This window comes from Lonchura striata, chromosome 9, assembly GCF_046129695.1.
Source record: "Lonchura striata isolate bLonStr1 chromosome 9, bLonStr1.mat, whole genome shotgun sequence".
Classification (NCBI taxonomy): Eukaryota; Metazoa; Chordata; class Aves; order Passeriformes; family Estrildidae; genus Lonchura; species Lonchura striata.
In genome coordinates, this window is record NC_134611.1 from 10547800 (window position 1) to 10669695 (window position 121896).

The following is a 121896-nucleotide window of genomic DNA, read 5'->3' on the forward strand; positions in this document are numbered from 1 at the left end:
GCGGCATTTAGCACATCACAGATGCTGAAAATGAGGTTTTTCACAATATATAGGTCTGGAGAAAGTGTTCTGTTTTTCTTGGTAGGATCTCTGTGTTTAATTGGGATGTTGGAGAAACATGAAAAATGCTTTCAGAATTGAATTAGCATGTGAAACGACTTTCCTTGTGCATTGGGTTCAAGTGCTTCAAAAACAAGGAACAAGAGAAGACTGTTCATTATAATTTGTTTAATTATTGAACCATTAGTGCCAAAGATTAGGGACACTGAAGAAGTTTAGTAAATAAATGTACTGGGAATAGATATCATATGCTGATTACTTCATGTTGGCTATAGAAAATACCAATTTAATGTAATGGAAACCTTCACATGGGAACCAGTTTAGAGGCAGCGCCTAAGTTTCAAGTGCCTCCTGAAAGCAATGACAAAAGGGATGGATATGGAAGTATAAATTGCAAAATGGAAGAGGTGTGTAAGTTATCATATAAGGTTTAAGTTCTCAAATTTATCTGTAATGATATAAACAGATGAAGTTGCCAGAGATAGAATTAATATATTTTACCTTAAGACTTGCATCCTTTTTAGTTAAAAAAAAAATAAAAATTAAGATGTTAATAATTTTTTTCTATGATCAACATGAAAAACAACAGGGACATTGGAATTGCATAGACCATTCATAGATCAATCTGGAGCTATAATGCATTTTTACTGGAGAAACTCTATTACAGATTAAAGCAGAATAAAGATGGTCATATATTTCATACTAAAACTATGTATCAGGCTTTATCCCAAAATTATGGTCCCAAGGAATTGCATTTAATAATTAGGCCATCATAAGGTATAATGAAAAAAGAATCCTTTGCTGAAAAAAAGAACATTTAGACTACTAAAATAAATAGAAAGATCTCTTCGGGGATGAATGCTGCTGAAAATAATGTATATCACATTAAAATGTGTACACAATAAGTTACTACAGATTACTTGCTTAATTGAAATGCTTCTGGAAGAAAATAGCAACAGTAACTGCATGAAAAGCACTTCAGACAGGGGATAGCATTTTTGTAATTAAGATTATATCTAGATCATCTAGTTACAACTGTTTTTTTTCAGAGGTAAACCACATTAAGATATTTAGTTATGAAATGCAGATTGTAAATATAAAACAACAGGGAAAGAATAAAATGCAAAAACTGAAATGAGCAGAAGTAGGTGATAAATATTGGCTTTGCTACTAATCAGGTAGTGTAAGTTCTGTGCTGCCTGGTTCACAGAATATTTTTCTCTCTGTATAATAAAGTACATTTTGTTGTGTTGGATGTCTGTCTAAAATGCCAAACAAACTGTCTTTCAGAAAAATTATATGGCACTGTTGCATTTCAATGTGTTCTGGAAATCTGACAGGAATAATAAAAAAACCTTGAGATGGGGAACTCAGCTAGGTCTTAAAAGTATGCAGTGGGAATTGGAGTGCTAACAAGATTTCATCTGCTCTTTGTATATGACCTCTTTTAAGCCTGAACCTGTGTCTTTTATTAATATTTTTTACAATCCACTTAGAGAAAAAATAAAGTATCTAATAAGAGGCACTTCCAATTGTTTGGGAATTAAAAAGAAGCATAAAAAGAATAATATATCTTGCCCAGGATAACATGGCATCATCAGAGGACGGAATTAATAAGGTGTTAAGAGCTGGTACTTAGAAGAAAAATGGTATGAAGAAATGCCTTTGTAAGGGAAGATAATTTCAATGTCCATCTGTAGCTGTCTGTACTTCTGTTCCAAATGTCCTGCTCTCTGTCTTGCTGAAAATGTCCATATTTTCCTTGAAATCTAAATTCTCATTATACTGTAAAAAGATTAACTGTACAATTAAGCCATACTCTTTTAATTTATAAAAATCTTAATGGATTTTCTCTGACCATAAAAGATCAATATGTAACATTTTTCAGGAGAAGTCCCAGTCACAGGAGGCTCCATCATAGTTTCTGCCAAAGAGGCAGCACTGGAGACTATCTGAACTTGCCAACACAGGGAAAGGAAAGGGTAAACAAAGGTTCCATGGAATCAAGTATTCATTCAGACCATGGATTTACTGATTCTGGGGAGGTCAAAATTTGACTTCTGCCTACATTGGCAGTATCTTTTTAATATCCAGCTGCAAGCATCTTTCCAGCACTAAAATTATCTTTAATGTAATGTTTCCTACCCTGGATGAAAATAGTTTTTATAATCTAAAGTGGGACTTGAGCCCAGTATCCCAATATATAAAGCCATTACATTAACCAGCTGAGATGCTCCGTCATAAAAAGATAACTACCTTTACATAAATAACTCCTGACTATGCAAGCAGGGCTCATCTTTGAAGGTGAGAGAGAACATTGTGGTTTATTATATTGTACAAATGATAAAAATGGTATTTATAGACCAGACTACAATGACCCTCGTGATGAGCATTGAGAGATTTACACTTTAAGGGGAAAAAACTTTTTTAAGAACTGACATCATCATCAAACAATTTGTGTTTCTCAGTGAATCCACAAGCTGAGAGTGGTGTTTTAATGACTAAAAATCATGAATATTAAACTGGAGAAAAGTTGACAGTATTTAAATGAGCATCATTAAGAGACACATAAATTAACAGGATTTTTAGTTCTTGTGGAACCGCCGTTTCAATGTTAATTAAACAACTGGAGTGCTCTTGTGCATTCCCAGCAAACTGTCCCTAATGTGTTCTGCTGAATATCATTATGGGTGGCTGCCTTGCTGTTTAATTATTTTCAAGCTGATTTTTTTTCCCCGTTGCTGCAGTGGTTTTATGCTTGTCTTGCATTCAGAAGGCGATGGGGCTTAATCCCAAAGGAGTCTGTCAGTTTGATCTACATGTGGTGCTTATACTGAAATACCCATTTTTGTAACTAATAAAACATGCACATATAGTGTTGCTGCCTAACCCTGCTGAAAAAGCCTCACTATTGACTGCATTATCTTTGTACGTAACAACCATTTGATGACTTACTGGGATTTTAGCAGTAGTTCTCTATCACAGTGGTAATCATTATTTATTCCATTCTGCACACGCAGGTGGTAAAGAATATGAATTTAGATATAGAGAAGGGAAGCAAAATAAGCATGAGATCTAGTTATTTTCTAAATGTGAGGAGGAAGGCTGCACAGAGTACTGAGTGCTGTATCTGTTCAGCAAATCCACTCTCAGCTGGTCCTTTCCTGCTACCTGCGTTATGTACTTGTACAGCAGGAATTAAAGCAGGAATTAAAGCAGGGTTTCTTTTCTGGCTTGGACATTCACCTGCCCCTCTTGGTACCAGATCTGCAGGGAGAACAGGCTCTATTTGATTGTCCTTCAGCAGACCTTGCCTTGTCAATCTCCTCTAAGTGCTTCTGCATCCCCCCCTCCCCAGCAGCTGGACTCCGCCTGGCTCGCAGGCATCCCTGCTCCAGGTGGGAAGGAGACACTTCCCAGATTTCCACATGGATCCAGGCTCCATGTTGGGCTGCCTGCTCACCCAGAGCCTGCCCACAAGGCTGGAGGGACTCTTGGGATCCACGACCACCTCTGCTGCTTGGGTGCTTGTCCATGTTGCCTCTGCTCTTGCCAGGTGATGCCCATCCTGTCTGCTCTCTCCAGACCCAGCAGGTTCCTGCACCCAGCACACACAGGCAAACATCCCAGGTCAGCTCAGTGGGGATTAAACTCCAGCTGTGCACTCCAGCTGTGGTGTTAATGCCATGCCAGGTGTCTACATGGGCTCCATGAAAAGGGGCCACTGAGGATTGCTCCAGCCTACACAGTGAAGAGGATGTGGCTGTTTTCTGCTCTTTCTGGACTGCCCAGGCAGAACAGCACCAAGTCTCCAAATATTCAGCGAATGTGTACCAAGTCCTCTGCTACTTCCCTGCTTCCCTCCCTGCTGCTCTGTGGCATCACTGGAACCAGAGTACACTGTCTCCAAGTTCTGGCCATGCATTTCTGTAACCCACCCAATCTAAATCTTTCCTTGGAGGCTGTTGATGCATTCCTGCACCATTGAACCTCAGCTGACCAACAGCCCTCAGATGGCGACGTGGCCAATTGCTGCCTGGCCAGCCTGAGTACCACAAAAGGTCTGTGTAAATTTTTTAGTCAAGAAAAGAAAAAAAAAGATCTGAGTTTCCTGTCTGGGAGGAGCCAGACTCAGCAGTTGGTGGCACTTCCACTACTATTAATCTGTAACTATGTAAGGCCAAGGAGTGCAAGTAAAGAAGTTCTACACATCATACACCCTTCTTCTTCATAAGTTTAAGTAATATTTTATAATTAAACAAAAATGTCCTTATTGTGGACCTTGAATAATTAATTATTAAGTTAAAAATAAAAATAATTTAAGTATCATTTAAAATTAAATAGTTTAACCATAAAAAATATTATAACAAAAATAGTTAAACATTTTATACCTTATTAATAAAAAACTACAAAACTCAGTACTGTAAAACTGTAACATAAATAAAAAAAAATCTATATCTAAATACAAACTATCATCTCAAATACCTTGAATCCCAACCTCAACAAAAAAACAAAAAAAACAACAACAACAAAAAAAAACCCAACAAAATCCAACATTAATTGGTGAATACACAACTCTTAGTACTGGTGACAGTAGATTTCTCTGTGGAGCTTAGCCAGCCATAGAGATAATATACTTGGTGTTACTTACTGTGTTGAAGTTGTGAGAAACAAAGTAGATGGAAATCAAAATTCTGACAGGTTCCTCAGATTTAGGATTATTTTTCACACCAATTTTCTAAGAAATGCAACTGAACATTTGTTGACGGGGGAAAACTATTTTGCATCCAGACCTCAATTTAATTAACTAAAAGTTGGTTTTGAATGTTTTTCCATCCTACCTACTTACTCACAGTTGCCTGTATTAATAGAAACCGTTGATAGATGTCTTTAGGGGAACTTCCTATCTAATTAGTGGATTTTTTTTATGCTGCATCTTGCCAATAAAAACAAAATTAAAATAACTAAACAAAGCTAATTATGTGGTGCTTTGAAATACCTGTCACATAGTTGAATATACATTTCCTCCTTCCTCTACTGTACTTTACATCAGCTAATAGGTATTTATATATCATGCATTTCACTTTTTGCTGGGTTGCTGTTTTGACATATTTGTTTAGAAGGTGATACCCAGGTCCTTTGTGAACTGTACCTGACTGAAACAACAAGAAGCGAGGTAGTTACATTTCACAGAATAAGTAATTGTGTGATGCAAACAAGTTCTTGGCAATACTTGTTTAGACTTTTATGTTTGGAGACCTTCCCTCTGCCCCAAATCTCCAAATAGTTGATGATGAGAGATGTATTGAATGTTGGTGTGAAACAGCACAGAGGTCTGGCTGTGAGATCTAACCTGGGCTACGTTTGGTGCCTGATTTAGCCTTATTTTGATTTGAGACATTGAGAAATGGTGCTCTTCTCATGCTTTCTCTTCCATAATGTAAAACAGTCCTTGGTTTGGGACTTTGGTACAAATTTAATAAGATAGATTTCCTATAGTATCTCCAGATTTGTTTCAGATGTAATTCTAAATTTAAGATAATGTGATATTGTTCCAATTTGGCTCAGCTTAGTAGCAGCATTTATTTGGAGGTGGATCAGCTCTTCACGGAGTCACCTACTTAAAGAGCTTGTACTAACTGACCATTCTGTGAGGATTTCAGACTGCAGGCAGGTGGTCAGAGGCCACGTGTGTGTGCATAGATCCCCCACTGCACTGGGTATGACAAAACTCATGGAATATGTACTGGGTGTAGCTGCCAGAGCAGGTAACTTAACTTAAGCAATCTGCATATTTTCATATTATATACCACAGGAAGCTGGCAGAAATGCAAACAATTTTGCACTTTGCCCATTGGAAATACTTGGGTGTGTTAATTCCTAGGACTGCTTGCACCAGTGGAAAGTTGTTAAGTGCCAGCAGGCTGATGCTGGTGCAAAGGCAAACACAACTGCACTGGATCCAAATCTTGGCTACAGATTTCACAAAGGAGAATGATAAACCTAAGCAAAAACTAAAACTCCCATGAGGTCAGCCAGCCAGCAAAACCCACAATAATTTAGTATATCAAAATAGGATGTAGAGTTTCCTTTACACAGAAATCTGTAGGAGGAAAAATAAAGTCCATAAATGGAAAACAATATCTCAAGGGTCATGACACAAGCACAGATTTGTACCACTGTTGAAGGCTTCACCTTGTTTCAATGATCTGATTCATTTATGTGTTGCAATGGTTACACTGATGACTCGGAGTAATTTATTCAGTTTTTTACCTTTGCCTCATTTTCTGAATTTCTTGGAAATACCTAGTACAGTCTATAAATTCCTGCCTTTCTTTTGTATGAATGAAGAAATATGGACTTTCAAAAAGCCATTCATAATGAAGGCAACTGTGTCATCTTATTATTTTCTGTGTTTAACTTCCTTAGTAAATACCATGGAGCAAAAAATGTTATTCCAACACAAGGCCGTATAAAAAGCAGTTATTTCATGTTGCTGGATCCATAGCATGGGATCAAGTACTGTTGTTTCGTTGCTAAGTATTTTGGAGTGTTTCTGTGTCATTTAAGTACTGCAAATTGCAACCATTTTCTTGTCAATAGGGCCTTATACAGGTGAGTGGCCTTGTGAAAGTCACCACAGAGACAAAAACATTTACATGCCTATGTCTCCCTGTTTTGGATTTTCTTCTTTGCTGTCTTTGAATCTTCAATTTACCACCTGCACCCTAAGATGGTTCTGAAGATGCCAGCAGGTTTTCCAGTGGAATCCCATATCCTAATTCTTCCATCTGCAAACTAAGCCCACATACTTTTCTATCATTTTTCATTCAGTCAATGATATCTTTGCTCTCAGTAATCTCTAGCATTAAAAACTATGGACAGTTTTAAAATGTATATTCTTTGTACACAGGAAGTCTACTGAGGTTTCTAGCTCTGTGAGTGAAATGGAGGTGTAAGGGGTCCGGTGTTCAAAATCTGAGTGCTGTTAGATGTCATTCAATGGATGTGATCAGTAGATGAATCCCCTGAGCAGCATTTAAGACTGGTCTGCTTGCCTGCCCCAGCTGCTGATGCAAGTTTTTGGTTACTGAATAGGGGAAATCTGGGTTAGATGATCAGCCCAGTGCATGTGTTCATTTATAACAATATAAATTCTGTACTGGGTCCCATTTTAAACTCCCCATTGAGGTTTCAGGGTTGCAACAAGCAGGAAATACCCCAAAGAAAGAAGGCAGCTAACAATACAGGGGCTTGAGGACAGCCTGAGGAATAGGGAATGTTCTATGACAGGTGAGCAGGCAGAAGCTGAGCCCTTGCTTTAGTGCTTGGTTCTGCTGATCTTTACTTTTGGACATGAAGGTTCTGGGACTAGATGCAAGTCCAACTGAACTGAAATAAAATCAAACCAAACCTGCTTGGGAAAAAAGCTTCTGAGTGGGAGGGTATAGCCAGCTCGCTGTCCCTTGAAATTCAGGATTTCAACCAGCAGCAATCTGATACTTTTTGCTTATGCAACTCTGAGCTGCTCCAGCACAAACATCAGAGCTACACAGACAAAATCAGATATAAACCAACTTTTCAAAAATCTTTCTTTGTACAGAGCTTTTGATGTTTATTTTTCTTGTATACAATGACGATTTTAGTTAAAATAACACTGCATCATTTGGCTTAGGTTACTAGATAATTGGGGAGTCTTTAAAGCAGATTTTAAAGTTGAGAGTAATGGAGACAATTTATAGTAGAACAGATGGTTGGCCTTCATTTGCCTGTTGACAGGTAGCGTGTTGTCAGCACTTCAGGTTGTTATCATACAGAGAACAGCAGTTCAGAATCTTAATTGGGACCCAAAAGGATATACTCTACAGTTTTTCTGGGCATTTACAGGCACAGGAAGATATACAAAAGAAAATGGGGGGAGGAAAAAAGCTGATGTCTACGTATGATTCAGAAACTTTGAGTTTGTGCACATTGATTTCAGTGTACAAATCTTTTGATGAGAATACAAAAACAGAGAGGCTGCAAGAGGTCACAATAGTACTGCTTCCCATGCCAGGGAGTTCATATCCTCACACCAGTGCTTCCTGTTGTAGCAAAACCAAACAGTTCATTAAAGCATGCAGAATACACTGCATGTGTGAGCAGCTATGCAGAGCACCTGGAAGACATTTGTGAAAATGGAGGGATTTCTGATTTAAATTTTTTCCACTGTGATTTGGATATTCACTATACTGAGCAGGAAGCAGCTGAAATCACGTTGTCTGAGGCAGCAAAATTGTGATTACTTCCAAAGTGCTTGTCCTAGCAGGAAGAATGTACAATAAAATCTGTAGCACTTTTCAAATAGCAAGGTTTGCATAGGTATTGCTAATCAGTCTCTTGCTTTGTTACCTTAATATTTTATTTTATTATATATAATTCCTTTATTATATTTGGTGTGCTAAACTGGGAGTATGTGTTTTCAAAAGGTCTATGGCTCCAAAGGGTTTGAAGAAGAAATGCTGTTTTGATAATGGCTGGGAAACTAAAGTAGGTGCAGGCTGGCACTGTGGTCTGTGGGGGACAAATTCCTCTCAGACATGCTGCTTAGAGAGATTCCCTGAAATAATGCCATTATCCCTGAGAATATTGTCAACCTTTGCTCTTCAAATATTCTTTATCTCACAAAACCAGTTATGAACTCCTTTCACAAGTCATTATTATTATTGAGGGCTAACACTGTGCTTGGCCTGAGTGAGAATACGTAAATCCTGCTCTAAGGGCTAACAAACTGAGGTGGACTGCTTCTTGCAGAAATGAAATCAAAGTCTAGAAGCAGGTCACATCCCAGCTGTGATATTTTCCCAAGGAAAGCAGCTCGGTTAAGCATGCAGCCAAACTGTGATCTCCATCTGAGAGGCACATGGTGCTGTATTCTTTAGGAGTGGAGTATTTTAAAAACTGAAAATCGATCTCTAGCGGCTGCCTTTTTAAATCTTGAAACAAAAAGTAAAGAAAGCAAACACTTCTAACACAACATTTTCTTTAGGAGTAGTGAGTAATGAGGAGTAATCTGAGGAGATGCTGTCATAAAGCTATTTGAGATTCCATACAGGAGTACAACAAACACCTATTGCCACAGAAATTTCAGGAACATGTGGGAGATGCACATTAGAGATGGATTAGAAATAGAATGTCCTCTAGCAAGATTCTTCTTTTTTTTTTTTTTTTTTTTTTTTTTTTTTTTTTTTTTTTTTTTAGTTAGCCACAGATGCTACCTTCATCCTCAAAAAGAGAAGAAGAAGAGAACTTTACACTAGCTGAGAAAGTGTGAGAAATTCACCCCACTGTCCCTTCCCTTGTGGATAATGTGCTGACCTCTGTCTTCAGCACCCACCACTGCCTCAGCTGGACACCCGCTGCACTTCTGACATATTCATTCCACAACAAGGCTTGGACACTCACTGTTTCACCCCTGCTGCATATTATTTTGGCCAAACCATGATTAAGAAGATATTTTTTGAGCTGGCTTCTGCAGACTAAATATCAGAGAATTTGTTTCTGAGACAGAGAACTTTTGTTTAGAGAGTTTCTGGAGCACTCCCTGCAATATTAGAGTGTGGAGTTGCTGAGTTTGCTGGTTTTGGCTGATGATTAAGTGGGTGTTAATAGTGGATTGAGAGCCACAGCATCCATGCATGGGATCAGTGACACTCAGCCTTGGGCAGAGGAGATGCACCATGAAATTAGCAGGCTTGCTCCTGCTGGAAGCTGTGCTTGCTTGGGAAGATTGGAACCAAAGTTGGGTTTTGATGCCCTGTACAGGTGTAACACAGGTAACAACACTAACAACTGGCCTGTTTCTCTCCACTGCTGCATTTGTGTGTGCACCTGGCAGGTCATGAGTAGGATAAAAATACCATTTATTGGCTCTCTTTGCTCATTCAGATTTCGGAGACTTTGCTGACCCTGAACTACAGAAATTAGCTGAGCTCAGGTGATATGAACAGGTTCTCATGAGGAAGCAAACGAAAGCCTCCTGACCATGTCTGTGAAAAATTGGGTTGAGATGAATTTCAAAAGTGCTGTTGATTTTAGGGCTTTTATTGGCCTCTGTGCCATGACTGCTCTCATTGGGTGTGCCTGATATTATTAACCTCCTACACAGTCCTCCCCATCTGACAGAAAACTGCCTACCTTGCAATCTTTGCCAAAAACTAGTTTAATCTTCAGCAGCTCTAACAACTCTGTGCACAATGTGATGAGGTGAACAGCTGTAGAAGTGAGAGATATGGGAAATAGACTAATTTCTCTTTTATGGTCAATAATAGGATGAAGGATCTGTGCTAATTCTAAACATAGTTATACTAAAGCTCTGTCTGCTTTGGCTGCTCTTAAGCAATTATTCTCTATCTGATGTTTTATCCTTTGAATTAATCTGCCTCAGCTGCAGAGGTGTGAGCAGGTGCTTGAAGAATACCTTGCTGAAAGGTTGAAAACACAGAGATGGTGATATTTGACAGATATTTCACATTTAGCTTGCCAGGAGTGTACCATACTCATTTGCAGCTGAACTTCAGGGAGATGGTGGAGCTCACAAGTCTTTCTGAGGGTTGTGATTATAATATCCCATCTGTGACCTGCCAACCCCTCCTGGCCAGTGCACAAGGGCCCCTGGCTCCCCACTTCCTTGGGGAGCAATGTATGGCATCTGCCAGGGATGAGTGGGGTCAGAGAGCCAAAGGCAATGCTCCCCATGCCCTTGTTTCCCATCCTGCACTCCAGGAGAAGCTCTGCCCCTAATTATCCCCAGATAATAATTAAATGTTTTGTTAGTTTCTTTTTTTTTTCTTTCTTTCTTTAAAGGTTTCTCTTTCCCTTCCATTTTCTTTCCTTACTGTAATGTTTTCTTGTAGTACTGGAAAGCATTTCTTCATTGTTTGGATTAATTTCCAAACAGATTAAAAACTGTTGTAGCAGTCAAGCTTCAGTTCCTTCGTTTATTAGATTCAGAAGACAGCAAATTCCTTAAAACATAGATATAAACAATTATGGTAATGCATTCTGATTTTATAATTAGTTTTCATCGCAGGAAACGTATAAGTTTGGGCTTCAGATTTTTTAGGACACTCCTCCCATCTTTGACTTTGAAGTTCATGCATTTCTGTTCCCAGCCCTTGGTGAGCCGTACAGAAAGGGACAAGAAAAGAAACTTAACTCTCAGAGGCACCAAAATATGAGAGAAGGTCACAGAAGGACATGGACCTGCTGGAGTGAGCCCAGAGGAGCCACAAAGATCACCAGAGGGCTGGAGCACCTCTCCTGTGGAGTCAGGCTGAGTTGGAATTGCTCAGTCTGGAGAAGGGAAAGCTCCAGGGAGATCTTAGAGCACCTTCCTGTGCCTAAAGTGGCTGCAAGAGACCTGGAGAGGGGCTTTGGACAAAGGTCTGGAGAGACAAGTGGCAATGGCTTTAAATTGAAAATGGTAGGCTTACATTAGATATTGGGAATAAATTCTTCCCTGTGAGGGTGGGGAGGCCCTGGCACAGGCTGCCCAGGGAAGTTGTAGATTCCCCATCCCTGGAAATGTTCACTGCCAGGTTGGATGGGGCTCTCAGCAACCTGGTCTAGAGGAAGGTGTTCCTACCTGGGGCAGAGGGGTTGGAACCAAATGACTTTTAAGCTCCCTTCAAACTCAAACCTTTCTGTGTTTCTATGATTTTTGGGCACAGAATCAAGCTGTTTGAGCTCTACTGAAAACTGAATTTGGACCCTTGTTGTTATTATATACAACAAGAGCTTCTTAATTTTTGTTTTAATTACTTTTGTCTTGCATATCCAGAAGGATAGCAAATGAGTTTTATTAATACATAGAGAGTGTAATGATCATTAAAGAATAAAGAAAGGATTATAGTATTCTGGTGCAGTCCTCCCACACGGAACCCTGAAACCTAATTGTAGCCCTTGAGGGTTTGAGCATTGCCCTGCTTAATGATAATTTGTGTCACTGCTCCAAAAAAGAAGTGGCTCTTAGGGCAGGAAAAAAAGCTCTGATGAACAATGGGAGAGATTAAATTAACATGAATGGGCAGAAGCCCCATATGTGGTCACAGGATCCATTAAGACAGGTATTTCCAGGAGAAAGAGGGAATTATTAGGACCATTGTACAAAACACTGATGAGTTCAGAACAATCTCACCCTTATAATTCTCATAATTTTCCTTCAGGGAAAACAAAATCAAGCTGAAACAGGTGCTGGAAAGGACAGTGGGTGACAAGGGGGAACTGGAGAGTCTGCCTGACAAGTGGGGATGTGTCTATTCTGTGTATTGATGTGCAGCAAAGAAAGCCTTGAGCTAGCACCTGCCCAAGCTCCTACATGCAGATGGTGCACTCAAATCTGGAAATAGCAGCCTCCGTGTAGCCCTGAAGCTTCACTGAAGCACCCTGCAATGCATAAATACTTTGCTCAGGTGGAATGATGTGCTGAAGCACCTTTACAGCTTTCTAGAATTGGAGTTGGCTTACACAGCTCTTCTCCTTGGGCCATAACACCCAGCCTAAAATCTTGCTGAGCCTGCTCAAGTCAAGTCAGATGAGTATTATTTTTGTCTTCATAAGGATAGACACTGAATCGTTTGCATGCTTACTGTGGGAAGGATGAGTGAAGAAGGAAAAGAACTAGTTAAACCCAAGGCGTGAAAAGATGTACTTAAACTGGTCATGAAAACAGTAGGAGCTCCAACTGGCAGAGGAGCAGTTTTGCAGCAGCTTTTCTTTAGGAATACTGAACCTGGTTCATAGGAGTTGTTTGTTGCTTTGCCTTGCAAGTTAAAGGACACCACAGTATTACCACCTGAAGTTGTTCGGCCCCTTGTGAATGAAAATTCAGGTGGCAACATATTTACAGCACATGGCAACCTCAGCAAAGCCTGGACATGGGAAGTGAAGATTTGCCTGAAACTACAGTGTTTTGGACACCAGGTTCCAGTCAGCAGGTTGGGGCTCCATGGTACAGAGGTTGCTTCACAGTCAATGCATGTGTCAAAAAGTACAGTGTGAATTCTTTGTTGGACTACTCAGTGCATGATGCTGCCACTGGCTGATGTCTGCTGGTGCCCTGAGATCTGTTCTGGAGCACTGGTTTGTATGAATTAAATAACTCCTGCATGAATGTGAGCTGGCCTCCCACCTCCCAGGCTCTCACCAGTCCTGCATGCAATCCTGATTTGTTTGTGATGGGTCCAAATAAAAGTCCCACAACACAGAACACCATGGCTCCTTGCCTGTGCCAGGAGTCAGCCCTGCACAGGAGGCTGCTGGCACTGCACAGAAGAGAAGCTCAGATGGTAGGAAGAATTCTCTTGTGCTGGTGTGTGTGGGGCAATGAGGGGCTGGGGGGCAGGACCCACCTGAGCACAGATGCAGGTGTGCTGAATCTCTGCTCTGTGTGCTTAAACCCTGCACCAAAGCAGCATAGATGCATTTATTTATTTGCCTCTTCAAGGCAATTTGTACAGACCAGAAGAGACAGAGACAATGGAGGTCAAACATTCAGGGTGGAGATTTAGCTGTGTGGATCCTATCAAGGTTAATAGAACTTGTACCTTCACTAAGTCCCTTCACTCAGTGAATAGTCAGGAACCCTTGTATCATGAGCAGAACAAGAGTCACAAGCAGTAGCAGAACTAGAAATAAAACTCATTGGATGAACTAAATGAAACTATTAATTTAAGAACAGCAAGTATTGTTGTAGTTGCTGTTGTGTTCAGAAGCTGAGGAAAACAAAAAGTTAAGAAAGAGATTAATATTTTGTAGGAGGTGATTTCTGTTTTCCTATGTAACATCCTTTTCTGAGGCTTATGATGCAACAGTTTTCAGATTTATCCCTGTGAAGATGTCACCAAATTCTCTCTATCTACACTTAGAGGTAAGCATGTTGAGCTGTTGGTACAAACTGGGTGCAGTCAAAATGCAGTCAAGACAAAATTTTGGCCTTGGCTGTAGCATTCCCATGTCTTCCACCTGAAATGCTGTTTCTGTAATATCCAGGAGCATGATTCCTAAATGTTGGAGCACTGCACTCTGGATTGTTGAATTTCTTTGTGGTGCACCACAGTAGAAACAGGAGGGCAGAGGGAAGCTCTTTTATTAAAAAAAAAAAATTCTCACTGGGATGTAATGAAATTGCAGACACCTCAGTTGGGCAAATTTGGATCCCCCAAACCTGGAGGATCCCTCCAGGAGTGCCTGTAATTTTCCTGAAAATGTTTCACAGGTAAAACCTTTGCCTCTTCAAAAGTGGCTTTTGAAGTCAACTTTTCCAACAACTCTGTTCTCCTATGGTAAGATAAAGGTTAAAAAGCCTTTCTACCTCTAGGAGAAAACAGTAGATTATCAGCCTTATCCTCCTCAGAAACATCTAGATAGAGGTCAGCTGAACCTTTATGTGAGCCAGGACTCATTGTCTCTAATATAATCATATGTTTGGTGACGGATTTGAAGAAAATTGCCCAGTACATGCAGGGTTAAATCACTAATAATGATGTTAGTAGTGATCTGGCTGGCAAAGTATAATTCCCTTGAGATCACTCTCTCAAAAAATTGCAGCAGTGTGCTGTGGTGCTTTTTGAGCAGGCATTATACCCTGGGTTCCATGTGGATTAGGTGACCACTTTCTCATCTAACCCTTTTCTGACACTTAAAAGTTCATGTGGCTTATCAGGGAGGCGATAAGAGGGTGACATTCACTGTAGTCTGACCATCTTTTGCCTTTATTTGTCTTCATTACCTGTTTTTGGTAACCTTGGAGAAAGAAGTTACAGGAACGATCAGCCCAGGTGACAAATTTGCCAGCAGGCCAGGGTGAGAGCTGAAGAATGTGATCCGGGTGAGTCCCCGTTCCTCTTGAGCAATGCACCTTTGCAGGCTTCGCTCTTCAGGATGATTTGGTGGAGCAAAAAGGTGCGAAACGGGGGAATCCAGACCCAGGTAATTCAGCTCACGTTTAAAAGGAGGTTTTGCTTGTTGATTAGGTAATCCTTCTCTAGGAAATGCACGGCACCAACTGCTTTTCATGCTAGATTAGTGCTCCTGTGGTCAATTTGCTTTTACTAATGTCAGGGCCCCACGGAGCAGGTTCATCTGTCGCATAGCAACTGCTTCAGCAGCAGTGGAGGTAGCCATGCATAAAAGATTACACATGATGGCAGGGCACAAGTGTGAAGATTTTCAAAATTAGATACAATCTCAGCATGAATATGAACTGCAGAATTGACATGGAAGGATTTTTTCAACTCATCATGTTTCCATATTTATCAGAAAAAGTGATTTAACAGCAGTGCATGTAAAACGAAGGAAATGCAGAGGGCAGTAATTTAGAAGAAAGCAGCAAACAAGCCAGTGTCTGTACACAAATAAATGTAAACAGAGAGCCCCGCACACTTTCTGCCAACTGTGAGGCCACCTTCAGTTTCATGCTACAGATGCCCTCAGGAGAGGAGGCGATCTGCGGTATTTTATGTACATTTCCAAAGGTCGCACTCTGAAATGTCCCACAGTCACTGGCAGGGGCAGCTGAGACACTTCATGTGGCTTCGTTTGCCGTGCACCTTGGCAGCCCGTGGAGCTCCCACACCCTGCCCCAGCTCTGCCTCTTTTCCTACATTTTCCAGAGGAGCAGAGACATTTCCAGCTTTTCCTGTTTGCTTTAGGTCTGGCTTTTGCTTTGTCACACAGGTGAGCTTTCTTGGCCATTTCTTTTCAAACTACATTCAATCTTCTCTCTTAAATGAAGGATAGAGGAAGGGAGAGATTGATCGATTAGGCATTTAAAAGCCCTGTGTCTCAAGGACTGTGTTTTGTTGCTAAATAAGGCTTTTCTCCTCTGTCTATAAAATAGAGCAGAAGTGAGGATTTGAAGATCTTTGTATTTGAAATGCCCTGCTAATTTGACAGGTTACTTTTGCAGGGAAGGTTTGTTTTTGTTTTGTACTTTATTCCCTTTTACTGGGAGGACAAAAGGCTCGGCTCGTGCTGCAGAGTTCTGTGGCTGATCCTTTTGTATGCAAGACTAGCAGACTTGCCTGAAACAGGAACCTTGGAGTAAATCAGGCTAATGAAGCAGCTCAGAGAGGCAATGTGCATTATTTTGTATCCCACAATGATTTTAAAGTCAACACACATACAGTACCGAGTATTTTGTAGCCTAAGACACCTGTAGGAGATCCAAGGGAAAGCTGTTCATCCAGCTTCCTCCATGCTTTCATTTAACTGATAGCAATTAACTCTCTCTCTCTTTTTTTTTTTTTTTTCCCCACAGCGAGGAACATAGGAACCATTTTATTCTCTGGATAAATTTTATCTAGGCAAGAAATTGTGTTATGACAGTTGCTATCTGTGACACTAAAATGCTTTTATTAGGACAATTACAGCTCTTTTTACTCTAGGCTGAAAGAGAAAGTGAAGAGCTAGCTTTGCTAGAGAGAAAGCAGTTTGTTAGGAATGGTCTTTTGCTGCAAAGAGATCAGGGTCTTCTGGATTAATCTTTGGATTATATAGATTTTCCAGGGATAAGACAGCTAAGTCATCCTCCGTCTCTAAGGAAGACAGCGTTGTAGCTGCTTTGGCTGATCCAAGACAACAGCTTTTCCCTTGGAGGGTGTCAGTAATCCAGAAGATTGTTAGATAAAATAATTGAAGTTCTCAGGGGTTAAGTTTAGAGACTGCAGCCATTTTTGCAAGAGCAGCAGCTTATTAAACTGACAAAGCCACACTTCAGTACCCACTGGCCCTTCCTTAGCTGCCATCACAGCGTCATGTCCTCGCCATGTGTTTGGGGCATTGTGAGTGGAGAGCAAAGTGGAAGGAAAAGGCTGAGGCCTTGTAACAGCCTAAGTTCTGCTTTGCCATTTTGAGACTGATAATGCTGAGCAGTTCATCTGTGTTTACCTACTTGAGATATCAGAACATGCTGTAATTACAGGCTGTAATGGTGAGGGTTATCCTACACTACACGACAGAAATGCTTTGCTGTCCTCATTTGTAAGAGGGAAATTGAGGCACAGAGTTTAGCTGGCATCCTTCCCATCGTGCTGTAGGTTAATGGCACAGGAGGGTGGAGAATCTCCAAAACTCTGCCCACAGACCCAAGGGCCTTCATCCCTGCCTGCACCAGTGTGTGTGTGAGTGAGCTGCAGAGCCTTGCAGCTCTCAGCAGCATTTCAGGCCATGCCCCCGGTATCGATGTCCCCTCGCATGCTTCTCCTGAGGGCGCAGAGAAAATGGGCTGAGCAGCAAAAAGCTGCACTGCTGCTACACCAACACCTTGTTCACATTGTCCTGTGAAAGATGAAAGAGAGAGACTGTCCCAGGGGCCATGCAGCCATGAGTCTGTGTTTTTGAAGCACCCTGTTATTGGCCTCCACTTTCTGAAGACACCTTCCATATTCAGAGTTCAGTTTTGATAAAATATATGTGATATTCCCAAGGCTTCATTTTCTATATTGCACTTGGACTGGCAGTTTTATCAGACCAACCCTAGCTTTACTCAGAGCACAGCTGGCAACCACTATTTTTTCAAGCAGTCAAGTCCTTCCCTGTCAGTGTGTGAGCAGAAACATGCTGCCATTTTTCTGGAGCTATTAAAAGGAGCCAGTTCATCATCCTTCTTCTCTGAAAGGAAGGTGAAAGTAAGGATAGGAGTCATATCTTTCTGTCTAGATGTTTTAAAGTTCATAATGATTATGTTTCCACAGCAAACCCATGGGGTTTTGTGCATGCATTGTGCAAACACACACGTATGTGCAATTTTAGTGCTTGAAATATGGATGGATTCTTTCACTCTTCTCTAAGAGGTCCTTTATTCTGTTCTAAAAAATACACACAAAGAAGAAGATTTGACTGCCCAATTTGACTCACAAGGATTTGCATTGTCCAATCCTTTAACAACAATCTATGACAGCTCTGCAGGCAAAGGTGCAATTATGGGATAACTGTGGCCATCATCCTTTACTACCAGTCCTGATAGGTGAAGGATGGTGCAGATTCTGAAGCAAAGTGCTTAAAACCATTTAAAAGAAGGAAAAAAAGAGAATCATCTTGTGCATACTGCCTATTTGCTGCAGTTTACCTTCAGAATCTTGGTGAGGTAGCAGTACCAGAGTTATCAAGTTAATGTTTTTGAATTTGCAACTGTTCAGTCTCATTGTGTTTTCCTTGTATTTCTGGAAGGATAAAACAATCATAAGGAACTGAGCAGGGGTGTTAAACTACTTTTTTGACTTTTATCATAACCTCTCTGTCTTTTTTTAGTGTAAATAGACCCAATATCTGCAATTTCTCTTCACATTCAGTTTATGTTTCCACCCAGTAAAATAAAACCATTTTATGTTACCTTAAAAAAATCAATAGATTTGGTATGGTGCAGACACTAATGTTAATGTTTTTTTTCCCAGTATTTGTGACTACTCCCGTTTATCTATGATTTTATGCTTCAACAAAACTGTATGCAGCTTCCAAACTCTTCAGCTGCAATCTGGTGGGCTCTGATGGAATTAATTTTGATTTTATCATCTTTACTGCTCTTAAATATTTACCAGTACACTGTAATCTCTTTTCTGTCCAACACTTTGTTCAAGACATTTTAAAAATTTATTCTATGTTCCTTTAGTGTCTGACTGTAATAACAGCTTTACATGATGTCACTGCCTTTCCCTTACAAATATTTCAGGTCTAATGATATGATCACTGAATTTTAATTCTGTGTTTTATTGCTCAGCTTTGTTCATTTTTGGAAACAAAGTCCAGGGCAATTATGATCCTCTTGCATCCCATGCAGGTGGGGTATAAACCCAAAAGAGTCTGAAATAGAGAGAATTAGAAATCAGAAATTATGGTTTTGCTACTGTTTTTTCCCCTCCCAGTTATTGCTAACATAGTTTTCAAATGGTGAAAATTGGTAATTATGCTTGATACATTTTTTTGTTATCTTTAAATCTATCTACACATTTATGTTCTGTTTTGAAGCTATACATATAACTCACTTTCTAGTTCTTCCTTATGCTCCCCTTCTCCTGCTTATACCATTGCTGTGAAATCTACCAGAATTTTTTTAATGTATTACTGGATTTCCATGATTTACTCAACCCTCTATTATTTTGGAAATTAATATTATCCATTTTTAGGCTTCTTAATGCAAAAAATATAATTCAACCATTATACATACTGTATAAAATTTGTTCCAATACAGAAAAAATAGGCTTCACTTAATTTTTTTATTGATAATAACATTTTCTTGCTGGAAGGGACAATCAGCCTTTCCATTTTCTCTTAGTTTGTTTTTCTCATTACACCTTTTCAGATTAATAGTATTTTGCTATCACCTACTTCCACCTGAGATTCAGTGTTTCCATTCCACTGTATATCCAGTTCTACAATTAGCATTTGCTAATTAAAACCACCATATTTCACTGTTAATAGCCACTGTGTCCTCTTCATTTCTTTGTTCATGTGCAGTTTATTTTTCTTTGTCTGCATTGTTTAAGTACCATGTCAGGGCTGCCTCAATGCAGATCCAGAGCCTTCATCCATCAGTGACAAACTGAACTGTTTGTTCATCAAAAATTTTTGCTTAACTCCCAGATTCTTGAATGACTATAAGTGAGCTTGAACTCTTTACCTCTCCTCATCATCTACCTCACTTCTCTCTGGGGACTTAAATCTTGTTTTCAATGGCATCTACCTGGTCTAAATTCTGGCCCTCATTTCTCAGTAGTCTCTGTTTTTTCCATGTGCTCATGGACTCTCCTCTTCATGTCAGCTTAGAGACATCATGGCAGTAGTTGGCAAAAAAGGTACCTAGCTCTGGGATTCCAGTCTGATTCCATGTGAGGCTGCCAGCAGAGACAATGGAAAGAGAAAAGAGACCTCCAGAGAGCAATTAATGTTACCTATCTTAGGTACCTGCCGTAGGACAGGCAGGAAGCTCTGCATTGGCAGTTCACAGAATTCACAGGATTCACAGAATCACAGAATTCACAGAATTCACAGAATCACGGAGTTGGAAGAGACCTTCAGGATCATTGAGTCCAACCCAGCCCCAAGACCTCAACTAAACCATGGCACCAAGAGCCACATCCAGGCTTTTTTAAAAGACATCCAGGGATGGTGACTCTACCACCTCTCTGGGCAGACCATTCCAGTACTTTGTCATTCTTTCAGTGAAAAACTTTTTCCTAATATCCAACCTCTATTTCCCTTGGCACAGTTTAAGACTGTGTCTTCTTGTTCTGTCAGTTGTTACTTGGACAAAGAGAGCGCCTGGCTACAACCAGGAGCTATAGAGAGTGATACGGTCACCTCTGAGTCTCCTTTTCTCCAGGTTAAACAACCCTAGCTCCCTCAGTGGTTCCTCACAGGGTTCGTGTTCCAAGCCCCTCAGTTGCTCTTCCTCTCTCCAGTGCCTGCAGTGGGAGCTCAAAGTCAGAGCCTTTCCTTGGGTGGCCAAAGGCAGCTGGGATGAATCCCCCCCTCAGGTTCAGAGCATCCAGTGATGCAGAATGTGTTACCCCACAAACCAGTCCTGCTGGCAGGCAACTGGCTGCTCCATTTGGGATCCAGGCTTTTAGCCACTCTGCAGGTGTGGAAAGGAGCAGGCAGCCCCACTCCACATGGACTGAGCAATCTCACTGCCCAGAAGGGATTTTGCTGCTGATGCTGTCACTGACTGAGCCTTCAGCTCCTACCAGTAATGCCAGGTTGTTCAAAGACCCTGTGTGCCCACACGTTGGAGCACAAAGCCTGGACTGCATTTTCCACATGTTGGCATCTCATGCAGCCAACGTGTGTACCCCAGTGGCCTGTGAGGACATTAATTTAATGTGTATTTAATCCTGCCTCCCTTATTCTGGTCTGTCAAAAAATTTCAAATTCACCTTCAAGCTTAATTTTATAATAACCCATAGGTAGTTTAAATATTTCAGTCAGTTCACCTCCTAATCACCTTTCCTTGAGGCTAAATAATTCCCATTTCATCATTCTCTCAGCTACTCTGCCAGCATTCTCCAGTACATTAATCATGTTGGTTGCCCTCTGCTGTACTTTCTCCATTTTATTTACATCTGTCTTCCACTCTCATGACCAAAATTGGACATTATATTCCAGATTTGGTCTACCACCACAGGGTCTTACATAGTAAAAATGTAATTTTACTGGCTTTGTTACAGATATACCTCTTTCTTAATGTGTGCTAGCATCTTACCAACCTTAACTGCTGCTGCCTGTTGAACTGAGAGCATGAGATGGATCAGCCAAATATAACCTCATCTTTTTTTTTTTTTTTAATTTAGTGCATCTCTGTTAATGCCAACATTATTTACTGTGTATGCACTAGTTTTCTGTGAAGAGAAAAGAAGAGGACATTATAAGAAGTAAGTGAGATATTGAAACTAATCAGTGAAATTTTTTTTAGAAACCTGGATGATTTAATTGGAATTTGTCTTCTTTTCTGCTTTATATTTTGTGCTTCCTTTATGCCCTTTGCATTTATATTAGTGCTATCAAAACTATTCTATAAACATAAATCTCTCAGAGTTTCAATGACCAGCCCTATTTTAGCATCATTTGTATTATTTAATAAATACAGAGAAAATTATTGAAAGGGACAGTCGGAGGACTGCAGAGTAGGGATATAGGGAATGTCAAAAATCCTGACTAAATTTCTGACCTGATTTTCTATGAGGTACAAGCTCTTATTTTTCCTAAAATACCCAAAGAAAATACTACCATAACAAACCAACCAACCAACAACCCCCACAGTTCATGTGCAATGGGGACAAAGTCTCTGTCCAGGTAAAAATGGGTGATCCTATTTTCTGGACAAAGCCAAGCCTAATTTTCTTCCCTCAAACATTTTGTCATGTAATCTTCCTAGGATTTCATGGAACCTTGTATTTAGACAGATTCAGAATTATGAACCTTATCATAAATTGAGACACTTTGTTCTTAAAAATTTATAAGATATTGAACCAGAGTAAAGAAACAGAATCAAACACCATACTAGGTAAGTAGAGAGGAAGATGAGTAGAGCATACCATTTTCTTCTAAATTTCTTATTATTTTAGTGACAGATGATTCCAGTAGTTGTCAGGTTGGGACTTAGGAAATTTGAGTTCAGTTTGAGTTCAATTGAGTTCAGTTTCAGGGCAAGTAATGTAATTTATCTTTGCCTCAGTTTCTCCCTGATGACAGGTTCCCTGTAAATGCTGAGTGCACTGGATACTACGGTCATAGAGACCATATAACAAAATAAAGGGCTCAGATGACAAGCTCATTGTAATTCCATTTTACTGGAAGCAAGGCAATGCTTTTATGCAGCAATTAGACTTAAGTTGCTGATGACCAAATCCTAAGACATGGCCAGGAGACCTGCCTTGGTTTAAATAAGCTGGAGGGAAGAACAGAGGAGATTTCAGGAGCATTAAACCAGTTTGCCTCCTGCACTTACTGGAAAAAAATGTGACTTCCACATTTCTTATGAATCCTTGTAAACAAGTGCAGCCAGAAAGGTATGGAAAGGATTTACAAGGGCTAAAAACATGGGCCAGAGTTCCCTGGAGATTTTCTATTGTAGCTAGACATTGTATTCTGAAAAAATATTCTGCGTCCTCTGAGAACAAAACTACTATGAAGACTTTCAGGAGAAAGCATGCCTTTTGACTGGAAATATTCCAGGTTGATTGGATAACTTGGTCACTTAGAAAAATAGAGAAGATATACATATAAAGTTTTTCAGTAACCATCTAGAGTCTTCCTCTACTCTGTTTTGCTATTCAGATTTCACATTCTGTCTTTATTTCAATCTGGGTACCAACAGGATGCCATTGAGAGCTATTTTTAATGTACATTTAATAGTTACAGATTTTTGTTATAGATATTTAATAGTTGAACAAATTGTTGAAATATGATGTTTAACTACATTCAGGTGGTAAAGAAAATATCTGAGGAGTCCTGAATTTCTCTCTGCCTACAGCAGGACCCAATATTTCAATAGCTGTAAACAAATAAAGTAGAGGTAACTTGCTATACATCTGACAAAACTCTGCTAATTTAGCTCACACGAGGACTTCAGTTTAGACTGAATACATATGATGGTATTTATTTCTGCCCAGAAGGCAATCAGAGGTAGGATTTCAAAACACAAATTGTACTGGCATAATCCATTTAGCTGGGATTTAAGGATTAAAAAAGAGAGTAAGAGAATGACTTGGATGCTCATGATGTAAATAAGATTAGATAATGAATCATTTCCTCATGTGTTGAGAAAATAAGATTAGATTGTTAGTGGTCATGTGAGCAGTTTTTCACTGATGACCAAATCCAAACCTCTGAAAATAATCCTTTGCTTGTCCTCATCTCTCACAATGTATCATATTCCTGTTGCTGCTAATGTTAGACATCAGGAGTGAATACTGCAGTTTTGTGTGACTTTAGGATATGAGATAACATAGAATTGGCAGTCCACAGTTTACCACTATTTTTGTTGCTCAATTTTTGCCATTATCATGAGTTTATGAAGATTGGAAGCAAGCTGAGAACATGGAAATAATGGAGCTCTGCCACCACTTTCATCACAGCCAGAGTTTATTTGGGGGTTTTTATGTAGTTTTTCTTTCCACCATATGAGGAGCTGAACTCAACCAATTTCTTATGGGATAATAACTAATAGTCCTGGAAAACAGCACTTGTTTAGCCATCAGCTGAACCTGGAAAGCAGAAGGAGAAAATGCTTTATTCATTGAACCTCCATCTTCTATACTTCTCAGTTTTCAGCTGTCATTAAACTTTTTTACCAAAGTAGTTTTAAATTACTACATTAATTTCAAAATCAAGCTAAGTTCTTTGGTAAGTAAACCATCAGTATCTGAAAAAATTAATTATAAAGTTGATTTACTAAAAGCTCTCAACTTAGTACATGAAAATAACATCACAATTTTCACTATTCATTATATTCTAACAGTAGAGATTCAAAACATTTATTGAGCTGCTTACATTAGGGATTAACGTAAAACATTATAAAAGTACTGCTGATTCTTTTCCTTTTCTTTTGTAGCAATTTTTCTTCCCATACACACATATGGGGCTACTATGCATATTCAGTTGCTGTAAATCAGTACAGCTCTATTGACCTCCTCCAAGCTACTCCAGTTCATAGAGATCTGACCTATTAAAAATCTTTATTTCTGCTTTTGCATGTTTATATCCTAGTCAATTTTCGGTGATGGGAAAGGTTGAGATGAGGGAGTAGATCAATGTGAGACCAATTGTTAAAATTTTAACTGTGTTCATTTGTAGAAATAATGTGTTACTGTGAAGTTTATATAACATAAAACAGTGGGGTCCATTTATGAGATGAGCTCTTATGTGCCACCACAACACAAATAAAACCCTTGCTTTTCTCATCTAGCAGTGGCAGGTAATAAAGGTGAAAGAATAACTGTACAGGGGAGAAGGCAAGCAAAGGGTTTGGAGAATTGCTTACCCAAATCCTCAGTACTGTGGTGATGTGCTTGCATCAGCCCTTTTTTGTTGATTACTTTGTATTTGTAATGGAGTTTTGATGTAGTTGGAAGGAACTGTATTTGCCAAAATCAAAAGTATATTCTACTGAGTAAACAGCGGGAAAATCTTAGTATAGTCTTTTTTTGTAAATGAAATTAAACAATTCCCTTCAAAATGGTGTTTCCTATTGCACTGAGCCTCCTGTTAAACAGAAAGTTAGAAAATTGTGCTCAGATCTAGTGAGCAGTTTTCAGAGAAATCTGATTTTATGTTTGACATGGCGAAGTGACTTCACCAAAGTAACACGATCACTGTACTGCCTGTCACACCTCTACTCTAATAGAGCCTTCCTGTCAGAGAGCAGATGGGAGATACCAGTCCCAGAGATAGCCTAGAGGCTCCAGGCTGTGAAGGTATTGGATTAGAACTCTGTATATCCCTTTTCATAGCATGTCATACTGAGCAACTATGGCTTGTTCCAGTCTTTATTAGTAGCCTGTTCCATGTGAATCATTCCTGTGCTTCTGAAAACCATGGCTTATAGAGGGCTTGTCAGAGAATAGTTTTGGAGTTTATCATTCCCGAAGAAATTCTTCTCTTGGACATTTCATGGAAAGAGATTTTTGGTTCCAGCATTTCCAAAAGCAGATCAATATCTACAAAAGCAATAAAACATCCCAGCAGAAGGACAGCAAGAGCAATTCAAGAGCAATTTGGCCCTGCCAGGAGAGCCTTGGGCAGTGGGAAGCTTGGTGAGGAGCGGTGGATCACAGCAGCACAGCGTCCCACACCCAGCACTGACACAGCAGGAACAGGGCACAGGGAAGGGTAAGAGGCCTGGTTGCAAAGAGAAGACAGTTCTAGAGCAATTAATACCTTGCCAAAAGAGTTGTTAAACTAGGAGTTAATGAATGACATGAGCTGTGTGTTTTCTGCAGGGTACTCATTGCTCGTGCTCTCCAGGGCAGCACCTCATGCAGGCAAAGGAAAGGCTTGGAAATCAAGGGCTTGTGGACACTGTGGACAGTCCTTCATCCCCTGGATCACCAGAATAACCTAGAGTCTATTCCACCTTCTAGAAAAACTTTCCTAATTGTCCCCAGCTGTACAACAGCTACTCCCAGGTGGTAACCAGTTCTTCCTAAAATCAGGGACGTACAGGAGTCAGAATGTTGGGATCTTTTCACAGAAATGTGCCACTGCACTTTCAGACAGGATATCTCTATGCAGGCAGTGTATCAACGTGTTAATATTCTCTGGAAGAGAAGGCTCTGGGGGATTTGTTTAACTACTTGATGCCTCTGGGTGCATCACGTACCATTTGTGTGTTCTGGCAGTGGGATAGAAACTCAGAGAAACTTTCAGCTGTGACAGCAGCATTTGCTACTTTGCCCCCATGAATAACTGAAAGGAAATATGCCAAGGTTGTCAGAACCTGCTTCTAGAGAAATTATCAAAGAGCTTTTTGGGGTGTTCAGGCTATGGAGAGGAGTTGTTCTGTCACAGCACTTTCTGTGAGGAAGTCACATTGTGCAGCAGGTGTGTCGCTATTGTTATATGATATTTTCTGATTATCCAGAGTTGGATTAGCAGGGCTGATTTAGGAATCCATTGAAATGAGCTTGTACCTTCCATAAAGGTTAACTTTGACTTGTAAAAATGCATTAAAGATGAACAGTCTTCAGTACTATGCTCCTCAGAATTTTATAGGGAACGAGCTACATGTCATTGATTATTTACAGAGCACTCCACACCATAGTAATTGCAAAGTAATATCAAGATATATGTATCCTGAAGCTTGTTGGAATGGAAAAAACGTTACCAGTGGTATTTTGTAAAATAAGTGCAGTATAAAGGTCATTGTGGGGAGGTGTAAAATTACTGGATATCTTGACCATGAAATTCAGTTGAAATAAGTTCAGAAATTATTAATCTGTCCTTAGAGTGAAATGATGCATTGGCAAATCTGCAGTGAACTGAATTTCACTTAGGTTTTTGTTTTAAGTGGAAAACTGAAGGGAAGAGAAACCCCAGCTGCACAAAGATTTTCGATTTCACCATGTTCCCACAGAAGAGCTGCAGTTTTGACAGGGCTTCAGCTTCAACTGGCAGCACGTCCCACAAGAGATTTTTTCCTTTCCTTTCTTATACAAAGACAGTGTTTAGTATTGTATCTCTGTGTGTTTGCCTGGAGCAATCTAAGGTACTAAGGCTTTTCTAATAGCAATTCACATTTGATTTTCATACTGTGGCTGTTCAAGGTTTGCAGTAGTGTTTTAGTTTTAATTTGACAGAAATTAATAAGTTTAAGGAGAAAGATATCATACATCAGTGCTGTACAGAAGTATTGTCACACTTCCTAATTTGTTAGACAATAAGAATAATCTACCACTTCCAATTTAGACTCAGTAAAATAAACACATGTATATTAATGATTTAAAAATATTTCTGTTCAGTCAAGCATGTCTTCTTTATGCAGAATAGCATCAGATCAATAATTAGTTGCCATGCATTTTAATAACAAGAATTTTTGGTTAAGATTGTTTTTCATAATTTTGCATTTATGTTTGACAAGTTCAGGAACTTGTCTTATTTGAAAGAAAAATATTAATGCAGAAATTACTTCTCATTTTATTATTGCTTGCCAAATCTAATATGTAAATACCCAGTAGAACTCATGCTTATGTTAATGGAGAGAAGATCATAGAAATCTTGTAGACAGAGTCTATTTGTCCCACTTTGTTCCACACATCAGTATTCTCTATGGTACTTAATTATTCAGCATTTTAATTTTAAATTAAAAATAAATACTGTACACGAATGATAATTTGAGTGAAATGATAGGAAAACATTGTCACAGTGAAATGCAAGATAAGTTTCCTTATGGTGTTCTTCTGGTCAAAAAAAGTGCCATGAAGAACCACTCCTTATATTTCCTGAATTTAATTCTTTGCCATCATTATGGATCTAAAGAACACATATCAGTGACTGGTTATAATGTGGAAAAGAAAAGTAGTTAAAATTATTGTATAGCCAAAGGCATAGTGAAATTATTATTTAATGCTGGATTTATTACCTCTGTGCATATTTTTTGTGAAGTATAAGGATTTCCACTTTTAGTTACAATTCACACCTTGCATAAGATAATTTTCTATACAGATTCTAATTTTTCCTCATAAACTTTCTCAAAATAATTAATTACCAACAAGCTTATAGCTGGAAATTTTGCCAAGATTCAACTAATCTAGAAGGTTTCTCTGGCTATAGTTGTTAGGTGGGCTGCAATATCTGTCTGAAACAAGAGGAAACTTTTAATTCCTGCATGGACATATCTACAGAAGTGACCTTCCTCTAGGAAATGGCTTTTCATTTACACTAAATGCAGAGACTGACCTCAGACACAGTTTTCTAGGGAAAACAAAATGCTATGAATATGTGAAAGACCTAAAAACTGACTCCTTTAATTTGATACAAGGATGGATATGAAGCTTGATCACAGGAAAAAGCATCCAGAAGCATCTGGCAGCCTTATTGGCTGAATTTGAATTCACTTTTGAATTTTTGGTGTCATCAACAATGGCAGATGATGGTGATCATTACCATGAGGCTGTCATAACAATACACCCCTCCTAATTATCCTGCTACCACATTGCAGTGGCTAAAATACAACATGATCCCAGTGACAAACTTCCTTATTTTCCATATATATATAATGAGAGAAGCAGTGTCTTTTCCATGGATTTAGGTAGCTGTAGCCTTCTGTATAACACTGAAAAAAAATATTGATTTGTGTCACATTTCACTTAGAAATTATGTTTTTAAAAGTGTTGAAAATTATTATTTAAAAGAATAAGTAAACTATAGATGGGAATGTAGGTTAATGCAACCAGGTGTTAAATTGTATGGAAATATATTTACTCACTTGCCTCTAGGTTTCAGAACATGTCAAAAGAATCTTATCATAGAAATAAGGCTAGAACTAGAAGGATCTTAATGGGTCACTTTCAGGATTTCAAAATATTCAGCTGTAAATGTTGAAAGTAAATACAGGTGCTGACTCCTTTTCAGAGTTATCATGTGCTTATTCTTCAAAGCCCCACTTGTGTTTAGGTGACTGTGCTGCTACCCAAGATAAAGAGCCCCCAGCAAGGATCTTGATGTTAAAACTCTTGCTTCCATTCTCCCTCAGCCTGCGAACCTATACTGATTTGTAGAAGCAAACCTAATTTCAGGATTCCTTTGCTTCCCTTTCTCCCTCTCAGGTTCCTGATTGTACCTGTGGGCTTCACGTGCAGGTGAGTGTTTTGTGACCAGGGACTTCCCTCCTTCTCAGCCCAGTTCTGGGGTAGTTCCTCTGCAGGGCTCTGTCTTCCTTCTTGGTTATGTGTGAGGACAGTTTTCTTTGCTCTCTTTAAATCTCAGATTTTGCTTTGCTGTGGTTTGACACCTTTGCTTTTCTAGACAACTTTGGACCTGGACCTGGACTGAGCTGTGATCCAGTCACTTTCCACCTCATTCCTTTTTAACAGGTTCCACTTCAACCACATTTTCAAACTCACCAGCTTGTTAGCTGCTTTTGCACTCATTGCATTTCCTTTGGGGAGTTTGGAAGATGATCTGCGCTCCAGCAATACACAAACCATAAAATTACAAATTGTTATTGCTAATACAGTTCAAGCAAAAGTCTGATTGTTGCATTGTTAATTCACAATGGAAACAAGCAGGAAGTCAGAGCCCAGTTGTTACTGGTGCTCAAATCACATAATCCTGTACATTTATATTGAGTTCCATCTTGCAGGTAGTTGGGCTTTCTTTTGTTGCACTACTCTTATGGAAGTCTCTTCTAGAAAAACTTCACTCTCATGATTAGAAATTTTCTCCTTAAGTTATCCCATTTCTACTTTTTCCTTTAGTGCCAACAACCATCTATAGCAGAGATTTAAAAAAAAAAAATTTTAATGTCTAAGGCTTTTTTCCATGTTAAACTGTTCACCTCTCTTTCTTTTCCTTTCACCTGCAGTCATGGGGGAGTCTGGGCTGGTAAATCCAGCAGCTACTGTGAGCAAGCTGGGAAAATGCTGCTTGTGCATGAAGGATGTGAATATTTTCTTGCAATAGATCAACACTTAAATCTTCACTTTGAAAAAAGTATCTGCCAGTTCTAATTGGTAAATTTTAATAGTTTGTAGGCTATAATTTAATAATGAAGGGCTGGGAATTCTAAATGAAACAGAAGACAAGTATCAAAGCAAAATTCATGATAGAAAAAAGTTACTGCTAAAAGTCACATTATCCATTTATTATATATGGCCTTGTGGTTATCTGAATAAATATTCTTTGTGTGCCAGTGAACAAAATGGAAAGGTTTACTTGAAATGTTGAAGCATGAAATAATATATTATTTTTTACCATCTTGCTAATGGAAGCAAGATAACTTTCTGTATAGGGGAACCAGCTTTCTTCACTTAGAGGACAATTCAATAAAGAAAGAGATAGAAATAAGTCCCTTACCTTAGCAACATATTCCTGTTAAGTGGGGCAGCAAATCAATACCACAGGACCAGAGGTATAGGACATTAATCATCTTTTTTAGATGTTAAGACAAGAATAGCCTTTTCAGTGGTACCAAGTCCAGGATATAGCTGTGTACTAATAGGAGATACTTGAAATTAAGATTGGAGCCATGTTTAATAATTAATTCCTACTTCACAGAGAAACTATAATCTGATTTATGAAGCAGGGTAGGATTTCAGTTAGTTTTGAAATGAGTTACAGACATATCTCACATTAAAGTGAGCTGACCATGTGCATGAGGCTGAAATGCTGAATTCAGTTTTGACTTGGCAGCTATATCTCAGTCCTGTCATTAGATAAATCATTGATCTATATGTTTCCATTCCTATACATGAAACCTGCCAGAAGGTACTAACAGTTACAATCAAGCATTCCTGAGCATATCTAATATACCAAATACTAGGAATATTACAAAAAAAGTATTTGAAATACATCTGCTTCTTTATAAAACAAGATCACTACTGTGGCAAAGAGCACTCAGAACTTTTTATTGTAGCTTTTGATTTGATAGAAATAAGCTATGGATTCATGGGATTGCTTTGGAGACTAAACTGTGTGGTGGGAACAGCAGCATGGTTCTTTGTGCATTGCAGAGACATTTCCACTCCCCAAAGCTGCAAAGCTCCAGAGCTGTGCACCTTGCTAGGGGTGCTTATGCCCAGAGAAAGGGCTCTGCATATGTGGAGCCTTGAGTTTAACCTGGAAGTCTGACAAGTGCATATTCTAGAGAGCCATTTATCCCTCTGTCAACACAACCTCCATTAGATACCACAACACAGTTTTAAGCTCAAAGCCCTGCAAAGTCAGAATCACCATGGAGAAGTGGAAGGATTGCCATATCCCTTCTGCTGTTCCAGTTAAAGGGCCTGATCCTCAAACAAGCTCACACTTTGAGCTTTGCAGTGGGTCCTGAGCTGTCATTCCTTTGCTAATCATGCAGCCTGGTGCTGGTGATTAGGGAGGAGGAAATAAAGGCAGGTTTTGACTGAAGACCTGCAAGTGAGATTTCAAAGGTGACAATAGAGAAACCCTCTTTTGACTTGCAAACTTAACACAGAGTCAGAGAAAGATTAAATCCAGGAGCTTTGTTCTGATGGGGGGACATTCCCAGCTGCAATGACACTTTGCATGGGTGGGTTTAGCTTGATGGATGGGCCATATATATAGAACCCTGGTCCAACTGCTCACAGCACCAGAAGTTTGCTTTCCAATCAGACATTCAGCTTCAGTGAATCTGCTCTTCTGAATGTGTGGAGCAATGCTTTCAAATATGACATTATTGAAGTCAATAAATATAAAGAAATTGTGTTACACTGTAAAAAGGATAATAACAAATTTTGGCAATGCCTTAGAATGTAATGTTCTTCTGATATTGTTCCACTGCAGGTATTTTTACTGAGGGGAAATGATGAAATTTCAAAATGGTAAAGTCTCCCAGGAATGGAAAGAGTGATCAATAGGAAGTAAGATCCAGAATCACAGAGGTAAAATAGGAATTAAAGTAAATTCAAAAGTAGCAAAAGAAATTAAAAAAAAAAAAAAAAAAGAGTGGAGTTTTCAGCCATCGAAATTAGATGACAGTAAGGAAAATAACAGTGAGGTTGGCTTGAGGGAGGATGGGTTTAAGATTGGCATAACTGCTTTCCAAAACTGAGATGGTTTTGTGACTCCGTGTTCAATTTGGACAAAGGCTCTGAGCTTGGATGGGAGAAAACTGGCTTGATGGGAGTGAGTTTGGAAGGGTGAAAATGATGCCTTTGAGGCAGAAGTAAAATTCAAGGAGTGGTTTCCAAGCATCTGTGTCCCAGCTGTCTGAAGGAGCTGGCATTCAAAACTGCACTTCTGCTTGAAGGGTATTTAGAACTGTGTTAAAGTAGGAGTGGCAAGAGAAATTTTAAATATGATTCCTGTATTCCAAATAGGAAAAAAACTGTTCTAGTTAAATGTAGGCGTATTAACATGACATCAGTAGTACACAAGGCATCAGAGTGCTTTTGGAAAGCAGAGGAATAGAGAGCATAGCAAATGGCAGAAGTAGGATAACACACAGAATAGGTTTACTGAAAGCAGATTTACGAGATTAACTTGATAATCTTTAGATTATCCTGATCTTTTTAGACAAAGAAAAGGGCAATAGATGTGATACAGTGTATACACTGTGAGAGAAACATCTGACACAGAGCTACATGGAGAATGGTTTGATAGGGAATGATGAAGATTAGGCCCAGGATTGTAAAATAAATAGAAACTGGCTAAAGGAGATAATAACAGATGATGCTGAAAGAGGAAATACCAAGCTGGAGAGAGCTAAAAGTGGAGTTTCTGAAGGCACAGTCTGGGGACCAATATCACTTAATATTTTCATTAATCAATTAGACACAAAAAGAACCTGCTAGAGAAATGTGCTGATGGCAGGAGGTAGGAGGGTTTGTCAATAGCAAGGAGGCTGGCAGCACACAGAAAAACAGAATATCCTCAGGGACCAGGAAGATATAAATGGGATTACACTGAACAGTTCAAGTGGCAAGGTCAGGTAGCTGGGAACTAATGACAATTTCTAATATAAGGTAAGGCTTGTTGGTTGGACAGATACAGAAGAACGGGGCATATATTTGGCACTATATCAAAAGAAGAATTTCCAGTCAAGGTGGGAAAAAATGAATACCCTTTAGAAGGCCATAGTAATTCTTTTTCAGGAATGTAGTGACCAGTTGTAACCACCTGTGTTCAAAAGAAAGAAATTCAACCTAAGGGAAGAGCAGGGAATGGTGAATAATTCAATGGGAGAAGAGGGATTGTGCTTTAGCAGATTAAAGCCTGCAGAGAATAATCCATAAATATGACAGTAATGAAGGGGATTGTTTTAAGATTAGAAAATATTGATACATAAATAACTTTAAGCTAGTCATCAGTAAGTGAGTCTGTATTTTAGCAGAAGGTTTCTAATGAAAGATGAGAGTTTCTGGAAAAGCCTTCCACAGCAGCAGTGGGAGAACCCCTGTTGGTATTTCTGTGAGGGAGATGGGTGTGTTTCTGAGGGATGCAGCTGATGTCTGTCTGCTGCAGCAGCACACTGGGTTCTGTGACCACTGGACTCTGTCCCATTCTCCTGTTCTCATTCATTCTGGTCCCATAGTCACAGAAACCCAACTCAGCTTTTACCCCTGAATCCCCTCAGGTGAGCCCCAGCACTTTTGATACAGAGCAGGGTTACAACAGCTCTGCAGCTTTAGCACACAGGGGTAGCAAGGAGATTCTACAGCCTTAGGAAATTGGGGAAAGGTAAATGTTTTGCCTGTATCCATCTCTTTGGCAGTGAGAAATGTGGGAGCTGGGAGGGTGGGAAGCAGTCAACTTTACTGCATAAATTTCTGAAATAGAGCTCCTCATAAATAAGAGGTGGGTTTGTTCAGTTATTATTTTGCCTAGTCAGGCCATCACTATTTTAATCCAAAATGTTCAACTGGAAATATCAGCTTCTCATTGACAAAATACTGTCCCCTTCCCCTGCCATCAGGTTTTCTGGGTTTCTGCTAATATATTTTCCATTGTCCATATTTAATTTGTCTGGCAGAATGAAATAAAAACATGCTGACATTTTCAAGGAAATCAGATACTTGCCCCGAAAGTTTTGATGGAAAATTTTCAAAGAGCCCTGAGGCTCAGGAGCTGCTCGCATCGGGGTGTGGCCAGCGAAATCTGCTGCCTGAACCAGCGGGGGCAACGCCTGAGCATCTCTCAGCCCCTGCGGACCTGCAGGTGATTAGGAGGAAATTTTTAGGCGATTTTTCTGGGAGGAAAAGCTCTTTTCTAGCACACCTCGTGCTCTGGGTGGCTCCGGCTCTGCTCTCGCAGCAGTTCTGCCTGACCTTGATGCGAGTGGTGCAGAACGCGGCGCCTTCCCCTCCCCTTCCTCCCCCTCGCACTGCGGAGGCACAGGAAAAGTGACCACAGCCTAGCCCTAAATGTTTTATTTTTAACTTTGGCCAGACGACACGTGTATGTGAGGCCAAACAAAAAGAGCCCGAGCATGGGGTGTAAGCGCTCGTCAGTGTCAGCCGCAATCATTGTCAAAGAGGGGCTGGATGCTGCAGCTCGCTGCACAGCTCGGGATGCTCGGGCTGCCATGGATGCCCAGAGATGGATAAAGGCACACAGACACAGATACAGCCTGACAGAATCAACCCCCAGATGGATGCTGCTTGAATTTACCAGGAATTAAGATGCTGAATTGCTTAAGAAAGAGTTCCATGATCTAATTAAGTCTCTTTTATGTCTCCCTTTCTGGTTTATCCTCCACCCTCTAAAAAAAAAAAAGAAAGTACTTTTTGTTATTTGCAGATTGAATTAGAGGGAAATTGTCTATGCATTAAATAAAATGTTTGCATTCTTTTGTGCTAGCATTGAAGGCTTGTGTTTTTTAAAGAAGAAAAAGCAGTAGGATGTAATAATGTCATACATTCTAACTTGCTCTTGCAAATCAGAACTTCATGATATTTTCCTTTTCAATAAAAATGCTATTTATCATTATCAGATGAAGTGTTAATGGAATCAACTCAAATGCAAACCCATGCATATATATCTATATAAATAAATATAATATATGCATAAAAAAATTCCTTGCTGCTGAGAATGATCAAGCACCTTGTCAGCAATCCATATTATATTCGTTAATTTGATTCCTGCCAAAAAATCACTTAAGTGAGACCTTCTGATTTCTTTCTTTAACGCTTGAAGCTCCTTTCGTCTAAGCAATGTTTATTAACCTATTTCTGAAAATCAGCATAAGCACAAGCTATATTTAATTTGTTCTTTTCTTGTGGTTTAGGTTTGGTTGTTTTTTGTTTGGTTGCGTTTTTTTTTCCCCTCGCAATGTGTTTTTCTTTGATTCCAGTGTAAGAATGAGAAATTGAGCATTGATCAGTGTTACAATAACTCACTGTTTCAGAGTGTAACAGCTGAGAGGACAAAAAGTAAGGCTTATCATATTTTTTATATTCTTTAGGGGAGACTGACTTTAGTTTAATTCCAGGACTAAGAGTAGTGACAGCAAGAAAAGTCACCTGAAGGATAACACTGGGACCTGATGACTGCAGTGTGAGGAACAGCTTTACACTCTCTGCTCTCTTGCCAGTGTTCCCCTTCTGCTACCCTGAACAGCAACTCTCACTGGGTTCCCATCAGAAAGGTGGGTGCAAATTTGCTGAACTCCTCAGTTAATTTGAAAGACACATATTAAAAGTGATATAAGGCTAGATAGTCTTGTTCATACTTTCACACCAAAAAATGACTTAAACACCCAGTAATCAATAAACTCTGCAGTGAATGCAGAACAAGTTTGGAGACAAACAGCCATCCTAATTGTTACAGACCTGGCAGACCTTCCATCCCATTCCCATGACAGGGCTTTTGCACTGAGGTGAATGTGTCATGAATTCTCCAGCACCCAGGCTTGAACAAGGCAGACTGGAACAAGGCAAACTTGTCCCTGTGCTCAGCAGGGTTTGTCCTTCTCCCAGCTCTGCAGCCCAGGGAAAAACATTTGCCAAAACAAAAATATCTCTTGTAGAATTTACCTATCTGAGGTGGCTACAGATTGATATAGGAAGGAGCTGTCCTGTCTGGACAGCCCCAAAATTCCTGCCCAGAAGCTAAATGTGTTTTCCAAGTTGCAGGAAGATGATTGTGGTAGTGAGACAGTCCTTATAAAAATAATCATGATCTGAGAGATGGAGCAGAGAGATATCAAGTAGGAGCAGGTAAGAAAAAGTTTTTATATTTTTTGACCCTGTTTATTTAAAGAAATGGATGGCCTTCAGTCAGGACTTGACATTGCATCCCTTAGAGGAAGTGAAGTCCTTCACCTTCCTCATTAGGCAGGCATGGAAATCAATGGGATAGCCTGAAGAAATTCAGAGGCTGAATCAACCTCAGATTTTCGGAGAACACAAAATAAATAAGCTTTGTTCCAGCCACTCAGTTCAAACTCATGCCCATAAGATGTTATACCTCACAAGTATCACTTGCATCTGTATACACTGAGAAAGAGAGTGGGTAATAAATCTTCTCACTATTTATTGCTCTGCCAATATGTATCTTGGCAATATTAAAATATATGCATGCATGCTTATGAATTTTATTTCTCTTCAAAGGAACCAGCTCCTTGTACTAACAACCACAGCTCTGACTTGATAGACTCCTCTTTACCTGGCATGCCTATAGAAATCTCTAGAGAATTAGAATTCTCATTAAGTGCACTGGAAAGCAGAATTTAATCAAATGTATGCTGAAGCTTGCTGTTAAAAATATGCAACTATAAATTGCATTTCTGTAGAAGTTGTTGCAGTCCTACAGTGACCACTGAAGTCTTTTTATTTATTGTACCATGAATACAGAATAGATAAAATTAAATTCCCCATAATCAATGGCTCCAATTTACATGTGTTGCTTGTCAAAGTGACATTCTTCAGTCCCCACAAAATGCTATATAATGTGACATCTCACAAGTCTTCAGGAACATCCTAAGATGAATCTGAAAGATAAATATTGCAGTTGTGAGTCTTTCTGCCATGACTGAAATAATTTTAAAATTGCAGAGATATATTCTTCTAACAATGTTAAAATTGTTCTAATGCAAGAGGATAAAATTGTAGTTTTAGTCTCTGTAATTTTTATAGCAGCTTGTAATTTCCATGCACTTGTTACAATTCTCAGATCGGGAAAAATTACAGAAGAAAATGTTTGCAATGGAAAATATGGTCTGCTGCTCATCTTCCCTGTGAAGAACGTACCCAATATTTAGAATCCAGGAAAGCTTTTATGAGTTGCTTGATGCTGTGTCAAAGACAGACCATTTGATTTGGATTAGCTTCATTCCTGGAGTCTGTTAAAGGGGTAAGTATGAGCCCATCTCCTGGTTTCTTCCCAAAACCTACTTGCCCAAGTACTGATGAACTCATTCAATCTCTTCTGTTTGGGCCACTTGCCAGCAGGCTTTGAGAACCATAAAAACTCAAGAGTGAAAATTTTGTGTCCTTTGGTTCTGCTCTGAATTGGTTTTAAGTTCCCCAAATTAGCTGATAATGCTATGATTACCCCAGAAGAGGTTTTAGAATAAGCACTTGAGCAGTAAAACCCTTGAAATGCAGGTACCTGAGGTCTGCTGAGAGCTGTTGATGTGTCACTGTCCCTAAACAGACTGCACCAGGATGTGGGGATCTGTGCCTCAGTGACCCTTGCAGGAGCCCATGAAGGTTAATGCTGGCCCAGGCTGCACAGACACGCTCAGATCCATGATTTCCTTTGGACTGAACTGCTGGGGACACGCCCTGGAGGGGCAAAGGGCAGCCCAGGGGAACCTTGCATGGCTGGTTTGGTACATATGGAGGGTGGTATTACCCCAGGTAGAATTTAGGGGAGAGTTTGTGCAGCTGAGGAAGGAAGATCCCCTTAGGAGATGTGACAACATACAAGGGGACATTCTGAGTTTATGTCCAAGGGGAAGAAAAGGAAAATCATCTGCTTGTTATGTGTCTAGGCCAGCATGCCTGTACCTTTCTACATTTGGGTATAGTCTGATTTTCCTAGCTGGTGAAGGGTCAGTTATTCTTTATGCCAGTGGTTGGTAGAGAACTGCTTGCATCCCTGCCCCATCCCCACAGCAGTTGGGAAAATAACCCTGCACTTAGGACAAAGAAGTTGTCCACAAAGCAAAGAGAGCAGACTCCCCAGGGTAGGATAAGGGACCAAAATGGCACATCCTGTCCTAAATCCATCAGGCTGGAATTAAGGGGAGGTGCAATATCACTGGCAGTACCTGGCTGGAGGGAATTGGAACTGGGGAGTGAGATGTTTTAGGGGGATGAATAAATAACACTAATTGCTTGTGTTTGACACCGAGAAACATTTTGTAACTCTGAAGCAGATTTTGAGAGACCTTTTTTTGAGACCTGTTTTTTTCCTCTTACAGTTAGTGCACAGCCTGTGTGCTAAACCCTGTTCTGGTGCCTTGAGGCTGATGGGAGATGGGGTCAAGACCAGACTCTCTGTGCAGTCTTTGGTCCTTTCTCATTCTCTGGCTGCCAGGACTGTCTCTGAGACATGGCCCTAAATTACAAACCTAGAGAGGAACAAACCTGGCCTAACACTGCTTGTGGGTTTTTTTTTAATATCCTCGACCTTATTTGAATCAGAACCCAAATAAATGCCTTCATTTTTTAAGGGGAAACTGCTGGAGCACCTCAGAAGCCAGTGGCCTGAGTGCTCTGAGCTAAACCCAGCCTTTCTGTATCAAATCCCATCTTTTTAGCTCATTCTCCTCATTCGTATTCTATAATGCAAGTGGGCAATACCAACTTTCAGCTAGAAACTGATAAACCTCCCTCTTCTCTTAAAATATATTTTGTTCTCATAAAGAGCTGTTGGATACAGCATCACCTCAATTATAATGAAACAGCAAAGAAATTCCACATTGGGAAAGGTTTTCTGAGGGTATATTCTCAGTTACTGCTGAAGATTAAAAATAATTTTCTCAAGCAATAAATTGGTTGAGACAGTAACAGGACCAAAATCATAGTGAAATCTAGTAATGAAATATTAATGCTAACATGTTAAGCTGGGAAAATAATAAAAATTCATTTTTCAGAGCTGTGTGGATCACATTAGTAGTGTCCTGAGCAAGCTTGATTTCAATGTGCAGGGCTTTCTACCTGTGTGCTCTTCTTATGTACAATTCCTCAATTCCTATTAGCAGGAAAGATGACCAAACTCTTAAGTCATGTAACTGCTTCAGGAAAGCAAAGGAACCCTGTTGGAGTACATGGCAGTAGCTCTCTGGAATTAGAAGGCATGGTGGGAGTGACACAAAAAGAGCTGTCAAGTACCTGGTGCTTTGCTTTACTGCTCCACTAAATGGCCATTGTGGAGCTGTGCCAGACATACGGGGAAATTTCATTTCTAGGGCAACATTATTTTGCGTGAAACTGAAATAAGATAAAAACTAAGCGTAAAGGTATGTTTGAATTTCAGATTGTGCTTGATCTTTGTATGCCAAGAGGACCTCCCTTGGATACTCAGCCTAGCTGCAGGCTTTCTTTCAGGTCCTGGAACCTGCAGCTTTCAGAAGTCAGGCCAATTTAAATTGTGTAGACTGTGCTGCTTTACATAACCCATTTGAATTTAAAAACCTGCAAGGTAAATAGGTACATTCTGCACACGCCTGTCCTACTGGCTTAGGGGCAGCTTTAATGTCACACAATTAAAGAGAGTGGGGAGAGGGAGCCCAGCGAGGTCCAGCCATGTGCTCAGCGTCTCTGGAGCAGGAGCGGTGCTGAGGCAGTGCCCAGCTGAGGCGACTCCATTCCATCAGTGTCCCTCATCTTCCAGCTCCAGGGGCCTCCTGGCCCCACGGGACACCTCAGGTGCTGTCAGCAGTGGCTCCACCCCAGCTGCAGGTGGCTGAATTAACTCATGGGTGTAACAGGACTGGATTTGTACAGAAGGATCTCCAGAGAGCCGATGCTGGGAGCAAGGTGCTGAGCCTGAGCTGGGCTTCAGAGGGGCCACGAAGCCCACAGGGATGGACATAAAGGCCTTGTAGCAAATCCACTCTCAGGGGAAGGGATGTAAATATGGATTGAGGCTTTTCACAAGGGGGAATGGCTTTACAGTGCTAGAGAGCAGGGACAGATTATCTGTTAGGAAGGAATTGTTCCCGGTGAGGTGCACAGGTTCCCCAGAGAAGCTGTGGCTGGGCCATCCCTGGAAGTGTCCAGGGCCAGGATGGATGTGGCTCTGAGCAACCTGGGACAGTGGAAGGTGTCCCCGCCCAGGGCAGGGGGGTAGAACGAGATGATTTCTAAGGTCCCTTCTAACCCAAACTGTTCTGTGAGTTTATGATTTTGTGAAATACCACAGGCTTCTTCCAAAGGCCTTCAGAAACCCTGCTCCTCCCTGCAGGCCAGGGTATCTCCTGATGCCAGGCAGCCACTGAGTTTCAAGGCCAAATTGACTTCAGGACATCACTACTGTGCATTATTTTTGCCTCCCTAGGGCCTGAATAATGTAGGGGTTTGCTCCCCTTGAAGTCTCAATCAAACCAAATTCAGAGCTGCTTTGCTGCCTGTGTGTCAAGGATAAGAAAGCTGAAAAACCATCTCAGCAGCCTCCTGGGCAGCTTCCTGCCCCTGAGCATCCCTGGAGAGCCTCCCTGTTAGCATCCCCTGGCAGCAGGTCCTGCAGGGACACAGCCCTGGCCAGGATCTGCCCTGTCCCTCCGAGAGGAGCCTGGCAGCCCTTTGGAGGGACACTGCAGGGTGACTGCAGAGCGTGGGTGTGCCCTGGGGCCAGCCCAGGCAGGGTGATCCCAGAGGATGAGGACAGAAATGGAGCACAGAGCATAATCTGTTTTAATGTATCCTTCTGCTGCTGCTGAATAACTCCCCAGTTCAGATTACTTTTACTGCAGGCACGATTAGTTAGCAATTGACAGGGCAGGGGGTATCAGTGGGGAGTCCGCAGCTAGCTAAGAGTATGAGCCAAACAAACATTATTTTCCAGCTTATTGGGAGAAAAGCCTGCAGAGAGCAGAAAGTTTGTCCCTCACTGTTTTCCTGGGTAGGGGTGCAGTCTTGAAAGTGATGAGACAAACACTTGAGGATGGCTGATAGCACTGGAGTGCTGAAAAGACAAGGAAATGATACTGGATCCCAAGGTGTAGGAAAAAAAAACCACCTGTAAAAGGCAGCTTAAGTAAAGCTTCCTGAAACCACGTGAAGTCACTAAAACTAGTCTGTGAAATGCTTCAACACAAATGGTTCTCACCTCCTTCCACCTGAAAGAACCAGGCATGTTCACAACATGCTTCTTCAGTGTTTGCCTTTGAATAACGAAACAAAATATACTGGTCAGTGAAGTTAAGCCACTAAAAGTAAATCAGTTCTGTTTCCATCAGACCAGGCTGGAATACCCTGTACCACTGAAGCCATCTGTAGTTCCCACATCGATTTTCCTCTCCGCGGCACCGAACATACAAAATCAGCAGGTGCCTTTGAGTGCTCTCTCAGCCACATGGAGAAAATAGATAAAAGCCCTCTGGGCCTCCTGTGTGTCTGTGTGCAGCCTCACCTGTGTGACACCTGGCTGTGCCCAGCACAGAAATAAGCACAGGCAGGCTTGGCAGCCTGCTGAATCTGCATGTTTGTGTGGAGGAGAAAGTTCTGCCAGGAGGCAGTGACCTGCCTCTCCAAAATGGTGATGTGCAGAGTCCCAACAGGAGCAGCCTTGTCGTGTGCCAAGCACCTCTGAGACAGAGGAGGCTGTGCCCAATTTGGTAGAAATAAAGCTCAACCTCCTCCTTCTGTTATTTCCTGTTCTTGTGGAAACTGCTTCCCCTGATCCACTGCAAAATGCTGTTTCGCCGTTTTCACTTTTCCAATTTCACAACTACAGTTGTGACCTTTTCAAGAGAAAATGCCTTTTTAAATGTGTCTGAGGGCATGGCAACTTCTTCACTGCCCCTAATGTTCCATTCACCTGCCCCCCATTCACCATTCAATGGCACAGTGCTGGTTCCATCTGAGGCAGTTCCTGGCATGTTCAGTGCCTGGAAAACCCACTGGCTCCATTTTCTCAATGGCTGAGTGCTGGCAGTTCCTGTGTCCCTCCTTTAATTAGACACTCTAAAAACTGAGAACACCATCAAACAAGGTGAGGTCCCACTATTACTAACTAGCAAGTGACTGTATATTTAGATACTAAGAAAAATCCAAGTAAAAACCCGTGAGCTTAAGATCAGAGACAAAAAAACCCCTTTTATCTTTCTGAGCTCATTTGAGCTCTCAAGTCAGGGAATGAGCCCACTTCCCAAGACCTCAGGGCCAGAGCTGTCTCTAACCTCTGCATTCAGCATTGCTGCCACTGGTCACAGCACAAGCAGCAGGGACACCCTGCAGTGCAAGGCTGTCCCCTGGAAATTTGCTTTTGCTGAGCACCCAGGACACGGCACCAAACCCATGGGAACCCGGGTGCCTGCAAAGAAGAAGGTGCCCCCTGTTTCCCAGGGTGTTTGCTGTGCTGGTTGGTGTGGGGAGCAGAGCAGCACCAAGCCCTGTGTCCTGCAGAAAGGCACAAATGCCAGAGGAAGATGATGAAGTATGAATTCAAAGGTTAGGCTGTTTTTTGCCCCTAAGCTCTAAAGGAGGGAATCACTACCTTTTGAGATGGATAGTATCATTAATCAGGCACTGAGAGTTCAGTCCCTTGTAGGATGCCAAATCATCTGGACTTTTATCTCCCTAGCCCTGCACAGAAGACAAATCCAGGCCTGATAGTGCTTGGGAAGGGGGGTGGGGAAGATGTTATTAGGAGAAAAATTTTTGAAGCATAAACAAAATTTCAGCGAAAGGTTGTTCCCACCATGACACGATTATAAATGAGATGATCAGACACAGAGAGCACTTTATTTTGTGGCTTTAGCAAAATTCTGTTTCTGTTCTAATGGTAGGAGTAAAATATTTAAAGGGAGACGGAGAGGGCTCCTTTAAAAATTCCAGTTATTTTAATTAATGCCAATAGCATTAAAATATTATGGCTTGAGATTCTTATGGAAAGTCTCTTTTATTCATTAAATTTTCCAGACCAAACATAATTAGAATTCTTAACATTCATGATCTCTCAGCATTGGCTTCCAAAATTAATGGTCTGAGTAATTTCTTACAGCAGATGAACTGATTTTCAAAATAAATACATTGCAGTAGTAAACATCAGCTTTCAGTAAAGGAAGGAGGTGCCAGTCAAAGACAACTCTCAAGAAAGAAAGCACCCTCCATTTTGTCTCTCCTGGATTCCCATATTCAAAGGGCATAATGAAGGATTGTATTCCTGGAGTAAAAAATTAGGGAATCCACAAACAGAAGCTGTCTGTACCACTTGTGCGTGGTTTTGGTGTCACACATCCCCTCTGCCAGCCTGGCTGCAGGAGCTGCTGGTGCCCAGGATGTTTTTGGGAGCACAGGTGGGTCAGGGATGCCTTTCCCACAGGTGCCTGCTCTGTGTGCTGGGAGGCTGGGAGGGTGTGGGAGTGCAGCTGGGCACGGGAGGCTGTCCTGGTTCAGCTGCCTGCATGGACCTGCCAAAAGCTCTGTGGGCCTGGGAAGGGCATTTAACCCAGCGTTTTGCAGGGGGCTGCTAAATGTTTGCTGCTCATTTTGGCACCTGATTTCCAGAGTGTGGAGCACTTCCAGCTGCAGCTCCTGCTGGTGAGCCGTGAGCCCAGGAAAAGCCACGCCGAGCTCGGAGCTGTAAAAGCTGCCGCTTCCGAGCGGGCACAGTGGGATCTCACAGCACCTCCTGGCAGCCTCCTGATGCTGAGACTCAGGATCCTGGATCCCATTCCCAGCCCTGGAAAGCCAGCAGCTCTGGTGGGCGCAAATCATTCTGCCTCCATCTCCTCCTTGTTCTGGTTCTGCCTTTTCTCTCCCCATCTCTTTGCCTTTGTGATGAGGCTATTCCCTTCTGCACAAGCTGGAGGACGAGATGAGTCCAGCAGAACAGGATCCTCAGAGCTTTTAGGATTCTCAATGAAAGAAAAGTATTTGCTGAAGAAGTCAGGTTGGAATTTTTCCAAATGCTTTCACTTGGCCACACTTGCATAGATTTTCATGGCAGTAACAAAATGGCACATCCTTAACACAAAGGTCACAGATCGACTAAATTTCTACTCCCCTATCCAAACCGTGAGGCGTCGTGGTGCATCTTAAAGAAGAGGATGTCAGTTCTTTTTCTCTTTTACCATTACAAAACAGTGCATTGTTCCCTGGCCTTGCCCTTGGGAATAGCTATATTGTTTTGGCTGAAGCTTTCCAAAAAAATTCAGCCTGCGGCAGATGCCCAGGATGGAAAAATGACAAGTTACTGGTCAAAATATGACAGTTATAAGCAGCTGAAAATAGAGCCTTGTAATTGGAAATGTCAGATGCTCCTGACAGTAGGCAGTGCTACCAGCCCTCCAACCTCGGGACGTTTGCTCAGGATTTCATGTGTAGGTAGAGGCAGTGTGTGCACCTCCCAGTAGTCTTAGTAATAGAAGTGGCACAAAAAGGAGTAGAAAAGTTTTCTGGGTGTCAAAGCATGGCATGAATGGCATTCCTGATGCTGGCAGCTTTGCCATCTGTTTGGACAGAAGCTGGAGAACTGCTGTGCCAGCTTAGCACAACCCCACTGCTATCTCCTGCCTCCGGGGCCAGGGGTGGCACCCATCCATGCCTCATCTTCCCTGAAACTGGTTCTTTGAGAGCAGAGCTGGATTCCCTGGCATTTGAGTTGCTAAACTGAAGGCTTCTGGGGATATTTTGCAGGGAGGGAGGGCATCTCTGTGTCCCCCAGCCCCTGTGAGCAGAGATCCTGCCCCCAGCAACCTTGTGTGGTGTGTGGGGAGTGTTGGACCTGCTCAGTGTTTCCACTCAATTCCTGGTCTGGTGTGTGTGCAGAGACTGGGTTTGATTCTCACAGCTTTCCAACTTTAGCCACCCATTAGGCTTCAGAAAGCCATTTCACTTCTGGGAAGTTTAGAAGGCTCCAGCCAGAGCTTGCACTTGAACCAGCTGGTCACTGCCTGCCTTTCAGACACCTTCCCAGGAGGGAAATTCACCTTTCCCTGGTGCAGGGGCAACAAGCCAGCCCTGTAGTCAGTCACAGCAGTTTCATTAAGTTTTATATTTAACTTCCCCTCAGCACCTGGGACCAGAAGGAGTGTGTTAGTGTCTTGGAGCTGGAACACTACATTGAATTACCTTGTTGGTTTATCTGGTCATAATAGAAAGAGAGATCCCAGTGCTCCAGTTAAGAGTCTGTCAGCATTTCCATTATAAACCTCTTAGTCTCAAGAGGTTTTAACTTAGCTTTAAAAATCTGTTCCATTGCACAAACTTAGTTTATAACATGGCAAAGAGCAGTATTTTATCTCTTAATATTGAAAATACACACAGAGTCAGTTCATATTGAAGTATATATGTGTGTAGCCAAAGATACCCTGGGTTTAGGCAGTGATCAACCTGACTGATGTCTTCTCTGCTTTTTAATTTAGCTGACATGATATTATTGCTCTGGCTATTTTAATAGATAAGGTACTGTGGTTTCACAATCTCTTCCATTACTGGCACACAACGCCTCTAATATATGTTAATATGATTATTCACAAGTGCAGCAGAGTCACACTGGAGGAAGCATAAGAGGTTTGGCACAAAGGGTGCTTGCCCTCCTTTTCTTTTTATTCCAGACACTCATTCAAGGACACTTAACTTTCCCTCTGAAAAAGCAAAGCAAAAGCCTCGACCAGCTGCCTGGCAGTAAAGATTTGGCAAATGTATTCCTTTAAACAAAAAGTTTCTTGATTTCCTAGCAGAAAGCAGCTGGGGCAGGGTCCTTCAGAGGAGCAGTGGCTGTTTGTCTCACCTGAAGATCCAATGAAAGGATAATGTCTTTGGATGGGAGGGTTTGAACTCCAAGACAAAAAGCACCATTCCCATCTGAGGCACATGGCCAGACAGCAGGGCTGCTGCACATGCTCCCTGTGGGGCTTAGTGAATTGTTACCAATTTTTTTTTTTTCCCCAGACACAGGCTGGCACAGAAAGGAAGCTCCTTCTCCCAAAGCCTCCAGCCGTCCTGAGAGCAGGTGAAGCTCGCTAGACACTGGGCAGGGTAAGCTTGACAGGAGCCTCCACAAGGAGTGTCAAATAAAACACATCCCCTAGACATTTATCTTCTTTACTTCTGGACAAATTGCTCTTTATAAATTAAGGAAAAATTTGTTTTCCCCAGCTGCTCTGACTTCTGAAAGCCCAAGGCGAGGTAGCTCATGCCCAGGAGACCCAAAAGTGCTCCCATTTTCCTGGTATGGTTGCACTGGTGCTACAGCCTGGCTGCCCTTGCTGTCCATGCCTACTCTTATCACACGTCCCTCACTTTTTCCTGCTCTTCCCTCGGTGGGGTTGCTGAATTTCAGGGTTGCTCGAGCTGGGATACACCTGCAGCTGCTGCCTCTGGCTGTGCTACCAGGTGGAGTCAGGATTTTCTCACTCACAGCTTTCCTCTCTCTTCTCCTGAGCTCCACTTCCCTTTTGCCACTCATGGTTGGAGTCTCTTCCCGTACACACACTCCCACCCCTTTGACACGGCTATTTTTCTGGCCTGAAATGTTTAAGATTCCATTTCTCATAAAAATGCTGGCAAAGGGCCACACAGGTCTGTGCACCAGCTGATAGGGATTAATCCCAGTCCCAGGCTGGCAGTTTCCCATCGATAGCCAGGGCTGGGCAGGCAGGGCTGCAAGCCCATGATTCAGCAACTTCCCTGATTAATCAAGCCACTTGATTTTTTATGCATGCGAGCGTGCCCAAGGCAGCTGCGATAAGTCGGCTTCCAGGCAGAGTGTTAGCAGTGCTGGGGATGTCAAAGGGTTGCTGATATTGATATAAATATATAGAGAGGCGTAGTATTCTGATTAGGCTGTGGTTTGAAATAGTCTTCGGCAGCGTTCGTTCGCTCCGTTGATAGAATCCTTTCCGCAAATTTCCCCGCACGTTGTACCTCTGCTGCTGCATTTCTTAATTACGGATACACTTTATCTGAGTTAAACATGTCCCAGCCCCCTCAGCATAAATTACACTCGGGGTGTGTGTACTGAGAGCACTTCCCAGGTGTGTGAGAGGATAAGTGTGTGTTAAAGCAGCGTGAATCTCAGAAAAGGTTTAGGAAACCTTTTCATTTTCAAAAAAAAAAAAAAAAAAACCCACCCTGCTAAAATCCCTGAGAACACCAACCCAGAGCAATTTTCTTCTGTGGAGGGGAATGCTGTATCTTGTATTTCCTACCCTGTGGTTTGGGGATGTGCAGGTAGAAGTGCAGATGCCGATGGGCTTGGTGGCAGAAGCGTGTGCTTTGAGCCAGCGTTTGTAGCTCTTTTATTGGTACCATCAAGTAGTAACAGGGAAAATGCCACTGTGTTTTCCTGGCATCCCATTAAAAAAGAAAAGAGAAGGGCACCTGCATTTCAGAGATCAGTGGCACAGCTTTGGTCATCCTAATGCTGCAAAAGACAACTTTTTTGAGGTGCACAGCTGGTGGGAGTGTGAGGAGCAGGTCCCAGGCTCATTGACAGCCCGTGGCTGCCAGCGAGTGCCCAGCAGACCTGGGGGTCAAAGCCAAACATGCAAAAGGCAGAGGTGCAAAGAGTTTGGCTTCCAGGCTGCTCCAGCCTCCTCCTCACACCCAACCCTGGGTTTCAGTGGTGTGTCCAGGTCCAGAGGCTTCACTGCCTGTCTTGGCAAGCAAGGTTTCACAGCCACTTCCTCAGGGCAGATCAGGAAATGTGGCTTACTCTCAGGTGGTTCTGCCAGGTGTAAACAAAAAAATAAGAGCAGTGTGTTAGAAGAACATGGGAGGCAAAATCAGAGAATGAAGGTTTGGCTCCAGCGGACTCAAAGGGATGCAGATATTTGTGATTGTCAGAATTTTTTCATGGCAGCAGTAATTGTTGATATTTATTTTTCCTCACTTCAGTGGAGCAGTGTTTGTTAATAAATCTAATAATAAAACATCCACAACAATTGCCAGATTTGCCAATTTTTTTTTTCTTCAATAAACTGAGCATGAAAAAAAGGAATTTTGTTTTCTGTTTTGTTTTGTTTTGCTTTGTTTTTCTTCCCTGTAAGAATAGAAGACCTGGGGTAAAGATCTGGAACCTGTAAGGAGCACCTCCAAGAGTGACTTTTCCTGACCAGGAGAGCTCATATATAGTTTATACAACTTGCATTGTGAGCTGCAACATTTATTGCAAATGCACCAATATAAAAAAACAAAACAAAACCCCAACCCTGCTAGAATTGACTCACAGATGGACAAATTTGTTATTGTTTTCATGATCTTTTGCAATGTGTTTGCAGGTTTCCACAGCCTTGTTTAAATTCAAGGCAAGGACCTTTTTGCACCAACTTTGCAGGATTTAATTTGTGAGTTGTACATTTAATTCTCCACAGCAGATGGTGATGTGTGGGTGTACTGCTGTATATTTGCAACAGATTCCTTATCTTACAAAATTAATTGTCTCATGTGCTGATTTAAAATCAGAATTGTATTGTTTGTAAAAAGCTAATTCTTGCATATCAATTTGCTGGGACCTGTGCAATTCCAACAAAATGCAAGGAGGAAAAGTCCAAGTGCTGCTTTAAAACAAATGGATTGTGGCACCTCTAGTCAGTCCTGATGTTCAGACTGAGGAGGCAATGACTGTGTTCGTTTAAAAGTAACTAAATAAAATTTAGTATTTTGGGACTGCCAGGTTGCCTCGATGTTGCTTGGGAAAGTTTCTGGGGCAGTTCAGCCACACTCAGTGACACACACAGTGACACCCCAGCACAGCCAAGGCTCCAAACTGAACCCCTTTTCCTTTGGAAGGGTTTTTTTCCTCAGCAGGGATTTGTAAATGATTGCTTTTTCAATGGCATTGCTTACATTCATTTTTAGAGTTTAGGGGGTTTTTGTTCCCTCTAATTTGGTAAACTTTTGTGTCATTAAGAAACACCAGTGCTCTGGCCATGCAGCATCTCAGGCTCCTGTCTGGGTCTTGGAGGAGAAAGAGAACTTGGGAGCATTTCAGGGGAGGTCAGGCACTCACCAGCCCCATGGCACCATGTGCTTGGGCAGCCTTGGGTGGCACCAAAAATGTGGCTTTGTCTAGGACAGGGTCACACTGGTGGCCTTGGAAAAGGGGGCACCCAGGGCCTGAACGATTGTGGTGTTAAACAGGTGTTCAGGAGGACAAAATCAGGCCAGAGGTGATGGTGATGGTTCACCTGCTCCTCCTCCTGTGTGATGGCTACTGGGCCACTGTGGCTGGCTTATCAGAAATGGAATTTAGGGGATTTGGTTCAATGATGCAGTGGGTGCTGTGGGCCTGCAGGGAGAGTCTCCAGTGCAGGGCACCCTGTGCCATGGGTGGATGGACAGAGAAGTAAATCCTGTCCCCTCTGTCCCTGAGGCTCCAGAGCAAGGCTGGGCTGACCCAAGGATCAGCCAGGGCAGGACGAGGATGTCACACCTGACAAGGGCCCGGGGGGCTCAGCAGCACGAGGCTGGAGGCCTTGGGGACAAGACACGTGGTTCTGGTGACAAAAACAAGCTTCTGGACTTCCTGGCAGAGCAATGCGTGGGTTTGCTTGCTCTCTGGGACAGGGAATATGAGCCTGCTTCAGATTGTGTCTGACTGTAAGCAGCAGTAGCTGGATCTCGCTTGCTGACAGCTCCAAGCCCCAGTGATGTGAAACAGAAGGTTTATTGTGGAATGAATAAAATAGAGGTTTTAGGATTTTGTTTTTTGCTACTGCACAAGAAAAAATTTGCAGCTCTGTAATATTTAAAATCTCAATGAAATTTTAGATGAAATATTTTAAAATATGCTGGACTGGCATTTAAAAATATCAGTGATACCTTAGGAGTGTGGCAAGCAAAGCTTCCAACTGTGTCTGAAAAGCAGCTGTTGCGTGTGTGTGTGCATCCATCTTCCCAGTTATTCCTACTGTGAGGAGAAAGAGTATTTCAGAAAATTGTTAATCTGGAAGAACCAGTCTGATTTCTTGTCTTTAACTATGGGTGAGTTAAATTACCCTTTGCATGAACCCCCCCTTTGGGAACTTTCCTTCTTACTGCCCTTTCCAATGCTCAGCTCTGGCAGATTTATAGGAACAGGCTTTTTAAAACACAGGTTTTGTGTTTATAGGAGGTAGAAACAATTCAAGCTTGGTGACTCTTCAGTTTCTGTTCTCCTGATCACCCTGGTGCTGTCCTGCACACGATCCCACTGGAATTTCTCAAGCACACCAGTGGCACACAGTGTTTCTTGGAGACACCTCAGAAGTGCCTCTTGCACCAGCAGCACCACTCCCCTGGGCACTGAAGGTACCCCCAAAGCACCTGGGCTGCAGGCCCTGCACTGCAGCAATGCCCTGGAGCTGCATCCCACAGGATTTGTGTCCATGTGTGCTCGTGGTGCCTCGTGCCTCCCTCCTGCAGCACTCCCTGTTTGTGCCCAGGTGATGTGTCCCTTGTGAGCTACTGAGGTTCAGCTGGAGTGGCTCCTTGGTGTAGGAAGTCAGGTATTTTCAGAAGAGAGACTGCATTAGTCTGAGATGTCAGAACTTTTGTGAAGTTATGCTGGATTTGATCTCTTTTCATTTTGCTCTGTATGCACAATGAATTACTTCTGTGCAGGGAGCTCAATCTGCAAGATCTCCAGGGCAGGGAGCAAACCTTTGCTGTCACCACACTTTGACCTCACCTCTCTCTAGCCATGCAAGGCAACAACCCTGCCTGGCTTCTGGTGATGGAGAAAGGCTTCCCTGGAACAGCCCTGGGTGTCCCTGTCCCAATGATTCTGAAGCTGATCCAAGTACCCAGGCAGCTGCCTCTGCCTGATGCAGTGCATCCAGACCCCCCTTCCCACTGGAAAGGAGGAACACCAAAGCAACTACAAGCTCAGGGGCTCCAGGAAAGCTGAATGGCCTCAGTGTGAATTTAAGGGTAGCTCACTGCTCCCTTGGAGCTGTCAGCTGTTATTTCCCAACACAACTCCCATCTCAGTGCATTCCAAGCCCAGCTCCGTGTCTAAGGTAAACTGAAGTGGAACACAAAGTGAGTGCACTTCAAACACCCTCCCCCAGGTGGTTTTCCATTTATGCAGCAGGCTCACTAATTGCAGAAAGAGTGATTAGCCTTTCAAGAAGGAAATATAAACCTTGATTACTTTGAATGTGTGTTAGTGAAATGTGGTTCTGATCCCAGCTGGGCAGAAACTGTGTTTCAGTAAAAGTTTCTCAAAATGCTCCCATAGGAGCAGCATGGGCAACATGTCTGAGATGTTTTTACCCTGTTCCCATTTGTGATACCCTCAAAAGGGGAATGAACTTTGCACCCCAGGTCTCTAAAGCCAGCAGAGTCCTTTCCCTCATGTTACTGGTGTGCTTCAGCTCACAGGAGCTCACCAAGCTGCTGAATGGGGAAACGGATTCCATATGAGATGTAAAGACAAGGAGCCAACCCGTAAGTGGAAGTGTGGAGATAATCAAAACTGGCCCCAGTGCCAGTTGTGTTCTGACTTAAGAGCACCCAGACCATGCCGTGATTTTGGTTACTTTCTGAAGAAAGGACAGCAGAAAAATTAGGTGACAACCCTAACAAATGCTCTAAAGCAGCTAGAACCATAGTAAATAGTGCTGGTTATAAAATAGCACTTTCTTAAATGGAAAGTGCAGGGTTTTCTTTTAAATGGGCTGATGTATGTTGTAAAGTGTATATATATGTATATGATCAAAATATGTGTATATACATATATAGGCAGATGGAAGGATGATGTTTTTCAGAGCCGAGTCTTTAAACAGACCAAATTAACCATTTCTGCTTTTTACTATGGCATGGTGAGGTGGATTTAAGGATGAATTAAGCAAGCTGTAAACTTAAGAACAAACTCATTCTGTGGCTTGAAATTAATTATTATAACCAACATGGTAACTTAATCTCACAAAAACACGAGTTTATTAATAGGTGAAGGAGCTGAAGAACCACACAGTCCATCCAGCCCTCTGATAGTTTCCTAATCTCAGTTACGAAATTCAATGCTGCAGTTTTACAAGGTACATATTCTCAATTAGTGAATGTTACAGAACATAAACATGAAGTGAATATTTGTATTAATGAGATTCAAACAAGTCAACTGAAAGAAGTATCAACTCTAGTTATAACACATGGTGAAAAGAATCAAATTTGGAATGTGATCATATATACTGTTGTACATCAGACAATATGTACACTTTCATATTGCATGACATTCATAGCATATTCATAGAAAAGTCAAACTAAATGATGGCTTAAAAACTATTATCACTGAAATTTGCTCACTATGATTTAAAGTGTTGTTATTGACTGAGTTAATATTTTCATTGTGTAAAAATACTGTATATAGTAGAAACCCTTCAGCATCTTCCACATTCAAATAAATGAAAGTTACAGTTTGGTATTTGGTGTTCAACATCTTAAATTAAATGGCCGATTCTTTCTGGCCTTCGGAAGGAAAAACAAATCATGAATATGCTCAATCTGGTTTGACTAGAACGTTTCTCTCTTGAAGACCTTGCTTCTGGAATCAGAGACTAAACCTCGACCTCGGCTGAGGTGCGGCTGGGAACACTAAAACATCTGAACACACTTAAAAAGGTGGAAAGTCCATAGCCATTCTACACACTTTCATTTATTGTCTGGACAATTAAAGTACAAATAATTCAAACACAACAAGGTTATGAAAAAAACATTTACAATACTTTCCCTCAGAAATGATCTAAACTAGCAAGGTTAACATGAAGTCATTCATTATAACTAAAGTATACAACTGCCTGGTCCTAAGAAAGATTTTTTAAATTATTATTATTATTCAGATAGTAAAACACATCGTAGAGAAAAGATTCTGACATGCCTTCCCCACTAATGCTTAGCAAATGCATCAAAACTTTCCCAGCAAACTGCGCTCATTCATAGCAGATGATGTATAAAGGTTTCCCTGAACATTGAATGAGTGTTCCTTTAAACTAAAATCTAACATTGTTAAAGTAAAAAACTGATAAAATTATGATGCAGCCTTTGCTTTTAGTTATTTGTCTACTACAAAAGTTTGCCTCTTCAGTGTGAAAAATCAATACTTAGTCTACATGCAGTTAGTGGGTATAGCATGGAAAAAATGCACAAAATAAGCACAAGTTATAAATAACCATAACGTTTTATTACCATTAAGACTAAACTTGTATTGAAAAGATTTTATATAACAAGACAAGAAAAGCAATAGCAAATTTAACTATCAACTAGATTATGCATAGCGAGTAACTGTTTCTAGTACTCAGGGAAGAGCATGACCCTTTTTTGTTTTAAATATATAACCGTACAAAGCACAAACATACTAAAATGATCAGTGCACTGGACATGGGAGAGCACCCCCTCAGTCATTTTGTTCCCTTAGCTCTGTTTTCCCCAATCTGAATTACATTAAAATAAAGACCCAGTTGTTTTCTTTTCTACTGTGCAGTAAGAAAAAATATTCACAACAAACATGACAATATATCAAACAATATTTCTACACAAGTTACCTTGATACCTCTGTCACTTAAGTATCATAAGAAAACATTTTAAGACATATACAAACAAAACTAGCAAAGTGTTACAACTTATAATAAATTAACCAAAAGAAAAAATAACTTTATATATATATATATTTATATTATATATACACATACACACACAACAAAATGACACAATAATATGCTTCTTCCCATAGTTTAAGTAAACAAATAAGTAGACTAGCCAAACTAGCTATATTTGATTTTGGCCATATGCATCACATCGGCAATTAAATAAATAAGTGTTTCAAGCAACATAAACAGTGTTCCAAATGTGCCAACACAGCCCAATTATATTAGCTTGGGCTATAAAGTGAATTTGAAAATTCTTAACAAATTTAAAGCAAATGTATTTTTTTCTAAACACATTACATTTAACTATGATACTAAGATATGTAAATAATTTTGTAGCACCTACTGCTCAAACCAAGGAAGTTTTTGATCAAAAAATTAATTTTTTTAACTTTTGTTCTGCTGATATCCCATACTGATGACTTAAAGAAAAACCGTCTTGCAACTCATCTCCTTGCTTTTGGGTTTTGACTGTGGGTAACTGCGTGCCTGGGAAGAACACTCTCCCGTACTGTATTTAATATTTTTATTACATGCTATGAAAAGATACGAAGATCATCTGTTTGTAGCCCATCCTTCAAAAAACAATCTACTAATCCAGTTTAAAACACACATCTTGATCTCTAAAAAGTTACCAGTGCAGTATGAACATGACAAAGTTGTCAATTTCCCCTAAATTAGCCAGTCAAAATATTTTTTCTCAAATCCAGATTCTCTTGTAAAAATTCTTTATATTTTATAAAAATAGATTTTTCTTGAAACCCATTTTCAGCAAAGAGACCACCTCTTTGGCAACATTGTTAATGTTATTTAAATTGTTATGTCATCAGGTATCCCCCGTTACCCCATTCCCTAACAGAAGACTGTTTAGTTCACATGATACAAAAGAAAAAAGGAAAAATAAAAAAAGTTGCAAAATTATGTTCTTCTTTTTGCAATTTTTATTGTTCCTCTTTAATTTGCGTGGGGGGTTTACCAATCTGATTCAATCAATGTTTTGAAAAAACAGAAAAGAAAACAAAAAAATCTTTTTTTTCTCGCTTTTAATCCCATTAGTTCGTAAAAATTGTTTTTTGTTTTATTATTTTTTCAAATGAGTGAATGGTCATCTTAAAAAGACCCACCTTCAAGGAAGGTAGTAAAACTAGCTGGCCGGGTAAAAATCCCTGCACATTGTTATCTATGTATATTATATTCAACAACGACAGCTATGAAAGAACATTCAATGCATCAAAGGTTTTTTTTTTTTTCTAAGCATTATAAAATCCTTTCCTGTTCCTCACAGGATATCCAATGTTTTAATACTTAGGCAACACTGGCTTATAAAGTCCATGGTTGAATATAAGCCTTGAAGAGTTTTTTTTTTTGTTTTGTTTTGTTCGTATATATATTTATATATATATATTTTAGTAAGTAAGGATATGAAATTCAGGATTTGTGGGTTTTATTGGTTTTAAAGGAAACTTGCAATACTCTGTCTCCTAAACGGTATCCATTAAGGCTGGCAATCGCCATGGCAGCTTCGTCGTAGTTGGTCATGGTGACAAAGCCAAATCCCTTGCACTTGTTGGTGTTGAAATCACGGATCACCTTGACATTATTGACCGCTCCAAAGGGACCAAACAACTGCCACAGCACGCTCTCATCCGAGTCAGGAGACAAGTTGTAGACGAAGATGCACCATCCAGTCCCGGTGTGACCAGGGATGTTCATTCCCACAAGGCTCGTCATACCATCAATTGTGATCGGAGAAAACCTACCGAGCAAAAAGAGGGGTCTATTCTAAATACATCTCTTGGCAGGAGCTATAGGGGTCCAAGACTTTAAAGTCAATAAGCCAATGAAGGTTCTGGATCCTGTCCCTGGAAGATGACCACAGAGCCACCCTTCCTCTCTAGCTCCTGCTGAAGTGGAGGGGAGCTGTGCTAAATAAAATTGCCAAATCTGGGCATAAATGCATCTCCCTCTGAGGATGAGCCCCACTTAGATGTGTACAAAGACCTCAGAAAATAAATGCTTGAGGACAATCTGAGTCAGAGGGGGCCTACACACACTGTGATAAACAACAGCTTGTGTAAAAAGGGCCTGCAAAAATTTGCCACTTATTTCCAGCACTGATATAAGTTTCAGGACAGAGATCTAATGCTTCATCTCCTACTAGTCTGCTGTGAAAAAACCCAAGCAAACTTCAAGACCTATTTTAAAGATTAATAAGAAATGCCTTTGTCAAGATTCAGCAATAATGGTAGCTTCTTCAGCTAAAAATACTATTAGAGAGATGTCTCTAAGTGGTAGATTTTATTTGTCTTCCTAACATGGTCCTTAATTGACATACACTGGAGAAAAAATCCAGGTAATAAAGCATCCTAAAGCCAGCCACATATGAAAGAAGGCTTATGCAGCAATTGTAGGATAAGTAGAACATAAATATAATTAATGAGCACATCAACTAATACCTTCATACTGTGAGGCTTCATTTCCACGACAGGCTTCAAGGTCCTTCAAAAAGTCAGTGCAGGGACTAACTCCAAGAATTCAATAGAGCACCCTACTGTTCTCTCCCTTGCTGTCCTTTGGGACTTTATCTGCTGTCTTCAGATATTTGAGGTAAAGCCAGGTGTTCATGAACACAGATCCATCACAGGATAACAAAAGCTGGGCAGGATCTTTGGCGATCATCTGATCAGCCTCCTGCTCCAAAAGCAAGGCAAACTTCTCAAATGAGATCTGCTGCTCATGGCCCTGCAGAGGGAAGCTTAGAAAATCTCCAAGGACAGGAACTCTGCTCCTGCAGCCTCTGCTGCAGGGCTCCATCCTCACTGCGAATGAGCTCCCCTTATCCTCAAGTGGAATTTCCCCTGCTGCAGCCTGTCACTGCTGATTGTCGTCCTCCTGCATCTGATCTCTGAAAAAAACTTGGCTTCACCTTCTTTCTAAAGCCCCTTGTAGCAGCAGTCAGGGGCTAAACTCTACATTTGCCTTTCCCAAACTTCAGCGTGTTCCTGCAGCTTTCCAAGGTCTCCCCAGTGGCAGCCATGGCCAGCAGCAGTGACAGCCCCTGCTCCTCACCAATTCAGTGTCACCCGCTAATGCGAGGAGGGCGCAGCGCAGCCCATGACTCAGGTTATTAATGAAGATGTTAAGCAGTATCAGCCCTCAGGATCAACATAATTTTCCTTTCATCAGGGTGGAAAAAAAATTGACATGCTTTCTGAAGCTACACTTTGGGATATGTTTTAAAATAACAACTGCTCAGAGGAAATGTCTTAAAAATCCAGTTTCACGTGTACCTTCAATATGATGAGTTTCAATACCAAAATGGAATAATAATTCCTCAGGATTTTCTGAGCAATGATTGAGGGAGCAGAGGGAGAGACTCTGCTGCTGAGCAAGTTCTTGTGCTCTCTAAAACTTTTTACACTTGTAATAATTTCCACATTTCACAATCTGCACAATATTATGCAGTGTATATTAAATAACCATAAAGGGAACTACACACTTGATGGTTGCTCACTGTTCTGTTGACGCCTGACGGCACTTTTTATGTATATTCAGGGAAAAAGAAGACACTTGGAATATACATCTTAAGCTGAGGATCATCACTGGGGTGTAGCTGTGCTGTAAATGAGCAGTTCACAAATGCTCACAGCATCAGATCCTCAGGAAGGTTTGCAGACAGTCTATTAAAAATCCATGGCAATTTTCCAACTCAACTTCACTTTTGCAAATTCTTATCTCAACACATTTTAGTTTCTCTCCTGCACAGTGAAACCAGTGACATTATCACAACAGTTCAGCACAGAAAGGCTGGACAAGGCCAATTTCTACTGCTCCTTCCATCGCAGGTGGAAATAAGGATTGGAAATAAGGCACAGTCAGGGCTTGTACATGCCAACAGCTTCAGCTCATTTTGAAATCTGGAAGATGGGACTTCAAGTCCATCACTTGCCAGTGCTGACTGTGCCAGTAACATACATAAGCCAGCAAACACTGCTTTTCTGGAATGTTTACATTTAACGTGAAATACAACACTGAGGGATACACCATGCTCTAAGTAAGGATGGTGTAAAACCTGCACAATGCAAAGCTATGTGTGTCACAAAGCATTGCAAGGCTTTGCATTTTAAAGAAATGCTGCACTGATGCAAAGGGTTAAAGTTTCCTACAGTTCACTGGAGAGCAGCTTTTCCCTGGAAACCTTTAGGAGCTATGCAGCTTTCAACTATTTATGTGCCATGAGCACAGCAGCTGCTGTAAATCCAACAAAACATGCACAAAACTGGTGCAAGTGTATGACACAAATACAAGATCACCTATCGCATAAGGAGCTTTGCTTCTAGCAAGCAATCTGAAATTAGCCTCAATAAAACCTTTTTTCCACATCAGCATGTCTCATTTTCCATCAGTACCACACAGTTAGAACAGGGAGAGCCAATCTCCTGTTTCTGAAGCAGCTTCAGAAATTACCAGTGTGGTATTTTTTGTGACCCTGCACCTATAAATTCAGGTTTTGCTAGTGCAGGTACAATTGCCAAGGTTTGCTGAGAGGAGATAAGAACTAATTTAAGATGCCTGAAAAATGACTTTGAACACTGCTGTGTTTTTAGAGTAACACTGCAGACAATGTTGAGAAAGCAGATGTATAACCCATAAAGGCAGGTAATTGCTCTTTTCCTCTGTTCAGCTAAGCCTATCCTGCACCCCATGCCAGCCCAATTCCAGCAAAGGAGCAGCAGCAAAGACCCAAGGAAACCTCCCAGAACAAATCCACCCTTCTGACACTGACTTGCACCTGGACAGACACTCAACTGGGAGTGTTTCCATGTTTCTGACAAGATATCAAGGAACAAATAGGGTGGGAGAACACAGGAGAAGGGGTGTGTGATAAAATCAGGCAGGGGAGTCTGACTCACTGTATCCCCATCAGCACTAAGGGTGTCCCAACACAACCAACGTGCCCATGAACACCAGCACTGGTGCTGCTGGGGAGAAGCTCTAATCTGGACTTTCTCTTGTGAGTACTCAAGAGTTCAGATCTGTGCTGAGTTACTGAGGGGTTAAACCCCACCTTGCTGTCTGCTACTAGCTACTGTAAAGATATACTTACCATACTTTTTTAGAGGATGAGCTTCAAACAAAAGCTCAAGTAATTTTCGAGTGTGCTGAGTAGACCATTTCAGAAGATTAAGTAGTACTTTCTCATCTTAATCTGGACATCTTAGAGTAACATCAGGAATAAGACTACATCTTTGTTTTGCTGCAAGGATTGCTTACTCTGATGTTGCCATTAAAAGAAACGCTAACAACACAATCTCATTTTAGCTACCAAACATACTCATGGAACAGCAGAAATGTTGACAGATCAGCTGAACTTTCATACATGCGTGCACATACAAACACACAGCTATTTTAAACAAACAAAAAAAAAAATTTCAAGGACTGAAAAAAAATTCAAAGTATTAAACCTGTAACAAAAGAAACTTTGGGCTGATTGAGGTGCACACAGCTGTATTTTCAAGTCAAACTTATGATGTCAGATGTGGGAGAAAAGTAGTCTTAATTGTGAGAGACAACAGCAGCCTAATTCTGATTTTTGACTTAAATTTTCCATTATCAGATCAGAGATTTGTTAAAAACTCAAGTTAATAGTTTTGGTTCTGGAAAAAGCACCGCTTAGCAGAGCAACTGCAATTTCAATACTTGTAGCTGTGGCACCTAAACCATTTGAGAAGCCCACCTGTAAATAAAAAAAGGTTGAAAAACCCCACAGAACTCACGCGTGAGGCCTTTAAAGTAACAAAACCAACTGAAGTCCAAACTTAAAAAGAATTTGACATGCTGGTGGAAGAAAAGAAGGGATAAAAAAAATAAAGTTAGTGAATTAAAAAAAAATAAATTGTAGCACCAATCTGTGCCAACACGGACATCTGGCAATCTGTGGAATTCTAATTACCTCTTTACGCCATAGGCCATATTAAGCAAATTGTCCAGCCTGAAAAGAGAAGGAGGGTCTTTGGGTTAATGTCTCACAGATGGCAAGATCGCTCAATGGAACTATTATTAATAGTGTTCCATTTTCAAAGAAGAAACGTTCAACAAGTTTCCCACACATCTAAGGAGCCTAACAACTCCCGGCCTGCTTTGTTAAGTCTGAGGTTGTGCTTAAATGTCCACCAGAGCATTTAAAAGCCTTTTTTAAACTTGTCTACAGTTTAGAGAAAAGCTTAACCTACAGAGGTTGGTTTTAAAAAATGCGCTTAGGATTTGTCTTTTTTTTTATTTATAATTCAACATTTTTTTTTTGGTAATTCAACTGCTCGCTTTATATTTGCAGTTAACTTCAAAATAAAATATTAAGTCCAAAACTGCTGGAGCAGGAAAACTTCCTGATAATCTGCTATAATATAACACATTATCCCCATTTTATTATATATTACTTAGCATTAATCCTTTATAACATGTCAATCTAAATTGACCACCGAATTTTGCAGAATATAATCATCGGCTTTCCATGGCAGCACAATAAAGTCCTTCTGTCCATGGAATGATTCAGTGATAACCTCAATGGACACAGCTGCATGCCAAAGACACAAAAACAAGTGTAAATTTAATGTATCCAATGACTGACTTTTTATGATCTTTAATTCATTAGCACTTTTCATCACTGACAAACTAAAATTACTTCTGAATAATTCTCTAAAGCCAGTGTGCAACTCAGTTATGCAAATATGTCCAAGCTTTCTTTCTTGAAGGCAGACTTTTTTATTTGAAAGCTTGGTTGCCTGAGAACTATTAAGTATGAAAGTAATAGGAACATCACATATTGCTAACTCTGCCTTATGCATCAGATGGAAACAGTGTATTCAGAATGCAAAGCATAAAACATCCCCAAAAGCATCTGAAGACTCACACCAAAGACTAATACAAGGGCTCTTTATACTAAGAGCAGATATCTCAGGCTAATAAATTTAATGATACTCCTGCTGACTGGGACAGACTCAGCTTTTTTCCTGCTACCAATCCACTGTCATTAACATCAAAGTCTAAGCTGCATCAAAACTCTAGTAATACAGCAGAAAATAAAAGCATTACCCAAAAAGAGAGAAAGAACAGGACAGTCACTGCTCATTTGATTACCAGAGTAACTCTATTCTGTCCTTCCTTTTTCTACGAGCCTTCATGAGATCTGATTGTACAGTACTTCAGCTGTTTTAGTAAATACAACATGACTACTGCTGTCAGCAGATTTTCCTCCCCATTCTCCAGGAAAGAATATTTAATTTTACAAACAAAATCAGGTCAGCCTACGCAACTAAAGCATATTTTCCTGCACAGCACCTGCCCCACACTGTTGTCGCTGGTGGAACTCAGTTCTTTTCCAGGTAATTACCTGAATCTTTGAGCCTGGTGGTGAAGTGGTCCAGGGTAGCGTCTGTTGGGAGACTGATACAGCTGTGAAAGGAGTGCCTGGCTTGTTTTCTGGCTGGGGTTATTGGCAAACTTCACAGTAATTGGTTCTGTAGCACCACTAGGCTTCTGGCCATTTAGTCCCTTTATGGCTTCTTCTGCCTCTATTCTCTTATCAAAACGGATAAATCCCACACCTCGAGAAACCCCTGGGAAGTAAAAACATGCAAAGAGATGAATATTCGAAGGAACAGCCTCATTTATGCAACGAACAAACTGAATGTTGGGTTCGACTTCACACAATGGGTGGTTTGCAAATTAAGAAAAGTCCTGTAAAGAAAAATCCTCTTCTCAATCCCAATAATTTTAAGTAAACAATATTCTGTATTTTGGTAGTCCCTCATTAAAGAGACAGCAGTTATACCTCTAGTTACATTTATAAGGAAACAGACACTGCATTTTACACTAAAAGTCAAAAAAACCCAGCTGCAGACATTTGCAATTTTGCCACTTCCAAAAAAACCATGCACGTATCAAGAAAAGTTTTCTTTTAACCTGTGACTTGATCAACCAGAATCCGTGAGGTGATGATGCGCCCATATTGTGAGAATAACTGCTCTAATTCTTTCTGGGTCATGGTTTTGGGAAGGCCGCTGACATACAAGTTTGCATCCCGGATGGATGCTGAACTTGGACGGGCATATGACACCTATGGAGAGAAAAGGAGAGCAGTGTTAGTGAGCTACAGCCACCCTTGGCATTTTGGACAGACAATGCTCTGCTCTTTCACAAGACATAGCCCTGCAGTTCAGACAGAACCTGCTCTGTTAAACCAGCAGAGCCAGGAAAGGCTGGAGGAACAAAGGAAGAGCTGCAGAGACCTTAAAACAGACACAAGGGTTCTGAAGTGCACTGATAAAATAACCACTGTTCAGAGGTGGATTAATGTGCACCTTCCCACACACGGCTCTGTAAATTTGCCCCCACGGGTGTGGGTGTGTGGATGATTTGCCGCAGCCAGCCCCACACGCTGAAGTTCCTGCATGTTTTTCTTTTTCCCCTCCAAGTGTCTGAAACAGATCAGGTTATTTGCAGAGTGATCTTTTGTGCTCCCTCTCTTTGTGTTTGCATCCTGAGCTGGCAAGATCTGTTCTGGATGAACAGTAAAGTACCGGTGAAATTAGACTAAATGAACATCTGCTCAGGGAGCTGTAGACTGACACTCATTGTCGGATCTGCAATTTATCATGAGAAGTTCCCTTGCATTATAAAGCCCAGAACCAGACCATAAAATATTATGACCAAGCAAACAAAATCTAGCTGTGGCACTGCATGTGTGCTGTTGGAAAATTACTAATTCAAGCCTCTTAACTGCTCTTCTACCTATGAATCAGATTTATAATTATAATAGGTGCATAAAAAGCCTTCTGCACTTTTAAAATAATATATACATTTAGAATAAACACATTTAACATAATAAAAACACTTCCTGGATAAAGCCTAATGGCAAATATTCAACACAGATCATGAATTACTTTGCAGCACATCTGAAAAAATATTGGAACCCAAGCTGAACATTCTGCACTTCATTTTGATTTATTTCAATATAAACAGATCAGTACTCTCCTGCATTATGTCTTAAAATGTGTTGAGGAAGGAAGTGGGGGGGTTCCCATCACGAACACAATACATTCAGCAATTGTCTTCCCCTCTTCCTGAGCCTCAGCCTGAACACAGATGATGTCAAGTGGATGTCTATGTGTTTTATGTGTCAAAGAGCTGTCTTTGTGCGCTCCACACCTAAAAATAGATGTTGACTCAACACAGAAAATTATGTTAATGACTAATATTTGCTTCCTAAATCTTCTCTGCATAATAGCAGACAAACACTAAGGATTCTAGATTTTAAGGTTTTTGGCAATTTCTTTATAACTTACATGTTTGTCCATAACCTTTTAAATCTAACATTTACAGAGAAGGCTGGGGAGAGGAGGTGGAAAATTCAGGAAAAGAAATATGAAATAGAGGTTAGATAAAACATTTGCATTAATAGAGGCAAGCTCAGGCACACAGCACAAAGGCTCAAGCAAAACATGAGGAGCAGAGAAACCTTCAGGTGCTGAAAGGAAGAAGGATATTGGGGTAGAAATTATTTTGTGCCACAGCCCACGAGTTTGATGGGGTGCAGCATTTCCATCGCTTCCCTGCTGGTTCTGAATGCCCCTCTGATGGATCCAGGACCAGAAGACACATGGATGGCACCACTAGGCTTTTATGTAACAAGGCTCAATCCAGACCCTAGGGGACACCAGGGATAATCACATGGTGCTTTCACCTACAGCTTGTTTTGGTGCTGGGGCACTTGGAAAAGCAGATTCTCCCTCCCCACTCTGCAATGCCTCACCTTGAGAGGGCACTCTAAGGCACCTACAGTTTAACCTACTTTAGGAATGACAGCTTAAAAAACACTTAGGAGCCTCTCTGGAGTGAGGGTAGGGATCTTACCTATTTCTCAAAACTGAGAACAGCAAAATGAATAAAAGTTCCTGGGCAAACAGCCAGGGGTTTCCTTTGGGTTTCTCACTCTGGCACATTCATTAACCAAATGCCACATTATAGGGAAGATGAAAAGTACTGGGATATGCAAAAAACACTACTTCCCAGAGCAATGAGTGCCTGACATTTTATATATATACACTTCTACTTACAGAAGGCTCGCTGCTCTCGTGGGCCTTGCAGGCAGGCAGAGGAAGGAGAGGCTGCTCACACTCCCGACCCTCCGCTCACAGCACATGTGAACACCTATTGCTGCTCAGGTCTAGTTTTTATTTCCTCCTGCAATCAAACATTCAGGCTGCAGGGGAGCCTGAGCCAAAGAAAGAAGCTGCCAAAAGCAACTCAGCCGTCTTTAATATCAAGGAGAAAAGGTTGCGGAGCTGAATGGACTCAAGGCTGGTAATGTCAATTATTTATCTGCTTTTGAATCTTTTTCATCTTCCCTCTGAGGTCAGCCAATGACAAATCGATCAGTTGGAGTGTGCCATCCTGCTTTCAAGCTATTATTCAGTTAGTGCTGAGGATGGGATGTCTTCCCATGTGTGAGCTATCAAAGGAAGAAATCGCCCACCCTGACCCTCCATCACGCCAGAAGCTCCTTATGCTGTGCGAGTTAAAATGGGAGCAAAAACCAGCTCCCATTTTATCCCTGCAAACCGCAAAGCGCTGCGTGAGGATGCTGCATTAATTCTTTATATTCACACTCAAATTTTTTTCCCCTTCCTTTGCTTACGGCAGTGTTAGCACCCTGTAATGAAACAGTGTTGAAATAGAAAAGAGTATGGAATCCTAGCCACCACAAGGAATTCAAATAATGAGCTAGAGAACACCAAGCTACTGTTTGACCCAGGCATTTCTCAGCATTAAAATGTTTGTCCACTCGTACAACGGCTGAAGGTCGAACCATGGCGCTGGATTTCACCGCGTAAGATCATTTAGGAGTTCTGCGGTCAAATTTGCAAGGAAGATAATAAAATATTGTACAATTCATTTAATGGCTTGCTGGCCTCAGATGTTCGTTTCTATAAATACATATATAATAACTATGAAAAACATTTAATAGGACATTTCTCATCTGACACTGAGCATTAGCCTGTGTTAAGGGCTTCTCTTCATAATAAAAAGCCATCTCCAGAGGCTGCACCACTATTTCCCAACACCACTGCAGCATCACAAGGTCCAGCATTTCATATCTTCCATGGCAAAGCACATTTTTCTTCAGGTGCACAGAAAATATCTCAAAGTAATTATCTTCCCTATTGATTTCCTACCTGCTTTCCCATATAGAAAACTTTCTGAAGAATTACTAACCTTGAGACTCTTCAGAACATAAATTGAATCGGTTTGGCCTTCCCAAGCCAGAGCCCACAGCAAAGGCACCTAGAGGCATGAATGCATCCCATTTGTCTTATGGAACAAACAGCAGCAGCCATTTGAACTCTGCCACTTAACCACTCTGCTGCTGCTCCCTGTAAGAGATGCCTTCCTGTGCAACTCCTGTGCTAACATGGACTTCTCAAACATCCAAGTCCATTTCTAGAAGGCTCCTTGTAAAATTAAACTCTGGTATCCTCTGAAGAACTACACCATCCTTTCCTGGAATGATATGCACTGCCAGCATAGCCATGCTGCCCTGGACACATGTGAGCAGCAGCCAAGCAGCTAATTTTGCAGATACCAACCTTCTCCGAGATCTATCTTGCTCTGCATCTACCATTCCTCACTTGGAGAATGTGAAAGCATGCCGGAGCCTTCAATCACGGTGCAGCACAGGCACCCAAGTCACCCACCCAGGGCACCTGCAGTCCCCAGGACATCTCTCCAGCCACAAGCAGCTAAGGGGCAGTCAGTGTTAAGTGATTCCCTGGGCTTCCAGAAAGTTTGTGCAACATTCAAAAATACCAGACTTCTTGGTGACCTTAATACAGAGACTTTGCTTTGTCTTTTTGAGACTCTCTGAAATACAGGATTTCTTGTACAATTTTTGGGGCGAGTCACTTGGCTTTTTTCTGCCTGAAGTCCAGTTTAAAATGGGGACAACCCTTCCCTCACTTGCTGCCCCTTATCCCACTGGTACAAACTGGAAGAGCTTTAACACAACCACTCAAAAGCCTCACACATGTAAATAAAGCACAGTCTCACTTGTTTAATGCACATTCAGAACTAGTAAAATTTGCTTAGCACCACTGAACGGGCTATGGCAGAGACATTTCCACACAGCCACTTCCAAACCTTCAACTGTGTCCTCATTTTGTGCAAAACCAGATTTGAGACACCCTCCTGTGAAAGCTCTGTGCTTTGTCAGAACAAGCAAACACAAAAGGCCTCTGGTCCAGAGGCTGAAGACCAGGATCTGGAATACTTTCACTGCTCTGTCCTTCCTCTTCCCTAAGCCCTTGGCTGGAGGATGGAGGGGAGTGACAATGCACTTTACTGTTGAGCGATTCAATGCCATTTTACAGAGATTAATTATAATTGCAGGTACAATGGTCTATCCCATCGTTTCAAAAAAGACATCCATAGATAATAAACCAGGAACACTCTTGGCTGGATCAAGAGCAAGGCTAAGGGAAATAATTGCTCTGGCTCTGTGGAGTGAAAAGGACTCACTGGCAAAACCGAGGCAGTAAAAAGAAATTGTGATTAAGAGAAGATGCATGAAATTAAGAGGCAGAGACCCTCTGGTACCTGCTGAAAGCAGCAGAACCAAAGCTGAACCTTCAAATGCAGCACTGAAAGGTCCTCTGAGCACCAGTATCACTGCAGGCAAAAAGAGCAGAGGAGGGTTTGATAACAAACACTACAAAGTCCAAAGGGTTACACTGACAGAGGCTCCTAAAGAGCAAAAGAGGAGTCAACTTAGTTGAGGCTTTCCAGGTCTGCAGCATCTTTCAAGTTCTGGTCCAAGACTTTGTCTTGGGGAGCAGCAGCCACAGCAGACAACCCCTCTTTGACTAACTGTGAGCTACATATAAAAACAAGCAGTTCATTTTAGACGGAACTATAAAATAGCTACATCCCAAACCTGCAGTTTGTGCCAATAATGTGAATTTTCAGGAAAGGGGAAAAAAAGGGGGCACAATGCAACTGCACACAAGACACAAACCCACAAATCCCTCCTTGCTGCAGTCCAACATATGCAGCTACTCCCAGCACTTCGCCATCTCTTCCTCCTCGCAGAGCATCCAAGCTTCTCCTGTGCCTTGCCCTGATCTCTCTGTACACCCTCTCCTTACCACCCAGCTTGTACAACATCCCATTTCTTCCGAGGGACAGGAGGCTGCAGGCAGTGCCCAGCAGGCTTGGTGGCCCTGGGGAGACTGTGGACAACACTGGGTTTTGGCCAAGCACTGCACCAAGGGCACCCAACACCAGAGCTCTGCTACCATCACTGTCAGCAGCCCAGCACTTTTTGGCTGCCACCCAAACTGTGTTGGGCTGCACCCACACCTCCCAAGGAGTCTAGGATGGGGTGCAGGAGATGCAATTTCTTCCCCAGGACTCCCTGCTGCAATTCCTCCTTCGCCGAGCACGGCTGGAAGGCAATCATTTTGACAAATGACTTTGTAGGACAGAGAAGTCTGAGGCTGCTGTTATTTGGTTACCCTACAGTGACAGGATGGTTTGTAGTTTTGTGGACAATTACAAGAATTAACATGGACAGATTTAGAGCCTGAGTTTTGTGGAAATAGCTGGCATTTTGAAAAATGCCACAGAAACCAAGATAAATAGGAAGATCTTTCAGCAGTAATGTTACTACTTTATTTTCAGAAAAAACAGCATTACCTTCTCCCACAGCCTTAATTTACTGTATTTTAAACTAAGACCATCCAGACCTATTGATCAAAACAGGAGAGTAAAGCAGAAATACAAAATTCCATGCTATTCATTAAATTTAACTGAAAATTAAAATAACTAGAAAAAGCCTCTGAGCACAGAGGAATCATCTTATCCGTTTGGTATTTCACCATTCGATAGATATGATGGATTTAAAAACTGGAGGTTATCAAGGGCTCAGAGAACCCAGATTCCTGCTTCCCTTCTGGGGACATCTCCCTTACCTCCAGCAGTGTCACAGCATGTACCTGCTCCTGTGAGGCAAGGAAGAAGCAAACCTATTTCTCAGGCAACAGAGAAAAAGGAAGGGTGCACAAGACTGCACTTTAGGGGGTCACTAGCTCTTTTTAGATTTCAAACTTCCTTTCAAAACTGTTCTGCCCTTGTTCCAATGAAGCCGGGTCACCTGAATCCCCAAGTAAATTGTAAAACACTTCCTTCGCATCCTTTCAGGCATTGTCCTTTTTTCAGGGCAAAGTAGCAGTTTAAACAATCTGTACCCCATGCATCACACATCTTATTTTCCTTCTGATATTTGATGCAACTGAATTGCCAGGCAATCTTCAACAGCAGCAGTGACCTTTCATATGCTTTTATGGATGGGCAAATTTAATTTCTAAAAATAGATTCAATTTTTGGAATATATATTTATTTCAACACACTGTCTCTTCCCTCACTCTAAACTGTTTTGCAGAATTATGTCAAGCTTTAGCTGTAAAAATAAAGTGAAGCTTTTCTCTCTCACAAGATGATGCTGCTACGAAATGGCGTAAATAAAATATGCACTACGATCAGCTGAGGAGGAACAAAATGTGTATAACCTATTACCACCAAACACAACACTCCCTCCAATGCTTTTCCCCAGCAGATATTCTGTAAATCGTCACCTCTCAACTTTGACTTGAAAGGGCATCATTGACTTAAATAAAATGCACATAAATATTTTAGCTGCTAGAGTGAAAAGGGATTATTTATCATAACAATGACAGAATAAAAAGAACATTTCTTCAGTTATTTTAGTCCACACATCAGAGCCGACTGTGCCTGGCTGTTCTGCTGATCCTGCTATTAAGCCAGTTCTTTCTGTGACTGCATGGCTGTTTTGCAAGGCATCAGGAGAGAGAGAACATTAAGCTGCCACAAAAATGTTACAGAAGTGAAAAGGACAGCATCTCAGGCCACATGCATAAAATACATACATTATTTTTAAACAGGAATTAAGCCTTGAGGGGTCAAAAAATGAGTGCAAATAACTCCCCAGAGCCACCTCATGTTTAGTCTAGGTGCAAGGAACAGCAGAACCCACAACACAGATGGGACAAAGCCAGCAGGACCACAGTGACCTTGGCAAGCAGAAGTAATTTGCCACTGTAAAAGGGCTTTCACAGATTACTCATTTCAACTTTCCTTCCATCAAAACAGCTCCCAAAAGACAGCCAGAGAAATTCTACCTGGAGGACTGCAGCTACCCAACACACATGGACAGGGGCCAAGGTTCAGCCCATCCATCAATGATATTTACAGATTGTCTGAAGCAAAAAACTCAGCCACATTCATGAAGAAAGCAGAACAAAGTAATGTTCAGTGCTCTTCCAGCTCCATGTTCTACTAAATATTTTTTAGTCTACAAAACTATATGCCACCAAATTCCTTTCGAGATGTTCTCTTGGGGGAGGTTTTTTAATGCAGCAATGGTGCATTTTTAGTAACTGTAAAGGGCATCTGTAGCTAAAGTATTTGGGTCTGATAATTAAATATAGTATTTCCAACAAGTTTAAATACTTCAGCCTTACAAAGAATGTCAGTGAGATGCTTTAAATCAGTATGTGGGGGCAATGGGCAAGTGAGGAAATTCAGCAGCGCCGAGTCCTGTTCCTCATCATCACCTTGAAACCCTTGGAAAACCAGAGATTTCTCCAGCAACACAAATGCCACTGGCAGCACCAAATACACCTGATTTATCCCTCAGCATGAACAATGGGAAAGCTCCATCCCCACTGCACAGTACTAGTGAAAGCAGACCTAATTTATCAGAATTTCCAGAAGTGCCACATAATTAAAAATACAAAAAAACCCAAGGAGGTAAAGGTAAGGTAATCACATGCAATTCTGCAATGAAAATTTGGGTTGGAAACCACTGATTAGATGCCCCCGAGGCCAAAACTTTGGCTGTTGGAATAGAAGGCTCCCTTGGGTTGGTTTTAGGCAACTGCATAAACCCAACTTTATTTTAAAAAACCCAAATCCTATGCTTCCTCCCAGTCATAGAACTTATGCAGCTCCTGTGCATGTAGATTAGATCAATCCCTTTGTTTATTATTAAATTTTAACAGCTTTTAAGAACCCCCCAAATTTCCTTTTATATTCTATGCTAGTCTATGAGCTATTAATAAACATGAAAACACCAAACAAATTACTGAATTTCTAAAATTTATACTGAATTAAAAAAAAAAAGAAAACAACATACCACGAGTAAGATTTTACACAGGAAGTTCCCAGATAAGAAAAGTCTTACTAAGAAGATAAAAAAGGCATAATGGTTTAATTTTGCACATGAGAAATATATAATAATCATTGGTATGGGTTCCAGTTCCCTTTACCACATGATTTTCCTGTAACCTTGAAATATTATGAATGTAATCGCATTGCTCTGGTTAACACAAAAGAAGAAGAGGCAAAGCAACAGAGGTACTCAAGGACAAGAAAGCCAGTTTTTTCCTACGGTTGAATAATGTTCAAAATATACATGTGCTGCATGAAAAACTGATCTAGATTCTTCAGGTTCTACTGAGTTTTTAAAAAGTATTTTCAAAATAATTTTTTTTCCTGATAATGTGCCTTTAAAAGCCATTTGGAGAGCAACTTTTCACTGTAAGTGGAAACTGCTGAGTCCAAGCCTGCAGTTCCACCTGCAGCAGTTGATAAGATGGTAGATTTTGCTGCCTTGCCTTACATATTCCTCTAAGTGTTTCCATTAGCTCTTCAAAACCATGCTGTGAGCATTTTGAAGTATGGCCCACATGCCTATCTGTGGGATGGAATCTGGATGGTCTGAGGGAGGTTTGGAAGCAGCCTTTTCTATGAAATCCATGCAGCTGCTCCACCACTTTCATAACCCTCAGCTCAGCTCTTCTGCTCTTCACTGATCAAACATAAGGGGAAAAACTTGCTTGACACAATCCTCAGAAATATACCAGAAGCCAAGAAATATTTTTGCTTCAGGGAATACCACTTTGTCTAAACTATAATCTTTAGCCAAAATGCCAAAGCCTACAGTATTGGCCACATTACATTGTACCTTTTTTTGCAAGATACAACATCACTGGCATTACTTGTACCAATATTCAGTACAGTAAAAATTCTATTTTTATATTAACACTTTTAGCTTTGAAATACAAATTATCTGCAGAAGAAAAATTAAGAAAATGGTGCAAATCAAAAGCCAGCATTCAAAAAAAAATGATCAAAGCAGTTTCGGATAATTTGAATCTGATCTGCTGTTTGCTCCTCTTAAATTTTTTGATTCACATCCCTTAAGCTGTATATTTGTCAGAATTTGGGATGTGGAAATCTTCTGTAAGCTGTTCCATAACAGCTTTTTCAGCCATGCAGCAAAAACTGTGACAGTGCAGAAGCTTGCTTTTCTTGTGAGACCACTTAAGAAGGTCATTGAATAACTAATGGTCTATTACAAACAATGGAATAAAGAGACTTCGGTGGGAAGTCTCCAGCTTTTAAAAGAATAAATAAAATTAAGGATGTGGAAATTGAGATTTTTTTTTTTTTTTTACAATAACATATTCTAACTTTTGAGAAACATGCTTTCAACACCTGATAATGACAGGAGTGCCACTAAAGGAGAACTCTGTGACAAAGTATTTCCCAAGAAAACATAAAGAAACCTGTATCTTGTGAATACACCATCACGTACTTCACCTGTTTATGGATAATGGTATCACTCTGGCTGTTCTATTCTACATTTAAGCCTCACTGTCACGCTTTAAAAAGCTTCCTGTTACTTTCCCCTCTCTTTAACAATAGCAGCAATTTCGGAGAAGAGAGATTTCATCTTCTGCATGTCCGCTCATTGTTCCAAGGAGGAGCTCGTTAACCCCCTTACAATGGAGAATAAAATAGTGATGAAATTGCCAGAAACAGTTCCAACTACTTTCTCCTGTTCCTGAATTGAGCAAAAGACATTTTATATTGTCTTACCTTTATGGTTTTGGTCTGGAGTCTGAGTCCATTTAAAGTGTTAATGGCTTTCTCTGCATCCTTTGGATCAATGTAGTTAACGAATCCATACCCTAAACTCTGCCCTGTTGAAACACAAAAAATAAAGAAAAAAAGACTCAGTATTTTTCAGCACAGGAACGACTTTCAAGAGTGGAAGCACAATTTTCTTACACTGCTTATTCCATCCTTGCTTTCCCTTACAGTCTCTGCTATTTTCACCATTTCTTTATCTCCTTAATACAGGGGGAGCCATCATAACTTTAAACTGCTGCTCTGAAGATCCTTCTGTAAGAACGAGAAGCCGCAACCCCTCACCCTGCCTTCCCCAGGAGTTTACTGCAAAGCATGCATGAGGCTTGACAGCAACAGAACTGTGTAATAGTTTTGTGCTGAGCTCCTAATAAATATAACTGCCTGACCTGCCAGTAACAAGGCCACCTCTTAAATAAACACACACATATAATTTTGATGCTGTTTATAAACAAGTCTTGAAATATTTAAACTGCAAAATTAGGAAATTGCATTTTTACACTAACCTTGAAGGAGCTGAGGAACAGAAAACCACCTTTACATCTCTTTTTACTGCTCACCGAGCAGCCAGTAAACAGAAGAAGGGACAGCCCAAATTGCAGCTGGGTGAGGAACCGTGTTAGAGCTCCCCTCGGAGCATTTGAGATGACAGCAAACCCAAACAGTGCAACAACTGCTGCTGTGCACGGGATGGCAGGAGCCCACTTCAGCAGCCAAAAGCCTTTCAACAGCTCCTGTTTGCCCAGCCAGACCCGTGTGTGTGCCTGCAGCAGAACAGACACGGTTAATAACTGGGGTAAGTGACACAGGGCTGGAGAGGCCGTGCTGTGGGCACTGCAGGGATCATGGACATGCACAGGGCTGGGAGAACCCACTCTCAGGATCTTCTCCCAGCTCCCGAGCAGCAGCTTTGCAGCACCAATTCTATTAATGCAACGTGACAGACAGCCGCTTCCAGATCCCTTCCTTCGAGCATCCTACTGAACTTATTTTGCATGTTTGGAAAACACAGCTTTTTTTTTCTTTAGGCACATGAACTCGGAACATATAATCATGAACACACAGATAATCACATTTCAAGAATCAGTAAGCCTAAGCAGGCAGGTGAACCATCCTGTCAGGCTCCCTCTCATACACCCTTTCTGTGTATCTGGAGCACAGCAAGCCACAAAACCACCTGTCCCTCGGCACTGATGTGCAGGGAATCAAAATGCTCCTGCTCACGCAGGCAGTGAGAAAAGAAACATGTGAAAACCCCTCCCAAGGAGAGGAGCAGCATTTGTGGAGATTTCTAGCCACGGGAGCAGCAAGCAGCGACCCAGCTCCTGCTCACCAGGAGGAAGGGGAGGTTGGGAAGGCAGCTGCACACCAAGTGCCTTGATGTCCCCTGGAGGCACAGATCCTGCCTCCCAGCACAAAGCTTTGTTTCTTTGTCTCCTGGACTACAAAAAAGCATCTGTGTGTTTCTCAAAGTCAGACACCACCAAAAATACAGCGTTTGCTGTAACGCAAATACAGGGAGCGCTTCTGTCTTACGAAATCAGATCAAAGCCCTAAAAGCTGCTAACTATGCAATGGAAGACTCTAAAAATCCATGGAAACACTGCCGTTCTTGCCTGAAATGCCCACATGCAGGCGAAGAAGAAGAAATGGCTGTTTTAACATACAATACAGCCAGGGAGCAATTCCATCCCATCAATTTAACTTCAGAAAACAGTATAAAAAACATACTCAGTCTTCCTGGAGAGCTGAACTAATCTCAGCAAAAATATTCTTACCCAAGTTACATGACATTAACCAAGAATGACCTGAAGTCTGGCTGAGCACAAAGCCTGGAGCCAAAATAAAGATACTTTCCCTGCCATGCCTTCTTCTGCTTGCCTACCTGAGGTATTTTATACAGCCCCAATCCCTGTGCCTCTGAACACATCAAATCTTTGATACATTTAATCCTAAACAATCCTAGGGAGAGGGAAGACATTATCTAGGAAACAAACATCTTTTTAAGGGGGGAAGGAGACACAAGGACCAGAGCTTGGATAACCTGTGTTTCTATCCTTCCTCTGTTAATCATCTCTGGACTTCAGAGGTACACAGGGCAGGAGTAGCTGATATGAGATTGGGATTTATGTCCAATGTCTGATCCTGGGCTCCCATGTCTAGCCACCACTATTCTCAAGGCACACGGACTGACTAACCTCTACAATGTATACACTACTTTTCAAAAATCTCCCATGGAGACATTCTCACTTCTGTAAGCACTTACACAAGCGAGACCATGGACAGCAAACCCACTGCACTCGCAGTAGGAAAAGTGAAATCAATGGCAATACAAGAAAATAATGAGTTCACAATTACACAACCTTATTTTTGAGTCCCCCAGCAGCATTTTAGTTATTTGGATACCATAATCTCATTCTCACTATCAAGTGGCAATGTCTAAATGTTCTCTAAGGTGAAGGATAACAAATACCAAAACAAATAAAGTTGCTCTTGTCTGCATGCAGGACTGCAGAACTTGGCTTAATGAAAACTACTACACTGTCATACCAATCTTCTTTCAAATAACAGGTCTGAAGAAACATGATTTCTTTTTGTTAGTGTGTATGCTCCTGGACGTCAAGAAATAGATGAGATTTGTAACAGGACTGCAGGCCTGTTACTCAGAAGCATTTGGTTACGCATTCATATCCCACTGATTGCTATATTAGCTGTACTGTAGTCTCACAAAAAAGGGTGAATGCTCAGAATTTTGAGCACTGAATTTCTGTTAATTCAATGAATACCTCTTTTATCTTAAAAATACTCAAACTTCACACCCTTCACAGTCCATTGAAAGCTCAGTGAAGTTGTTTCCATCAGCAAATTCCTTCTGCTGCGTCCTGGCATAGACCTTACTCTACCAGTGAAGCTGAAGGGAAGAAAAACTTCCCATTTAGAGCTTTCCACTTCAGGGGTGTATTTTTTTTTGTTACTTTGTATTTTCAACCATCTCAACTAAACATAATCATGTGTTTAAAAATTGACAAACGCTCCAGCGTCAAAAAGAAAAATAAAATCTCAGATTAGATTTTTGTCTGTGAAAAGCTTTACGATGACTGTGGAAAACATAATAAAGTTTTACTGTGCTAAACATTTATAGTTAAGAAGCCAAAAAAATTTATACATGCAGCTAAAAACATGAGTTTCAAATTCCTCTCAAGAGCAATGTACCTTATGTCAGACAAAACAGACTCCAGATAGGAAAGAACTAAAAACTGTAACAGGTGAAGAAAGGAAAGGATTTGTTCCAGAATACACTAAACAGTATGAACTTCCCTATTTTCTTCATCATGTGCTCTTCCTGCATTACTCCAAAAGGGTAACACTTCTTTGGACACAATCTGGCAGCACAAAGCAAGCAGCTGGACCTCTCAGTGGGATCCCACACAGACACTGTAGTTCATTCCCATGCTACACTTCCCAGGAACAGCACTGTAAATAGTAAATATTTTCTGTGATTTGGAATCCAATAGTTCATCACATGCTGTGATTCAGGAGGTCAGGCAAGAGATATTTCTAGATGATCCTAAAACAACACCTTGTTATCTTGCTGTTCCCACTGCTCTTTCCGAATGTTTTCTCTAGCAGCAGAAAATGTATAGTGGACCTCCCAGAATCTGGCAAGGAATAGGTCTAAAAATGAGCAGTAACAGGGTTAAAAGTTATCAAGGACTTGACAGTCCTAAAAAAACCCCAAACAAAACACGCAAAGCCAAGCCCAAGCTGGAAGTGTACATGTTTCACATTTGAGAAAGTTCAATTTCAGAGCTGAAAATTACACTTAAAACAAGTCACAAGAAAGAAGATAGGTGGAAAAAAAACCCAAAACAATTCACCCTGTATCATTTTTATCCATATATCCAAAAACTTGCAACTGTGAAAAAGGCAGTGTCAAAAGACCTGCACCTTCTTTTACTTCCTCTGTACGCCAGTCGTCATTGGCCAATTCTGTATTTATATTAAGAGGTAAAGGGAAAACACATTAAAAAACCCTTATAAGTTAGAACAGAAATGTCACAGAAAACCGATAAAAAAAGGGCATAAAACCCCTGTGGCTAGTAAAGGCTGGAATAACAAAATAATTTTTTTTTAAGTTACAGAAAAAAGATCTCTTAACACTGATCCTGACTCACCAGGAGATACCAATAGTAACAGTACAGAGACAAGAGGTATTATGTACACCTGAACAAGTACGTGAAGATATACCCTGGTGAATGCTAAACAGGAGCTCCTGAAGTTACATATGTTTAAATGAAATTATCTGGATTACTTACAGAAAACAGACTCCAAAAAAAGGGGCTAATGGCTCTCTTTTGTGATCAACAAATTCCAGGAGCCTGGAGGAAAAATGTTTGCACTGGAACAAAAGGGGAGGACTGGACAGCCCAAGTACTTAGAGGTCCAGCAGTCTAATGGTGAGCAAGGCAAATTTACAGTATATTCAATACTGGACTTTAATAATAAACAATTAGTGAGGGGTAATAAAATCAATGTCAATCAAATTAAGTTTATGGAAACTAGATTCTGTCAAACTGAACTGAAAACCTTCTTGATGAGATTACAAGTTGACCTATAAATTTTAAGAATGCCATTAAATCAACATTGATATACTTGGTCTTCTCTAAAGGACTTGATTTGGTACTGTATTAATTGACTAAAACAAAATTAACAGGGGACACATTAAATGGATAAAAAAAGCCAACGGATCTTACTGGGTATTGTGAACAGGAGGCTCGCCTACAGGTCTATCTCTTGGCTCTAAATTGTTTATTTCCACTAGTAAATGGAAAAAACCCAAACTCCTCACTTGAGAAAATTGACTGCAGAAAGACAGGAGGAAAGGATAAGTACAAAAGACAGAGGGAAAGCACAAAGCAATTCAAGTTCCTCAGTAAACCACAAATACACACATTTGCACAGCACAAAGATTATGTCCTGACAAACCAATTTAACTGTGCCATGCTTTAGGAATGCTGAAATGAAAGACTGACACAGGCTACACCAAGCTTGCAACACTGACACAAGAGTTAAAACTATTGCTGCCATAAAAGTCACAGAATCAGAAACAAAGAAAAATTGCTACTTCTGATCTGCCTGTGCTTTACTGAGGCAGAGCCCAGTCCTGGTGCAAGTGCTCCGAGCAAGACATTGCCTTGGTGATGGGGCTGTGAGAACTGACGACAGCACAAGAACTCCTTCAGTTGATATACAGGGGTCACTCTGCCTACCTGATGATCAAAGAAGTAGTGATAGTAATTTGAATGAAGCTGAACCTGAACACTACTACATTAATATTCACCTGAAGTACAATTTTAATTGTTTTTTCTTACTAATGTCTGTCCATGGAGTTATGTATCCCAAGTCCTACTGCTTGGCAAGTGAAACCAGAGTAGAAATAATACAGCAAATGCTGTTTTCCTGTGGAAGCCATTTACTCTGTGTTTTTGACATTGAAGGTAACACAAATTTAAGTATCTATCTACCAACCATTTTGTCAGTTCTACCACTGGAAATTCTGAAGGCTTGATTTTTTTTTCTGAAAGCTATGCTCTAGCTCAAGCGGAAATTAATCCAGGGAACGTTTTGGCAGGATGTGTTAAGTGCTCTATAATCTCTTCTACTCTGAAGCTCTACAGATACACAATTCCTGCTGGTTCTATGAAGAACAATCATTGCCACAAGCAAAGCAGAAGCAAACTACTTTCTCAAAGTCTATTGCAGGAAACTATTCTAGCAGCAACTTAGAGATCAGTACAACTTTTAATTGTCCACCTGTGACCAAGTAAATTAAAAAATGGTTAGAAAAATCCTTTTTATTTGGAAATGAATTACTGCAGAATATAACACCACATCAAAGAAGTACGATCCCCACTATAAGTAGTCAGTCATGAGAACAAGCACAGAATGGGACAGCAGCGATGTGAACTGTCTCAAATTGTGGTTTTGTTGTCCCCTGCCCAAATGTAAAAGCTAATTAAAGCTGCCCTCCTGACAGCCATACACAATCCTTCCCTTGGAAGTAGGGCACGTCTGACAGCTCAGCGCGCATCAGCCAGGCAGCAGCCGTCAGACTGTAACAGCCCTCAGTCACTCTGCCTTTGGGACCAGGAGATAAATAATGCTCACCACCAATTCTCCACATCCACTTTTGCCTGTTCAAACCTTGGTGAAATTTAGGGAAGGAATTCGTTAGGGGGTGAGCTTCTCTGTTGCTTCTCTCAGTGCAACTTGCTGTCCACCTGTGGCTCTTCCAAGCAAGCCTGCACATACTCTTCCACTTTTCCCAGCGTTCCTCAAGATTGAGATGTTTGCAATAAATAGAACCTATAGATGGATGGCAGGGAGATTGCTGTCTGTCTTTTAAGCAAGAGTAACCACAGAATTCTGACATTCAAGGCACTCCCTACTCCAGCAGGCAGGTCTATTTCAGAACACCACTCTGTGAGCCTTCAGAAGTCTTTTAAAACACACTCCTGGGATGAAAAGGAATGACTGCAACTCATATGAAAAGCTAGATGAAGTAGAGGATTTGGAGAAGGCTACATAAATATCGTTGAGATGATATATTCACAATGTATAAAGAGGGTCAAGTGAAATGACTTGCATTTTTTTTCCCTGCTGTTGTTTCCACAACAGTTACCAACAAATAGAGCTGCTCACTGTAAAAAGGAGGTAAGCTATAGAGAGAAAATTCAAATCAAGGGAAAATGAGATCTGATCATGAGACCAGTTCAAAACCTGATCCTTGTCTGACACTTTTTTTATACCAGCAACGTCAATCTCATTCATCCTCTACCTCTTTACCAAGGAGAATCACCTGCTGTCACCCCAGCAATGCACACTGCAGTCTCGGGAGAACCAAACCAGAACGGAAGCATCTTCTGCACACAGTGCTCCTAGGACCAAACAATTAAGCTAAGGCTGTCACTGTCACAATTCACTACAGCCCATCTATGAAGGGTAACTTGTTCTGTGCTTAGTGCAGCTTTATCACAGCATCCATTTAGTCTATAGCTTATTTACAATACAGACTCCTTATGTTTGCACAAACTAGGATTCATTTAATACATGTTGTCCATGAACAGCAAGAAAACATTCTCTCCCTATTAATTCTTGCAGAAGCGAGAGTTAAGGGAAAACCATACAATCTTTCTCAAAGCAAAAACCAGACAAGCATGAGTGATAAATCACTTGATTTTTGCTTTTTACAGGAAGGTGTCTGGGTACAAGCTTTGTTTTGGAACCTTCCATCAAATCACTATACTTGGATTATCCTTAGTTTTTTTGAGAAGGTCCCACCTCTCTACATTAGGAAAGGTCACTTGTATTTAAATGCAATCCAATCTAGAGCCCCAGATACGTTGTGATGCTGCAGTGCACCTGCAATTAAAAAGCCTGACTTATCCTTGGTTAAAAACAGCCACCAGCATTACCAGAGTTCAGAATATCCTTCTTAAAATACTACTGCAGAGCAAAGCCCTATTACAGACTAACAATGAAATGCGTTTTTAACAGATTCCCTCCTCAGAAACATGCCTATAATTTCACAAAAAAAAAAAAAAAAAAAAAAAAAAAAAAAAAAAGTAAAGCTAACGCCAAATCTCTGGGAAAAATCCTCTATGTTCCACAGCTAGAGCACCTACATAAGCTACACAATGACACAAAGATCCTCAGATGGGACAAGATCCCTCAAGCAAACTCCCCTACTAAGGCATCAGAACTCCGATACCCAAACAGCTATGGCACTCCCCATCAAGGTATCTGCACAGAGAAAATTCCTATCACTGCCTTAATGCCAGAGAGACTCAGCTAAAAGCTCACACATGCAGGAGAGAGGCTTTTTTTGGGGAGCTCGAGGGGAGACACGAGTTGTACAATGAGGTCCCATGGGAGCCCTGTGCACACTGGATTTAATAAACTCCAGCCCAAGTGGAAGGGGCTCCTTTGCACCAGGCCTTCCCCCACAGAGACGCTGCTGCGTGATTAAAAAATCCCCCAAAGGAAGCCCTTGCAAACAGTGTGCTACATCCCACGTAAAACTCTCCCTCAGGGAGAGGAGAAGAGAGGGAAAATGAAGCAGACATACAGACACCACTCACTCAATTTTAATATCTGAATGGGAAGTGCCAGATACCATGACAACAAGCCTAGAAAAATAAAAGGGGAATAAAAAGAAGCGTTGCCCAAAATGTGAAACAAATCCTATAAATGTACCTAAAGCAAATTATTAGTGCTGGTGAGGTAACTGCAAGTCCAAGATCTTCACATGTCACTGTAAGGGAGCCACGAGGACCTGGACACAGTGACCTCAAAATCAAAGCAAGACTCCCCAAACCCATCTGCAAGCTCTCCACAGCAGAAAGGAGTATCACTGATCCAGCACCTTGAGTTAGAAAGCTTGACTTTGCCAAGCAGTGCCAGAGCTTACACGAGTTTTGTCCTTTTCTGTAGTTCTGACAGATCTCTTAATGCAAGATGGTGTAGTTTAATGTCTTGATTTTCAGAGATGTTGAAGCAGTAGCAGTTTTTTGTCTAAATTAAATACCAATTGATAGTAACTGTCATGTTTCAAAATTAGATACAGTAATTATTTTCACTTTCGGACAGCCCCATATATCCAACTCCCAAACACAGAAGATGGAGCACCCTTTGACAGCCTGCTGCTGCCCAGCACCACCAGATCCTTCCAAAAACCCTACTCCCACAGAAACTTCAAGAGTGCTTCCAAAACCATGCAACTACTCCATTTTTTACTTGACCACACCAGCAAGGTAAGACACACCTGATCTTGAAAATCGTGCCTTACAGACTCCTAAAGGCTTCTATCATTTCAGATGAGATTGCATGTCACCTGAAACAAGGCTTTGCTCTTACCTGCAGACTACAGAGTTCAACCAAGTCAGCTGTGCCACTGCTGTGCTTGAGGACATGGACTAATCTGCCTGCAAATTTAAGTGGCAGTTTGAGACAGATGCTGCTGACCTGGCTGGAGTCTTCTGTGGTTCCCATTACCATAGCATGGAAGCATTTTACCTCTGAAACACACCTTTCTTCACAACACCATTGAGGAAAGCACTTTGATTCCTGTTATGCAGAAGAAAAACTGAAAGGCACCACAATTTCCAGGGTGAACTTGGACAGAGTAACACAGCCACTAAAACAGGGAGCTAAAATTGCAGCTCCCCCCCTCTAAGACTGGAACCTTATCACTGGCCCATTGAGAGCTGTGCTGGGATAGAGCTATCTCGTAAACACACACATTTCATGTTCTGTAGAATATATTATCCTCTTTTTTCTTTTTTGTTTGCTTGCTTTTATCAAGTTTCTATAAATGCAAAACTGGATTTTCAGCATGCGTGTGTTCGTACTACTGCAAGCAACTGATTAAATAGGTTTTGAAAAGCTACTGCTCCTGACATACACAAGACAAGTGAGTTCCATTTCTGAACAAATATTTGGATTTTGCTCCCCTCAGTTGACATCTCTTGCTTCCCCTTCTTTTCATCTTCTCCTCCCCCTTCCTCCAAGGAGCACACAGCCACTGAATTAGCAGCTGTTCTGAGAAGAGCAAGGCTGCACTCCTCCCTGCTTTGTCCCAGAACAGAACAGGGACTGTACTATAAAAATCCAGTGTTCTGGAGACAGGCATGAATGGACAAGAAACAGCTATGACTTGTCTATCCTGAACTGTAAATTCAATGCTTAAGAGACGACTTAAACACAAGCATGCAGATATTAGAAACAAACAGGCTAAGTAAAAACAAGATTCAGTGAGAAAAAGTGAAAACAAATGGAACCAGGGGAAAAAAACCCTGAAGGATGTAGCAGCACATAAAAATGGTTATCAGCAGTGTGGAAAAAATATCTGCAAAAGGAATTAAAGAAGACACCTCAGTATACTAAGCATGCACTATGCTGTGGGAAGCAGTTCTCATCCCAAGCAGGGGATGTCACACTGAGGAGAAAGGACACAGCATGACTGGACAAGCAGTACAGAAAGAATGGTAAAGACCACACAACTCCAACAAGGAATGCATGTACCAGAGAAAAGAAAGGCAACAAACTGAAGGCAAATTTCTGCAGTCACAAAATTTTAAAAATAAGACCTAATGACTTAAGATACAAGCTTAGAAGTGCTCAGTGTTAAAACACTAAAATATGACCAAAGTGAGATACAAAAGCCTACAGATATTTCAAATGTATAAAGACTATAACTGGAGATGAAATATTAGAAGTGTACTGCTTTTAATATTGTTACTCAAAAAAAGATGAAATTACAAGAGGGTAGAAAGCCAAAGAGAAAAGGCACTCCAAGAGCACAAGCCAGCAGGTCACAGAAGAGGCACACTCTTCATTTCAGCAGATGTATCTTCCCTCCTGCACACCATCCCAAATGCTGGCACATTTGAAATTTAGATGAAAAGTAGAATGCAACTAAAAATTTAATACTGAAGAGTGGACCAGAAGCTGAAGACACACCAAAAGAAACAGAGCGATTATTCACTGGTCCAGCTCCAACCAAAGGCATAGTAAGTTCAGAATACAGTGACCCCATACCATACCACATACACAGTTTTGGTACCAAACTTGTATGAAAAAGGGCAATGGCAGACACCCAGATCAAAGCCTATGAGAAGCTCCACTAGAAAGTGATAGCAGTAAAGTGGTAGAAGCAAGGCAAAAGGACAGAACCAGGACAGAGCCTGCACACAGACGAAGCCTCCTACTTTCATGAAGTGTCAGAGAACTGCAGAGTGGAAGGAGTCCTGGCTCAACAAAACTCTTGGTTCGTAGGCTAGAGATTTTTTATTAAAAGGCCAAAAACATACTCTGTCAATAAGAAGGAAGCAAGAAGAGGACATGGGAAAGACTCAGCTAAGATCTGAAAAAGCCAGAGTATCAGCAAACTTGGAATAATTTCTTCTAGAAATGGTGGCAGTAATGCTTCCAGTCTAAAGGAAATGGCAGATGAACATAAAACTGCAGAAAAACAAGAGTATGTTTTATAAAACAAGCATATTAAGTAGGACATATTATACTGCAGCATCAATATCTGAAACCTGTTTGACTGCAAACTCAAAAAGCCCTGGTAATTTTGTCATTAAATGATTTAATTCAGCAACATTTAAGGTTTTGTACCTCAGCCTCTGTCAAATAGAAAAAAAAAGCCACAACAATACTAACAAATTTCACAGTAATTCAGAACAATGACTCTCAATACCTGTTCTGTCTCAGCAACGGCTTACTAATTAAACTCTGAGCTCTACTAACCACTTTTTCCAATGCACAGAGGAAAGTAATTTATTACAAACTGAAATACAAAATTTAATATTAACAACACAACTCGTGACTGCAGCATTTTTAATCTGATCAGCAGAAACATAAATAAAAGCTGCAACCTGACAGCTAAGAAGGTTAATCTGTAAGAGTTAGATTTACGTAGATGACATTACACAGCATCTGGAAAGATGCTGAGAAAGGTAAAGCTACTTCATCATATTCCAAAACATGCTACCCATAAAAATTTTGCTATGCACTGATATATAGACTGCAGGGCACCTCACCATAAATTTTGCTTCAGCTTTAAGACAGAACTTGCAAGAATTTTAACACAAGAGCAGGAATTTAAGTTGGGTTTCAAATGTTTGTAACATTCCTTTTAGGTACCTGCAGGTAACAAAAGTAATGAAAACAACTTCAAGGAGAAAAATATCACAACTTTGTGTGGAAATACTACTTAGTTCTATCATGTAAACTTGGTAGTTTTTTTTGAGAAAAATATTAGCATGAATATGCTCCTCAGTAAATTTTCTCCAGCATAAAAATTCTGTTCAAGATGGCAGATTTCTGCCATTTTTTGCTGATCACCACTAAAAACAATGTAGTTTCTGTGATACACAAGTCATAAAGGCTTTTCACAATATTAAACAGGGAAGTGGTAAATAAACTTGTTCCTTTTGTTTCCAGTTTGACAAAACACCTAACCTGGAGCAAGTGAGTACCACAATACTACCAACAACCAAAAGGAAGGTACCAGAGCAGCTATTCCAATGCAGCAGAAAGCATAAGGGAAAAATATGTTACCAGTCAAGCTCACAAGCTGTTCATGTTTGGGGCTGGGTTTTTGGTTTTAGTTTTTTTGGTTAACACAAAGTGGCTTCCAGAGCAGGAAAATTTTTAAAGAAACAGAGAACTGGGCAAAGATATGCAGTGGTAAATAGAAATGACACAGATAGAGCAAGCAGGGGAACAGAGGAGACTAAAAAAGGAACTGCTGGAGAATACTTCTTGCTACATGTCCTATCTTCCTGTGCCCTACCTACCATCCTCAGCCAGGAGAGTCAATACACCCCCTCCATCCAGCCAACAGCTTCCCAAGGAAGGAGGAGGCAGCCTCATTTTTTTGGGTCCTAGAATTCTGCAGCAAGAAAAAAGAAGCTTGTTGATACCCAACTTAAGGTGTTTCCAAATGTGTGTGAGCACAATTAACTGAATAGGGCAGCAGGGAGATTAGAGCTTGTACTGCAGAACAGCAGCCCTTCTAGTATAGCAACAATTAATCACACTGGCAATGCTGCCATTTGTTTGCTTGCAGGTGAGTATGACGCAGCTTTTTGTCCATCTGCTTTTGCAACACCCCTTGAAAACCACCTAACTGGAAAAAAAGGCTGTTTAGGCTCTTGTGAATAAAAGTAGTACGTGTTCGGCCTTTTTACCCCCTCAAGCTGATATATTCCACTGATTAAACAGATGCTGAGAGTCATAAGAACATCAGTCCTGTGTCAGAGCAGAGGTCTGCCTGGTCCAATATCCTGCCCCCAGCAGCACCTGCAAGTCAGTTACTTGCACTGAAATTCCTAGCAGGGACAAGCAGCAACATCTGCAAAGCCAGTGATGGATTCTGCTCAGGAATCCAACAACATGCAGCAGTGCCAAAGCACTGCCAGCGAGCAAAGCCAAATAAATGAACTGGCCATGATGCTTTCCCTCTCTTTTTACAAAATGAGAATTTCACAGAAATAAGCGTGGAGAATGACCACAAGATTGTGGCATCATAGAAATGGGAAACACAAGCAAAACCTTTCTTGATATATGTGGAGAGATTTGGAAGAGCCCAAACAAAACTCAGGCTGCATCACAAATGGTTTGAAAAGTCAGAGGCTGCAGTACCCTGTCAATGACTATTCCAGGAATGAAGCACAGGACATGAAGAGAATGCTGATGAAATCCAGAGATTTACTGGCAAAGACTGTGCATCAATACTTCCAATAGCCCAGATTCCCGAGATAGTTATCTGTGCTGACTCTAAGCACAGGACTGCCAGTGAGCTGCACACAAAGGCTGCTGGACTCCCAGTTCAGGCAGCAAGAGAAACCATGCTTTAAGCAGGAGAAAAGAGGTGGTGAGCAGTGTTAAGGGTGTAGAAAACACCCTCTCCATATATCCTTGCATGTAACAGCAAAATTAGAAGTTAAGAAGTTTTAACTGTAAGTCAGTTTAAAATGATCGCCTAAGTTTCCAAGCACTGAGACTGAACTTTTAAAGTTTTCTGGAAGCAAAAGAGAAAAAGGATTTAAGGCCAGGCAAGACCTCCATGCAGTAAACATTTTAAAAGGAACTTTGCTCTTGACAAATTGCATCTCAGTTGACAAATAGAAAAGAGGTTGGCTTGATCATGTAAATGGGTCTCTCCTCAACTCACAGCTAGAGTAACTCCAAAAGCAAAAATCTGAAGTACGTACTCTGAGGGGATGAAAACTGAATGATGACTTTGATCAGTTTAGGGATGCACATGAACTAAGGTAGCAGAAAACAGAGGGGAGGCAGGAATGCTGAGGACATTCACACTCCTGGGAGCAGCAATTCCCAATACCCATCCAAAGGTCTCATGTTGACCACTCCCAGAAGCCAAGATGAAGATAACCTTGGCAGAACTCTTTTGGCTGAAGAGAAAACAAACAACTTGCTAGGGGGAAGTCAACTGATGATGGATCAGCTCTGTAAGACAGAAGGGACAAGGACTTTTCGGCTCACTGATTCAGAGAATCAGCTACCACAGGCAGGCCAAGTAACCCCAGTCACAAGTTTACTGAACACCATCTGAAGTCAAGAAGAAACTCCAAATCCAGTGTTGGTGAAAATTAAGACTTCTAAAAAGGAAGAGCAGGAGGCACTTTCCAAAGCATTTGGACTGATTTTACATGGGTTGTTTCTGTTCCTAGACAAGTTGTGCAGCAAAAGCACAGGGGAACCAGGCAGAGGTGACAGCCATAGAACTGCTCATAGGTGTGGCTGAAAGGCAGAGCTCCTTGAGCAGCATGGAATGGAGAAATGCTGGGAAAGTCAGCCTTGGAGCCCTGACAGGTACCTGGGTATGCTGTCTGCTGCTGCCCCACAGGACCCTGCCTCAGCTGGGAGTGTGTGCCTTGCTAGTGGCTGACAGTCTCACAGCTTTCCAGGCACTCACATTCCTTTCCTCCCCTTCTCTCCTTTGCTAAAAGCAAAGAAAAGGAAAAGTTACGGAGAGAAGCAGCTGTGTACAAGTGCTGAAGCACAGGGTATGGGCTTCTTGAGGAGAAAACAGAATGATCCAAAAAGGAGAGAGAACACTAGAAGCGAAGGGTGGAGTGCACCAGAGGGTTGCACCAGAGCCATTTCACAGGCTGCTGCCTGGCAGACAGCTATCTTCAATGCAGGTGATATGAAGGGTGGAAAAAAAGGCTCAGAGTAAAAGGTCAGCAGACACACCAGAAAGCCTCACAGGTAACCCTGTATCCAGAGGTCATGAGCTCAGAGGCGTAGGCATGCTTGTGCTAGTGAGGAAAATTGCCCTGGTAGTCCTTCCACACTGGGCTTGATGGGAAGGTGATGGTATTTACTCAAACCAAGCAGCAAAAATTGAAGAATACTCTAAATATGCATTAGAAGCGTTTAATACACTTCAGAAGCAGCTCAGAATTGAAACCAGTAAAGTTAATTAGAAAGCTCTTTTGCAGCACAAGGGCCATGCCTGCTTGCTTTCTGCCTATTTGCCCCAACACTCATTTCAATTGCTTTTTTCCAATAATCAAGAAATCAAAATTCTTTTGTTCACCGGCACAGAGTCTGCACCAAGTGACTGCAGAGAAGTGGTAAAGAAAATGATGGATGCTAATTTGACCATTTTCCTCAGCGTTCAGCACAGACACCAAACCACACCAAAAACATTTTAGAGATCCAGCACTGAGACACTCGCTAACATTTCTGCATCTCCTCCCCCACAGTGCTAAGTTCAGATACTTAATGCAAATGTTCACTAAAATAATCAATATTTGGGGATTGTCTTGAATCTGCAGCCCTTAAAATAGGATATGCAACATGGAAATTACGTTTATCTCTGCTCCAGAACAGAATATACTTCAGGAAATAAGCTATAAAAATAACTAGGCTATGAAATTAAGATCAATTTATCAAAGGTCTTTAATAACATTCAGAGCCATATATTTAGTCCCTTAAAAATAATTCTAGATTTCAAATTTAAGACTTTGTAACATGTCTGGTTGTCCGTATCTTTTAATATTTCATTCTCTGCATAAAATGAAAAAATAAAGTATAATCTGTATTCCATCTGATGAGCAGAAAATTTTTTCTTTTCAGTTTCGAACTACATTATCTTAGATGTCCGCTTCTCTGGGCACTTGACTTTGAGCTGCACTAATACTGCTCACACCACTCTTTCCTCACTGCATTTGTCTATTCAACACAAAGAAGTAACTTCCACACAGATCTCCTTTACCTAACAAATACAGTGAGGCCAATGTACAGTCACTTCCTGAAAAACCTAAGGCAATTCACTTAATTTGGTATTATTTTTTCAGACAAAAGAACCCTAGCTGAGTACTTCACTGTATAAATATTTTTCATATTTCAGCAAACACCAAGTCTTTTGCTTTCAAGGAAGTCAAATGCAAGAACTCCACTGCTTCTTACAGAGATTCCCTATACAGTCAATTTGAGGGGCACTACTAAATATGGCCTTTAAACGTAATCAAGCCAAATGCCAGAAATATATATTCAATTTATGGTGAATACCACCGCATGAAAGCTTTTTTTTCTCCTCCTGTTCTGAAGGACTGTATTAATTCTCCTCTTCTACCAGAGCAATAAAATTGCTGCTAACACTCAGTCCAGGGCAACAAGATCTGTGCCAAATAAAGGATCAGAGATCAGTGACTAGTTACCACTGCTTCAAAGAATTACTAAAAGCCCCTTCCAAGTCAACAAGGGAATAAACTACCTCTACAAGGTATTTTTCTCTTAAACCCTGTTATTAGGTGGGCTTATGCTGTGAGGCATGAGTGTTTACATACTTTCTGAAGAGTTTATAAGTCTTATCTAACATAATCCTTGCATTCTATAATCCTATCTGTTTAATGTATTTTACGTGAGGAAAATGGCTGGAACCAGTAGTATCTCAAAATGGAAGGCACTTCCAAGGCACAATCAGTGAACTGGACATCAAATGCAGAAGTAGTTTAGGTTTATGTTAAACTTTCAGTCAGCTCAGATCAGGTACCCTAATGCTGGGTTTCACTGTAAGCTATATTTATCTGCATATGGATCTTTTTCTTTCCACAGGACACATTTGGCACACCACTTTACAAAATTCTTACAGACGAAACAGTGCCAGCCTTTGTGTGTGAATTTTTCAGTGAATACAGGTTCTATCTGCAGCTTCTAAGCATAAATAGCTGTGAACTATTTCTCTTAAATAAAAATAAATCTTTTCTGCCCTTGACAAAACAGCCCAATTTTACTAATATCTCTGCCATTTCCAGCGTAAGCGTTTCACCTGCAGACTTAACCATGCTATAGTTACCTATTGTCATGAACTGCCTTACCAAAGGCTGTTCCCTATAACTAAATTTAGCCATTAGTCCCATTTTTGCTTTGTGCCTTTACATTATGATGAGATTCCAGAGTTGTCCTTTGACTCCAGCCCAGATGGACCCACTGGGACCTTCTGGTTATCCACGCTATCATGCCTCAAAACCTCCAATTAATACAAAAAACTTGGCTGCTGCCAACAGTGGGCCAATACTAGGTGATGTCTGCTTACCAGAGAAAGCTTCAGCAGTATTTTCCTGCTACTGCACATCTGCCAATAGACCCCAGAAATTCCCTCCTGGAGGCATCCCTGCCCTGCCTTCTTCTCCTGCCTCCCTGGGCATCACCAGTGTGCAATTAATAGCTTCTGCTCCTGAGGATACAGACCTTCTCCATTCCTTGCTTTCTAAATGCAGATGCTGAAATTAAGGCTGCTTAATTAAGCTCCAAATTTCAGCAAACTGCAAACATGCAGCTCTGAACAGCATGTTCTAGATAGAAACACACTAGCTCCCCATCACTTGGTTAAATAAAATCTGGGTCTTTGCTTTTCACAGCAGCAGATTTTCCATTTGGGTTTCTCATTTTACAGAAAATTTGGAAAAAAATATTTTTTCCTAGAGGGCACATGATACCAACTTAGGGTGCACAAACTTCAGGACTGAAGGAGCAGAACAGCCTTCCCAGGCCAACAATTCACTGGTTTCCACAGAGGAATGAGCACTGCACACTTCTCATGTGAAAAATACCTTCCTGTATTCTCCTAATGCTGCATGATTTCTGATTCTGCCATTTTGGTAGGTTTTGGTTCTTGGATCTTATCCTTGAACATTCAAGGAGTAAGGAGTGGACAATCCATACCTAAAGAAGGCTACAGATAAAGCAGCCAGTATTTCCTTCTCTCCTTTTCACTCACTGATATTTAAATTATACTTAAAATGTCATGATTATTTGTGAACTGCAGTTTTAATCTAAACTTGCATCAGTGCTATTATAAATACCTGAAACTAAAGTGGAAGGCTTTGGTCTTTGTACATAATTTTAAAGGAATTGCAAATTCAAAAAGGAACAATTAAATAAACCCAAAAACAAAGTTACATTCTGGGTAGAGGAACAGAAAAGTTCCTGATTATACATGCAAAGAACATCAAAATGTACCACACAGTAGAATTATGCAAACCCTGCCATAACTTAAGGGAGGCACAGAAAGCTGGTATCAATAAATATTCTGCTTTACAGTGCTCCTGGATCATTTGAAGATGCGAAAGATTTGCAAGCCAAAGACTTTTGGATACCAATCATCCGAAGATTCAAAGATCTAAGTTCCTGGTCAAGCTAAAAAGAAACAAATAAAAAAGCTACCAAATGAATTAAAAAATTAGTAACAAACATCCCCTTCTCCCACACACAAACTATGTCAACAAGGACAACTGAGAGGGTCAGCAGCACTTACAGTGTCTGACGGATGCTACACTGACTGGCTCTTTTGTTTGCAAACACAGGACAAAACAAGTTCAGCATTTCTTCTCTCAAAAGTCTCATGAATTCAAGCCCTCTCCCCTCAAATGAAGATATTTGCCACTGGTTTTCTTCAAACAAAAAAAGAAATAAACAGCATCGGCAACACTCTCTAGCTTAGCATTTCTGGTTCATGCTGAGCCTCGCTTACAACCATCTGAAGCCATAGGTTTCCTCCCCGAAGTTATCTCCTCTCATCTAATGCTGTTCTAAAATGTTTATGCCACTTAGCTGGGTTTTTTTTTAACCCAAGTTCCTTCTCATTTTTTGAGCACAGCTGATTAAACCTGAACAACTGGGTTGTTGGACGAAATATGCTGTAGCTATGAAATGGTACAGCAGGGACCAGTTTCACTGTTAATTTAAAATGCTAGAATTAATTAGGTAGTGTAAATGAAGAGTTTAATAAGCACACTTTACAACCACAAGTTCTGCTTTTATTAAACACCCCTGCCAAATGAAGGCAGCTATCTTCAGTCTGGTTTTCCTTGTCTCATTCCCTTAAAATCTCTGCAGTGAAAAAAACCCAAACCATTTTTCCTATTACATCCCCTCCCCCATAATTAAAATGTATGCCTGACTTCCATCTCCTCTTTCAAGTCATTAGCATCTTTGAAAAATGCTACTGTATATCCTGCCTGTTCTGAGAAGCTACCAAACAAAACCCAAGTTTACGATTTTGGTTTTGAATACCAAATTAAAGGCTGTCTTAGAAGCTGTCATTCCTATTCAACTCAGTGCAGTGTACTACCAAATTAGCATAGTTTTTTAGTAAAGGAATATGCTTGTTTTAACATGTGCCTTTCCAAAGCGAGGGGGCAACTTCATAAATCAATTTTATTAAAAACTCCTACTAGTGTTCTAAGACTGCAAAAAGACTCGGAGCAGATGACTGTTCCTGTCATTGTTTAACCAAATCTAAAATTAATAAAAGAGTCCAGGTCATGAATTTTATTGGAGAGATCCTGTATGTTTAAAAAGACTTTCTATACCTTTTAACTCCTTCAAAAAAACATTTCAGAAGACTCACCATTATTCCAAAAAAAAAACAAAAAAACCCACCAAAAACAAATCAAACCAACTTTCCAGCTCCTTGACAAGGAAAACAATCTTTTACATAAGCCAATTCAATGCTACCTAGCTTCAGAAACACATTTGAGATTTTCTACTATGGTTTTGCCAGGATAACTATTTAATCATTATTTGGTTTATGACCTTTTCTATTTTTCTTGAAGCAAGCTCTCTCTACAGCTGTCTATTCTAAATTTTTTTTATTTGCCTAGTAATTCAGCCCAGCAAGAAGTAAGCAAACTTACAATATATGAAGACAAACCAGACTTTTAACAGAAAGAACACCACATTAAAGGCATAACAAAACAGAGCATGCTTAGCTTAGATTTTTATTAAAGCCACAAAATTTTCAACAGAAACAATTAAGAATCCAAAAGCAGTGACAATCTAAACTGTTTCACACCTTCACTGCTTCAGCAATAGTTTAAGAATTCCACTGGATTTCTTTGCAATACAGCTTTTTCACTGTCAGAAAAATACTTCTATTGATTTTTAATAAGTAAAAAGCAAAGAACCCCTGAAAAGACAATCATTCCTCTTGCAGCCTACTTGCATATCTCCACCCCTCCCCTCCCAAAAAAACAGTCTTGGGCCCTAATTAAGAACATGCTCACATGATAATCCAGAAAGATGAGCTGGGTATGACCTCAGTGCATTTCCATTTTGTTACTCTCCATGTTCTAAGAGTCTTAAAAACATGAACTGCTTCTAGCAGGAGGACTGCATCTGATTTGCTAACTCTGAATTCAATGCAAGGAATGAATATGCATCCTCAAATTCAGTAATGTTGCACAATGCCTTGATAACAGGCCTAAAAACCTTGGCAGATGAAATTGTTTTCAAAAACAGCAGAGATAATTTGGATAATGATTTTTTTCCTGCAAATATGGCTCTTTTGCAGTTGTATCACCTCTTAAAACAACATGTAGGGGTGATGTCCTCAAGGCATCTGTGCCAGTTTTTTTAAAGAATGGTTCCTTGAAAGTATTTTAGTGATCAAAGATTTATGCACTTTGTATGGAAAGAAAAACCATAGGCAAAAAAACTACCCAAGAATATGTCAGAAGACCATATAGCAAATTCCTCATATCTTCGAACAGAAAGACAAAAGCCTGGAGATGGAATGAAACAAAAATAATACTGTTCCTTGCTGATGAAGTAACAGCTCACTGTCCAAAGACAATCTACTCCCTATGAAAACAACACTGAATATCTTAAGTCTTGAAAATATATTGTAAGTGCATCATCATGAATTTGAGGGATAAAGTAGTAAAAGCTCATGAAAAGATAAAAATTCAAGCTAGACACCCTAGACTCATATAGAGGAGGGTTTCACTTCTACCTGAAATAACTGAACTAACCTGCAGTTAAATTTTTCAGATTATTTTCAGCCTAGCAAAAAAACAAAGGCCTGTAGAAAAAACCAAAGTAAATAAAAGTCAATTCTATTTTTCCATCTTCTTTCTAGAACACCTAAAGCTGTGGCCAAATCAGAAGATTTACTGCAATAGATACATCATGGTCAACGTGCGAAAGAAAGCTCTGCTGGACTACACTTGTGAGGACTCAAGCTGCCCTGCAGCTACTGCCATTTGTTATGTGCCTTGTGTTCAATCAGCATTGCTGTGTGTCAGGAAGTAAAAAAAGAAGCATTGCATGTTTGAAAAGCACTAAGCAGATCATGCTAACACTGCCAATAGAATGGCTTCCAGGATGTTATAGAAGCAGGTATGAAGATTTGCATTTTAATTCCTCATCTTCCCATGGTGCCTCTTCCCACAGAGCACACACCCAAGTTGCCAGGAGAGCCTCTGAGGGGAGCTGAGTCCTTTTTTGGAACCCTTTCCCTCCCAAGGCTGCTGCTCTGTGCTAAACATAACAGCACTGGTGATGCACTGAACAGCAGTGAAATTTCAGCTGCTCCCACCTACGGTGTGAGTAGACACACAACCTAGAAAACTAACCTATAAAGCAAGCTATAAAAGCTGATTGTTCATCCCATCTTGTGCACCAGTGGATTTTTGGCTACAGCAACAAGGATGTGGATTAGGCCAGGTGCATCTGCACCCATCCACACCTCCTCTAGTGAGACTGCAGACCTCTCCTTGTTGAGGCAGCATCTGCCATGGAAGCCTCTTTTTCTGAAGGCACCTACCAACAGATGCTACTTCATATGAAAAAGGATCACTGCAAACTAAAATGTTTTTGGGGACCAGAGTTAATTAACTATTATCTACAGATGCCTGAACAAAATCCAGAGCAGCATATCTCAACTACAGCCCACTGCTGTTCCAGAACACCACGGTCTATACACTGTGATGGACATACAGAACCACCTCACTTTATGGTGTTCTTAAACAGGCTGACATTTAATGGGGGTTTGGTAAAGCTCAAACGGCAGAATCAGAACTCAGAACCATCAGATGGCTCAAGACATTCAGGTAAGTCCACGGTTAAATAAAAATGAGAATGAGCAGGAAAGCAAGGCCACTGTCTAAGCTCTTGTGCAAGAAGCTGCACAGTGTGTAACACACACGCAGACTGGCAATGTTCAGATTTCTCCCCCAGATCTGTAGAGGCTGAGAGACAGGGGGCATCTTGGCTGCTCTAGATACAGTGTGCAGCACTAAAACTAAAGGCTTGCCCCTGAAGTTTAGCACTCATTTGCTGCATTCCCTGTGTTAGCACTTGCAATACAAAAGCACCAGGGTTCTGCTGACCCCAAACGCAAACTGACCCTTACGCAGGCAAAACCCACAACACAAAGCTTACCTGTGATTTTGTCTCTCACGAGCTTGCAGGATTCAATTTCACCAATGCTCCCGAAGAGACTCCTGAACTCCTCCTGGGTCATGTTCTGGGGTAAATAGTTGACTATGAGGTTGGTTTTGCTGTCATCTGTAGCAGCCCCTGTCTGCATGGGGGAAGGGCAGTTTCTACTGTTGCTGGAGGGTCCATTGGTTGTATTGGAAGTAGGGCCATTCGACACCTGAGGCTCCATGGTGCTAATTATCTATAGCAAAATAAGAGAAAGGAGAGAAAAAAACACCCTTAAGTTTCATAGATACAATAGCTATTTTTAAAGATACTCACAAACGAATGAGTAGGTAGCATTCATGGCCAATTTAGATACTTCAACAAAAAAACCCGGCTTGATTCCTCTGTTATTGTTGCAAAGTAGGTCATGCTAGTCTTTGGCTGTGAGCATATACTAAGATGCAGTTAAAAAAAACCCCTTTTTTTGTTAATGCAAAGCTGATTTCTACTTTCATCACGCAGCCATTTTCACAAATGTAAATTTAAACCACAAATTTAATTATAATTTAAGGTAATAATCATAATTAAAATTATAGTTCCATTAAATCAGATGAAGTAAGTGTATGGCTCTATATGAAAAGGTAAAATATTTTACCTATTTAATAACTGTATCACAGAGTGCAATGACAACAACATTAACCAGGCACAGTCAACCTGCACTGTCATCACTCAGCCTGCCTTCAATTAATAAACTTGGTGTCCCAAGACATACTATTGACTGGTTCCAGTGATGACCTATATTCCCCACCTATATTTTCCACTAATGAAATGACACCTCTTTAAATAATAAAGCCCTAGATTTGCAATCTTCACAGATACAAAGGTCTTCAGATATTTACTAGAATAAAAAAGGTTTAATCAAAGAAAGCCTTATCAGGCACAGGTGAAGGCTGCAATTATAACAAGCACACCTATCTTGTAACACAAATCTCCAGTTTTCACAGAAGAGACTTAAATAGACCTTTCCAAAAAAAACGACTAATAAAAGAATCCAGCTTAGCAAAGTGTGCTGCAGGACAGTAGCCCCATTGTCACTAGTGCCACCCATCACATGAGCAAAGCTGCCTGCATGTTTATCTGCAAAACACAAGTTTTCATCCCAAAATTGCACAGGCAGACAAAGGAAGCAGAAAAACCTGGGTACTTAGAGATTTGCAATTTGCCTCTACTACAACTTCTAGTCCGTCTTCACTGTCACCACTGCTGCCAAAGGAAGGGCATTGTCTTGGTCTTAATTCTGGATAAATTAAAGCAACACAAATGGTGGCTTTTGCTGCTTTTGCTGCCTGCTGTGAGGTTTGTGATGCGCAGCTTCACTGGAATCGAAGATCATCCCTCAGATGGGTTCACCCTCCCTCCACCAGAGAGTCAGTGATGCAAACTGCTGCCCCAGGCAGGAGATTCCACTGCCCAGGGACAGTGACAAACACAGGAGAACAGAGGGCTAAGGCACCACACACTCTGAACCTGGTATTCTGCCGATCCTGTAATTGTTATAATTACTCGAGACTTAATCTGCTTTCTTTTTTAAATCCAGGGAGGTACATGTTGTGACAAATTAGGCCTGTAATTCAGGAGGATAGGGACATACACCTCCCCAAAAAAGGGTTTCTATTCTAAAATTAACTGCATGAGGGTGGCTCAGAGTCTAAATAGGTTATATTCTGGTCATGTCTTTTTTTTTAATTGAAACGCTTCAGTGTTAGTTTAATGCCTCATTTAGGAAATAACCCTCTTTTTTATCAATGGAAATAAGTTTTGAATTACCATTATTTTTATTATCAAGCCCAGGAATAGCTTCTTGGTTTAACAGCTTTTAAATAAAAAGAAGCCTTGCCACATTGTGCTGAACAGAAATGCCTTAAAACCATACAGCAGAATCATTTTGAAAATAAACCGCACAAAAATAGTCACTTCTTGAAAGACACGGGCACATCCAAACCAGAATCCCCCTGCCAATTTTACCAGCCACGTGGCACCAAGTACTGCTGGCATCCTTGGCCAAGCTGTGCCAGCCCCACACACTCTTCCCTTCAAGAATCCCCCTTCTACCCGGCATCAGCCATACTTCCTTCCCTTCTCCAAGTTAATTCCATCCATGTATTTACTCACACGTACTACTTAAAAGCTTCAGATGCTGCTAAATCTGTTTAGCTCGAGACTCCAGCTGGAGGATCATCCTTTGATCTCCGCACCTCCGCGACCCCACGGCTCCGAGCTCCGCCAGCAGCTGCCGCGGGGCCGGGGCGCGCACCCCAAGGCGGCCGCGCTCCAGCTCAGCACAGCCTGCTCCTACAGCCTGCACCCGCAGCCACCCGACCGAAATTTGGGGGAAAAAATCCCACTTCCGACGCCAAGGCACAGTCAGAGGATGAGTGAAGCAGCTGACATGGTTAACAGCAGCTTCCCGTGCGCCTTTACCTCACCGGACCATATTCTTCCCAACACAGAACCCCACGAGATAAGCTGCAGTTTTAGGGACTGATCCTGCCCCTCTGGAGCCGGCAGGGATACCACACCTCTGGTTTCAGTTTCAGCAGAAGCAGGACTTCAGCACAACACACCGAGAAAGGTACATCCTCTATTATTAGCAACAGACTCAAAAGCTATCTATAGTTCCCCGCAGTAGACAATAATCCTGGATCTTTTAAAATCTGTGAAAGAAAACAAAATTCCAAACTGGTTGGTGTCCTACTTAGGCATTTTGCAAATGCTTTATAGTTAAAATTTTCAGCATTCGTACCTTCCCCACCAAGCAAAGGAACAGAATTCAACCCAAGACATTTAACACATTCAGAACATTAAGAGTAAAAATCTGTTCCTGAACAAGTACATTTCCTCATATACTTCAAAGTATCTTGGCATTAACTAATTTTGCACCAGGTGCCAGGTTTTCTTCCTAGTTACTCTCAAATCCATTTAGGTTTTTCTGATTTTTTAATAGTAGAAGGGAAAACCAAGGCACTTACTTGCCCTTCAAATTATTGCCAAGTCATAGGTTACTGAAAATCCATTTGCTATATACATATTAAAAAAGAGACAATGGATAAAGGTTGAAGAATTATTAAAAGCATTTCTAATAAAGGACTTTAGATTTATTTCTTTTACTGCATAATTTTAAGCTTCAATTTACAGAGTGATTTCGGTGCAAAAGCAGTTCTGTAGCAGAGCTTGCATTTGAAGTTCTCACAGGCACAAAGGAATAACACTTACTTTAGGTGTGCATACTGACTCCTGCCATGAGCAGAAACTCACATTATTAATGGTAACCAAAAGGTAAACCCTGGCTCTCCTTCCCAGACATTTGGTCCTGTCTCTGGCATGCCTGAAGCTCAAACCCCGGGCAGAGTTCAGCATGCATGTACTGGGATGTTTATTGTCAAGCATTGTTTTTAATATTAAGTAGCTGTTGATTCCACATCAGTCAGCACATTACATAAGAGGAACATTATTTATTCAAATAGATTTCAACATGACAGTCGCTGTATGTTTTTTTTCCTCTCTATCCACAACACTAAGATTTAAATTTTTAATTCAATACCTGTAACACAATATGAATATTTTTAAAATCAATACTCCAATTCCCAGGGAACACAGTTAACTTACTGTGTTTTAATTACTGGTAATAACCTTTTTAAATACAGAAAAGTATAGGGCGGAAATTAAATTCTACCAAAATATCAAAGAAAGCTCTAGTCTGCCTAACTCATCAAGGGCTTATCTGGATATAGGCGAAACAAATGTCGAAAACTCAAGAGTGACTTAACACCTATGTTAATTTTTTAAAAACAAAATATACTGCTATCCCTGAAGGTGTTCTTAAACCTCCATAAGCAAGTAAATTTAGCAATATCTGTGCTCCAAGCAACATCTTTTTGTAGACTTTTTCTGACCCAATTTAGGCAGTTACTACCGGTCCTGAAATATTACAGTGCAAATGTCATGCATGCTGACATTTTGTACATTTTAATTTTTTGGGGGCAGTAACTTGCCAAATTCCCAATACAGCAATATGATACTCTGTATATAGGGTAATAGCATCTTTGAAGCATAAATTGCAGTTTCTGCTAATAGACATTTGATCACTTAGCCACTAATAATCTGAACATTCTAACCCTGGCAAATACTGATAGAATTTCACTGATTTTGTAAGTTACATGTTTCAAATTGTGCATGCATTTAATCAGACTGCTGCTTTTAAAAAAATGACCATTTCCTGGTGTACTACTTTTCTCACTATGGTAATGCATCAGCAAAGTATGAGGTATTTTTGTTTGACAGATTCCACAAATAAATGCTTTGAGGAAGACAACATAAGCTTTGCCAGTGTTTTGCAAAACACTGCTTACCAAAAGGCTTGGTATAAACTTCTCCTACAGAGTATCTGCCACAAATACCCATTAGAGCTACTCCTACATTAGTAATGTTTCAGAAATACTTCCATCACATCTTCATTGTTTTTTCAATTAATTCAACTAATTTCAATTTATTCCTGCTAAAATATTAGCTCCAACAATAAAGCAAAAAATACCTGTATGTATAAACAGAACTATTACAATTACCAACTATTACAAGCTGGAGTAACTGACACTAATCTTCACTTATTACAGTAAATGTATGACATCCATCTACCATTACAAAGCACAGTTAATGAATCATTTGGAAAACTACCCACAGACTAAGACAGCCTTATCTCCCTATTGCATGCATAAGCAATAGCCAATGGCTCAATAAATGTAAATATACATTTTATATTTACAAAATTTGTTCTCAGCAGTCTAAAAGAAGGTCTGCATGTTGAACTGAGGCTGCCACATATGCACAGTGAAAGAAGCTTGCATTTAGCAAGTATTCAGCACCCATTCCTGTTATCTGAATTATATATTCTCCACTGACCATAATCCACAATAAACAGAAACTAATTTGGTATGTATAAAAAAAATCACAATTAAGAATCTTAAGTGCTATTTATAGACACAAAAGAGAAGTGGTTTTAAACATACTAGAAACAAACCTCTCCTAAAATCAAAATCTGAAAAAAATTCTAAACTCTGGAAAAATTCATGCAGTCCTATCCATTTTGAGTGCTCAGAAGTCAAAAAAGTTAGCTATGAATAATGAACTGTTCACAGCACCTAAATGCCAAGAAAAAAGATCATGGCAAATTACACCTCATGAAGAATTCATGAGGTCTAATTTTATATTATTTCTAAGTGTTCATTAATGAACAAACTCAGAACATTCTCCCATAAAAAAAAGAGTTTAGATAAATAATGCAAAGCTCTTACTTTATCTAAAAAAGCTCTTTAATTAGCATTGCAAGTTGTTTGCTTTTACAAGTGAAAACAAATGGTGCCATGGCAGAGGTCCCACAGCCATCTCGTGAAAAATGATGACAAAAGAAGAAACAAAAAAAAAAAATCTCAAAGAAAATAAATGTAGATTCACAAAGGTTTCCCTCATACAATGAGGAACAGGCTTTAACTCCCTGCATATCTGCTCTTATGAATGGAAGTCAGCACAGTACAAGTCTCTGTTCCCCTAGAACTTCAATGTGGGTGAGAAAATCCCATTTACAGGGGCTGCCTGACCAGTCCATGCACAGCCTTGCCATCTGCTGAGCCATGCCAAAGCCAGGAGGTCGGTCCATGGGCAGGGAGCAGAACACACAAACACATCCAGGTCCCTCAGCCCTGTTCCAGCCCAGGAACCCACCCCAGTTTAAAATGCACCCACTGCTGCTCGCTCCATGGGGATTTAGCATTTCTGCAGATTGAGGCACTGGATCACAGAACGTTCAGGACACACCATGCCACCTTCCCCTCGGAGCATTAAAGGAAAAGAACAAAGTGATTTGAAGCCTTCCTTGGTTCAAAATCACAACTGCAGCCAGAGCAAGAAGCAGGTGCACCTAGACCACACGTGGGCTTTTCTAAAGTGACCTCAGGAGCAGCAAATGATGCTCTGTGTGCAGCTCCAGTACAGACTCCCTAAACTGTAACAAATGTCAAATTTCACTGTCAATTACATTTTTATTAAAGCTTACGCACTGCACAACTAGACTTTGCTATTATTTATCTAATAAATACAACATGAACATGAAATAAAGGAGGAAAATTAAGCTTTTTAGTCTATCTGCCTGGAGGCAAATCCAATACCCCAGAAAGAAATCATTATCTAACCCTCCATATTTTGACATGTTCCCCACTCACACACACTTCTACATGTTACATCTTTACCTTCCTTGGAGTAAAAGTCACATTTAATATTTTAAATATAGATATAGCTCAAAGTCTCAGCTCAGAAAACTGGCAATCTCTGGCTCTCATGGCACAGATACAGCAGTCTTAACTTGCTTTCAGAGTGTGCTGCATTCAGGTTGAAATGGCCTTCAAGCATTTCCAGCAATTTCACATTTATGGGTGCCACAATAATTGCACAGAGCACACAAATGATCCAAACAGAGAAGACAACAAATGCATTCATTTTAAGATGCAAGCCTCAGTTCAAATAAAGGAGAAAATTATTTTCTTTAATAGCTAAATTTATTCTGAACCAGTCCATTATAAGCTTTTGCATGAATATGCTAAACCAAAATATTCTGTCCCCGGTCTAGCAGTGAAACAAATGCAAAGTTTATTGGCAATATTACTTGTTATCATAGCAGTGCCTGAAGGACATAACCCATGACAGCACCAACTCGTGCTGTCCGAATAGGCAGTAAAGCAGGGACTGCTGCTCTACTACCAGTGACAAAAAGCAGGCAAAACCTGTTACTTTTTATTCCAGATTTCACAGAAGTGAAATTAAAAAAAAAGTCAAACCAGATGAAAGTATCTAGGCAAATTGCTGAAGTTATGAAGGAAGTTGTGACAGCCCTGTAATGTACCACCCTACCCTTAAACCTGGCCCACTGATAAGGCACAACTCCGAACAACCTTACCAAAAAGAAAGCCAGTATAATAATGATACACCAAACAGAAGGCTTTTTGAGGGTTTCAGATAGATGTCTTCTGTTCCCACAAAGTATAGGCTCTACAGGTTTGCATTTGATTTTAAGGACAAAAGGGAACGAGTAGGGGGGAAAAAAGTAGACGCCAAAACAAGTCGCAACTATTTCAACATCAATAGCTACTAGTTGAGCAGTAGGGGAAGACACTCTTGGAACTACACATCCAATAACTACACTAAAGATAGGAACAAAGGCACCATATCACATGCTTTGCATAATCTCTTACTCTTGCTGCAGGTACTCTGGGGGTAAGGAATTGGAGGAGGAGAACTACAATTATCATTCATACAGCTCAGCACTCTGCAAAGCTCAGAGGAGGCACACAGGACTGGGGAGCAGGTGCACGACAAGCACTCCATGTACAGCAGTTTCTGGGAAGCACGGCACATTCGTAAGGACAACAACGTTTGTCCACAAGCAGAATATAGTTCTAGTTCTTTGTTGTGTATTACCTCAGCTCACAAAATGCGAGATGCTTTATCATCTTCTACTGAGCTTTACTTTCAACTATTTCCAGCTTTTCTTTTGTCTCTTGCGAAGATTATCAAGTAACTATGCCTGTTGGAAACCTCAAAGGTGTTTGGCTCTATTCTTCAGTGTCCTCCTGGTATCTTAATGAAGTCTACAGCAACAGCACTTGGGAAATGGTAAAGAAGAAAGCGGTGCAATAGGTGATCAGAGTTGTCCTCTTCATTAAGACAAAATGACTTCTGGAATGCCAGCCAGTTATCCCCTACTTTATATAGAGTGGTTTCACCCAAATTTATTATAATTTCTACCATTAAACGCAATTCCTACACGAAGAGATGGGAAAACACAGCCTTGATTTCACAGCATTCAAACACCACTCTGGAACACAGCTTTGGAAAAAGGCATCACCAAAAACATCAGGAGAGGAAAATGGATATGTCCCGTCTACTAGATGGGGGAACCCAACCAGCTTGGGTTAAAAAACCCTTCCAACCACTTGGAACCCACAGACCACAGACTGCAACAGAGGCTGGTGGCAGGGATGTGTCCTACTTCTGTCCTGGGACATGGCCATCAGTGGCTTCTGCCCACCTGCGTCTCTGGGGTCACCCACCGCCTCTGCTCAAAGGTCTGCACTATTTTTGAACTGAAATAAAGACAACATGGTCAGACATCAGTTCTGAAGGAACATCTATTTCTTCTTTAATCACACTTCTACTTCTGCCAAATTCATATCAGGCAACCTTGTGCCTAAAATTTTACAAGGGCTTTATTTTAGTAATTTCATCATTCCAGATTGCTTCTTATTCCCTCCTGTCTTTTCACCGAGGTTACTACTTGCTTTCTCAAGATGCATACGAAGGCTAAAGGAATAAAAAAAAAAAATCAAGTCTCAGCAAAAAGAACTCCTTGATTGACATTCCAAGCCAAAATTTGATGAAACCATCTTCTTTCTCCATGGGCTGCAGCTTATTAAGATACCACAAAGGCAAGAGGTCTCCCAGTGACTGCATTGTCCCTCTTGGAAAAAGAGACTGACTAACAGAAACCGTATTTGAAATCTGTATTAACAGGGTGATTAAAAATAAACAGGTATATGACCAAAAACATTAAGTACATGAGGAAAACTCTGAAAGACTGAAGAGGTTCTCTCAAAAGCCTACATATTAGACAGTAAGAACATGGCAGAGATCAGCATTTAAGACAGATCCTCAGTCTAAAGGACATGAAGCCTAAAAATACACTGAAATGAAAGCAAAGGAAATTGAGTCTTTTTATATTTCTGGTTACTTTCTGAATTTTATTTTTAGCTCAGTTTTGTTTCCTAATCACTACTTACTTGTTTGGTTTACTGACTCCATTACTCAGTTATATATTGCTAATCAGTAACTGAATTCTATTACTGACTTAGGAATATGTATGTAGCACTGTGTACTGACGCACAGATTCCCACGGGGACGTACATGTTCATGAAAGAAGTAGACAGCTGCAAGTCTTCAGCTGCTGTAGACCTGTCACAATTCCACTTTATGGTTTTTTTTTTCCCCCCCGCTTTAAGAAAATAATCTAGAATCATCTGCAACCCCAGAGTTTAGACAGTGAAACCTGTGTTACAAGCCATACTGAAACCTAAAAACATCTACTTACCAGAAGGCAAAGCAAGGCCAGTGCAGGCTCTCTGTGAAGCCTAGGACCATCCGACCCCCCACTACTGTTATTTCTACTGAAATTCTAGAAACAAAAAGCTACAATTTTTAGTAGCCCTTCAGCAATTTAATATTCATTAAAGTTCACTGCAATAGGATTTCAGCTCCTAAGCCCTAAGCTCTTCTGAAAATGTTGCCCATATATTTTTCATGCAAAGCCAGGCTTACATTAGGCAGGAATGGATGGCTTAATGAAACACAAGACCCAACCAAGATGTTTTAAGGCTCTGTCCACAACAGGATGTTAATGAAGACACACTGCTAAATGCAATTAGGAAACACTAATCAACATGTGTACATCTCAACTGCTGGCAACAGCATCTCTATGGATACTGCAGCTTGCAGGTCTAAGTGAAACAGACCCCAAAATAGAAACTATGATGTTCAGCTAAGTCCTATCTCCATCATTAGAAATGTTTGCCTGCTGCAAGCTATCAGTATTTCTCTTGAAACTTAACTAGATTAAAAACAAAAAGTTTACATCTTTTCCACAATTCACCTGCTAGTCTCTAACTCTGTACCACACTAGCATTGCTTATAGAAATAACCTTCTCATAGAACATAAGCATTCTTAACTTCTGTAGCATACCTATGGTAGACAAAGCTACAATGAATTACTGAAAATAAGATGCCATTACCATCTTAAAAGCAGCAAGCAGATAATAGAAATTCTAAACTTGAGAAACTTCTGGGAGCGAAATAATCAGAAATCACCTTTGAAAGAACAGAAGTACCTGTTTACTCTGATAGTCTCACAAAAGTACTAACAAAATGGCTTAAATGAGGCCAAGTCTTAAAGTACTGCATGGGACAAATCTCAGTAATGCCTAAATTCAAACAATCTCATGCATGAAAGCATCTATGCTAAATTCAGTCACATATTAGAGATTAGGAATGCATTATCCATCAATAAAGGACAAAATATCAGTCATACATCAGGCTAATAGATCCTTATGTTTTATCCTAGACTAACTATTAATCTCTGTACTACAGAAGAGAAGCATGCCACGGGCCAAACTAAACACCTCCCTTAATAAATGTAAATTAACAAACATACCCTGAGCAGCAAGAAATTAAAAATGCACCAAAACACCTCTTAAAAAGGTGAACAGATCTCACGGATAACAATTCTCTGGTTAAAACAATTCTACTCAAGCACTCAATGGGAGTCCTGCCAAGCTCAGTGCCTGTTCAGGTGCTTGGGGACAGGGGGGAACACAGACCACCCCAGCTGTCCTGATTCCAAGCCCCACAAATTACATTTCACTCAGATGTAAAAAGGCAACTGGCAATAGAACAGCCACTACTAGACATCAGCAGGGAGACATGTCTTAAGAGCCTAAACACACAAACTAATGCTTGAGTATTAAAAAAGTCAAACCAACCAAGTTACTGTCCTCTATTGGCTATGCTTTCCTTAAAACGCACAGCAGCCACAGGCAGGCGCTTTAAACCTGGAGCTGGATCCACTTCCACCCATTTCACTGTAAACAGGTTGGTGACAGAAGTGATGCTGTCTCTATTAAAACGACATCACCTAAGCACCTTGCCCATGGAGGCACTCAGCCCAAGTGTCCTGGTCCAGCCTGGTGCTGAAATGCTGGAGGACAACGTGGCTCCTCCAGCAGCCACATTCGCTATGGCTACATACAGCTGCAAAGCTCCTTGATCACCACATAGAACATCACACAAGTAATATTCACTTTTGCACTTAGCAAAGACTAACGATGGAAATTAAACTCAATTTCTATCCAAGCATTTACATTTGCAAGCGCTTTTTTCAGTAGTTGGGTGATGACAAGCACAGACAATAAAAAAAGGATTCTAAAAATACACTACTCTTTTTCCCTGGATTAGTATGTCTACAGTTAAATATAAACTGTGCTCTATAAATTATCAAACACAATGTCAAATTCTGAAGTGCTCTCCGGAATCTCTCACAGAGCACACAAAATACAGAACGATAATTCTGTCCTGGCCCAGTTAGGCTAAAGAACAATATGCTACTGTGCTGGATCACAGAGTTAGTTCCTATCAACGGCCACACTAAAAATGGCCACAGCCACCACTGTAGCTGCATACTGAATTTTTCAGGACCCTCCGCATCAGGCAAAGAGTTTAATTCCCTGAACAGCTGCTCTCACAGGAAGGGAATCGACAGCAACATTGTCACAGTATAGCTGGCACAGGCATATTAGGAAGAATTTCCAGCATTCATGCTTTCTGCTAAAAAACAACTTCCCCCTACTCATCTACTGCCAGTAACTTCATTTGGAACAAAGATATATTAGAACTATTTTTATTTAAGAAGCATTTATTTACATACATTATTACTTCTACAGAGTCGTGACTGTGCCTTCTGCTTTACAGAAATAACATCTTTGCCCACAGGATCTTCTGCACATAGTAAAGCAAAAAGTCACTGATCACCATTTGAAGATCAAGAAGGACCAACAGAAGATTCATACTGCAAGTACTGCAATGAACAGTCACATTTATAAACCCTTCAAGCAGGCAGGAAAGCCAAACACCCCAAATACCTCTGATCCCCAAAGCAGAACGCGTTAACACTCCACCACAGTGTAGTGACTTAAATATAGGTTATTTCATGCCGTTGAGTCATGAATTTCACATTATCTAACATTCAACTGCTGCTGACTACAGGCATCTACGTATCAGCTGAAGGGGACTGAAAAAAGGCCTGGCCTCCCCTCCAGATTAGCACTCAACTCCTTAAAAATCTTTGTTAGTTTTTTGCCCATGTAGTTTATGGCCCTCTCTAATCAGAGCTACAAGAACCAGGTTGACTTCCACACACACCAAACACTTCATAGACATCAAGGATCTCAATCCATGTATTAAACAAAAAAAAAAAAAAAATCCTCAACGTCAAACCTTACAACAACGATCAGTCTAGCAATAATAATTCTTAAACTCACAAATACCAGTTTTGCTGTTAAGAACAGTAGGGAAACAAGGACTTCTGGCAACTGTCTTGACCAGGAGTAGCAGAAATTCCATGTCCTTGCTAGGCAATTAGACATAACATTAAAAGAGAAGGCAGTTCTGCTTTCAATTATAAATTGAGAGTAAATTGTTGTCTTTGCTAGTTTTCTAGAATGCAACCACAAGAGATTCTTAAGAGGAAGAAAAGCAAGAAGGACACGCGTCCTTCATCCCTCATGTCTCTACAAAGGCTTTTCAACAGCACTCAGCCTGGGAGAAAATACTTGGAAGTGCTCAGGAAACCACTCAGCCCCTCCAAAGGGGAGCGCATGCAACTACAGGCCAACAGGTAGATCCGAGGCACAGTTACCTGCTCCAGCAGCAACCTTTTGGGGCCTCTACATGGAGATCAGGTGGGACCTTCTCACCAAGCGTCCCTCAGGAAGCAAAAACCCGGGGAAGCGGTTTAGGTTTCCATCCGCGGCTCGGCGAGCGCCGCCAGGTGCACGGCAGAGCAGCTGGATCTGAAGGACTGGCGCTACTGGAAAGGCTCCAGTGGCGTTGCTGCCCTCTGCCAACACCAACATCACTTACGTGGGCACAGCCGCGTTACATGTGGAACCTTCTCGAAGCACTGCAAGCGAGAGCCACCTCCCATAGTCACGGGCGTCTGCTTTGAAACAAACACACGTTATCGCACCGCCTTCACCTCCAAGGGCTCCCAATGCTCCAAAGCCACCAAGCGTCACTGCCCTAATGCCGAAAAATACTGGCGCATGTCTCCAGACTGGGAAAACTACCAGCAGCAACGTACATGGAATTTTATAGCAATTAGAGAAGTTTAATTTTTAAATGAATAAAATAAATGAAAGCTTATTTTTCCCCCAGAATTCAAGGACAAATAATTTCCCATCACAACAGCGCTGCTGACGCAACTGTGCGTGCCTTAGCAACGAAGGCATACTACAGCATTTTCTATACATCATGCCTCTAAATACTGTCAAAGCCAGGTTTGTATCTTACACTGTGCAACTACATCTCATTTCCAGAGGACACACAAAGATTTAGCTATCCTTCATTTTAATTATTTTCTTAATATTCTGTCTTTTCTCCCCATTTAATGAACAATTCCTAACTGGTTCTCAACATTTCCTGACTTGTACAGATTTTCTTAGCCATGGAGGTGAAAGTCCTCATGCAAGATATTATCAAGGGTAGAACAATAGGTAAGATGTGCTCCCCGCTTCCTCCCTACTTTTTTGGGGCTATAAAGAAGCAATAATGCAGCAGGAGCTCCATTAGGGAACATGGATTTTCACTACAGAAAATAAAGCTCAACCTAACATTGCTGAGCTAATTCTTAATGAATTCATGCAAGCAATGTAAATGCTACAAATAAGACAATGTTCGGCAGTTCCAAGAACTGCATTCTTACTATAATCTCATCTGAGAGTGTTTAATTTCTAATACTGATGTTACAAGGCTATTGCAAACTCTGAATATTTAAATGAGTAAACAACAAACAAAAGGTCTCATCTTCAGTGCCCCAAGCTATCATCCAAAACTAGTTATAATTAAAGGTGTGAACAACAGAGTAACAAACCTGCAAAGTCAAGGTTCTGAGAAATTAATGGGCATCACACCACTGCACCAGTTCAAATTTATCACTCATTATCTCCCCGACTAGCACAGTGCCGTTTCACATATTAGTGCCTCCTTCTTTCCTCCGAGCCTTTCCTGTCTTTTCTAGATGGCTAATTTTATACAATTACTGCCTCTGACACACTGAGACCTTTTCTCCCCCTTTATTCTTCTTGCTGTAAAGCTAGTGACCTACAAAAGCCCCTTGCACCTAAAATAGTCCAGTATTTAAAAAGCAAAGACTGATCATTTAAGGGAAAAAGCAAGCAAGCAGTCTCTAAGTATCAGTTTCTCCAACATCTTCCCTTCACATGATCTCAAATGGTTAAACATATCCAAAGGCTAAAGCAAGGTACAGTTACCCTTTAAACATGTTTTATTAGGATTTAATCTATCATACTTGTTGAATTGCAATACTGCCCTCCTCTTCAAAAAGTTCCTTAGAAAATTAAAATGTTCCTTCTTTTAAAGTTGCTCCAAGTCCTACACTGCTGGTAACTGGACATTTACAGAAACAGTTGGGAAGTGTTACATTACACAAACACCCTTTCCCTCCTCATCCAAATCCCAGTGTTTTCCTTAACATCCATTTAAATGGCAAGGGAAGATACACATGCACACACACAAATACATGCGTACCCATCTCCTTCTCCACCCTACACAGAAAGGAAAAGAGCAAGAGACAGAGAGGAGTGCAAGGGGGAGGGGTGACTTTCCATCACAGATTAGCAAATTTTGCAAAATCTGGCCTATCCCTTACAGAGGTACCATGCTTTTTAACATCACCTCACTTGCAAGAAAACTGTTTGCGCCCACTTCTCCCCCAAAACCCCAATGACATTGAAAAAATACTGCATTGCAGTATTTGCCAGTGCATCGGAGTGTATCCAGTTAGCTGTCCCACAGACAAACAAATGTACATTTTAATGTGTCCAGGCATGTAAATGAGGTGTCCAGAGAACACAGATTGCCAAAATGGACAAGTGGATTTGTCAAGTTATCTGCATCTCTCTCCCTCTCACCATAATATTCCCTTCCACTGTCCATTTCTTGCCTGGGCTGTTTGCTGAAATTATTTTCAAAGTCCAAGCTCCTAAAGAAGACAACAAATTCCAATGTCAGAATATGGGACGCAATCATACCTTATTTCTTTTGAAAAACCTCAGGGTGTAGAGTGGCTCTAGATTATGTACCAACAGTACGACAATTATTCACAGAAAATAACCTTCATTTAATTAGTACACTCCCAGCATACCAAGTAGGAAGGCTGAGGAAAAAAACATTCCCTGTAAGTTAGAAGATATTATTAAAAAAAAAATAATCCCTTAAATATATGTAAGATTATTGCAACTAGATTTTCTCTCAATAGAGTCACAATATTTAACAGGACCAAATAAAGATGATGAAGACTGTTTCAAACCCATTCAAATGGGATTTTTAAGTATACCCTTTCTAGCTCATTGTAACCATCCTTTGTCACAACAGCTTGGGCTCACTTTGAGAGAACTCAAAAAGGTAAAATTAATATAGAGGAAGAAAGCAAAGAAGGCAACCAAGCCAGTCACCAGTGCAGAGGCATCCCTCTATCTAACATGGGAACTTGATTAGCAGAGTACATGGGGACAGGATTTTCAACTGATGGCTGGTATTCACATTGCATCAATATCCAATTGTAAGATTGCCTTCTTTCTGACTAGTAGACTAAGACAACAGTTTTTTTAAAAAAGAAAAATGTCATGTCTAAGGGCAACTACATTTTCTGTATCTTTTTGTCTCAACAGAAAGGTTTTACGTTTTCATAATTTAGTATCACTAGCAATCTTAATTCTATTTCACTAACTTAATAACTATTTTTCTATAGGAAGATTTACAATGCAATCTTTTACATGCAGAAAGAAAATGTCACTATGTACATGCAGGCTGCATTCATTAATATAATCTTAAAACAAAGAAAAGAGGAAGATCAGGGCAGGAACATGTGCACCGTAAAACAAGGATTTCATTATTTTTAAATCTTTGTAGAAACACGAAACTGAACAGAAAATGAAAATGTAACTACTAGCTGATGACTCTTAAAACAAACAATGCAGCTGTGTATAATAAAAGACACCCTTATTTATTGTCATGACTAAGTTAACAGATCTAGAACACAGTATCTCTGTTTTGGACAGAAGAAAAATTATTTTACTCTCACGTACAACTACAATGCATGTCAGAATGCATCTCTGCACATGCACAGACTGTAAAATACGGAATTTTACACACGCACACACCCCCTCAGGATTTTTTTCTCCCCCTATACATTGTAAAGCAGTGCAGTTTTCAGAGGGTCATTCAATCACTTTTTCGCAGAAAGGACTGCAGCAGAAGCAATGCTTAAAAAGCAAATTAAAAGGGCATTTAATTTTTTATTCCTATTTCAACCAAGCACTACTATCCCTGCTTGAATTCACATTCCAAGTAACCCTGCTCCCGAGAAAGGAATAAAGTAAAAATATCTGCAAATCCAAAGACAGAAAGAAAGGCGTGTTCTATATTCTTGCTTTGCTTCTTATGCCTCCTGATGTGTGATAGATGAACATTTTCTGGGCAACCACATTTTTATATCTTTTACGCTACCGTCTATCACTTACTAGTCTACTATGCTTTTTTAACACTTCTAGCACCACCATTTCTTTCCCATTATTGTTTGCCACTACAATTTAGAGACCATCACAATTAACAAAATATTCAGCTGTGGTTTAAAAAGTAAGAGTTGCTACAAGGAGCCCGAGACACTGGAAGTGGATGTTACTCCAGCAGATATAAAACAGACTGACTAAAGGTGGGGCCGGAGAAGAAGAGGAGAATAATTTCAGTATTTTTGTAAATTCCTCTCAGTGCCTAAACCCTAAAATATGGTGAACTCCCCTGAACTGATTATTCTGCCATATAACCATCTGATTTTGTAAAAATACCAATATCACTTAACACAAAATCACTGCTTAGGGTAAATTCATTCTACCTACTGTTCTCATAGGGACATTTGCTGGAAAATTCTAAGAAATGATTTGCAGAAGCTATCAGCTGTGGGAGTTCACTATTATACCTCTGTCAACTTCATTCAATATAATTTACATTTTTTTTTATACTGCCTCACAGGATTCCTTGCAATTTTTTACACGTACAATTTCACAGCAGGGAGGGGGAAAGAAAAAAAAAAGATAACCCTCTTTGCAAAGGAGAAAGAACAGATGCTTAAAACCAGATTTCTAGAAATCACTGTAAGCCTGAGCCAGAAATGTAATTAACACCTATTTATAAAGAATAATTAAAGTTGTGACTGCCACAAAGAAGAGCAGAGATAATCGAGGTAGCCCCTGCTTCTTTTTTTTTTTTTTTAGGTTTTTTTTTTACACTGTTTGCAGTATTCCCACATGATTGCCACCTGCTCCCCCACTCAGCTTCCCCTATGCTCGTTTCCCCGGCAACCTTTCATTGGCTTTTCCTCCCAGCTATCGCTTTCAGTTCGGCTGCTCAGTCTAATCTTATTTGTTTTACACCCATCAAAACAAGCAGCTAGACAAAGACAATCCTGTAAGAATGGGAAAAGACCGTCGCTTTGTTTCCCCGGCTATAATAAATATCCGCGGCAAAAGTCTGCAAAACGTTAAATTGGGGGGAAGGGGGGGTCCCCGGCGCCCCCCATCCCGGGGCTGGCAGGAGGGCCGGGTATTGTGCGGCCCCAGCCCCCACCCGGGTCGCCCCGCTCGGCGCAGCCCCGGTGCCCGCAGTTGTGTGTCTGATCATGCCATTTTGCACAATCTGTAAGGAAAAGCACAAAAGAGGGGACGAGATGAGCACGTCCGGGGCTCCTCTGCCAGGAGAATACGGGCTAAAAATAGAAATACTATTTTTCACATAAATGGCTTTGACTTCTCCCGGCATTTAAAAAAAAAGGCACAAAACAACACGGTTCTCCCCCAACCCCCCCAACCCCAGCCCCCACCCCGACACAAAAAAAACACACCCTTGCTTCCATCCATCCATCCACCCATCCATCCTCGACAGCACCGGCTCCATGGGAAACGCGATACCTGGATTTTTAGAGGCGATTATTAGGTTTGTATTTAAGGCTGGTGTAATAGGAACGGAGATGAAAAGGCATCATCGGCCGCCCGCTCCGCCAGGCACACGCGGTACCATGACACCGTGACTGTCAGCAGAGACCATCCGCGCTCAACTGAAACGCAACGTTCAATGGAAACGCTGTGGAGTGCCATCGCAGCTAGGCACGGTAAATGGATGTACAGATACATATGCACACACACAGGCAGACATAGCCCACCGAAACAAAAAAAAAAAAAAAAAAAGAAAATAAACAAGGCTCTCTAATTTTATTTTATGACTCACGATCCACCGCCCTGAACAAAAGAAATTCGCGAGGCACACGAGAAACGAGACAAAACCCCACGAGCAGGCTCTCCCCGTTCACTTACCATTTTCAAGCCATTCCACTCCATCTGTGATCACAAAGATGGACCCTTACAGCCCCTCACAGAGTCAAAAGCAAAAAGAGCGTTATGTAAAAGCTGACATTCCTTCTTACAGCGCTGCTGCCCAACGATGCAACAAAATCGACATATACTAGGCACTGCAACACATACAAGCCTCCTCCTCTTTTTATGAGGTCACGACAGGAAACTCTTTGAAATACAATATGCAGCATTTACTGAAGCTCATATAAATCACCCTCTTTTAAAATTACCATACCTATTGCGCAGTCCACCAAATACAAAATTACCAATCTCGAGGCTTTTTTTTTTTTTAAACATTTCACCCCCCCTCCCCAAGGATTTTGCTCTGCATTTGTATCTCCAAAATGTCAATGTGGAAATTAACTCTCCCCCACCCTTAAAAGAAAAAAAGCCTCTTCTTCCTTTCGCATTTCAGTTAGCCACATACCAGCCTTGCATTAGAAATGAGCTTTTCTCTTTATTCTGAGAGAAATCGCAATTACCTTAAAATGACAAAGTACATCCTTTATTAAAGGATACGCAGACATTAAATATGAAAGAGAGCGAGCGAGAGAGAGGGGGAAAGAGAAAGGGAGGGGGGGAAAGGGAGAGATCATGTACAAACAGATCAGTAGCAGAAAACTAAATTCATGGGAAAACACAGACTGAGAATGATGCAGATTCGGGGAAAACCTGTATGTTAGCTTCTATATCTACCTCTATATAAACCCGCTACAATCAGATTTTAAAACTACTAATACCTACCATAACCATTCTTAATGGCAAATATTGGGTGTCTTGAAAGGCTTCAACTCTTCTAACGGTTTTGCTAAGGTTTCAGGGAATTATTTTATTATTATTATTCTCTCTTTTTTTTTTTTGAAGAGCCACAAAGCACACTGCTAGACGTTTGTGCGGCGAGAAATTATTATCGATAATAATAATAATAATAATAGCGGCAGCGATAATAATAATAATAAATAATAATAGCTAAGTATATTATCTCGTTGTCTCAGTGTGGTGCTGCGGCGGGAGGGCGGCGGCGCCGGCGGCGGGCGGAGCGCGGAGCGGCGCGGGGCGGGACGCGCGGAGCGGAGCGCGCGGAGCGGCGCGGGCCCTGCTGCGACTGGCGGCCGCCGTCGCCCCTTTACCGCCATTTATGGGACCATCTGTCAGCGGCGCCGCGCGCTGATTGGCCGAGCGCGCCGCGCGCGCGGGGGGAGGGGGGAGGGAGGGTGTGTGTGGTGTGTGGGGGGGGAGGCGTTGCGACATCAGGTGCTATTGAAATTAGCCGCTGCCAGATTGACAATGTTAATGATGCGGTGACCTCTACAACAACAGAGACCAGATTTCTGAACTGCTGCTTGTGTCTAGTAATTAAGGCCCGGTTGAAGAAACAACACGCAGCCCCCTATTTTTTTTTTAAATTTTTTTTTTTTTTTTTTTTTTGGTTCCCCGTTCCCACCCCTGGGCCCGGCGGTGCCATACCTCGGCCATGCTCCAGTGCCTACATCTCCTTACCTCCTGCGCGCCCCGCTCCCAGGTCCGGCGTATTTTAACCACCTTATCTTTTTCGACAGTTGCTTTCCGGAGAAATGCATATTTAATGATCTGCCTCTAGGCTTAAAGGCACAACAAAAGCACTTTGACGTGCATTTAAAGCTGCATTTATTTTCAGGTACTATTGATTTTAATAATCAACCCATCTCTCCTTCCTTCCGCCCGATGAGGTTTTTTAAAATGCGTATTTTTAAAGGAGTGGATTTGATGTTGCTGCCACTTGACAATGTCTAAGGCACAGCAGACCTCTTTATCGGGCACTCCCCCGAACAACAGTAGTATTTCAGAATTATTTTGCCACCTCGCTTCATTATTCTTCAGCTCGACAGGAAATAAAACAACAGCGAACTTTGGGCATTTAAAAGAATTTTCTTTTTCAGCCTTAGAGAAACGTGCTTAACTTAACAATGCACACTCATTAATCCTCCGCTCGCTGCCACTGACAAACTAACAAAACTTCACTTCCAAACAGCAATATTTTACCCCCTTCTGACCACAGCAAGTTTTGTAAGAATTCTCACAAGTTATGAAGCATTCATTTCTTCCTCTTTACTTGAGCGGTATTTTCCTAAAGCATATTCTGTACTAAGTAACAAGGCATAGCACTCTGTAATTACAACAAACCTTGGATTTACATTTATCTCAACTACAGCAACTGAGTATTACTCTATTAAAACACATCGGATCATTTAGTTTTACCATCCACAGATTCATTTCAACAACTAAATAATTTTTTCTTATTTTTAAAGAAAAGAAACATTGCAAGCATTTTTAAATGTGAGAGCTGAAAACCGAGAAAGCTAGGATGGGCCACATTATAAGCTCACTTAGCTCTTTCCTAGAGAAAGAAAATCTGACTACAAACCACCAAAACCATTTTCAAAACACATAAATCAAATCATCATTGTTCTACAAGTTTCATCTTATAAAAAGTATAAATATTCCCTACACACTGCTAAAGCTGGGGACAGACATTCAGTACATTTTAAATTTCTTTAAACCATAGACACGCTCAAACACACACAGAGACTAAACATACCAATAAAATGTAGGAAATGTAGTAAAGATCATAAAATCTAGCTATACACAAACCAAGCAAGGAGAAAAATCACATTTAAAAAACATAATACCATCTATTTGTGGAATGAGCACTGAATTCAATTAAAATATGAACAATGTGAAAGGCTGCAGAGGATTTCTCTCACCACACATCTTTCTGAGCACATTTGTAGCTTAGTAAAAACCAGCATAGATTAAAGTACCCTGTAAGATACATTTCCTAACTCAAATTTAGGTGGACCATTAGACTGAACACACAGACATCAAAATGCTACAACAGCTAGTATATTACCACAGATTCTTGTGCAAACATACATCTAATATTAAAGTTAGATCCGTAATGCATATTTTTTGCTTAAGGTCTCTTCAGGGGTTAATAACACTAGAGAAGGCATCCAGAAATTATTTTTAAGTCTTTTCAACTTCAGCCTACTTTGTTACTATAAATTCGTTATGCATATCAAGATTCAGCCATTTTTCTGAAACAATAATCGCACACTGCTTCTCTCAAAAATTTGCTAATCTTATCCATCTATAAATCCAGGTACTCTGCACACTGACCGCTTTCCCAAAAAGCACCCCACACACGCAGCCTTTCCGAGAAACACTACAACAAACGCTCAAACATCCTCAGAGGCCTCTCTCTGGAAAGACAAAGGCAGAATCCTATTGTTGAAAAAGTCAACCTTATTCTCGTGTTTCCAATAGTACCATTTATCTTTCGGGGAAAGGGACTGACCACCGCATCACGGTGGTGACATTTGTAAAGCATCAGATTCTCTATACAGTCTCTCCAGCATCAGCCAGCAAGCCCCTGAGCGCAAAGCATATTTTTAGTGCAATCTTCCATCCCCACAAAAAGAAACTTGTCTTAAACAGCTAATCCAATATCAAAATGAAATCACAGGGTTGTTTCCCAGCCGCCCCCCTCCCTCTCCTTACCATAAATGAGCAGTTTCTTGACTCATTAATGACAGTTTCCCTTAAAAGAAGTGATCTCATATCACTGAGCCCCTCTCCACCACGCATACATCCCAAAGGTTGCGGGTATCTTAGCATCAGTAGCCGCTAGCAAGCTCTCTCATACAGAGCCCAGATGGACTATACCAGAAGCCAATTCAGCGTTAATAACTACCTACTCTGTGCAGTTTAGAAGCCTTACGTGGCATAATGTCCTAGGCAACAGCAGCCGATTGAAACCGCAAATAAAAGACAACCCAATTCTCCAAAAGCATCAAAAGGAAAAAAATAATAAATTGAAGAATATTTTTTTAAAAAAAAATCTTACTTATATAAGATTAAACTGAATCCTTCACCAACATATGAAAAAGGAGAAAAAACAGATGCTGCCCAGAAAAAGTGACAAAATATTACCTCATTATTTAACAAAGCAGCATTAAGCGTCCTGCTGATTTCAAACATCTTGCCACAGATTTTGGTTAAGAGAAACAGAAAGAATCCTTTGCAAGCCCTCTGTCTGCAAAGGGTTCTTCAATTTTCTTGCGCACAACAGAATAGTCAATATGTTATTTCCCTAGAGTTCGCACATTAAAATATCTAGTCAGTGAGCTGAATTTTCCCCTTATCACACTGTAGACTCCTGTTATATGTACTGCTCTCTTTGCAAGATTAGCCTGCCCCAAACATGGCTGTTGTTTAAACTATTCTTTAAAGTAACAGTTCACTCCATAACCACCAGGTGGGCAGTGTACACAGATCCAAGTAACCATCTTAAAGATTTTTCTTGGAATAGCTGCTGGTTTTGATATACAACGTAAATCCCCCCTACACTTATCAAGCAGGAGGAAAAAAAATTGTCACTGTTTTATGCCCTTTCCTCCCGAGCAGCAAGTCCATGAACAAAACCCTAAAATCACTTAGCTTTTAGCACAGATTTTTTTTTTTTTAAAGGGACCTTAAAATTTATACAGGAGTTTTTTATTCAGCAAAAGTGGTAAAATCCAATCAGTTTTGAGAAAAAAGTACAATTATAAGGGAAAGCACACCCAACTAAGTGGTTTATACTACAGAAGAACAAAAATCAGGATTATGTTCACAAGAGGGTTCCTTCACAGAAAGGCAAAATTCAGCATGCAAATAATTCTGCAAAAAATATGAACTGTACCTTCAAGCAAATTGAAGACAACTTGATGAGCTACTGCTATGACTTACTGAGGCTTAAATTCGTTTATGAAAACCACTGCTGCATGCATCAGAGCACAAGATTGAAATACATGGAAAGGATCCAGTGTTCAATAGCACCTAAGTCTCCCAAGGTATCAAACTGTCCCTATTCCATCATGTCTGCAAGCTATTTAAGTATATTTTCTCCACTTTATTTAAGGTCAAATACCTCAAGAAATACTTCCATTACTATAAAAAAATACCAATTCACTCAATGCTCTACAGCAACACCCAGAGGCATGAATGAGACTGGGATCTTTGTGTTAGGTGCTGTACAAACACATTTGAAAAGTCATTTCATACCGAAGGATTTACAAACAACATTTACAATACTGAAAGCACAAAGCAGAGGTGTGAGAAAGAACAATAAAAGAGCTTCACAAAATGTCTTTGCCAGCTGGGACAAATCGCTGGAGGAACCAGGGCATCTATGGCAACTACCTGTGCTAAGGCAGAGCCCATAAGGTTATTTACTGAGGTTAAAGAATAAATGCATTAGATGGACAAGGGCTTCTTTAGGTTTACCACCTAAAAGAACCATATATTTCCTTTCATTTATAGCAATCCATGCTGAGTAAGTATATGCAGAGTAGTGATTTTCTTTGCTGGCCTTTAACTAATATTAAAGTGATGCAGTAATGACTTAACCTTCTTGAATATGTATTGAGTTTCAAGTCATCCCTTTTTATACGAGAAAGGTTATTTGCATCGATTTCTGTTTGCATGAAATAAGCTTATTTTCTCATTCACCATATGCCTTGAACACTAATTAAAAGTGTCACTTTCTTCTAATGTAAAAACGTAATCACTTAGTAAATAAGTATTCTTGGCTTTTTGGTCTTTGTGATAATCTATTTAAGGACTTTTTATTTCCACGCAACTTCAGTGCTTTGATTACCACACACTCTGTTCATGCAAAGAGAAGTGTCTCACAAATGCACATTTTCCTGGATTTTTTTTTTTTCAAATAAAAAGAACTATCTTGAGTTACATCTTTAAGGACCCATACTCCTATTACCCCGAGGCAAATCCATCCAATCAATATGAAACCATCCACATGCCACCATCTGCCAAGCTGTAGAGCAATGTGGCTGGAACAGACCTCTTAAAAAGCAGCAGTGGTCTCATTTTCAGTCTATTAGGGAAGTACCAAAGCTCTCATGTGCAAGGACACAACACTCCAAGTCAGACCTCCTCACACCACTGTCTCCCTGCACTGCTGCAGAATTCCAGTAATTTTTGCTGCTTGAATTTTCACACTAATCATCAAAGCAAGAGGGAGGGAAAAATGATCAGTAACAGTCCTATTCCACTGCAGCACAAAATAAAGAACTCAATCTAATTCTATCCTAATATGATTAAAGCAAACCATTTAAATGCTGCTGCCTGTGAACTACAACCTGGCATTTTCCATCACCTCATTTTCTACTCTTCTGGAGAACTAAGCATTTATCTCTGGAACACTTTTACTCTTTTCCAAGACATTCCTCTCATAAAATTAATATTTAATTCTTATCAAAGAGTTATTTTGTTGTTTGACAGATGGGAGGGTGCAGGTGGATGAGGAACCAAGGAGAGGCATGTGTGAGCAAGAGATGGATCTTCTGTACAAAATGATTTAATAAAGATAACGGGCAGGGAAAGGACATTACACAATGCAAGCACCCGGGTTTGTCCTATGCAGTAATTCAAGAACCTCTGTGGAAACAGCCTCCAGTTCAAGATACCACATCAACACCATCTTCAGCAACACTGAGCTCACACAGTGTTTTCATAATAATTCAAAATATCCTCCAGCACCTATAACCCCATGATAACTAAAAAAGAGCTCTAGGAGAAAACCGGAACACAAAGGTGTGCAAACCCCTTATAAATATACACAGAGAAGAAATTAACTATTTTAAAACCAGCCATGAAGTTACAAGAACCTAAAAAGCTAAACATGTAATTCATGTGATGCTGACAGTCACAAACTCAGATGAGAAAGCCAGAGCTGAATTGCTCATGGCATCTAACCCAAAGCCAGATTTCAGCAAAGAACAGGAAAGAAAAAAGAAACCAGCCCAGTTAAACTGACTGCCCTTTGCTGTACATGTGTGCAGGAAGTGGCAGGGACTGGGGGGTAGAGGGAAAAACAATGGCTAAAGAGGTTATTTACTCACACAACAAGGGTTTTTTTTTCCACTGTTACTTGAACAGCTTACAATTAAGTGTATATGTACATAATTTGTTTATCTACTCAGTAATTTAAAGAAGAACCAGCAAAATAAAACACCTTATCAACCGCCCTGTGGAAATGAAGCAGGAGTGGGTGACCGAGACTAACCTTGCATGACACTAAAAATGTTTTTCAGGCTCTTAAAGGCTAGTGAATTAATGTATTTCATGAAACACAGTCAAATTTCTAAGGTTTCACTGCAAAATATGTAAGTCATGATAAAAAAGAAACACCATACAATTTCTGAGAAAACACTAGTTGAAAAAGATAACTGACATGGTCCTGAGCTTCCATTAGCTTATTTGATGATCCACTCAGAAACACAGGAACCTGTCCCTGCCTCCTACCCTGCCCCTGCTGTGGAACCCATTGACAAGCTGTACAAGCTCTGCTGCCGATGCAATCTTCTGTGTGGTGCAATGAAATTCCTCCTGATGCCAAGGAGATGAAATAACACACAGCTACCTGGAAAAACTATCACCTTTTGGATCTGAACCCAAAAAACAAAGGAGGGAAAAAAAACCCAAAACAACCCAGAAGAAGAATCAAGAGCAGTCAAAGCTCTATCTTAAAGAGCTAGACACTAGATACAAAAGATAGAAAGTCTTCCTAAATACTTACAACCCTAAGTGAGGAATTTAGATGCACAAAGCTTAGGCAAGTAGTCACAGTTCCCACAGAAATCACACTTCAGCTGCTTTTGCACAAATATGCTATTTAATGCTGCTTGCCCACTTTCTTTTTCATGCCTTATGAGATGTGTAATTTGGATGCTGCATAGCTGCTCTAAGTATCACATGCCAATTTTCCAAAGATGTGTGTATTTGCAAACCCCACTGTGGATACTTATGTCTGAACGCCAGGAGACTGGAACAAAACTCTCCAGGGCACAGCAGAGCATAGAGGTAACAAAATGAATAGATGTAAATAGCTCTGATGGTGAGAGAAGCCTTAGTAGTGATAGAAACCACATCCTCAATGCCACAACTGGAAGCTGGGCAGCCACACAGATTTAGGCATGCATGGGTGCCAGTGAATAACCTCAGCAAAGGATTCCTGTGACTGTCAGGGCACAGGCCAGACAGGGAAGGGGGCCAGCAGCTCTGCTGCAGTGCAAGAAGGGTTTGGAGAAGATGATTCAGCACCTTTCCAGCAAGTCCGAAGGCCAGCAACGTCCTTGGCCCCACACTCCTCTCCCAGCTCTGAACTGCTGCTCTGCAACACAGAGCATCTACTTGGTCCCGTTATGTCCTGCCTGGCCAATTTTCAACATATTTTAAAGAACCCACTGTCAGCACTGCAAGACTGAAAAACAAAAGGCAGCATACACTGCAGGTAAATGTGTTAACACAGCAGTGAAGTACCAGTAATTCTTTCTCCCCTTTCCAGTTCTTTTACTTTTGCCTTCAGGAATAGAGATTTTAATGCCTTCAGTCCCCTGATTTTGTTTTCCTTCTTTTAAATTCAGAGATACTAAAAGTTGCATGCGACAGACATCCTAAATCCTACAGCTTGCTTTCCTATCACTACAAGCAGAACTCAATCCTACCTACAGGGAGAGTTAAAACATTTCTACATTGCTGTCAATTTTGTATAATACAGTTAGCAAAGTTTCAACTGAGCACAAATGAAGATGTTTTCAAAGATTTATGACTGCATTTTTAAAATGTATTTACTTGTAAATAATGAAAGGACCTAGACACTGAAGAACTCCAGACTTACCAGGGAGATTTACACGAGTTCAGCCATTTTTAATGTGCCTATGTATAAGCACAAAAACATTCATAAAAAATGTGAACAGGGTCTTTCAACCAGCATTGCCTAATTTTAGAACAGTTGATGGATTTGCTTTAAGCACATCTGTAATACAGTGTGCTATACACCTTGCACTCAGGCCAAATAATATCAATAACAAGAACAAAGATGAAAACCTGAAAGGGGATTAATGTGCTGATGTTTCCAAGCTTTGAGACAGTGATCAGAAAGATCTGGGGACGAGTGTGAGGTGGCTGGATCAGAACAGAAGTACAGGAGGAATCAAAGGAGACCTGTGAGCAGCATGCAGAAGGGGTTATGTCTCCTGCAACTTGCAATTACACAGGAAGGATGCAGAACCAGGGAAGATACAAAAGAGAACGAAGACAACAGAAAGCATCAAGAGCTATTAATTGTCCAAATTACCTCTCGTTAGAGCAGCTGGCACTTCCACAGAGTATTTTAGTAGCAGCAGGCAGAAGGTAAATAAGTATTACAATTTCATACATTAAAAAAAAACCAATCCTCAGTAATTTCCGGGTAAACCCCTTCATGCAACCTATCCCCAAACCAAGGATGCTGGAAAGGAGAAAAAGTTTTAAGTGGCTTTAACTACAGAAACCAAGCTTACCTCATGCTCCAAAGCTTACACCTGTATGTAAAAGTGACAGGACTTGCAAGATGCTTTCTGTGTACATCTGTTTTATTTTACCCTTTAAGAAATAAAGGTTAGGTAAGCAGCCTAAATAAGGTACCCAAATCTCAGGGATAAACAGCTCCCTCATGAATATGGCTCACACAAGTCTTTGGTGTATAATTTAAACAGAAATTACACTTTTATAACAAGGAAGACAAGGTAAAATACAGAGAAGGTATTGGGTATAAAAACCAGAACTGATGCAGTATTTAAGAGAAGAGCAATGCCAACACTGAACTTTCCATACTGACACAAAAGCAGGGAGAGGCTAAAGAAACAACTAAAAGTTATCTGCAGCTCCTCCTCTTGCCTCTAG

General features: G+C 40.7%; 1 protein-coding gene across 7 annotated transcripts; it reads right to left on the bottom strand.

The window, feature by feature from the left end:
- Window positions 1–52447: 52447 nt before the first annotated feature.
- ELAVL4 (ELAV like RNA binding protein 4) lies at window positions 52448–116350 on the bottom strand. Of its 7 annotated transcripts, none has more exons than XM_021529152.3 (7): window positions 116101–116350; window positions 93791–94031; window positions 71471–71574; window positions 61418–61571; window positions 60846–61071; window positions 59409–59447; window positions 52448–55211 (listed from the first exon to the last, which is right to left on the bottom strand). In XM_021529152.3, the coding sequence occupies exons 1-7, from the start codon at window positions 116146–116148 to the stop codon at window positions 54884–54886; spliced, it is 1140 nt and encodes a 379-aa protein (XP_021384827.1). In that variant the 5' UTR covers window positions 116149–116350; the 3' UTR covers window positions 52448–54883. The 7 variants fall into 7 exon arrangements, with proteins under 7 accessions (XP_021384827.1, XP_021384820.1, XP_021384874.1 ...); XM_021529145.3 differs by lacking the exon at window positions 116101–116350 and adding an exon at window positions 115669–115835; XM_021529199.3 differs by lacking the exon at window positions 116101–116350 and adding an exon at window positions 113629–113721.
- Between the last annotated feature and the right edge of the window lie 5546 nt (window positions 116351–121896).

What these genes read in the sequence shown, in the direction of transcription:
- ELAVL4 (XM_021529145.3), bottom strand. Translation starts at nt 115,785, where the DNA reads ATGCTAAGATACCCGCAACCTTTGGGATGTATGCGTGGTGGAGAGGGG. An exon ending in TCCAGACCAAAACCATAAAG is followed by an intron (nt 61,572 to 71,470) that starts GTAAGACAATAT and finishes TTCTCTCCATAG; the next exon opens with GTGTCATATGCCCGTCCAAG. An exon ending in CACCAGGCTCAAAGATTCAG is followed by an intron (nt 59,448 to 60,845) that starts GTAATTACCTGG and finishes TTCTCTTTTCAG; the next exon opens with GCTGGACAATTTGCTTAATA.